We start from the raw sequence: 144,179 nt of genomic DNA, 5'->3' as shown, positions 1-144,179 counted from the left end.
TGAAGTCATTGTTCCTGAACGTGGAAGGCCATGATGCTGTGCTTTGTTCTGGAAAAGCCTCATCCAGGCAATGCCTCATACTGTGGCATTCATGCCCAGGGCTTTTCTGCAAGATTGCTGCAGTACATGCCACCTTTTGGCAACTAGTCCCATAACCCATCATCTCAAGCATGCCTGGCCCAGCCCAGCTCAGCTGAGTGTCCTGTGTCATCACATCCCTTCCACTGAGGAAGCAAGCTGGAGGAAAAAAAAAACAAACAATTAGAAGAACTGGGACTAAAGGGGAAATTCAGCTCAGGGCATCTTCCCTTAGACAGGCCGTGTCAGACAATCCTTCAAGCAGTGTGAGTACAGACTCTATAATTTCTGAATTGGTCAAGCCGTAATAAGATGGTGCTTTTTCCTTTATTAAATGTTTCCATATCCCTGTTTTATAAATACAGTCATAAAATACTAGATGCGGCCAGTGCTATATGTTTGATAGGACTTTGAGTTCTTCCAGTTTGGCCAGATAATGTCTGATGCCAACATTTTCCCAGCTAATTTCGAGGCACGTGGATTGGGCAAGCAGTAACAAATATAACAAGGGATCTTATGTCCCCGCTACCCAGTGCAGAATGAAACTTTCATTTTGGAAGCTTTTTAATTAGGACATTTTAGGCCTACTAATGTTATTTAAAGGAGAAAGCCAAATCTGAATTGTACCCAAACCTACCCTAACCAGTGAGTTTCCTGGAACTGGAAAAATGCTTGTCTGTGACAAAATGGAAGTAGAGAGGAACTCTCACCCATGAATGATGTTTAGAAAGACATAATAGTTCCTGTGTAAGAGATGCTCTGAGGGTATATACAGCTACTGCTTTTTTTAACTTAATTCTCATTTTACATATTCCAGTTAATATCCATTGATTTCTTTGGAATAATTTCTCATTTACACTATTAAATGGTCAGAATATAGGCATACAGGAAAGACTCCAAAGAGTGTTTGGACAAAACAAAAGGCAAATAGTGTATTTTGTTCAGTTCAGTGTGTTTTTCAAGATAATGTGGCTCTGTTTAAAGCAACCATCAGTAAAAGGTGGTATCCACAGACATCCTACTTCTTGACTGTATTTTCTGTTCCATTATGTACCAAGATCCAGTTCTGCTGCATTTTTTTCTCAAATTATTTTGCTATCATATAAAAGTCAACAAAGTGTTAAAAAGCTAAAACTCTCCAGATGTTGAAGCCCATGACAGCTAAATAGATCAGCTTGATTTTTTTTAAAATAGGTATTGAGCCAGTCAATCTGTTCTGTTGCCTTCTCTTATGACTGAACACCACCTTGCATGTGTGAGGCTATACTGCCTAAAAGGCAAGCTGTACAGGGAACAGGTATGTAGCTGCATCTTCCTCTGACACATTTTGAGGACAGTATGTAAAAGGAAGGTCTGCACAGAACAACTGATGGACTTGGAGAAATATTGTCAGCCTGGGAAAAATCACGTAATCCTTATTCCCTTTTAAATTTTTCATTCAATTTTTATTATTATATTATTTACCCTCATTGTCTGATACAATATAATGAATATGACTGCAAGTATTTATTATCACCGTATTTTCAGTAGGCTGTACCTAGTGAAAGATGTGATTACCTCAGTATATTGCAGACCATATGGAGATAAGCAGTTTCACAGAACACCTTCTCACTTACCCACCCAAGGAAAGTCTCTCAGGAGAAGGGATTTCTTGAGTATGAGGCACATAAATAACCACTAATCCAGAAAAATTCTGCTGCTAATCCCAGTTTTGTTTTGCAATTAGCTGTTCTGCTTGAGATTTCCCCTTCATTTTCCATCTCTCTGATTTCTGAAGTCTGTTTCCTTTTGCCTGCCCCTAGCCCCTCAATTTTTCTCCTGGGATAAGAAAGGAAGAACAAACCTTTTGTGTCTATTCTATGTTCCTACTTTGCAGGAGAAGAAAGTGCAAAACAAGAGAAGAATTGGTGCCCTTCACTGCAGTTCCTTGAGGAAAGAGTTAAATGCTCTTAATTGTCCTAGAGCCTCTGCCATTGCTAATGCTGGGACAGAGATCTCGGTTGCCGTGTATGAGGCTCATGTTCAGTACTTGATCAATAAAAGGATTTGATCACTCAAAGATCTTGATTAAATCACAAGCAGCCTTGTGCCTTAAAGGTCCATAAATAAAAATAAAAATATAAATACATCTTTGCAGATAGAACAGGTTGTAGTCATAAACTTGTTTTCCAGCCATGTTCAATTTTAGGCCAACAGACTTTTTAATCTATGGAGTACAACTCATAAACGTTATCCTTAACAAAACCTCCTTTCCGTTTTACTGGCTTTACCCAGTCAAGTTTTATATTTCTCACATAATGGAGTTCTGCTGAACAATTATAGCATTGGTGTTTTGTTTCATGCAAGTCCAAGAGAGAAATGAGGCACTTGGGGGCTTTTTTGTTCTCTCTTCTTCTTCTTGTCCATGAAGGAGGTCCTAACTACCGCATCTTTCTATGTGGGATGTGAGATAAAATTCAAATACTTTCTTAAAATACGTGTTTTACCTACAAATAACTTTGAAACTGAAGGGGTTGTCAGGACTTGCTCTTCACTTCTTTATTTTCAGAGTTAGTGGAAAATACCAGACTATGTCATTTAAGCTGACAGTTGTTCTGTTTCCTGAACTGGAGATAATCGAACGGTGGCAGGTGTTTATAAAACCTTTTCTGCAAGTTCGTTATAATATATGCAATAATTATCTCTCATGGAGATGTATTTCCCAGCAGCCTGCACAAGTGACTCACGCTGACTTCAGTGGGAGCTCCATGCAGGGAACTGGGTCCCTTTATATAATCATGGGAAAGAAAAGCTCCGTCATCTTTACCTAAGGAAAGCAACTTGAATCCAGAGATACAGCTGGCTAATTTTATGTCATTCTCCCATTTTGCTCACTGCCATTGAATTCTGCCTACTCTTAATATTCTTTCAGAGATTCATTCCTCCCACCTCTCCTGTGGTGTTTGATTTCCTCAGGCATCGTGGCCCATGCTTTTCTTTTTAGGTGCATCATCCCCACTGATGGTAGTATCACCCCAGAGATACGAAAACAGAACTGGTTCCTCTGGCTCTGAGAGAGTCTTCTTGTCTCCTAAAATCATCCCAGTAAAAGGTATCATCAGTTCAAAGTTTTCTCCCCCTCTTGCCTACTCCTGTTATACATTACTGCAGCTGCAATAATTTCAGCATATCAAATCCAGGTGTACGTTGGTGTGAGAGAGCTGACTGCTGCTTTGTGTTTGCTTAAGCCGTAGCTGTTATGCTTGCACAGTGCAGTTTGTGAGCCTGACATTTTGTGCATTGTATAAGCTGCTGATGAGTCACAGAGTGAAAGACTCATGGGAATCTTTACAGTCACTTCAGTGGGCTTTGAGTCAAGCCTCCAGCAACCTTGACTGAAACAAATGGTGTGTCTGCAGGAAAGCAGGCAGCCTGATGGACATCATTTATGATGTCACAGACACCGATTTACACCAGTTTTTCGTGAAACAATAATTCATATACGTGCAAAACCTTTCCTGAGAGTTCCCATACCGAGTCCAGTCCTGTCACCCCTTTATTCCATCGTTCCATCCCTGACAGTGGGGGCTGTAAGTGGTGAAGCAGCAATATGTGGATGTGAGGCACCCATTTCTATTATAATCTTCTCTCTTAAACACTGGGAGATGGGATTGGTTTAGTCCCTAATGCATGGGGCTTTCTGACCTTTTCACATTTTAGCGTTTATTTTTAAAACATTCAACTTGGAAGGAATGAGAGAAAAAATGCAAATGCTAACATTGACTTCAAAGGTACTACAGTAAAACTCTGTTTGCCCACAACACAACCTTTTTGAAGTCATCCTGTGGTAGAGGGCAGCACTCCAAATGCATACTTTGGGGTACTGGAAAACCTTTAACAGTTGGTGGAAGTATCATCAGATATTTCCTGTCTGTGTAGAAGTAAAATGTCTCCTGTTATTAAAGTCTCATCCTAAGAGCTGGCAGAAGGTAAATCACACAGTAATCTCTTTTGTATCTCTGACGAATGAAGGAAGGGTACATCCTGTAAAGATCTATATGTCTAGGCAGTCTACAGATACAGTTTCTGATTGTCTTTGAAGAGACTTGCCGTGATCACTTTCTTTTTGCTGCCTTATTCTAATTGCTTCTTTTCTGGTAAAATTCTGGAAAGGGTGAATAATTTCAGCACTTCTTAGTCTGGATGGTTGAAGGTTACCCTTGTTCTGGTGTCGTCTGCTGGAACTACTGACCCCCCAGGCAAATGTGATAACAAGTTCTCAGGAAGAAAAACTCAGAATGTCTTTATTCTTATCACCTGGCAAGGATCGGAAAGCTCTTCTACTCTGCCTTTTAAACTGTGGTGTTGTAAATAATTTACTGAGTTTGTAATTTTCAGTGAGAATGAAACTGGGGAACTTTCAGTCCAAAAAATACAAGCAGTTGTTGGTCAAGATGTAGGATGCAAGAGTGAAAATGTAAATCTTCAAGTGTCTAGAAGTGAGTGGAGGTATCAAACTAAAACTGGCCGTAGTACTGAGCACCAAAAACTAAGTTCTAATTTAATGAAATATTAATTGTGATCAACCACTTTCCCATGATTTCTTTTCTTCTTAAAACAACCGTTTGAACTCTCTCACTGCTCACACTCCATAAGGCTCATGTTTTAGTTTTCCTCCTGGGACAAAGAACAGAGGAGAATCCTTCTTGTTGAGAGTACAAACCTCATCTCCAAATCAGCAAAGACTCCATGCCTCATGAGCTTTCTCCTCTGGTCAAGTCAGTCACTGCCAACAACTTCCACTCCTTTGTTTACAGCCTGCTTCATGGCTGGAACAGGCACTGTTCATGTTGCAGACCATTGTCATGTTGATGATGAAAGAAGAGGGAAAACTATTTGTGTGTCTCTAATAAACTCTGAGATGTGATGAAAGAATTCAGGATTTAAGTCACCATCCGCTTTAGAAAGAGAAGTCTTCAAAGATTCTGATGTACTTCTAATATTTAAATGAAATCAGAAAATTTTAACTTGTAGTCTCCCAAAGATTAATAGATCACTTATTTTTAGGAAGGAAAACAGTTAATGGTTTTTATTGGCTTTGGATGGTTTTTACTAACTAGAACTATTTAGAATTGGAGTTTGCAACAACTATCACATTTTTTTAAATTTATTTTTCTTAGGGAAAGCGAGGAAATTGAACAAAAAACATTGGTTTTGAACAATATATATAACATGTCTGTGCATATATGCTGTAAGATATATATATATATATATGTGATAACGATGTACTGAAATGCATCAGCTTCTTCCCTTCATCTATGTATGTTATTACAAATTTGGCTTGGTACCTTATGGGAAAACCTCCTTCATGAGTAGTATTGTGTTTTGCCAATAACTGATGTTTTAGGATTTATCATACATTGCTTCAAATCTGGTTTATTGTGTCTGATCTAAAAAAATACATTTCCTATGATATTCATCTGAAACCTCAATTTAAAAAGTGCTCTGCATGCAAATCTACTTGCAGATAGTCAGGAAATGTCAGTGGTGGTATAAACAGTTACAGGGCAGAGAGAGGAAGAAAACAGCTACACTTTGGGAGCTCACACCTCTTCATTTCAAAAATGGTCTTGGGTGATTTCCTCAGAAATGCACTCATCTCAAGGCAGTTTGCTTATAGTGGGTGGTAGAGGTTGGCTATATGTATGTTCCCTGTTCCTGCTTTAGAATGTAAGACCGTTTCTTCTGCTTCCTCTTGTGGCTAAAAAAAACCTGGCTCACCGATAGTCCAAGTCTGCATTCCCATTGCTAAAGTGGAAAAGAAGAGGGTTGTTATCTACTTCTTGCTCTTCAGTGACACAAAATGAGTTAGTGGTTAATGTACAGATGTGCATGCTACAGAAACATTACGGCCAGAAGATTACACAATACGCTGTACTGAGCTGTTGGAGGCTTGTCGCTTGCCAGCAGAGCAGACCCTTGGCAGCGCTTGAGGGGAGCTCTGCTGTGGCGTTCCTCTCTGCAGGAGACACTACACTGTTCATCCTTTCTCTTGCTGTCTTTTGACTCTGCTTTTGTAGAAGGACTTGGGTATCCGACTGCCGCAAGGACAGTTGGGCTGAGCTCTGTATGAAAAAAAAACACAAAAGCAACACTTTTTTCCTTGCTGAAAAGTATTTATGTTATCCACCATCTAAGCAGTAATTAAGGCTTGTGAAGCTCCACCTGCCAAACCGTTAAGTCCCATGGCTCTTGCAGGAGACTCACATGTGCAGCTGAGACCTTTGCAACCCGCCTGTTTCTGCACACATGGCTGTCTCACAGGTAACTGGAAACAGTCTGACTGTCAGCCAGCAGAACCGTTGAGCAGTAGAGCAAGACTTCTGGCATGCAGAAACCTGAAGTACCCTGGAAGGTGCCCTTGCATGCCATGCTCACAGAGTCACTGTCTCTGTTTTATGGGTTAATCCAGACAGGGAGAGAGCACTCTGGCTGTATTCCTCAATTTGGTCACCCCTATCTAAGACAGACAAATAATGTCCTCTTTAGCCCTTGTGATCTGTTCAGACCCTTCAGACCTTCCAGCTTCACTACAACTTCTTGCAGAAGTCCAGCTTAGTACTCTGGGGCTATGTTTACAGGTGTAACACCTCACACATGCAGAAGCAGTGTCTTCTCATCATTTCAAGGCTTCATTCATATTTTTTCAGCATTTGTGACTTTTTATGGTTTTTTGTCTGTGTTGCAACATATGGTAGAGAGCTTGAAGAAAGTTTCTCTTGTTCTTCACTTGAGCCATGGCCCCTGTGTGCTCTCACCAGAACAGAGAAACACTGATTTCTAATGGTTTGACATTTGTCTTGTTGAAAAGCAACAGAAAGCAACTTTTAGGGGCTGGTGGTGGATTTCATGTATAATGAGGCAGCCTGCATGATGATTTAAAGTGCTGTTCACACACGAGTCACGCATACAAGCCATTCATTTCGGATGCAGGTCATGTTCTCCTAATGCATGACAAGTTATATATGGTGCCATAGGTCATATATAATACTTCCCTCTTTTGCAACAATATGTATAATATTTTTCGCTCCAGTACATCTTGCAAAGAGATTCTTTTATAAAGCAAGAGTACAAAACTGCAGCCACTTCATACACAACGGAAATTAAGTGATTAGCAGGATCAGGTTATTACCCTACTTCCTTAAATGTTATAACTATGTAACTCCATTTATAGTGCTCAGTTCATGTCCAATAATTTAATAGTACTAGCTACCATGAGTATTTAACCAGGTTTTTGTTTTGTTTTGGGTTTTTTTTCTGAGGTCTTTGTAATTCGATTTAACAGTGCTCAGGCTGTTAGGCATAGCACATTTGTTAGTAACATCTCTTGTGCAATAAGTAAAACCTGAAGACTTAGTAGCCCACAGTAAATAAAAATGGAGTCCAAAACCTGTGTATAAAGCAAATATTTTCCATAGAATACAGGAAGAGAAAGGAGCCTTAAGCTTTAACAAAATATACGCACTCCTCACAGTGTACTTCATGCTCAAGAATGAAAGGTCATTGGTAGCACTGGAGTGCTTGCTTGCAGCATTAATTCAAATAAACTGCTATTCAGATGAACTTATCTTGGGTTAGCTTGTCAAATGTGTCAACACAATAAGACACTAGAGCTGCACAGAGTTAAACTGCAGAGTAGCTAAGATTGTACCCTCAGGTTACAAACATATGATGACAAATCTACCTTAAAATATTCCTCTTTCCCTGCTGCAGCTGATTCAACTGTTTATGTGATTGGACTCTAAACTGTGTCTGAGAGAACCTGTATTGGTGAAATGACTTCACTTTCTACAGAAGAGGAAGAGATGACTGTCTGGATGTAGGAACCTCTCCAGCTGGATCTTCTGGTGATGGAGTAGTACCTTGGAACCACTGCCTGGTCAATCAGTGAGGATGAGCCTGGGAGCTCATAGATAATTGCAAAATGACCTTCTATACTCTGTGCTGTCAGTCTGCCCCTGCCCTGGTGGAAAGACCATTACGAGCACATCTATACCTTTGCTTCTCACTGTCTCCTCTGGAGTGTACTCCCTCTCTTCCCCTGTCTTGTGTGAAATCCCAGGATCAACCACCTTGTATCTCTAAGGTTCAACATTTTTTACCAACCATAGCTCTTCAGAAGCTCCAAGTATTTCAGCATTTATGAAACTTTCCTTCTGGGGCTGACAGCAGCAGGCAAACACGGTGACTCACATTTGATCAACCTCTGCTCTCTGCAGAAATGGTCTAAATCAGCCAAGTGAAATGAAGTGAGTGGCTTCCTGTTTAGCTGGTGCACAGAAAAGCAGAATTGTGACCATTACTCATGCTGTGCTTAAAGGAACAATTCACAGTCAAAGGTCTTCATATCTCATCAACAATCTTCTAGAAACTCTGGCTGATAAAATCTTGTGCTGACTCTTTCCTTCTTGTTTTCTTTTTTCCTTTATACTGTATAACATAGCAATCTCCGGGAGAGGTTGCACCATTACAGTCTTGCAGCTCTGGAGCAGACGTTTAATTTGTTGAACACTGCTCTGTTTTTTCACTAAAATACTATGATTTTTATTCCTACTTGTTAGGAGATATATTAAATTATTCAAGGGAATATATTAAAATGTTCACTGTAGTGAAGGTTTAATGAACAGAAAACTTTGCACTTCAAAATGGCTTTCCTACTGCCTAGATCTCCTCTCAGTATCTTAGCAGGGTCTTTGTCCTCAGTTCTGTTTCATTCTTCCTCCTGGGGACCTCAGTTAGGAGTTCAAGCTGCTGCTGTTGGCCAGGTCTGGATTCAAACCTTTGGGGGTTTTGATTTAGATAGTGAGATTAACTGCCTGCCTGAGAAATTTCTGTGGTCTCCTTAGCCACCGTGGTCTCAGATGACCCAGACAGGCTTCACATATTATTGACCTGATAAGCTGTGAAAGTTCAGTCTAACACATTAAAGTACAGCACAACTTATCAGTGCACCTGCCCATGCATTTACAGTTAGCAGTCCTAAGGCACCTCCACTGGCAAGAAGTTACTGGGCAAAATCAGGAGCCAGTCGTCTTGGCAAAATAATATGTCTGTCTTCTTGACAAAATAATATGGCTGGTTTCTTCTCTTCAATGTCCTAAAGAATTTTAGCTCCTCTTGTGAATAGATGTTATTCTTTTTTACTTTGAACGACTAATTTATTTTTAAATGACAAAATTTCTCATGGCTTAATGCATACTTTTGTTTGTTTGTTTGTTTGAATGCAAAACGCTCTCGCTCTCTTTCCTTGCTTTTTTTTCTGGTTGTTGTTTTCTTTTGAAGTTGCACTTGCAGAATATCCTATTTTGTGAACCAGGCTGTCAACTGAAAGTAAACATGTTTGTAAAACAAACCCTAAAATTTGCTGAGTTTGTAACAGAAACGTGGTACCAACATAAGCAGTTCTATCAGAGCACATGAAACAACTTGTAATAACCTTGAGTTCTTCATGACAGAAAGTAGCAACAGTTTATGAAGCATTTTAGATTAGTTTATTTCCCTTTTGAATAAAATGTAGGTCTCCTTCCTCTCCATTAACACCAAAATATAATGGGACTGGAGATGAGGCAGTTGTTCTCGACAGCCTCAGGATCAGGACAGTCATGTACAGGAAGCTTGCCCATGACTTTTCCCCATACAGAATAGGTGTATCACAGGGTGTTTTGTTTCAAGGAAACTGAAAATTCAGAATTGAAAACTCCAGGCAACTATGAAAGGCAGTAAAATCCTAATTAGCTGCTTTCTGTTTTGCAAAAACAGACTTGCAGATTTCACACAGTATCAGTGAAGACACCCAACACTGTTACCTATAGAGAAGCAGAAGGTAAAAGAGATCAAAGCAATATTTAGCTGAGTTTAGAGAGGGATGCTAAATCTGTCAGGAACAGAATGTGTAATAATGTTCACAGGTATTTGTGTTCTTTGTTTGAAAAGAAACCAAATGGTATACTCAGTGTCTAATACTTTCATTCCAAAAATAATGATGAAGAGTTTTACATTAAAAACTACTACTTGAATATTTTTCAGCCTGTAGAATGAGTAAATTACAACCAAGAGTTTAAAAAAACCCAATTGACAAGATCTCTAAGCCTCTGATGTTAGTGTATAACAAATTAGATAATATTAGTAAACATCAAACTCTTTCACAAGCTTGCTTTTAAAAGCCAGAGTTTCTAACTTTGGGGACAAAACATTGCTCTCTTGAACGTCAAAACATAGTTCTTTCTGTCTTCTCCATAACGAATGAGGAATGAGTGGGCACATCTTCCCTGTGGAAGTTTTCACAGAAGTCAGTGGTTAGGATTGGGACTTTGGAACTCGTTTTACTTTCTAATATATTTACTGTGTTCCAACCCTGATCATTAGTTAGAGATGCTTGGAGCAGATGTGACTCACCAGCTGTATGGTCTTGCCTGAAGAGATGGGATTTCAGAATTTTTCAGTGGTTGGTCTCCAGTTACTACTAAGGGATGACATGAAAAAAATTTCCTGGAAGCTGTGATTGTCCAAAGGGAGGGAAGGTAGACTTGAATCTTATTATAGTGACTCATGTTCCCTCTGGAACAGACATGAAACAATCTATGAGGAACTACCTCCTGCACCAGCTAAGACACGAACGCTGGTATAGCATGAACAGACCACTTTTAAAATAACACTAAAAGCAGCATATGATACTGGTATGGTGTGATTTACACTAGCTGGCTATAGCTTTTTTGGCTGAAGTTACCACTTTTCCTCAGCTGCTGTGTACAAAGGAGTTGAATCAGTCACCCTCTATTCAAGGGAAAATGAAGTTCATTATCATTCAGAGGACCTCAGGTTTGAAACCTTCTTAGTTAAAAAGTTCTCCCCAACTAGGCAGTAGCACAGGACCTGTAACAGCACCTGGTTGTCTGTAGAGGCAGGAGTGGCATAAGAGCTGGTGTCTTAAGACCAAAAGGGAAATTGCTGTCAGTGTTACTAGTGGCTGTCTTCACTGGGAGTAGGAAGTAAGGAGTAGTTAAAGATGTATTATTTTCCTGTACAAGTAAGTTTTAACTAAGTAACTGGAGCCGAGGGTGGCATGTTCTTGCATGTCTGTATTTGCTATGGGTGGAAAAGCTGCTGACAATTGCATCTCTTTGAAATCAACAACATGGCTTCTGTTGTCTTCAGGGGGAACAGAGGCCAAAGCTGCAAATCCCATCTGATAATTGTAAATGAAACAAAGAGTTGCAGTATGCAGTAAAACCCCACATGGCTGTGATTCAGGAAAGCACTCAGTATTCTTTCTCAGGAAAGTAAATCATGTAACAGCAGGAGACATTTTCAATGTTTTAAATGCTCCTCAGGAAAACTAAACACAATTTTGACTGTGCAGGTCTATGTACTCCATACCTTCATGGAATTTTTCCACCCTTGAGGTTTTTTGGGGCTTTTGTCACAAAGAAAGCTTATTCTTTCTTTTAATATATTCCAGTGGGTATTTCTTTCCACAGCTGATCACTGAAACCCCAAGAAGGCAACAGCTGTTGTGAATGTATAATCAGATTGCCCAGCTAATTAGTGGTTTTAAATGGACTTGGGGTTTTTTTTCTCGCCTCTCCTTCTTGTGATTTCTGTGTCAGTGACACTGCTAATAAATTCTTAAAGAGGAAGAATAATATATAAATGTTGGGTAAACTAGGTCTTCTTTTATATTCAAAGCGTAGCACACAATTAAAATGTTACCATGGGTAGAATCATAGCTTCATTTAACTCATCTCAACCTACCCACTCTGCACTGAAATGAATATATCCTGCTTTTCATTTGATGTGTCCTGTTGTGTTAAATGTACCATACTGATCTAAAAGTGGCAAATTCTGTGGGTGCCCAGGGTTGTTGTCAGAGCCAGACGCTGCACGCTTGCAAGACGTGCCTCCACGCAGCTCCTCTAGTTAGAAGAAAATGTGTAAAATGATCTCACTTGTCCCTTCAAAACAGATTTCTAATCCATTTCCTTGCAAAGAAACCACTGAAAATACAATTTTTCCATTGAAGTTGACAATCTATTACTCATTTTTTATGTAACTTTTTCCTGGTTTATTCATGATGTGATCATAGTTAATCAGGGAGTAACAGTGCAATCTGTAAGGAACTTTTAAAATTAGTTGGAAATCATTACTTTAAAAAACTTATTCGGGATCACTTCCCAACATCAATTTTCAAAGCATACTGATTTTTTTTCAAGGGTTTTCCCCCCCACCAAATAGTGGGGGTTTTTAAGAAGGAGATTTTTAAAGATAGAGGGTTTTTTAAGAATCACTGACCAGAGGTTGAAAACTTCTGAAAGCCTTCCTCTGATAATCTCTGCCAAGAAGTACTGGCAAGCAGGGGGAAAAAAAAATCCAATGAAAAAATGAAAACCCTGCAGATTTTTAAAGCACAACTATATGTTTAGCAGTTTGAAGTCTAAATGAACATAATCTCTTCAGTAATGTGGAATTTTTAAGGAAATATATATTTATTGTAAATTCTTATTTTTTAGAAAAGAGACATGTGTCACCAGCTATCTTTCTGGTGGAAATGTTCTGCTGTATTGTGTGTGAGGTGACCTGGCCTCAGAATGTATAGAATTATTTAGATCCCATTTATTGCTGGGGGACGAAGGCTACGTAAGCTTCTGCTTATCGTACCAGGGCTCCACAAGCCACGAATCAGTCTCCCTATAGAAAATAATGACATTTGCTTTTGAATTCGTGTTTCTGAAAATACTAAATATTAATTTTTAGCCCTCTGTTTTCTGAGACTTTAGCACTTTCATTTTCCATGCTTTGACCTGCAACTCTGATGATATAATTTTTAAAGGGGAAGTGGAGTTTCTTCATTGACCACATAAATGCAAGAGCTGGCCTTTTATGAAAGATAATCCAAGATTATGAAATGAGCCCATCAGAACTGGCATGGCTGAAAGGACAGCCTTAGCGTATGAGAAGTCAAGTGCTCATGAACAGAGTGAAGGGAGGATAAATAATTCTGAGCTCTGACATCGCATCCCAAAAGCCAAGTATCTGAATCCAGAGTTCAGTTTAATTGTTCCTTTTCCTTGCAGGCACCAAGCAAATATTTTCCTTCATGCGCCCTTTTAAACACGATTGGCTTTCTATATTGCTGGGCAGAGATTTAGTTTATTTACCTAAGGTGAGTGAGTATATCTGATGATTTCTATCCACTTATCACCTGTACCCTCCTCAAAACTTTTCTTTTCATGGTCTTTTAGATAAAGATTTGGTACTTACATGTCTCAAACTCTAAGGTTATACTTTCTTTAAATATGCTGTTGGTGTGACAACATGCTGAGTATATGCAGTATACTGCATATATCATTATCATGGATTTCGATTAACTTTTGTTCAAATTTAACTTCCTCTTAGAAAACCTAGCTGTTTGGTTTTTGTTGTTGCTACAGTTGTGGCTAATATCTTGAGATCTACATTATAAAAATCAATAAACAAATGATTGTATTGATACGGATTTTTGTTTGGCATCAGCAAGCTATACTCATGACTACCAACAGCTGAAGCAGCCAGATGTGTGTGTACGTGCACGGTTTTTCAACCACATAGGCTTTTGCACAATAAATCCATTAGTGCTGATTGCTTCCCTTTCTCTAAAAGGCCCTGCTTTTTCACTTCATTTTGCTATCTCTAACTCTAATTCAGCAAATAGCTTTTAGTAAAATCCTAAAGAGTAGGACATTCATGAATTATATAATTTAATGCATTAGTCACAAAATAGCAGATGAACTTGTTAAGGGTGAGTCATGACTCTGCCTGCATCTTCCAGATGTAAAATTTATCTTTGTGACCTTTTTTTTTTTACCTCCAACATTCTTTATTCTGTTCTGAATGATAGATGCCTCGTCTGCTTTATGTCTAGAAAGACATACTGTATCAAAAAGACACCTTCTTTCTCTCTGGGTTTAGTCTGCGTTTTTACTACCTGTGAAACCTCACCTTTTTTTGCGAGCAAGTTGTAAATATGACATCCTTATACATTATGTTTAGTGCAAGGAGAGTCTCTTGACATTTTTCACCAGTTGTCAGAGTGTCTCGTGCACACCTTGCAAAGCAGGGAGACCATCCCTGGAGTCAGGGGGGTCAGGCTGCCACTGGCAGTATGTCAGAGCAGAGCTGGGGCTGGGAAACATGTGCAGTACAGTCTCTCGGTGGCAGAACGTCCTCCTCTCTCAAAGATGTAATTTCAGTTTCCAGATTATAAGTCATTTTATGGAGGTTTATAATCTTGAGCTTGAAACAGAGCCCGCAACTTAAAAGTCAACCTTCTCTCACAACAGTTTGTGTGCTACTTTGAAGTGTGGCAATTGACGGTGGCTAGAAGAAGTGATTTCCCTGTGACCCCGACTATTTAGTACGTTTACCAATGCATTTGTACATTTCTCATCACCCAAAGCTGCACATTGTGACTAAGCTGTTACAACACCTCCCTGCCAGCAGAAGGAGAAGTCTTTCTTCCCCTCTGCATCCCTCCCACTGCCCAGTCCCCAGCTTTCCCTTCTGCCTGCTGCTACTTATGGGACCAGTCAGGGAGCCAGGGCAGCCCAGTACCTTGGCAGCACAGGGCCAGAAAAGGAAGAAGGAAGGGAAAGCTGGGATAGGGGAGAAGATGCCATCTGCTTTTGATGATTCTGAGATCAGCACATGCCAAAGCCATAAGGCATGTAGCTTCACCCAAAGTTTCACTTTTTCCACCCTATGGGTAGTTGATCGTGACGCCTCTCACATTGCCACACAATGCAGAAAAACATTTTTTGAAGGCTTTGGAAATGTAACTGGATGATAATGATATTTCAAAAGAAATGATAGGTTCCACCACAGTTACCTCTCAAGATCCCAACCTCTTTTACAGCCTCCCCAAATATACCGTAAAGCAAGATACAATGAAGCTTCTTCATGAAGTGGGTCCCAAAGATCCCTCAAGACCAGGTCTATGAGTTAAGGTCTTACTCATTTACATGGATGTGCCAAGGAGTCTGTTTTTTAAGGCACATACCTTCCAGGCAAGTTGTGCTACTGGAAATAATTGCAGTGATGCAGCTCTCTCTTCAAAATAAGTCAGCATTTGTTAGTACACTGGACATAGCTGGCAGTGTCCTTCGATTAGAGAGCTGAGCCAAAATTCAGATTATGCCTACAGACGCAGGAGTAGCCATGCAACAGGCTTTGCTTTTCCCAGGAAACATCTTGCTGCTTTCTCTCCCTCTATGTGCCTCTTCTTATGTATCTTTGCTTACTATGCTATGTCCTTTTAAAATTTTAATTACTGAAATTAGTCCTCAGTTACCAGACTTCCTATTCTCTCCACCATGGTGCTCTTCCCTCAGGAATACAGCCCATTCAACTCTTGACAGATCATTTCATACCCGTTTGCCCTGGGTACTCTTTGCCCACATTTTCCTTTCTGCAGTTAGGGCTAGCAGTTAACTAATTTTCCCACCTCTCCCTCATCCAGCAGCACACAGGAAGCTGGAGAAGCACAAACATAGTTCATAAAAATAATACCCAAAGACCCTAATTCCTCACTGAGAGCTCATGTTGTGGTAAAAAAGAGTTGACCAAGGGATCTTGAAGTTTTGCATAAAGCAACAAGTTAAATTCTTCTAGGTCATATGTGCAAATAGAACATTTCAGGAGTCTGCAATTGACCACCTGCATCCTTGAAGATCAGAGCCTGGTGTGCTGGGAAGAACGTTGCTCCTTGTGTTTACACACCCTTTCTGGACTTTGTGAGGACTTTGTAAAAAGGGTGATGCTGTTAATGGTTAACCAAGTCAATAACAAGACTGGGAAAACTGTTAATGATATATTTCCCTGAGACTGCAGCTAAAACAATTCATAAAATGATGTGTGATATCCACATGCATACACAAACTCATCCCAAGGAGAAGTGGACAGAGTATCACAAGTGGCATGCAAAGATTCCTGACTCACTGCACAAATAATACAGTCAGGGGAGTATCACTTGGAATAGTTCCTTACAAAACACAGTGTTATCTAAGGACCAAATTCACTCCAGTGGTGGTGGGTTTGATTTCATCTTTGCCTGCCCACACTTGGGGTGAGAGCAATAACATGTGCCAGAGAGTTCTTGACACAGGAACATCCAGGTCCCTGCATGTTGTTGTGTTGACTGGACACTTTTGTTATGCAAACACTAAATCATACAGAGTACAGGCAAAGAAGAGAACTGGTTTGTGCTGGGATGTGGCCCTGTGGCCTTCAGTCATTATCTCTGTTTCAACCCCACCTCTGAAGAAGATAGTTGCTTTGCTTATGGCCACTGCCTAGGTGTTGGTGGCTGCATATTAATGCCCACTTTGTTCCCTGCCTTTGCATCAGAGAAGCAGATCAGCTTCTCAGAGACAATCCTACTATTTGTGCCGTGTTTATGCTAGCCTTGCCATAGCCTGTACATCACAGCAGTATTTCTGCTGTAGCTCTAGCAGGGCATGGTTTTGAGAAACCTCTGAACCCACATGGGCATCCTCTTCTGCAGGCTGGGGAAGGGCTGCTGGTCTCTCTCCCATCTTTCACCACCTGTCTGCAGGCTTCACTCAGCAACAGCAGTTGAAAGTCTGTTCAAAGGGAGCTTTCACATCTGTCTGTAACCATAGTGACCAGTTTGGCCCCAGTGTCTGGGGTTTCCAGGAGCCAGAAATGCAAGTGCATGTGTAATGTTTCTCTTTCATGGCATCTTCTCTCTTTCCTGAAAATACCTGCACATTCTCCTCATACTGTAGCCATGGAGTACAGAAGACTTATGGAAAGTAATTCCCTTTGTCATTTTAAAAATACTTTTAGAGCCTTTTTTTTGTTTCCAATGGAGAATCACTTGACTTCCAAAGTATATTTTTAAAACAACATGGCTTCTGGACCATCCTTCATCCACTGAATTTATATGAATAGCTTTAGTAAAAAAACACACAAAGGATTACTAATGCAATAGAGATCATAATTTTAAAAGGTATCTGTCTCTTTCTCCCTCTTGTATTACAAACTGCTGATTTGCTGGGTAGTTTCCCTTTGCATTAAGAAGGCTCAGTATTGCTGCTTGGCTTTCTGCCATTTTTCATTGCTTAACTCCTTTTGATAATTAGCAGGTCTTCTCTTTGTTAGGTCTGTATCAGTTTAATGAGGCATCTCTGCTGGGCACTGTTAAATCTGCCTCTCTTAAGCAGCACTCCTCATGCTTAGTGACTTGTTTCTCCTGCCTCTGCAATTCCATTTAGTGAAACCCCAAGCATCTCAGCCTGAAGTGTAGCACACAGTCAGTGTTACAACATGCAGGGAAGAGGAAATGTCCTAGTCAGAGGCTGACCCCACAGCCCACTACCTCCACACGTGAGTCCAGATCCCGCAGTAGCTCCTATGCACATAAATGGCCATCCTGGCCACTGGAGGCTTTTCACACCCTTGGGGATCTACGGGCACCTCAGCACATGGGTGACCCCCAGCCTGAGAGACACTGACATAAACCATTTGAGGAAAAGCCACATAAAAGCACCAACTTCTTTGGAAATTATTTGCATAACAAGATTAGAAAGTTACTGAGTATCAGAATAAAGGAGGTGATGTGGGTTCTGCTGGGGCAAGGCAACACAGCCTCAAGATTATTTTTGCTGCCTCTTGTGCTCTGTTCGGGCTGTTAGGCTAATTATACTTAGTCTGTCATGTACACAGCTGCTATGGGAATACATATGTAAATATTCATTAAAATAAATATACCAGCTTTGATAAATGCATGTCTTCTCAATGAACCTGACCAGCTAGCATAAATTAGTACAGATATTAAAAGCAGAGACTTCTCCTTTTGCTTATACAGCAGATGCCATTAAACTAGTCACCTTTGCCATGATAGTGTTATCTGTACCATAAGCCGTCTGTAGGCTAACACGTTGTGGAGATGGAGGAAAGGAGGGTTTTCCTCAGGACAGTTAGACTTAAAGAAGAGAATTTAATTCTTAAGCAAGACAGAGACAGACTTAGATTTATTTAGTAATGCTTCAGAGGCTAGAGTTTTATCTGCCTCAGAAAAACGACGGGCTGTGGGAGTTACAGCCAGAGCTGTGTTCACTGAGCAAGTAGCTGTCACGCAGGCAAAGCTCCCACAGTCCCAGGGCTCTGCAGCTCCTCACTCCTCTCCTTCTCTAAGGGTCGGTATTACAAAGCGACAGAGCAGCTCTGGCCATGCTGAAATCTCTCGGCTTCCATGGAAATTAACTGAAGTGGAAAGTGGTAAACACTTTCCAAGAGTTACTTGACACTCTGCAAGCTGAAGCTGTAGCAGTTTGTCATTTATTTATCTTTCATTTGCATGTTGGCCATCTTGCCGAATGGAGCCTGGTGCGTACTTACACTAAGGCCTCTCTGAATCACTCCAGCATTAAGATGTGGTGACGACACCTCAGGCTACATGAAGGTGTACCTGTGTAGTGGGCATATTGTCTGCAAAGCCCAAACTACTCTTTATCATTCTGATAGGCTGGGGCCAAACCATCACATGCTACTGCTTTGCTGGGGACTGTCAAATAAAGGTGCTCGTGAAGTGACAGGCTAGAATTTGCAATAAAATCTGATAAATGAAGGAAGGAGGCAAAAAAGAGCAAACAAACCTAATTACTGCATACCGTAAGTGGTTACTGGCATTCTTATGTTCCCTTCAGACAACTGAATCCTTTTAAAAGAATAGATGTAAGGCTTATGATATCTGATGCTCACCACAAACTGGAAAGTTTGGAAACTGAATCTCAGGCCCTGTGCCTACTGAAGTCTGACTAATGCTTTGTGTCTTTGTTACATTTACTTGATCCATGGTTCAAATTACAGCTCAGAAACTGACCACATAATGCGATAAAAGAGAAGTTTATCTGTATCAGACATAACCTTTGCATCTCTTGTGCCTAGTCTCTCTCTGGGTGAATAGGCATAGCTTGACAGGACATGAGTGAAAAAGGAAAGAAACTATTTCCAAATCTTTTAACCATCCAAGAGCCACCTTTGATCAAACTTACCCTACTTCTTTTTTTCTTTTATTTTTCTACCAATATTTGCAGAAGGGGTTTTTTTACTCACATTTCAGGGAACTTTTTTTCACATACTCGCTTTAGATAAACTCACTAGCAGGCAAGTGCATAGCAGAAATAACACATATGTTTCAATCGACAAGTCACATGCAACAAATAATGAATTATGGATAGTAGAAATCCAAAGAGAAGTCGCAAGGCCAATGCACCATTTAAATCCTGTTTACAACTTCAAATGAGTGTGCTTAGATTCAGTTATTTGCATGTTTGCCTACAAATTAACAACCTTTTGGGCTCCTGTGATCCAGAAAGGAATGTCACTGATTTCCCTTTGCTATATACCTCGCTTTCCAGCCTATTAAAAAAAAAAAAAAAAAAAAGAAAGAAAAGAAAAATAGGAAGACATAAGAGACAAAGAATCAATAAATGTCCTTTAGCTGAAACTTTAAAAGAAGCATCCATTGGCCAATGCACGCTGCAGAGCTGCCAGGAGTTGCCACGTTTGCTGAAAGACTGGGCACAGAGGAGAAGCAACAGATGCCTGTGAGGGGCAAACTGCTGCAGCACCTCCACCCTATGCTCTGCAGCCCCATAGCTGAATGAGGCATGCTAAAAGTCCTGCTTACGCTGTATGTGTCTTGTGGTTAAATGCACGGCTTTACTTTCCAAAAGCCTCGGTTTGGTATTTCTCACAAGTGTTACGATTCACATATTAAATTAATATGTGGACATGGGTAGAAGAAACACAAAGCACCTTTTGATTAGTTGCAGAATAGTCTGAGGCTTGGAATGAAAGTATCACTGCAGAATGAGTTATACCCCCACTTTGGGGCCAAGGTTGTATCTTTTATATATAGCAATCAGCCAAAATACGGTTGTTTGCTTTGCACCTTCTGGCACAGAAATTGGTGTGATATTGATCTAACACAATCTTTCTCTTCAGGGTCATGCTGCTCAACATCTGCTCTGCACATACCAGCCTCTGCCTCTCTGGCACCAGAGCAATAAGTAATTCTGTGACAACTCCCTGAAGTCTTCACCTCGCTCTTTTATCCACCTCCACTCTTGCGCAGCTCCATGGCTTTTCCACGCTATACCTCCACTAGCCAGTGGAGCAAGATGCTCTCTGTTTCCTTGCCTAAGCCTTTATGGCTCGGTGTGAGCCCCAGGCATAATTCCCTCACCCTTCTAGGTCTGGTGATGCAGAAGTGGCACAGGAGGAGCAGGAATGAACCACCCTATTTCTCACCAGTGAGCAGAATTGTCTCACACTGGTGGCCTCTTTCTGCTCTGACTTGTGAGGCTGTTGCCTGCTGCTTCCTCCCCTGCCCAAAGCAAGGGAGCTGCCGGCCTCCTTCAACAGCCCCAGCTGGCCCAGCTCGCTGGAGCAGTGCTGGGACACAGGGGCCAGCAGCACCTTTCCCAGCACCTGAGAGCTGTGGGGCCAGCTCTGCTGCCTCTCACCGCCCAGCATGGGGTGCTGGTGTTGGCAGCTGCTCCTCGTCTGTCTTCACTCTTCTGGGGCAAGACACGGGCTTGAGTGAGACTTGCTTCAGGAGCCTGATGTCAGCCGGTGCGGAGGAGCTTTAGAGGCTGCCCCAGGGCTGAAGAGGCGCTCAGCTGCACTGCCAGGAGCAGAGCAGGGTCTCATTCACTCAGGCTCAGGAAGATGAAGCAGAGAATTTGAAATTCCCAGGTGTTTGGTGTCCGTAAAAATCAACTAAGATACTGTTTTCCTGCTAATACTCTGCTAATGTGCTGGGGTCTGGGGAGGGTCATGGCAAAGAAAAATGCTGGGGATGGGTCTGTGAGAAGTGGTCCTAGAGGGCTGGCTGATGCTCATGTAGAAAAGACAGAAAGATGCTTTCTTCCCCGAGGCCCTTTCCAAAGCACCTTCCAGTCCTTTTGCAGGGACTACACCAGCTTGTCATCCTGCCCCTGTAGCAGCTGCCTTGCTCTTGCTGTTACCCTGGGATCTCTGTCACTTCCCCTCCCTCTGTGTGGGGAGATCGAGGGTTTTCAAGGAGCTACTGAAACCTGTGTTTGCAAAAGCAGCTCCTCCTACCCTCTGGTCCAGACTAGCCAGCAACCAGAGGTTGCAAAGTTGTCCCTTTGTTGCCATAAGAAGTAACGTGAGCCCTTATGCCTGTCTTGGAACTCTGCCTCATGGTTGATCTGAACGGTTCCACACATTCGCAGGGCAGAGAGTCTTGTCCCTGAGCTGCCTATGCAACCTTCTTTGACCCCTGTCTCAGAGCAGTCAGCCACCCTTCAAGACACCTACCTGCTTGCAGAAAAACTATAGGAAAGTGAGGCTGGATTCTGCTCAGAAAGGTGGGCATTGCTGCAAGCAAACCATGGGTTTTTTGTAGCAATTGCTTTTACTTACAACACGATGTCACTACTCAGCCTGTGGCCTTACTGGGTAGTTTAGGAAAATGAATACTTTTGGTCAGTACCAACCAGCTGATCCATTCCTATTTGGAGGCAACTTTCATGCTGGAAAATGCGTGTAGAGTTAGCTGACAGAAAGGAAACAAAGGCAAAGCTTTTCTCTGTTACACAGAATGATTTTGTTGTTTAAAATGATGCAATTATAATGAGCCCAATTCATTAGCTCTCTTTAAGAAGTCATATACCTTCAGAGATAAAGATCTTTAAATTTAAATTCTGTTTCTAAGTGACTTGGTTTGACCTGTTTTGCTAGAAATAGTAATCCTGCTCATGAATACCATCTGCCCATTCAGACTGCTCGTGTACCAAATAATATCTTCAAGGCTGGAGCTTACGGCTTTAACTATCACATGATACACAGTCCCATGCCTCTTAATCAGAGCATCAAGTGATTTATTCAATGTGCTTTTTTATTTCCTGCCACGGCCTGCCCTCTCAGAAGTTTCCAACAGCTCGAGGCAGCCAGAATTCACTCCCAGGGCTGTCTCCATTTTGACTGGCAATGCTTTTATAAGAAGCAGCCTTTTCTCTTTTAGCTTGTTGTGTTTGTTTTTCTCCTTGCAAACTTCCCACATAGTGGTGAACATTGTCAGACAGCGCATGTAATTCCACAATGAATGCAGGAAGATCTCCCCTGCTTCCAAACATTGCAACCTGCTTTAAGGAAGGAGGTCATTTATTTGTACCACAGCTGGCACAAAGGGACCCTGAACAGGCTAGCCTTTAGGCAGTACCACAGTGTAAATGTTAATAGATTGACAAGACTGCATGAGTAAAACTGCTTGGTTTTTCCATGTCACATTGCTATGGAAAGCTCGGGCTGTTATATATTTGGGAAATGATATTTTTGTATTTACATGGGCATGACCTGAAAATAGCATCTCACAGGTGAGCCATGTGTCCTACCACATGGCAGCATACCACTGAATGCTTACCCCAAGTGGTTTGCAAGATGAGCAGCCACAGTGATTTAGATGTATACAGAGCATTCATTTAGTCAAATTTTCTGCTGGAATTCTAACTAGACCTGATTACCCCAAATTTGATCCAATCACCAGACTTTAAATCACGCATTTTTTTTAATCAAAGGTGCTCCTGACCTTTTGCAGCTCTATTGAAAGAACAATTCAAAGATCTATTCAAAGAACAGTTTGGCCAACAGTGGAGGAATATTACAGAAAACAGGAAAAAAACAGATTGTCGGGTCCCTAGTTTTAAATGTTTGCTTTGTGTAGGACAGGTGCAGTGACTTCTTATTTCAGATCAGCTGTAGTTAAGATTTATGCACCAGGCCCACCTTTTACGTGAAATTGCTGTTTGACAACAGTGTAGACTCACTGCACATAGAACAAGAGACCAGGCAGGGATGAACAAGAGGGGATCCTGCATGGTGGTCTATGTTTCTTTGTCAATCTGTGAGCCAAACTTTGGAAAGCAAGGGCATGTAGTAAAGTCTGAGCACTAACCCCAGTTCAGCCTTCTTCTAGTCATGAAAGACAGATAATGTCCAGGGAAGAGGACCCGATACTGTGTTCCTGTGGGAAACATATGTCTCCAAACACATGGCAGGTCTTGACTTGACTGATCAGATTAATAACAAGCAATGACATTGCACCATGCTGACTCCAAAGGGCTTCTGGATAGGTCTTGCACATAACCTATGTTTCCCTAATGTTGATCACAACGCGGCCTGTCTTCATCATCTCTGACACCAATTTTGGTGGTAGAATCACTGATGACATTTCCACTGACTGAGTCTCTTGGAACATCTGTGCCGCAGTCAAAGAACAACAGGCTTTCCCTTTCCCTTGGATCACTAATGTACAGGTTTCTGCCTTTCATTTCTGTGTTACAAGGCCTGCCTTTTCAGACCAAAGTGATTTGTTTGTGAAAACTTTGCTTGTGAAACCAAGGGCCTGGCCACATTAAAGACTTGACATTGTGGACAGAGATCTTGAAAACATTTTCTCACATCTTAAAAGCTCTTACAATCCTGTAAGCTAAGGAGTAAGTAAATCACTCTTTCCTAGGGCGAACAGAGACCAAAGCTACTGAGGAAAATTTTGAAAAGCTGAATGCTGATCTCCTGACTTGCAGCCTGCGACTGTAATCACAAGACCATCCTTCTTCCCATTTCAGTAATAAAAATCAGCAACCAAAACCAGAATGAAGTGAGATAAAAATGTCTCTTTTTTCATTGGAAAATGCTTAAATAATAATATTAGGGATGTTGGTAGCTCTTTGTTTTTCTTTTAGGTCAGGGTGAGGTTAAGGAAGGGAACTTTCTTAGCATCTCCTTTCAAAATGGATATTTCCCTGAATGTACATGCACAATTTGATTCTGGCCATTTTATTGAAATGACAGCCTCCAACTCTGAGTGGCATTGTGTTTCTCTAACAGTCCTATGAGCAGAATATAGGAGCTGTTATACTGTACACAGAGTAGGGAGGGAGGTTGCTGCATACAGCCGAGGATACCACCCCCAGCCTTTCTTGACTCTTAAATGACATCCTGCATTGATGTGTTTTAGGTGGAACATCACACTGGTGCTGAAGAAGCGGAGCCCTCCGGGATGAGTCATTTGTGTATCCTGTGATTGTGGTTTTGTTTATCAGCCTGCCAAGATAAAGATTAGCATCCTTTGAAAGACGACTAAAAATTGTTGTATGTTGCAGTTAAATCAGCATCAGCTGTCTACGTTAGCATTATCTTAGAATTTTTGTAATCTTCCTCATGTCTCTTAGAGATTTTGTGTTAACATGAAACAGACATCTAACTTTATTAAAGGGCCTAACATTGCTATCACTGGCCAGGACAGCATTAGTGTTACTGAGGTGACACTTCTTGTGACATCCAAAGTGGTAGAGAATGATTTCCTGAGTGTGTTCAGTATGAGTAGGATCTGTTAAAGCAGCTGGTAAGCAGAGTGCATGCCACAGGGGAGAGCTGCTGATTCCTTGTGAAATCAGCAGGAGTTATTGCCTTGTGAAAAATACATACTCGAGAACTGACCTGGTAAGTCAGCATCAGCATAAGAAAAACTGACCTCGCTTATGCACTGTAAAGACATTATTCCAGATGCAAGGGTCTTCCTTCTGTTTCCACGGTGTTCATATCAATTCTGTCTATAGTCACGGTGACTTGGACACCAGTCCCAGCTACCTGAAGCAATATCTTCTTTTAAGTTTTCAAACGGGACCCTGTTGTACAATGGGAGAACATGGAGTCCTATTATAATCTGCCGGGCTACTCCACTCAGGCTGCAGTGTGAGCTCCAGTTCAAAGTCCTTTTCTCGGAAGAGAGGTGAAAGTGAATGGTCAGCTTTCATTTCTTGCTGGTCATGAATAGCTGTCAGATAGCTGAGTTGATTTCAGGACCCTGCAGAACTGTGTAGGGAGGGCCAGAGACTCAAAGATGGCTCTCAAAATTCATGATGTTGTCAGACACCTTCGAGTGACAGTCTGATGGGATGGTTCCATTCTGCACATAAAACAGCTCTTTGCAACCTCTTTTAGATGCAGTCTATGACCATAAACGGATGTTCCTGGGTCCCAAAAATGAAGAATAGCCTCTGCAGAACTACTGGTTGAGGAAATGAGTGTATCTGTATCCCCATCAGGAGCTTGGCACTACTGCACCGCAGCTCTGCCAGTTGGAGGAGGAGCACAGTGGTGGCCACCTGGAAGCTTCTATTTTTCCCCTTGGCAATATCATTCAGATAGTGGCTTGTGGCTGGGAGACCTGCAGAAGGCACTGCTGCAGCATTTGGAGGCAGAGGCAAATGGTACCACAACACTCTTGGGAAATGCAGATAGATGAGCCCCCCAAGAAACCTCAACAGGAATTTAAACTGTCTGTTTGGTCCTCTTCCCCAACAAACCCTGGAGAACCACATCTTATTCCAGTCTGTGGTGATGCAGACATTAGAGGGCTATTAATGGGCTAGGACATGAGTATCACATGACAGGACACACAGCATACAGTAATAGTCCATATACTCTCTTTCCACTGAACTACACTGGTGCTATTGTTACTCTCTTCCTGAGCATCTGACTGAACATATACAACAAACATTGATGAGAATTACTTTTGATCACTTGTGTAACCACGTATAATTTGACTTGTCTTTTCAACTAACTCTCTTACCAGGATGAAAAGCAGAAGAAAGTGCTGAAGAAAAAGGCAGAATTAATTTCTGTAACCAATAATCGACATCTGATACCAAGTTTCCCTCAGGAAAGGAGCTGGAATGCATGAACTAAGTAAAAGTTATTTAAACATATATTCACAAAAAGTGTAATGCCACAGTCAGGAAATCAGTACATAGAGAATCCAGCAGCTTGTCAGGTAATGGTAATTGTATAATGTGATAATTGCAATGAATGCATTTAAAGGCAAATATTAATAAGCTCCTCTGCTAAAAGGTCAATGTTATTTTTCAGCCAAAGCATAGACTTACAAACAGTGTAAACCAAAACTATTTGTAAGTGTAATTAATATACTTGTGTAAGAACCAAACATTTTCTGTAATAAAGATAGCCAACAAAAGAGCTAGTGCAATAAAACTCCATGAGCTATGTGATATTTTATACCTCATTAATGTTTTGGAAGATAGTCACAGCTTCATTCAAAATGAGTAATATGCACTTTGTTTTCTATTTGTTGCCAGTGTAAAATACTCCAAAAGAAAATCCTGAATATGCTGGCTGCACAGCATTAAACTGAGCTAATGAGAACATCCTGCAACTAAAAAAAGAAAGAACAGTCTTCTACGCATCAGGAATAACAAAAGGAGCAAGAGCTATGATCATTATATTAAGCCATGCAGCCAGTTACTAAGTGCTAATCAATAGAGACAGATTTAGAAACAAACGTAAGTCATTTCCAGTAACAGAAGTAAGCAGAGGGCTCAGAAATAGCATAGCAACAAACCTGCTCTGCCTGGAGGAAGCCATTTCCATCACTCAGGCTCCATTGCCGTCAGCTGTGACACACGCGGGCCACGGAAGTGGTACCATTTCAGTGCTGGGTGCGTGCAACATTTAGACTTTTCTGTTCCCAAATTACACATACTTGCAGTCTGGTCTGAGCAGAGTGTCTGCTTAAAATTGTATTCATGGTAAGATTTATTTCCTACCTGGGCTGGAGCCAGCAAGTGACAAATTGACTTTGTACAACATGCATATAGACTTGAAAGCCTGATGCTCTCACTCTCTGCCAGAAGACCATTTCCATACTTAAAGGTGCTGCAGACATCCGGACCTTCATCAGGTGGTTGTGCTTGTCTCCCAGTATGTTGGGCACACCCTCAGGGTGATCTGGATCTAAACTCTACCCTGACTTTGGGCCTCTGCACTCTTTCTCAGCTTGTGATTCCTCTGCCCACAGTAGTCACCTGCCTGAGAGAGGAGACACCCCTTCACACCCTGGTACAACTGCAGAGGTCCTGGGATGTTCTGTGACCTAAGTACACCCTGCACCAGACCTCCAACCCTATGGATGCTCTAGTTTCCTATTCCATAGGCAAATGATAGCTCAATAAGTTAGAGGAAAATAGGCTTCACAAGTTTCTGACGGACCTGTGCATAGCTTAGACAGCACCTGACACACATAGCTCTAGATTATGCTTACAGCCTACTTCATCCTCATGAATCTGGATTTTTTTGGTTCATATCAGTCCTTTAGTGAGCCCAGGGGAGTTCCTTCCTTCTTCAGTTTAAGGCAGTTGCCTTGGCTTCTTCTATCATCAGGAGAGAGAGGGGGAAAGGGGCATTTTCAGGGGCCATTTCACCACACTTATGCAACATACCTGTCTTAGGATGGACTGATTTGTTTTCTGGAGGTTCCTATCTCTCCCCACTGACCATATAAGAATTCTGGTTTAGACTGCATGTCTAATTTACTGGGGGAAGAAGATAGATGAAACAAACCTCAAGCCTCATCTGCCTATTGGAGATGTCCAACTTCCAAGCAAAACTCTAAAGAGCCATCAAAATTTTTATAAATGCCCATGCAGATGTACAAACAGTTTTGCTGGTCATCTTATGACATGGAGATACTACAGCACCAACACAGGAATTGTTTTAAGCTTCTGTGTCAGACAGAAAATTCCACTTACTATTTCATAGCCTCCTGTGCCAGGTTTTGTTTATTATACTTGAAACTGAGAAGCAGCTTTCTCTTGGTGTGAGAATAGGAAGAACTTTTACATCCAGAGAATTTCCAAGAGCCTGACAAAATTGAGAAGTCAAATTAAACAGTGATTATATGTTTTCAGCAACGTTTCAGTGGCAGTGGTCTGTATCTTCTTCCTTTATACAAGTTGCTCCTTGTACAGAGATTGCCCAAGTTACCCCACAGACAAATCTGTAGTAAAACCTCTGAAGTTAAGGTGATGTAAGTCTGGTGACTATAAATGCAGACTCAAGCACAATACAACTGTGCTTAGCTGGCATCTGTGTTGTTCAGTGAGGGTATGGTAAACTTTGCCTTCGTGGTGAGGCTTAAGAGACTGACATGCAGACTGAAATCAAAACGGATGGTGCTTGCAGTTGCATGTATCCCTCCTCCCTTGTGTTGTCACAGTCCTCGTGACTATGCCACCAAACAGGCCAGCAAGCTGATCTGTTGAAAACTTGTCCTAGAAAAATAGCAGATTGTTTTTCAGCTGGGTCAGTGGGCTGATCCAGCTGACTGCAAGATCAGACAAGCACAAGCACTCCTTTTCCAGCACCTGGGCTTAGTGAAGTTGTCCCTGAGATGTAGCTGTAACCATGCAGAAAGTAAAAAATTAATGTACCCAGCAAATAGTTGAGGCAAGTCCCAAGACCACACCGTAGTGACAGGAGAAACCATAAAGGTAACTCAGTATATTAAACTAATGCGTAAATTGGCACGGTGATATGTGACAGGGATCACTCAGAGAAGCAGTCTAAGCCAGCAATTCTTCATGAGAAACACAAGTATTATATTGACAGTTTAGCTCAGTGCTCAGGCAGGTGCAGTGAGAGTCTGTGACTTCTCAGTTCTAACTGTGGTTTTGACACTTGGCTGCTGACAGTGCATTCACAGTACAAAGGCAGATCACTGTCTTAAAGGGTTTGTGGCTCTGGATCTCTTCCCATTAGCCAAAATCAGCACATCAGTGTTAGCCATAAGTGAGTTGGTGCCTATGCAGTTGGGATCACTCATGTTTAGATCAAGTAATTTGCTATTTTAGAACAAATATAATTTCTTTATCGTGAATAAGGGAGCCCTGGCCTTGCTGTTCTTGCAGATGGAAATTCAAAAGGAGACATCTAAAATCAGGCTAAGAGATGGATGTGCAGATTTTGAATTATGTGTTTTGATCACGCTTTTCCTTTTTTAATGTTTTGCTTAGACAAGTAACATCAATTGGAGACCAGAAACATTTTTTTGAAAATCAGCTCAGATTTGCTCATTGAAAGTTTTTTGGCAGAACAAGACAGAGTTTTGACTTCTTCATTCAGTCATCTCAGTTCACTAATGTGGCCTTAAGGCTGAACTGTTCCCTTTTTATATGCCTATATACAACGCTCAAGCACAATGGAACAGCATATTGGAAAGCTTTTAGCCCCTTGCACCACTTAGCACAATCTTTTTCGCTGTCTGCATTGTTTACTCATCCTCCTGCACCACTAACAGTAAAAGCCTGCACGAGTTTAATCTTTCTTTCTTTCCTTTCCTTTTTTGTTTCTCCAGCAGCACTGCAGACACAGTAGCACAACCAACTCAGAGAAAACCAAACAAAAGCAACCTCCAAATTCCAAACCTCTGCAGGACAGGCTGCTTGTGTGAAGCTGAAAAGGAGCCAGAGCATACCAGCAAGGAAGCTGTGATTTCATCCAGCAGCCTGACAGAAACTCCAAGGCTTCACTGCAGCAGTTTGTGCAGATGCAGCAGCATCCCTCTGACTGGGTCCGTGTCAAGTGCTAGCAGAGGAGTCCCCAGAAGGAGGATGCCCATGTCATTCTATGTCACTACCTCCTTGCTTTTTAGTTTCAACTCTCTGAAGAAACCAGGTATGCTCTACAGGTTTTTAAACAGTTTCTATTCTTTAGGATTGTGCCTAATTTCCAAGGGAAGGGTAAACCGCATGGAAATGGGGAAGATTGATGAGAGAAAGGTCACCAAGGAGGGTCATTGCCCTTGCTGTGGAGTGGTGGTAGTCAGGTTTCGTGCGGGAGGAGGTGCAGGAAAATCGGCCTGAGCAGAGGTGACTGGGGCATTTGCCTAGGGTGCAGGTTGGCAGGGACGTTTCTGGTGAGATCTGGCTCAGGGGTGAGTAGCAGCTGTCACACGTTTTGGTGTTTGGGGACTGATCAGGACTGGGGACTGATATTTGTGGTTTGGTATTAGTGCACCAGCTTCTCTGTCAGGTCAGCAGGCAGGGGAACGCTACCGGCCAGTTGGGGGAGGAGGTTTAGAATGGCATGTTCTGGGTTGGGGAAACACTGACAATCATAGCAAACCCATTTGCACCAGTGTGACTCTGGGTTGACTCTGCTGAAAGCAGCAGAGTAATGCTGACAAAACCATGAACAGGATTTGGCCTTATAATGCAAAAATGAGAAGGTTTGGCAGAGGGCCTGGAGGGGTGCTGGGAGCTAGTCTCTGAATGTATGAATGCATGTGTTTCTAAAAAAAGTCTGTGCTGGTTGCTGGATAGATGTTTGAAGCCCTACAAACATGCATCACCTTTCATAGGAAACAAAGAGGCTGTTACGTTTCAGACAGCCTCCCCACTCAATTATTCAATGCAACTAAATAACTACAGAGCTCCACTGAGTTACATAAAACTGTAAAACTGTCTCCCTCCCTTGCCTTGAATCAATGCTATATTCTCTTTCTGAATGATACATTATAGCATCAAAGGGGTGGCTTGGAGCAATGCTCAAGGTGCTTTGAGAAAGAGCAGAAAACATAGTAACATGAGCATGAAGGGGGACTGATGACACTGTCAGAAAGGTTCAGACTGAACCACAGACTGCTGCTAGTCGCAGGGAAACGACAGCATCTGAAATAGAGCATGCTTTGTGCCCTGTTGTGTCTTCAGAACTAGTGCCTGTCCAAAATGCTAATCTGAAGACAGAACCACCTAAAGAAAAGCAGAAAAGCACAAAGACCGAGTGCTGTTACAGTGCCTACTTCCTGTGCCGGGTTTCTTCCAAAGCAGGCGATGCAAATGCCATCCGCACTGTCTCTCTTGCACCATTTCACATGCTCAGCATCATCATCCTTCTTGTCAGATCCCCCCACTGTGCCAGAGATGAAGCTAGTATATGTACCAACAGGGAACAAAATGCCTCTAAGTGTCTTTTCTCTGGAGCTGCCGGGCTGGGCGAGCAGTTTGTCCCAATAGGAGCAGCCCTAAGCGTCCCATTTGCAATGCTGACACGAGCTTCCATGAACACCGTGACAAGTGGGGAACAGGCACTGAACCAGCTCCTCACCTCCACCTGACACCACACCAGCACCTCCTGCACAGGGGGACGGGCATCCATGAGCCCTGCCAGTGCTGCAGGAGTATTTGAGAGCAGCCCTGCGATTGCTCTGTATCTGCTTTACTGGCAGCTGAGGAGCACCCCAAATGCTCCTTAGCATTCCAAGCATGGAGGTGGGTTACCGCTTCTGAAGATGGAGACATCCAATGCTCTAATCAGACAAAAAGTGTTGGCAAACATTTACCATTCCTGAATTACCTTTCCTTTTCCAGCAAAGACAATTCGCAATGAAATTCATTGCTGGACTGGAAACAAGACTATTAGATTGCTTATCAGAAATCACAGGGGAAAATGCAATATGAGTTTCATGCAGGAGCAGAAATGTTTAAAACAGGTTTGTTTGTTGTTATGTTGAGTTAGAATATTTGTAAAAATCATAGTCAGTTTGCCAGAAAATGATTATGTTTATCTCATAATTTACACATAGTGTTGTGATTAACAACTTTGTGGTGTTGATCTGGCTTATCTGTTTTCCTTTCAAAAAAGCAACAACAACTAATCATTATAGAGTGAAATTTTTTTTTTTTTTTGGTGAAAGACGAATTTTTGCTGCTGAATCTTTCTAATGCTACATTGACTATAATGAAAGTAATTAAATTTAGAAAGGCCCAGCTTTAAAACAAAACAAAACAAAACAAAACCAAACCCAACAAAAAACCCCCCAACAAACCAAACCCAACAAAAAACCCTAAGAAAAACAGATTATCACAACAAATGCTTTATATTTATATCTGGATAACTGTTTTAAAGTGACCATAAAAAGTTGCAGAAATATGGAACAAGTTGGGAGAAACTATAGTACGTAATGTAATTAGCAGATGCATGAATATATGTGATATAATGAGCAAAAATCAGTATAACTTTTGTAGAAAAAATATCTCACAGCTCTATTGGAGTTTTTTTTCAGGGGAGGGAAGAGAGGGGAATCACCAGTGAAGTCTCAGAAATCTGCCAATGTGTTTGTGTTGTTTGACATAGAAGTTATCTGAAAAAAAGAAACATACTTTGAGGTAAGAGAATTTCCTGATGATAAGTCACTCTAGATAGCAAAAATGAAAGCCAGTTGGGAAAGGGATTTCAAGCTATGAGTTATTGGATTAAAATGGAAAAAAAAAAAAAATCAATGTTGATGACAGCAAAGGATTGCATCCCAGTCAAAACGATCCTACATTTGCATTCAGAGAGAGAAGTGCTGAAGAGACAAGTCCTAGTACTTGCACAGAAGAGATCCCTGAGTTACGACACACAGTGTTACAAAGTTGTCAGCCCAGTGCTCAGTGGTGGAGGAGCAAAGAGAGTGTAATGTTAGGACTTACTAAGGAAAGAACAGAGAGGAAAACATGAGCGTAGTATGCAAGAAATTTACGCTGAACTCACATCCTGAATATTCTCTGCATCTTCAGTTGTCTCATGCTAAAAAGATCAAGAAAATGTTTAAAGAAGGGCAAATTCAGAGTGGAACAAAAGGAGCAGAGAGGAGATTCGACAATGAGTCTTAAAACCATGAGCAGCATAGAGAGAGGGACTGGAGAGTAATAATTCTCTCTTTCACAAAGCAGAAGAACTAGAGGAAACCAAGAGAAAAGGGCAGGTAAAAAGTCCAAAACAGATAAAAAGAGGCACTTTTTAGCCAGCTGTGTAACTGAACTTTGGAATGCTGCAGAACTTGGTTAGTGCTGAAGCTTTATGTGGGCTCACACATCTACTGAACAAATCAGTGAAAGAAAAATTAATCAAAGTCTATAAACCATGAGTATACCACACCTGTCCCAGGATGTTATTGAGCCACAGACTGCTGCGAACTGGAACAGGTACTAAGTGTCACCCTACACTTGTCCTGTTCATGTAGCTTTCTGCACAACTGCAGCTGGTGCCGGGCTGAACAGGTCTTTGGTCTGATCCAGTCGAGCCATTTTTAAGACATGATTGGAATCCAGCAGGAAACTGAAACAATTAAAAAGCCATAGAGGTATTTGCACTGAAACAAAACCAAAACATGTCTCCGCTGTCAAACTAAACATCAGTGAAGAACATTTAGCTGTCATAAGAATAATAAGCAGTATCAGAGTGTTTCAACTGTGTCCGGGCAAAATGAGTAATTATTTTTTTCTTGAAAAATGAAAAAGTAGAGCTACACCAGGAGTGGGAGGAACAGGGTGAAAGGATTCAACATGAAAGCTTGCCTAAGCTTTATCCAGACAAATATAAACTCATATCGCCCCTACCATACAGTCGATAGTGTTTGGACCTGCAATACTCAGATCTACCGCTCTGATGATATGCTCCTTTAAATGATAGATCCTTATCCTGACAAATTCTTGTGGATAACCTTTATTATGATATGAATGGGTCAGCAAGTTATGGGAAAAATGTGCATATGGCAACAAGATCATTTTCAGCAACCTCCTTGTGCTTTTGTGAATTACCTAATTTTGGTTTTGCTTTCTCTTTATAAAATATCCACCCATCCTAAACTTTTCAGTCCAATCTTAGTTTAATATTTTAAGAAGAGCAGGGCAAAAATTAAGAAATGGTGTATAAAAGTGGTGAAAATTAAAATCTACTGGGACTTTTCCTATGAAACTCTAGTAACATGAAATTAAAAAAAAACAAACAAACAAACAAACAAAACAAACCAACTTCTTCTTATGAGTTAGCTAATTTCATAGTGTTTACAGGAAAAGATAAAGTATTTGTTACTGTGAATTGCAGATATGCTTTTTGCAGTGGATTAGGAAGATAAAGAAGTCTAGTATTTTTACATGGGTTGTAGATCCAGCTAAAGGCAATGATGGACCTAATCAGGACACCTGAAAACTGCAGCCTGACATGCCTTTATTCCGATTTCACCTCAGTTTCACCTCTTCAACTGTCTCAGTTCAAGAATACATCCTTTGCTTGATTATTTACTGTAGGACAGGGACAAGTCTTTAGACATTGTTACAGACACATGCCAACGTGTAACTGTATGAGACTATGATCTGGTGTAATTCACACATTTGAGAGCCATGAGAAGGTGCAAATTAAAGCTCAAAGTCCTGTATATAGGTTTTTATACCATTTGCATTTCTCATTAGGCTTCTCTCACTCTTTGTTCTGGAAATTATTCTACCTTCAGTCATTTCTATAGAAATTGATTTCAGTGAAATTTTGTTACATCATCCAAACTCACTGCACTGAAGGCAATTTAATTATAGTTCAGCACACATTGCAACTAGTCATTTACCTCAGCTGTTTTTGAGTAAACTTTAAACTGGATGAATTCCTTCTAAATGGGAAAGCCAAAGCTAGTCAAAGTAAATTCACTGATTCAAAACTGATAATGAAGGTCTTTTTGAATCTTTTATCTAGATTAGACATTGGACAAATTTAGGGGTTGTACAGTGTAATACAGCCAGGCTACCTGGCTGCCTGCTCTTCTGTTCTGGAAATGGGAACCTGAACAATCAGTAAATACATCCTTACATCAGTGTGTGCTGACTAGGAATTACTGCACCGAAAAATCAAGCGTCACTGGGAATCAAGCCCTGCTTGTAGTAGGCAAGCCTAAACAAAGATTGCAAACAACTAGGGAAGGCTTCCCACAACTCCCGTGCTTTAAGCTCCTTTTGAAAGCATTTAATTCCGCTTTTGCTTTCTACACACTGAAAGTTGTTTTCCTTTTCTCTCTGGTCTTTCTATACCACTGTAGTCAACTAGTCAAACATGAAGAATGCAAACATGAAATGTGACCAGCCTGGGTTCGTTTGTCCTTGAATTTATTCACAGCGCTATCTCCTCCAACATTGATCTGAAAGTGCATCTACTCACAGACTATTTCTCCTCATGATACCGATAGACTCACATCTAAACAAGTATGTTTTTTAATGAATCCCTCAGACCATTCATTGATTCCCTAAGCACAAAACTATTTCAATACTTATTCACTCTTTCAGATTTTTTCACAACAGCATAGGAAAAAAATGGAGTAATGTGCTTCCCTGGGAAAACAGACTGTTATTCATTCCCTGATGAAAGACTGCTCATCTCAGCTGACAAAAAATGCCCTTTCCACAAACTTCTCTGATTTAAGTTTGTGGATTCAAGACAGCTCATTTATATGTATTACTCCACAGTTTTTATTATTTGACTTTATTATACCATTAAAACATAGGTAAATTTACCTAGACAGGTAAATACTCATTGTAAAGCAGAGAAAGAGAATGAGACTGTAGAAATGGCCCATAAAATCTAGACCTTACATTATCTTTGTTGTGCTTTCAGCTGAAACTTTGATGATAAGAGTAGATTGATTCTTATGAAAAATGTGTAGTGAGTGCTTAAAAAATTCTGAGAATGGACAGAAGCTCATTGACCCCTAAAATTTTGGGGCCATTGATCTAAATCCACTGCCTGAGAATGTTAATATCACATACTGAAGAATTTGACTACCAGTGTGACCTGTGCAGGTCTCAGTGCTGTGGGCTTGTTCTATTGCCCAGGAGAACAGTAGGGGAATACCACTCATAATCTTTCTTGCTTGTTTTCCATAACAAGGCAATAACCTTCTGCATGTATGCAGAAGAGAGAGAACTGTAGTAGAAATTCAGGAAGAATCCTGTTGAAAAACTTTATAGATTTCAAGTGAGATTCAGATACTCTTCGTAGAACAGAGGGAGTCATCACTGAACCAATGTTGATACAAAGAACCAGGCTTGATTTAAAGTTATTCTGGCGTGAACTGGTGTCATTCTATTCACTTTCATGGAGCTGCTGCAGATTTATACTGACATACATGAATTCAGAATCATAGTACTTTACTGAAAAACTCAGATTTAATACTGAACAACAGGCATGCTGTCATATTTGTAGCAGGGGCTTAATTACTATAATGAAATAAAATCTGCATGAGCTGAAAGATAGGGTGCACTTTGAAGCATTCAAGTGAAAAAAAAATTACTGTTCTGATAAAATCTTTAATCGTACCTACTTACCTTTCTCAACATTTTTTTTAGTCCAAACAGTTTATAATCTTTTTTTTTTAGCACACACATGACAACCGCTTCAGTGCATTTCAATTTAGGCTATGGCTAACTTCCCTTTCAAAGATTTTAATAGATACCTTGAAAAAATTAACTCAGACATTTGTATGGGGTGACCAGTTCTCATCTGAAAACTCTTAGTTTCAGTAAAATTTATTTTATCAATCTGAAATGCTCCTATTCTTTGCACTTGGAAAGCTAATATTCCAAGGGTGACTTGATGTGCTGTTGGCCATTGACTTCATTTTCATTGCTGCTGTTTCAGTTCTGCCATACAACCACACAATGAAAAGTATGAGCTGCTTAGTTTCACTGGTCTCCTTGAGAAAACCATAGACAACATGTCAACGTCAAGCACTGCATTGGCTCTGCCCTACATCTGCTGCTGAGGAAAACCGGGCAGCAGCGGAGGTACCAGCAAAGAGCCTTGGAGTGTTGGCAGGCAGGAATTTCATGGGAGAGGCCAGTAGAAACCTCTGTCTTCCTGCCACTGCAGCACTGAGGAGGGACACATACATGTAGTCATCCTTCAGCAGCTGGAAAATCTGAAAGAAAGATAAAATCGCGTTATCTCTTCATTTTGGTAAACAGGAAGCCCTAGTTCGGAGGTAAAAGAGACTTCTCTTTCTTCTCGGCTGCAGGAAGTGGAGCAGCTTCACACAAGCATTAGGGAGTTTGCTTCAGGGCAAGGACTCCCAAGCCCAGAGTTGGGAATATTGGTTCACTTTCCTCTCCAGTAGTTGCAGTGCCAGCTGGGATAGACTGGACCACATCCTACTATGTTCTCCAGGAGTTTAAAAACAACTGTCTTAAAGTAGGATTTAGTCTGCCTGAATTAGCAACTAACTGACATCTAAACTCCAGGGCATTGAGTGACCCAGTTTGCCCAAAGTCCTTAAGTTCTCTGTGGCCACTGAAGAGAGCTGGATGCCCTTGAAGACCACTTGTCTCTCTGAGCTGACATCTGGCCTTCCCAAGAGTGGGCACCTAACTGGGGGCAGAGTGGTGCGTTGGGCTCCTTGCCCTTCCTGGTTTTACTGAAATACTGGTGTCACTTGCCTAGGACTTTTTTTTTTTTATTTCCCCAGGTATTTAAGACATTTTCAAGTGCAGAAGTGTTGTCTATGTGCCTAACTTCCAGAGCAAGGTGCTGTCTTGGCATCTGTACAGCTGGCCCTTGCAGAGAACTTGCTCTCGGCTTGGACCAGAGGTCCATTTAGCCCAGCGCCTCTCTGACAGGGACAGGTTACTCCCCGTTGATAAGGTGAGGACCAGCACAAAACGACAGCCAAAATCAAGTGCTGAATAAAAAAATAAGAATCATGGCCATAAATAGATGTCATGGGAATGAGTACAAGGAGCAGAGTGTACAGGCAGTTTGAAGTTTGTATTTGTAAAAGACTTAACCGCTGTTACTTCGTGTGTATCTAAACTTACTTTGGCAGGTGGATCCTGGGATCCTGCTGTCTGAAGCATTCCCAAGATCTGGCTCCATCCATCTGTGTAATCCTTGCAGGCAGCCTGGCTTAAATTTTACAAACCCACTATGCCACTGAGGTAGCCAGTGAGCCCTGGAAGGTAACTGAAATGCAGTCACAGAGTTAAAGCAAGTCCTCACTGGGAAAGGCAGCAGAAGTCAGGGATCGGGAGGCCAATGGACCCGTGAGGGGTGTAAGGATTTGAGAAGGATGCACTAAGGTAAGGACACTTGCACACCCTGCATACCTTCTTATTCCAAGAATCAGGAAGGTTATGCCAAACCTGGGCATGTATGAGAAGATGAAGCCTGTGCTTGTTAACATTGCCTGTAACGTATTGCTGCTGCTTTCAAAAAATTAGTAAGTGCCCTGGCTGTGCGAGGTGAATTCCTGAAGAGGACAAGAGCAGTGACACGAGGTCAGGTCACGTTATGGATTTATTGGTACATGTAAACCAGCCCTGACAGGGAGCTGATCGAGCAACATTCAGGGCAAACCTTTCTTCCAGGCATCTCAGACAAGTGCCAAAGCCCAGCTCCGCAGCCGTAAATCTGCTCCAAGAATTTACTCAGAGCAAATACCAAAGCCAAGCTTCCCGCTGCTTGCAAGGCCCTTCGTACCCAGAGCCCCTCATCGTGACACGAGTAACACAGCACAGCGTAACTCAGGGCGTGGGTTGCAGCGACCAGCCAGCGCCAGGGACACGCTCCGGCAGTGCGGGCACTGATGCCAGCGGGCGGACCGGGTATGGATACGTGACACGTATGTTAAGAGCGGTTTTAAATGCTGACGTTAACGCTGGGGGTGGGTGGGAGGGGGGACGGTTGTTCTGAGCCGGCTGAGCCGTTAGGTGTGGAGCACGGTGGGCTCTGGGGCAAGAGCGGCCGGCAGGCAGGCGGGCCGGCTGCCCATGCAGCACTCGCCGGGCGCACGCGCTGTCAAGACCCGACCACGGGAGCAAGCGAAGCCGCCGGTCTCAGGCACACCGCGGCGCTTCCCGGAGCGCCCTCCCGCCGCCGCCGCCGCCGCCGCCGCCCCCCCTGCCGCGGCTCCTGCCCCTGCCCCCGCCCCCCCTAGGCCGCCGCCTCCAACCCCGCGCCGCTGGGGGCGGAGCGTGGCGTGAGGGGGCGTGTCCCCGCGCGCCGAGGGGCGGGTGAGAAACCGCCCGGGGAAAGCACGGCCCCGCCTCCAGGAATTGCCCCGCCCCCCGCTGGCCAGGCGGCCCTGGCGATTGGCTGGGGGCGCGCGCGTGATGCCGCCCGCTGCCCACCCGCGCGGCCGCGCTGGCGGAGCGGCGGCGGGAGCGGAGGAGCCCGCTCGAGCGAGAGGCGGGACGGGGCGGAGCGAGCGCTGCGTTGCCACGGCGACGGGGGCGGGCGGCGCGACGGGGCGGGGCCGGGCCAGGCCGGGCCCTCCCGCCATGGGCTGCCGGGCCGCTGTCAGCGGGATAAGAGCGGAGCGGGCGGCCGGGCGCGCTGGTTCCGGCGGGGCGAGGAGCGGGTAAGGGCGGGGCGGGCGCCGCCGCCGCCTCCGGTTGCGAGGGGCCCGCCTGGCGGCGCTGGGCCGGCTGGGAGGGAGGCAAGCAGGCAGATCGGCGGGCCCAGGCCCTGCTGCGGGGGGCGGGCCGAAGCTGGCGCCGGGAGCCGCGGTGCGTGGGCCGGCGCGGGCTGTCACGGGCGCTCGCCGCCTTGGCGGCGTGAAGATGCCCGCAGATTGCCGCCGGGGGCCGCGGGCAGCCGGCGGGCGCGGCGGAGGCTGCGGTAGGCGGAAGAGGCAGCCGCCGGTGGCGCAGGCGGGGCCCTGCCCGCCCCGAGGTTCCCCGGGGCAGGGGCAGGGCCGCGGTGGCCGCCGGCGGCGGGGGGGTTTGGCGCTGGTGGTGTGCGCGCTGGGGGCCCCCGTGTTTCTTAGGGGCGGGAGTCGGGGCTGGCTCCCCGCTCGTCGGGGCTGTGTATGAGGCGGTGGGCGGCCCGGCGTGCTCCTTCCGAACTTGTGGCCACCGCTGCTACCGAAAGGCGACATTTGAGGCTCCGTGTGTGCGGGGTGGTGTCCCATGCCGCCCCGCGGTACCGACGTGCTGTGGGCTCTGTCCTAGCGCGGGCTGCGCTTTGCGGCGCGGTTGTGCAAAACCGGAGCACAAAGCCTCGCTGTCAACGAGGCGTTTGGTGGAGATGGGAGATAACAGTTGCAAGAAAGCAGGTGTGGGCCGTTCACGGAAACCTGATAACAGTCGCGGCACTTCACCTGAACTATGCTTTTTTTATAAAAAAAAAAAAAGATTGAAAGGAGTGGACAGAGGAGCGATGAGAACTCTTCTAGATGTTCTCTGTACATGGGAAAGAATGGGTGAAGATACTCTTTCGAGGGGAAAAAAGTCATCTAAGAATTGGACCTTACCTGTTATCCCCAAATGAACTGAAGAGCTGCCTGTTGCTTACTTATACGGTGAGAGAGAAGGCAGGTGCATCCCTGGAAGTGAGAATAAGACTTCTTGTATCAGAGAGAGCAGAGCAATTGGAAGAAATTCAGGAGGATCAGATGACTCAGTGTGGTAGCCTAGGAGTTGGAAAAGCATCTAATGTGGTTATAAATGGGAACTGGCTAGAGAAGAAAATCTGGATGGGAGACATTTTCTTTTCCATTTTAGTTGTAGTGCTGCATGAATCAGTAAGAGTTCAGTATAGGGATCTAGAGAAATTTAGAGTTAGTGTCACAAGCTTGTCTCGCTAACCGAATTGTACTGTTGCCTCTGAGGTGGTGGGACAACCTTTGGCAGAAAAAAACAGCAAGCAGATTTGTTCTAGTCATGTGTATCATAATTTTATGCTAGGTAGCAGAAAAGAGATGTCTGGAACACTTAACCCTTCCTGAAGGAAGGATCTGAATTTGCTTGCTTGGACGAGAGACCATGTCTGCATGGAGCTTTTATGCCAACAGGACTACAGTGTGGTAAGGCGTCAGGAAAATAACTGAGTCTCCTTTTTGCCTTTAACTGTAGACTCACAGACCAACAGTGCATTCTCTTGGATATCTTAGAAAATCTGTGGTTTACTGGATCTGAGAGTTTCAGGTGGATGTTTAAAATAGAGTGAATGAAGATTTCTTATATTGTCATTGATAAGAAAAAATCCACCAGCTTTTCCTGGGGTATTTGAATTTTATGCTTCTTTCTTCTTCATTGTGCTTTGGATAGAGAATCTTGCAAGCTAAGAGCACATAGCTTTCAATGCCTCACTGCTAAAGTTAATAATAAATGAGATCTCAGGAAGACAGTTGTTACTTTCTTTGTAAGACTGTATACAGGTTTCTTAAGAGGAGTTTTTTTATTGCCACTCCCTCTCTTCTTCCCTTGTTTTTTACTGTACTGAAAGACAGGTTTGCATTAAAAGTGTTTAATTGTAAGTTTTTCTGTTAAGTTACTAACCATTTAATTAAGATTCTTAAATGCTCGTTTTGCTTCCTCCTAGACCCTGTTAGATTTTTTGCATGCTTCCACAACAGTTTCTAGAGCAGTTTAAGACAATAAGAGACTGTAAGCATCTTGAACAATAGTATAGGATTTTTTGGAAAGTTACTTAATATGTGAACATTAGAAAAGAGAAACTACATTCTTAACATTTACTAAAAGTAAGTTGCTGCTTTTATATATTTCTCTTTACAGTTAAGCTCAAAGAGTGTAAGCAAATACTATGAAATATGAACAAACACTTCAGGAGGCTATCAGTTCTGCATTTTTATTGTCAGTGACTTGTCTAATAGAGCATCTGTGTCCCTATTAATATACAGTTGTACACCCATGTAGCTTGTGCAGGGGTCTAATTAAATTTGTATTTGAAGAATTATTCCATTGTCATGGTGGTCTCTTTTCAAATATGATGATGTTGCACATAGAGGAATTTTGAAGCAAAATTGGTATTGATACTTGTCTTTTGGAGGCAGAAGGGATCAGAGGCAATGTACGGTGAAATAATTATTTTGTAAGCAGATTCTGGTGCACCAGGGAGTACTTGCTGTCCAGAACATGCTTGCTTGTCCTCTGTAGGCAAATTTAGGTTCTTTAGAGTGACTGTCTCATCAACAAGACCTCACTAATAGCCACTTTATTCCTTTTTGAGAAGATGGCAGGCTCCGTGGGCTTTCTTAGTGAAGAACTGTAGTAGCTGTTGCCTAGATATCACTATTTTATATTGTTGATTCAACTTTACGGTCATCTTTTTTGTTGTACTTCTTGGAAAATTGGATTATAATGTTGGAAAAGGATTGTAATATGCTCCAGGGGGAGAGCTGTATGTATATATGTATGGGATTACTTTGACTCTTGCTTTCTTTTCCAGTGCAGAGACAGTTGTGAAAATGTCAGTTACTCTAGCAAATTATTGCTTGATGAAGGCTGATAAGTAGACAGTATCAAGTAATTGAGCTGGTGTCATTTGAGCTATCAGCTCCTGCGATAGCACTGATCTGGAGATGATATACTTGCTTTTGGAATGGGACAAGACCAAGCAGAAGAGATCTGTGGTTGCTTCTCTTCTGTCACCTGGACTGATTTGTCTGAGCTGTCTAAGCTGATTGAGCAGCTTGTTACTGCGGAAGGGGGAGATCTCCCTCCTACCTTCTTCCCTTTGCTGGCAGTGACAGCTGCCTGGATCCCTCAACACAATTCAACAATAACAAAAAAATCCAGCTGAAAAAGCTAGTTGTCTGCAAACCTGTGGAGATGAGTCACATCGACAAGGAACTGGATGAGTGCAGAACTGGAGGAAGAGGAGGGGAAGAGTACCTGGGGAGGAATAGAAACACCTTGTTAGTTGTGAGGTGTCGGGTGGGCTGAGCTGCCTGTTTAACTATACCCTGGCTGCTCCTCAGGAGGTGGGGGCTTCTGCTTAGGGTCAACAAGCTGTCTGCTTCAGTTGTCTTGGTCATTTGAGAAAAAGTAATAAGGCAGCATGGTATGCATTAGATTCAGATTTTCTTTTCCTGTTTGGATTCTGGTCTTGCATTTTAACATGTTTTTCATGGACTTGTTGAAATTAGTGCATGGGAATGTCTTGCCTCCAGATAAAGCACTCTGCAGAAGTGATAGTGGAATGTGTGAAGGAGAAGGGAAAGGAGAAGATGCTATGTGCAGTCTTGAGGTTTTTTCCTGCTATAAACTATTAGCTCTTTGTAGTTCTTGTTTGCAGCCTGGGGTCTGATTAAAATCCCTTTTTTCTTAGGAGTTGGGTTTTTTGGTGCTATTGAGTAGAAGTATGAGTCTTGCTAGTGTGATTTAGGTAACTATGCTATGCTCTGTGTGACGATACAGCTTAAATCCGATTGCTGAGTGTGAGAGCAAGACAGAACAAAATTAAATGCAAAATTCATTAGCTTATGTATGTTGAAGAAGGGATAGGTATGTAATACTGTGATCAATGTAGGGAAGTCCTGGAATAGTGCTGTATCTTGATACCTCTAAGTGCTGAAACTTCTACTGTATCTTTGTTGTGGATATTTCTTTCAGGTTCCACTAGCTTTATTAGTCACCACTGCACGTTTAATCTTTTTTCATATTCAGAATCCGAGGTATTTTGGGATTTTGGTGTGTTACAGAAGAGCAGGGCTTCCACTCTTCTGCTTCTTTGATTTTATTTCTTAGCTCTTGTCTACACCATAAATAACTACTGCCTGCTGTTACTGTGGGTGGGATTTTCACTGACCACGCAGTGGATAAGAGCTGAAAAGGTGGTCTTTTGAGCTTGTGTAGTTCAGTGCAGGCATCTGGGGCTTGCCCTGTGACACTCTGTTTGTATAAGGCTCTTGAGCCATGTGGAGCTGAGGCACTGTGAGAGTTACTCTTACATAGTGGAAGAGCTTTTCTGCACTTTCTGGATAATTTGAAGGGTGGGAAGTGGAGGGCAAAAGTGATGAATGCTGGTTTGTAAAAGATGGTGGAAAAGGAGTGTCTGTTAAACCCTGTCTGTGTTAGAGTGGTTGAGCAAGCATCTGACAATCTCAGCTAATCCCCATGTTTATGCAATTTTTTTTTTCCCTCTTTTTCTGCATCCAGAAAGTTGAGCTCATTGACTTCAGTTAAAAGCATCACTGTGCTCCATGGCTAAGTATGAGAGCATGAAGTACTAAATGTGAGATGGGAGGAGAGAGTTCCTGGTTATTTAGACTTCTAACTAGAGAAAAACCTTTCTGAGAAGATTGGGAAGATGAAATATCAGAAGAAATTACTGTCAAATGCAAGGCTTCATTGGAAGCATTAAAACTGATGTTAAGTTTGTCTAGTTTTATTTAAGAAAATGCCTGACTTAATCTATTCCTCTTTAGTATTGTGGAAGCATTTACTGGAGATTTGTGTTCTTGGGTGGGGGTGGGGGAAATAAATGACAAGGCATCTAACTAGATCTGTTAACCTCAGTAAACAACTGATTTGGTTAGTTTTTAGTGTATTAACTAAAATGAGTAATGAGTAACAAACAGCAATCTTGAAGGGATGAATAGTTCTCAATTCTGGAAAAGCCAGTTAGTAAGGAAAATATTTAAGGCTTAAGAAAATATTCCTGATAGCTCCTAAGTATATTGTAGGAATTGATGGAAGTCCAGCAGTACACTTTGATTATAATATTTCAAGAGCTGAAATTTGTCCAGTTTTGATTCAGTAATTCAGATGCTGGAATAGTCTTAAAATTAACCAAAAAAACCAAGTCTTTCTCCTTCCTATTTTCTTTCTATTGGAAGGCAAGAGTTTAGCAATCCTAATTTCAAACAATGGAGAGCAAACATTTCTGACTTGCTGAAGAGAAAACAAACCAGAAGCCCTAAAAGTGTAAAACTGTGTATGCTACCTCATGTACATATTTATCTTTATTACTTGCATTTTTCAATTATAAGGTGAGATTTGAGTCACTCAATGTGTAGTTTCATTCTTGGTTTGTAGTTTCAATTAACAAAAGATCAAAGGAAAGCAGAATTTCCTTTATGTGTCTGGGTATATAGATGAAATGCTATGTGTCGGGTCTCTTCAACTCCAGAAGGTACTCCTAATTAATCTAGAACTATTTTTAGAAGCCTAAATTACTTGAGTTACAAAGTCAATTTGATTATTGGCGTCCTGCTAAATCCTTAACATTTGCAGAAAAAATTATCATATGATGTTTGGTTACTGAAAATACTTCTTGGCTGTGTACGTAGCCTTCATCTGGCATGCTTCATCTCCCCAGTCATCTCTCAGCAGTGTAAAATCTTGTTTGTGTGTGCATGTGTGATAGACATCTATAGTTTTGGTACTGCTTAAACATAAAGTTTGGCTATTTTTTGCGTTGTGGATGGATTCAAGGTTTCTTTCCTTCAGTGGTTCAGAATTTTCTTAAATATTTATCTGGTAATAGGTATACTGGAAAACTTTATACTCAGTCATTATTAGTGAAATTATGTATAAATATTGATTATAGTTTCTGTGTTGGAGTTTATATTGCTTGACTAATTTAGATTGCTGCTTAAACTTCAAGAATAAAATAAAAATCCCGGCTGTTCCTTATTTGCATTCCCACTGGAGAAAAGCTACCTGAAGTAACATGTGAATCATTTTGCCTGTAGTTCTTTTGATTGTTGACTGGGTCTTCTGGGGCTTGTTCAGTGCAAGAGGGGTCAGCACAACTGGAACAAATACCTCTGTTGTAAAGCCTGGGAGAAGTACAGGGTCTGCCTCCCTAAAGCAGCCAAAGCTGTTTGCACTTTATAAAGAAGCTGGCAGACTGAGCTTGACTGGAATACCTGTGTATGAAACTCTCAGATATTTAGGTCATTTTTTAATATCACCTTCAGAATAGCTACTTGATGTCTTATCTGCATCTGACTGCTAATACAAAATATGGACTTCACTGCCCAGTTCCAGAAGCAGAATTAATCTTCTGCCCATCGGTGACTTTTTTGAACTTTGATCATTGACCTTCCCCTCTTACTTAATTGCTCTTAGTGGGTACTTTAGACATAATGCCAAAATTTATCTTATGCACTTTACTTTCTAGTTTTATTCCTCTTAACTACTAAGCTTTTTGTTTCAGGAATAGCCTTTTCTCATTCATATCCCTTCAGCAAGAGTGCCTCAAGGTACTGCTCAGGTTTTTTTGCCTCTTCTATCTCTCTATTAGTGCAATCAAAATGCATAATCTTATAAATTACAAAAAGATTTGTATGGTCCTCCAGATCATTATTTGAATGGTACATTTGGTGTTTGTTTAAAATAATTTCCAGGTACATTCAGTGTGGTCTGTGTATTTGTAGTGTGGTCACAACTACAGTGTTTTTCCCAGTTGTACTTGGAGACCACACTCTCTGCTGTACTGCAGGTTAATGTAAGAGGGTTATTCAGAAAGTCTGCTTGGTCATGCAGGGCTGGTCTGTGTAGGCTTGCTACTGGAGAGGCCCTGGACTTTTGACTTACCTTCTGTTTTAGACGCCTTCTTTCCTTTCACTCTACAGAGTCTGTGGAGGTTAGTCTTGATCTTTAGATTTAGTCATTACTGTGCAGTCATAGCCGTCAAGACTTACTTTGTAGTCTGTTTCAGGGTAAGTACTTGTTAGCCCTCCAAGTAGTGTTCAGAGCAAGGCTTACGTGGGAGCTGTGCTATTTCAGCCTTTTTGCTGCTGAATGTTTCACAGATCTTCATTCTTCAGTTTTCTTTTGGGAGAACTTGCTGTGTTTCAGAGCTTATTTTCTACATAGATTCTGTCTTGTGGTAGAATACTTGTCAGTACCTTTCTCTAGTACCATGTGTTTCTTACAGGGGTTGTCCTCTGGCACTTGAGACAAGATCTAGAACAGATCATTGTTTTCAATTCTACTAGCAAAGCTTGTCTCTTGCATTTTCATGGTGTTCTTGGTATTCTTCAGTGCATTTTAGCCAGTTTCCGTGATAGCAAGCATATTTCTAACACGGTTAATGTTGCAATCGTTATCTTTGAAGGCCCCCATGCCTTTTCTAAGGCATGTTTATTCTCTGTGCCTGCATGCAGTGGTCTGAAATATGCAAATTTTAAATGAACTGGAATGGATTTCACGTGGCTAACAACTATGTTGTAGTTACTGACTTTGGATAGTACAAGACCACAAGCTAAGTATAAACTTGAGTATAGCATATGTACAGTGTTAATGCATTACTTGAGTGTAGGTGGTTGTTTGAGAGCCTGTCTTTCATTAGTGCTGTACTTTTTATCTTGTAGATGAATCATCTAATCTTTTAGCTTGATTTCAAGCTCAGCAAGAATGCATTCACAGGTGTTTTGCATTGTTTGGTGACTAAATAAAATTCCATGCTAAGTTGAGAAGCTGACCCACTTGTGTAATATGCAGCTAGCCTGTGGGATTCTTCACCATTAACTCTTGTCTCAATGATATTTCATCCAGACTCAAAAGGAGGAAACTGTTGATAATCTGTTAACTTGTAAAGGGTATACAGATCTTCATAGCTCAAGGCAGAACCTGGTAACCTGCTGAATTCTAGCAAGAACTACTTTCCTAGCATTGATCACTTAATCTCTGGTGCCTTTTTTTTTAGCACACAGTAGTTGGTATTGCATTGCTCTGTTCTATTACAACAGCTTGCACTGGTCATTAGTGCAGAGTTTTTAGAACTGTTCACTGCAATAAAGACTCCTGCAAATCTTAATCTAATCTAACTTTTTTTCCAAGTAAGGGTCAGATATGTCAAGTAGGTATTTATACATGGTAAAATTGAGGATGACATAAAAACAAAATATTAAAAACCATACTGTTTCTGCCAACATGTTTTCCCTTCCCCTTTCTTACATAAGGGTACATGTCAAAGTTTTTTGATAGTGTGGTGTATAAGTAGACAGTTGACATTTAATTCCAGTCCTTAATGTAACAGTACTTTCTAAGAAGTAAATATTAATTTGGCATAGGGTTTGCTTGTGCTATATATGTTAAGTTTAGCAAACTTACTTTTTAAGCATCCTGAAATTACAGTGACAATGTACTACTTGTGAAGGCCCTGTCATGAGTTAAACAGGTAATACAAATGAGTTTTTTGCAAGTAGACTTTAAAATGATGAAGAAATCATGATGTGAATACTGACACAATCAAGTAGGACAAGAATTTGTAGTTTCACTGCTGTGAATGTTTCAGTAGCTTACGATACACAAACTGTATCAAATTTACTGAATTGACCTTAATGAGACAACTTTAAAAATTACTCTCCTGACAAAGTAGACCAATTAACTCAAAGTTGCTATACAGAATTATGCTAGGGATTTCATGTAAGACATGTGGAAAGCTGCTGTCCATGTTGCAGGAGGTATTATGTTGCAGATGTGGTGTGAGGACAACTAGCACTTGAGGAGCTGGGATGAGAGGGATGTTAGCCCTCTCAATCTCTAAAGCTTGCGAGGTTTGAGTAATACGTAGTTTGGCCTCTACTGTACCCTAGTATGGACTTTGCCATGTATTCTCTGCCTGAAGTGTGAAGCCCTGGTAGGCTTAGGCTGTTGCTGAAATCCTAAGTTTTGCCAGTAGGTTTGTGATGATGGCTGTCAGAAGTGGAATATTCATTATAATCATAATGATCATGGTTTTAACTTTTGGAATTACAGACCTCTAACACTATACAAACTGTATATGCTCAACTTTATTTGTAGATCTCTGGTGCATTGCTTATGTGTGAAAAAGTCTGCAGTTTGGATGTCAACTGGCTTCCTTTTGGGGCACTTGGATCCTGCATCGCTTGCTTTTTCCTTGCCAAGTTCTCTCTTCTGTTTTTGATAGTCTGGATTTTGTCAACCTTGTTAACACAGCTTATATCTTAATGCTGTCCTTCCTTGGTTTCTGATTACCTGTGTACTGCTACTGGTTTTTATAGTCAGTGGCAGCTAATAAGTTAGAAAATTGCTATTTTGAGTTGATAGGCCCCATTGGCCTTGTAGGACAATCTTATGCACTTGAGGGTTGTTAGTAGGTTTTCCATTTAAGGGACTGACATCTGTCAGATACACAGAATAATGAAATGACAGTATACAGTGGAAACACTAGGGATGTAAATCAGAGTTCATTTAATGGAAGTAATGTCCTAAAATCAACACTTTGGAAAGTGTTGAACAGGAAAACTGAATTGTTGGTAAATGGGATTTATTTTTTAGTTGTATGTAAACAAGACTATTGTGTATATGCTAATCTGTTACACCTTTCTGAGTTGTGCTTCTATCATGCATTCATAGCTGTCGTTACCAATAATTATGCTAAGGAACAGTGAGATTCTAGAAATAGTCATGTTGGGGAGAGCCAATTTAAACACTTGTGGTCAGAATGTATCACCAGAACCAGATTAAACTGTAACAAATACATTTTAAGTTGCTTCAAAAAAATATACTGGCCAGATTTGGGGAGAGTGGTGTAGAACAAATTTTGTGCCCAAAGAAATTATCCAGGAGTTTAATTTCTAACTGTCAAAAAAACGCTGAGGCCTGAAAATACATGGCAAATGATAATTCTGGGATAAGGAAGGGTTTGGGTTTTCTTTCCTACTTACCTCACATGTGGTGCACCACAGGTCTGTCTCAATCAGAAGAATGATGTCTCTGAAACTGTTTCTGAGAAGTTGACCTGTCTGTACATGTGTAGTGCCACTTTGTGTGTCTGTAGGTGCCTATAGCCTTAGGTATGTTTGCTAATTACAGATTTGTTAACTTGTTTATATATATATGATAGGTATTTTGGAAAGTGCCTCTTTCTTTAATTTGGCCAAATCTAGCATAGCATTTGTCTGATCTTGTTTGCTTTTTACCTTGATATTCCTATTCTACACTAGGAATGGCTGGTTAGCTGTCAATGTTTCCTAACCATACACGATATGAAAATGAGTATTTCTGTTTCTTTAAGGACTGTTTTTTTCAGCTAGCACAGACACTATAATTCCTTAAGATTATGTCTTTTTTTCAGTGTAACATATAATGCTTTCACATCCACTTAAAGGTAGAAATTTTCTAATTCTCTGGTTGTATAAACACTGAGCTTCATGGATTAAATTTTGTTTTAATAGCTAGGTAGCAGAACATAAGTAGACTACATACTTTTAGGAGGCTTAAGATACTTGTAGAAGCAGGCCGCTCAGACTTTGGGTATTACAAGACAAGCATCCCACACAGCTGAGGTGTGAGTTAAATATACTTTTGATTTTTACATAAAAGTGGCATTAGTAAGAGTAAACATACATAAACACAGTTTATATACAGCAACATGATTGCTCTGAAGGTCTCAACATACCTCTCAGTGTTCATTAAAATAATACTTGTTTACCATCTTGTGAACTTAACACACTTTTCCCTTGTTAAAGGACAGTGCATGTGATATTTATCTAAAACTACTAAGTGTTTTTGTTTTTCACTTGTTTCTTTATTAACTTGTTTGGCAATGGTATTGATATAGTGGGTTACACAGAAGACTAAAAGCTAGTTACTGAACTCCTTGATGAAATCAAGGACTTTCTCAGAAGTGGAACTGTGCCAAGAAAATTGACATAAGAGTAAGTAGGAGTTCTTCTGCAGAGATGGAGTGTTGTCTGTTTGAGAATGAACCAAACTTGGAAGTGTCTTGGTTTTGCTCTTGTTTGCTCATGTTTTTGAGCATCAGGGTTATTGGATGGTTAGCAAACGTTCACTGCCATTTATAGGCTGTGCTTTTGGCTGATTGCCTTGCATTGGTAAAACAAGGCATCGACGTGTCTCGAGCTATTGATTCTCTGCTTGAATTGCAGGTTCCTGTTTTCTTAAAGGCTTGTGTGTTGCTCCTGATGTGTAACCTACTTCAGCAATGTCAGCTGTATTTGTTTCTAACTTGTTTAAAGTTTTGAATAATGTCAAAAGGACAGAAAAGGAAGAATGCTTTTTTCAGATATGTGTTAGCTTGAGGCTTTACCTGCATTTCACCACCAAGTAGAGATCTCAAGTCAGCCCTGTAGGATATGTTCCAGGTTTTTTCCAGGCCATGCTAGATACATATTTCTCTATTGCACTCTCATATGCTCTACTTTGTTTTCCTTCTCCAGTTGGCACAGAGGAATTAATTGTAGTATTCCCTTAATGTTATTGTTAACAAATGTCTTTAAACAGAAGGCAGTCAAATTTGGTGTCTGCTACTAACGAGATAAACTTAAGTTTCTATAATAATAAACCTGGCAATCTGTCCTACAATTGCAAAAACCTGTTATTGAGTGTTTTAGTGTTCATAAGGTGCCAGTGCTCTTCACTATGCCTATTGTCTGCTAACAGAAGCTTGAGTTTAAATTGAGAGCTCAATCCCAAAGTAAACCTGATTGAAATAATTGTTGATCTATTCATATTAATGTTAAAATCATTGAAGGGGTCACAAGCATGTTCTCCAGAGCATAAATGCCAAGTACAAACAATGAGACTGGGATAAGTAATTTCTAAATGGAATGAATACTGTGTATAGTAAATGTAGCATTTATTGACCAGTGGTGACTTGTATTCCCAGATACTTTATTCTAAAGAATGGGTAAAAGGTCTACAAGTTTTGGATTGGAGGCCAGAAATAACTGTATTATACAATGACTTATAGAAATTACATTGTTGTTGAAATTAATGACTTCGTGTGAGTACACATTCTCTACTCCTCTTTGCATGAGCTGTAAACAGCTTCTTATAAGTTTGTTTTTCTTATGAGTGTAGCTGTCATTCCTTTTAGTGCAGTAGTATACTCATATATCCTGGTAGTCAAGGCTGCTTTTATTGAAGATAATGTAGCTAACTTCAGGAAATCGAGGTTTGCGGGTGGCTAGTATGTGCTATGTGTGCCTCCTTAGGTGCATTATCCCTTTTTTTACACAGGCACTCAAGTCTGACTGCAGTTATATGAACAGCACTCTAGCATGGTCATTTTAGATAGATACAACTATTTGCTAATGAGCAATTTGAAGTCTGACATCTACATCACAACAAATAGAGATGGCTTAAGTAGTTCCTTTTTTTACTAGTACTATAAAATCACTTTTAAAAAGCTTAAAAAGAAAAAGTGGCAAGGTAGGTTTATTAGAGCACTAACTCAGGCTATTGTATGAACTGGAGACTATCACCAGACTTTCTGCCTCTCCTTTTGCTGTAGCTGTTGGACAACAGTTACTGAAAGTAAGAATTTAAATTAGTATTCTGGCATTTTGATTTCATTTGGCATAGTACTGCATTTTACTAAATTACTACAACAGCATTCTAATAATTACTACCGTTTATTGTATTACTGGACATTTCAGGCCTTTCTGGGCAATGCATTACTGAAAATGTAATCAAATAAAAGGCTCGGTTCACTCTCATGTATCAAATATTAGCTCTGACATTAAGACTTTGTTGCATTTTCTTCCTTCCCCAAGTTGCACTGATGATAGACATAATACCATCTAATCATTAGCACTATAAGGTGTTAGTATGTTCATGATTTAGTATCCAAGACTGCTAAGTTGGTCTTATTTTTAAGTTACATCCTTTAAATTATTTAAAGAATGGCTTTGGTATTTTTCTTCTAAAGACTTAAAGTACACTGAAGTAAGTACAAGGCATTCCTATACTTGAAGATGCTTAGCTGATGAGCAGCTTCATAAAAATGGGAAGAAGTCCGGAGAAAAGACAAATTTCAAGTGCAGAAAATTATACCACAAGAGCAAATAGAAAATATGTCCCTTGAGAGCTTGTACAGAAAGGGGCCAGAGGGCAGACATGATACAAATTGAATTGAGGATGGTAAGGATGGGCATGAAGAGGGTGGGTTGTATGTGAATGTCTGATCATTCATGGTGAAGTGATTTATTCTTTTTAAAGCTTGTGGATTTTTTCCTTTTAGAAGTAAATAATATCTGTTTGAGGTGGCTTTTATGCAATATGATGATTGTATTCTTTTAGAGGGTGAAATGGAATTTAAGAATGTGAATTTTTTTCAGGGCTAACTATCTGACACACTGTATATTCCAAAACTCTAACAGTCCCATTGGGACTGTACTCAGCAGTGGTGAACTGAGATTCTGGTAGGTTTCTTTCTGCTCTCTTGTGGCTTAGTAAATGTGTGATATTTCAGTTTCTGCTTTTTTCCATAGTTAAGATGACATCCCTGAAATCCAAAGACAGGTTAAGGCACTCTACCTCAGTACAAATGTTTTGTACAGCATCTGCTTCTATACTACCAGGCACCACAGCAATTAAAGATGTGTTACTTTAAACAAAAGAAAAATTCTGCATTAGAGTAGTACCTACTTAAACCAAATTGGTTGGCATACTTTCTTGGAGTAAGATGAAATGCTATGCTGTGTAGGATGTAGTATCAGCATACCACAATCTGCAACAGAAGGCAACAAGCAAGCTGAAACCTTAGAGTGCAGGTGGATTTGTTGTTTTTAAAAATAAACCCACACCTCTGCAGAGTATTTGCTGTGTTACAGCATCAGCAGGGTAAGTTGTTCACTTAGTTCTTTGAAAAGCAATGTGCCTTAAGTGCTCAGGTCTTGTTAGGTAACAAATACAAAAGGGAAGAAGGTTGTCTGTGCAGATACAACTTTTTTTTTGATTCTTCTTAATTATTTTTCAGTTCTCCTTTGTATTGTTCTTTGTCTCTAGCTTTAAGATGGGATAAATAATGATATATCTGAAACTGTTTCCAAAGTCACATGTGTACTGTCAGACTGTTTCAGAACTTAATTGCAGAAAAAGAAACAGGTACAACTGAGAAATATCTAGCACTTGTTGGAACAAGTACTTGTAAAAGTGCCTCATTACACTGCATGGTATCTCTTCATGATTTTTTTCTGTAGAACGAGAACATCTTAATTCCTTACCAATTATATGTTAAATTCTTGCATTAAGAAGACATGCTTGATGTCTTTTTGCATTAGCATCAACAAAATAGTACTTTATCTTACCACTGACGCTGAGAATTCACCCTTTTGGTAGAATGCGGTCATATATGTTAAATCCATGTGCAACCAATGCAGGAAACCTGGAGACTGAGGTTCCAGGTGGAAGGACACTAAAACGTGATGGGCAGCATCATTTTACGTAATGTAATAGTCTAGTACAACTGCAAAACTGCAAGCTATTCAGTTGCAATGAATTGTGAATGCTAGCTGTATGGATTGGTTGATTTTCTGTGAGGCTGTGGATGAAACTTCTTGTTCCCAAGCACTCAAAGGAAGCCAAATTATTACAATTATTTGGAGCTTGCCTGGGGAACTTGTAGTATTTCCCTCCTCCCTGAAGGAAGTCTTTCATGTAATGTGCATGCTTGTCACAATTTTAAGATTGGAGTTGAAGTTTTTATTTAATTGTCACCTGAGAATACTAAAATGAAGTTAGTCTTTCCTTTCTCTTTTGCTATTGCCACCTCCCCACCCGCCCATTAATTGTGGAAGAGCACTCACTTAGAGACCTTCGTAGTTGAATGTTTAAGGCTTTTCTTGGTTGCTACCCTTTGCATTCCTGATAGCAAATGCATTTTTGGCTCTTTACTATGTCTAGAGAATGAGGGTTTTGGTATTTAGACTAGCTTGCTACTGAAGAACCCCAATCTGTGAATGCTTCAGTAAATGTGGGTTTGAACTCTGTATGTGCCTGATGTGTCAGTGAATATAACTTCTGAGAATTTTAGGGCTTTGTTAGAAACTGAGCTCAGTTCAAATGTGCCCAATGACACTGAACATGAGTATTCTAACACTAATTTAAAAAACAAGTGTAAGGAGGACTGGTAAGAAGTTCTGTTACCACTGAATGGCTAAGTAGTTAGCACTTGTTCAATATTGAAAATGATAACAAAAAGCTGAAAAGTTGCAGAAATAAACATTGCCTCTGCAATTATTAGTGTCCATTGTCTAGGAAACAGCAGAGAAAGTATTCAACCAGTCAGGCTAAACCATACATTAGGATTTAAAGCATGTTTAAGGAGTTCTTCAATCTTGTTTAAGTAAATGAGAGTATTTCAGGAGGATTAATTTTTTTTTCTTGAATTGAACACACTCTAAGGATGAGGGGAACAGCGATAACTAGAAACTTGAAGTTTTCAAATGAAAAATTGATAAACTCTGACAGGTTATCTTACAGTAAGGAATATGGGATGTTGAGGCTTTATGAATGCATACTTTCTATAGCAGTCATTTTCATGGAGTTGTTACAGAAACTTTTTGCCCTCTCTGCAGAGCTCACTAAGACAGGACTGGTGTTATGTATTGGTTTTGACTTTTGTGAAAGCATGTAGTAGGGCTGTCTTGCTATTTTTGACCATTGGGAGATTACTTCTCCCTATTGTTATCTTAGTTTTTTCTGCATTGCTAGTTACAGCTCAGAACAAGTAGTTTAAAGTATTCCTCTTAGGCAATAAGAACCCAAAATGTGTTGCCTGTTCTGATCCTCTGTTAGGACTGGAGGGGGTTAAAAGTTTAGTAGAGAAACAACTCTTAAATTGCTTTGGTGGACTGTACAGTTGAGATGCAGTTATCTTCCTTCCCAATTTTAATGTTTCCCCTGTCTTTAAGGTAATAAAGACTGGTTATCTGTCAGGACAAAAGAGAACAGCATGTTTAAAACGCATTTACATGAGGACCTGACTACACAATTCAGTTTCTCATGCTATCTATCACTGGTACCCAGAGCTGCAAGTGCTTGAAGTATTATATATGCAGTTAGTGATCACTCAATTTATACTGTTTCTAGGGGGAAATGTTTAAAATTCTGTACATATACCTAGCTTATTTTACATTTTAAAAACTAATTAACTTTGTTAGCTTACCTTACATGCACAAATTATTTTCTCTAATAGAATTTTGGTTGCGCAGAATCATAAGCTAAATGTGAAAACTAAAGCTTTAAAGCTCAAAAAAATGCAGAAGCCCTCAGGGACTCTTCATAAACTTCAAAGAGCTGTTACAAAAAGAATTTTAAAAACGAAGAAATTGCATAGTTAACCATGATTTTTTTTTTTTTAATACAGGTGAACCAAGTGTGGTATTTCCAGAATATTTTTCTTCCATATAGGAGATAAATGTGTTAAACTGGCAAAGTAATTCTGGTAAGAAACTTCCTGTTACTCCTACAGAAAATGTCATTATATGTGTAAGGACTTAGTCTTGCCCCTAAAAGGAGCTTTTTGTACCATTAATGCTAACAAACTTGCTCTTTCTTACAAGGTCTTATTTTTGACCTAATAATTGCATGTAAATATTTCTCAATCAAGCAGTGTTGATTCACCTGTTAACTTTCATTATAATATTTAAATATATTTGTCTCTCTTTGCATGTTCTGTGCTTGGACATGATGAAAATATTTGAGTTTTGAGTTCAGCTGTTTATATAGACATAGAGTTAAATATGCTGTAGTATTCATTAAGTGGGTTTTATGTGGATTAAATGTTCCTGTTTCTATAGTTGCCATCACTGATTCTTATTTTTGTTTGGTTTTTTTCAGTAATCCTCTTGATATTTTTCTACAGCTGACTCTTGCATTTCTTTGGTCTTGCTTGTTTTTATTTTAAACTTTTCAACATGTACTAGTGCTGACTGTGTACTATATTAAAGTGGTTTTGTAAGATAGAATGAATAGACAAAGTGTATGAGTACCTTGTGTGCCTTATCTAAGGTAAAATTAATCAGTTTGGGAATCAGCTTTTCCTATTTTCTCCTGAACACATACAGTAGAATTGTATGCTGAATTAAGCAGACTTCAGTAGTGACTGCCACCCACTCAGCCTTGCTTGAAGGAAAACACCATGAGGGCTGGTAAATCTAAAGTATTGTATTTGTGAAACTCCCATATTTATCTTAATTATTTTTGCTCTTGAAACAATTTGAAAACTGTTGGAATACATAACAGGGTAGGAAATGTATTCAAATAAACTATTAAGGAACATGTTTTCTGTACTATGTTGTGCAAGAGCTGCCTGTCTTCCCCTTATGCTTCAGTTCAAATACCTTTTTAGAAGCAGACAAAGGTTAAAGCTTACATCTAGGTTACAAAGAAAGCTGAAATGAAGTCATTAGCTTTTATTTATGCAGTAGGAGGGAATGCTGTGTGTCATGGGCTTTTACCTGATAGGTTTATAAAATGAGTGTTTGGAGATGTAGGCTGTTAGCTAAAGTTTCACTGAAATAAATTAAATTCTCTAAGCTCATCCTTCTCACTCCCTACCTTGGTATGTTGATTTCTCAGTCCTATAGACTATTCCATCCTTTGGTGAGGGGAGGGAGGGATACAGGGAAGAAACACTCCTCTCTTCCCCGAGCCTTTTTTCCATAAGGAATATATTTTCTGGTGGATTTAATTTCTGTACTTTCCTCTATTTGCAGCTCAGACATGAGCAGTGCCAGTAACTCACTGGCACGGGAATTCTTGACAGATGTCAACAGACTGTGCAATGCAGTGGTCCAGAGGGCAGAGGCCAAGGAAGATGAAGAAGAAGAAACTCATATGGCAGCACTGGGGCAATACTTGGTTCAAGGCCGTGGGTTTATTTTGCTTACCACACTGAACTCTACTATTGATCAAGTAATGTGGTTTTTTACCTGGCTATAATTTGTGTTGAGCTTTGACTGTGTCGATTTGTCTGGCACATGTTCTTCTTGGTTCTGACTTGCCTTTTTATGGTAGAGTGTATGAGTTATGTATGAAGACTAGGAATTCAAAAGAATATGCTGCAGTTGTATTCTGTCATTCAGCAACAACAGAAGAGTAACTTGATTAATGCGGAAAATCAAATTCTGAAGTGTACCACTGAAACAGAGTTGTTATTTTGCTTTTTATGGTCTTACTATTGTGCTTTGAATGCTATATTGCTGCTTCCCATTCCTAATTAGTCCTGCTGAGAATACCTTCAGTATCAGAAGACTTGTGAGAATGATTTTGAAAAATCTTAGTTTTCATGTCTAATTGTATTGCATCAATAGTTTTAGACTCTTTAAAAATGTCCGATAAGACTATCTATTTAAATTAAGATAGATTATCTACTAGATAGTGTGCTCTATATAATTAAGCTGCTTATCACCATATATTTTGACTTCATTGCTATTTTAAATTTTTGCAGAAGGGTGTTGCTTCAGCTGTATATCCCTAAATGATAACTGTCAAAATGCTCAAGTCAGCTTTTTGTGTTTGAAAATTTTTGATCTTTAGGACTGACACCATTCTGATAATGCTGCATAGCACCCAGTAATGGAATTGTGTCTGAATTCTGTGCCTTCTACTGCACCTCTCTGCATTGACATTCTTAGTGTTGAAGTCTTAGAATCCCATCAGGAGTGGGAGGTTTTGACTAGTTTTCCTGTTTTTTTTTAATTAGGAGTAACCTTCACTCTTTCCTCCTATACAACTTCACCTTTTTATTGTGAGTCAATAACATCACTTGATAAATGTAAGCTTTTTCATTTGCTTAAAAGTGTAATTTTTGAGAACGCAGAAAGTTTCCCATGAAGTTCTTCCAAAGTTACAGTTTTGTAACTACAGATGTTTCAAACTTGTCTTGGGCTTCACCTTGGCTTTGTTTAAATCAACAATTTACTTGCTTTTGACTACTCTAGTTTTGTTCTTTTGGGTGAGGAATCCCTTCAAAAAAAGGGATTAGGAGAGTTTTGTATAGAAAGATTGCAGAGGTGTAACATATCTTAGATGCTTTGTGATTTGTTCTAGTTAATCGTTCTAGTTAATCATTCTAGTAGTCTGCAGTTTGGTCGTTTTTGCAATGAATAGCAGAAAGGCGTGGGGAACTGAATGTTGAATAGCTTTGTAAAATAAAGAAGGTTAGTCTATTTTTTTAAAAGTGCTAAAACTTTTGGTTGTATTTTGTTTCTAACATAGGAGTTGACATGTCGGGAAGAACTTCTCACCCTCCTGCTGTCACTTCTGCCTTTGGTGTGGAAAATCCCTGTCCAAGAAGAAAAAGCAATAGGTATGCTTTACCACTTAGAGTATTAAGGACCTAAAAGTGATTCATGTATTAGTACAGAGCCTAGGACTCCCAGCTAAAGAGTAGTAGTTCATTGTAACACTTACCCTCTTAACATAAAACAAAGATGTGGTTCTGCAGAGAATTTAAACTCAAATACCAATGTTCTGTCAACATACAAGGAAGATCAAAATTGTACAGAGAAGGTGAAGGCTCTTGTTTGGTATGAAAGGCAATGTTCACATCACTGTGTAGCTGAACTTGGTTGATGAGAAAATTTTTATTTTCAGGTTACTTTGGGGGAAAGGATATTTGAAAGGGTGTGTGATGTCTGCTATTGTGAAGTATTTCATGAGTAGAAGGGTAAAAAAATACTAATTCTTCTTAAAAACAGAAGATGCTGATGCTAGATTGGACAGAGACAGAATGAGACAGACTTTTTCTCCTGAAATTGAAGAAATGGGAAGTAGAGAAGAAGCTTAAAGCCAAACAGTGGACAACAGAGTATGAAAGAAGTATAATGTAATTAGGGAGGCAGGCCCTGAAAAATAGAGTAATACTGGATGATTGTGAACAGATCCAGGCTTCAATCCTTAGAAAATATGTTCCGTGTCAAACTGATGTGCTAACTGAGGGGTTAAATCACAAGGATTCAACTGCCAAAGAGGCAGTTTAAATTGAATTAAAGAAGTGAAAGGCATGATATAAAATATACTCTGTGCAAGAGCTGAACCAGGAAATGGTAGCAATTATTTTGGTTTTGTGGGTTTTTTTAACTTTGGCCTCATGCATTTGTCTGATGCATTCTTTTCCCTATTAGAGGATTAAAAAAAAATGAAACAAATTAAATTACCTTGTCTGAGTTCCTAAAGATTCTTACCTCAAGCTCTGCCAATTTTGCTGTTGTAAACTTCAGCAAACCAAAGGCTTTTGTTAATGTTTGTAGACTTGAAGTATTTAAAGTGCCAGTTTCACAGCACTATTATATAATGAACTTTCCTGTTTGCTTGGTTGCATCATTCTTTTATTGCTCCTGCTTTCAATGCTTGAATTAAATGTTTTGGTTATCTTCAGTGACTTTAGTGACTTTTCCAGGTTTAGTTTAAAATGTTGCGTAAATAGGTTTTAAGATGTTTTTGTACTCTGCATAATGTACAGTTTTTATTTCTACAAATTTTCCTCATAGCACTGATGCATTAACATGATGTATTCAGTTGTGCACGAGGAACTTTTTTCTCTTGGGTTGAAATAAATCCACCTGTATTAGGCAGCTTTTTTCTTTCTGTGCAGGAAATAGCCTTTGTTTGATAAAGTACTTCTGCCTTCAAAGTAGATGATGTTTCTTCCTTAAGCATCACAACTATGACTATGAAACAACAAGGCACAGTCATGCCTGCACGTGGAAGCATCTTTTTTTTCAGTTTGTTTAACGATTGTAGTTATTGCATGGGCTTCTGGGGTTTTGTGGCAGTGAGGGCTGTTATTAATTATCACATTTTTCTAAATACTGAACTTTTACTGGATGGTGGATACTTGGAGTTGTTTTATACTAGGTATTTTACTGCCCAAAGCATCCAGAAGGAGTTCTGTCACTACTTAAAAATGACGATGGATTTTATGCAAGAACATAGGTTTTTTCTCTGCTGGCTTTTTTGACAGTTTGATCTGAGTTTACCAATATAAATGAACTGGTAGTACTTGCATTTTATTCATCAAAATCTTGCCCATTGAATCAGATTTAAATTTTTTTATTTGCTATTATATACTGTGTACTTGAAACTGGGGGTTTTTTGTCTTGTCTTTTTGTGGAAATATTCAGCACCCTAAACATTATTCCTTTCCATATCCCTCTTGTCCCTGACTATTTTAAAATCCACTAGCTTTATTTCTGGTTTTTGGGTTCAGAGCAATGCTGAAATAGACTGAGGTCTGTATATGTGAAGATCCGCACTGTTTCTAAGTAGAGAAATTTATTTTTTTTATTACCCTTAGTATGCTAACAATTTCTTCGTGCATTCTAAGAGGACTGAGTTCCCAGTTCCTCTAGCAGCTGAATTGCAAAAAGTGACAATGGGTCATCAAACTGAAAAAGGCCTCTTTTCCCTCCCCTTAGATTTTCTTCATTTGTTGTGGGATAGGGCTCTTTGGCAATGCTTATCATGAGACTACAAATATATCAAATGATATACACAAAGTAAATATTGCTTGAGTAACTACTTAAAACTGCTTCCATAGCTAAGTAATAGAGGAGGTCTTAGAGTTGGTATCCTGCTGATAGATAGTCTACTTCTACTATATTAGTATGTCGAATTTATCCAAATTTAAATTGAATACAACTAGAGGCTTGCAGCTATATTTTTCCTTTATATTCTATCTGTAACAGGCTAAAAGATTTTCAGACTAAGCTTTCTTCCTTTAACTTACTGAAAAGTTCTTTTATCTACCTTGATAACATCCTTTCTTAAGAGAATGGAATAGCTATGAGTACAAAAAAGTTTTAGGAAACCCTCTAACACACTTTTGCCTAATCCTGATTAGAAAATGAACTAATTTGTCTAGGCTTTGAAAATAGCCAGTATGGTTCCTAAATGTGAATTGTTGCTTGCTCTTTTATACTGAATGTCAGACACAGGTATATGCAAAACCATGACCTATTAAGAAACTAATTTGTTTCATGTTTTTCAGCTGGAAGTATTAAACTATAAAATTAGGAAAAATGCTTTAATGTTTACATGCTTATAATGTTCCTCAACCTCAATGTGCATTTGATGTTTCTTTTTGTTTATCTTTCTGTTTCAACAGATTTTAATATACCCTTCACAGTAGACATATGCCTGACCAAAGAGAATAATTCAAGTTCCATGAAATCTACTCAGGAAAAACTAGGGTTAGATGGAAGCACTCGTTCATCTCTTCAGACTTCTGTGAAACTAAATCCTCGATCTCGAAAAAGTGGACGTCTGCGCAAAACCACCCATCGTTATTCAGTGCGAGATGCAAGAAGATCTCAGCTGTCCACTTCAGATTCAGAAGGCAATTCTGATGACAAGACTACTGTAATAATGAAACACAGACGCTCCCAGTTACTGCAGCCTTTTTTAACATACCCAGCTAGGGACAGCTACCCTGTAAGTAGAAGTGATTGCCTACCTGCGGAAGTAGTACCAAATTCTAATCCTGATGCCCCTAATCTAGAAAATTCCAGCAAAATTATTCCAGCACATGAGCTAAACCCAGAGATTTTGAATGAACCAGCTGCAGGAACTGCTGAGAGCAACATGGATAATTCTCCTTTTGACTTATGCCGTGTCTTACTGTCTCTCCTAGAAAAGGTGTGCAAATTTGATATTGCTTTGAATCACAGTTCTACTCTTTCAGCTAGTGTGGTGCCCACGTTGACTGAGTTCTTATCAGGATTTGGAGATTGTTGCAATGTAAGTAGTAACACAGAAAATGAAGTAGTTTCTGCAGGGTGGACAGAAGAACCTGTGGCTCTGATCCAAAGGATGCTCTTTCGAACAGTGCTGCATCTTATGTCTTTAGACATTAGCAACACAGACACAATGCCTGACAATTTGCGCAGAAATTTAACAGACTTACTTAAAGCAGCATTAAAAATCAGAATTAGCTTGGAAAAGCAACCTGATCCTTTTGCTCCAGGATACAAGAAAACACTACAGCAGCTGGTTCAGGATGAGCGCATATTTTCTAGATACTGTCACAGAGCCTTGCTTCTACCTGAGGTTATAGAAGGGGTCTTGCAGATTTTGATCTGCTGTCTACAAAGTGCAGCCTCCAATCCATTCTACTTTAGCCAAGCTATAGATCTGGTTCATGAGTTCATACAGCATCAGGGATTTAAGCTGTTTGAAGTAACAGTGCTTCAAATGGAATGGCTGTGTATGAAGAACGAGGGAGTAACTGAGGAAGCCTCAGAGCATCTGAAAGCCCTAATCAATAGCATCATGAAAATAATCAGCACTGTCAAAAAAGTGAAATCGGAGCAGCTTCATCAATCGATGTGTACAAGAAAGCGGCACAGACGATGTGAGTACTCTCACTTCATGCATCACCACAGAGATCTTTCTGGGCTCTCTGTATCTGCTTTTAAAAACCAAGCTTCCAAAAGCCCTTTTGAAACTGCTGATGGAGAAGTTAATTATCCTGACAGATGCTGTTGCATTGCTGTTTGTGCACACCAGTGTTTGCACTTGTTGCAACAAGTTTCTTTGAGCAGTACCTGTGTTCAGATTCTCTCGGGTGTACATAATGTAGGAATATGCTGTTGTATGGATCCAAAGTCAGTAATTGTCCCGTTGCTTCATGCTTCCAAGTTACCAATATTAAAAAACTTTCAACAACACATACTGAACATCCTTAACAAGTTTATATTGGATCAGCTGGGTGGAGCAGAAGTTTCTCCAAAAATTACACAGGCATCATGCAATATATGTACTGTTGACTGTGATCAACTTGCTCAGCTGGAAGATGCTTTGCAGGGCAACTCTAGTGATGCTGGTCTTGCATCTAGTTCCTCTTGCAAAGTTCAGGGAATTCTGCCTAGCAGTGGATCGGAAGATATGTTGTTGAGATGGGATGCATTGGAAGCTTATCAGGACGTTGTTTTTGAAGAAGACAAACTACGCGGCATGCAGATTGCAAGCCATATTTGCCACTTAATTCAAAAGGGAAATGCAGTGGTCCAATGGAAACTATATAACTGTATTTATAATACCGTGCTTCAGAGAGGGGTTGAGCTAGCTTGCCATGCTCAACAACTCAGGCTAACTACAGCAGATAAACACACATGCAATTACCACAGCCAGTGTTTGCCTTCTGAAGTACTTCAGATTTATTTGCAGATGCTCCCTGTGTTGCTTAAATCCAGGTTGGTTGATTTTATATTTATTAATTGAAAACATGCTAACTATGTACAGAGCTGTGTGTGTTTCTAACTGATCAGAACATAAGTTTTATCTGGACTGTAGACAATACTTGGCTATTGCAGGGGTGGCAACAAGGTAAATGCTTAAATAACATAAAATGTAATCCTAGATTCATAAACCATAGAAAGTAAAGGCTCTCTGTTGATGAGTTATGATCTTTAACAAGCCAAAGTGTGTAGAAACTAATAAAAATCTTTGTCCAATGTGACATACTCTTGGACTCTTCATTGCTCATGCTAAAGTGAGTCAGGAATGTTTAACAGATTGACATGTTACTTCTCTGTGGGAATTAGACTGCTTAGTTTTCTGATGTTTCTTCCCTTTTCCTCTTAGAATGGTCTTCATAAAAACTACCTTTCAAAAACAGGGCTTGAGAGGTTTACTTAGAAATAGAAACTGTCTTATATATTGTTGAACTAATTAAATAGTTGTTTAATACAATATATGGAGGTTTATTCAAACTATGAATGTGTCCTTTTCTCCAGGAAAGATTCTGACCTTTTCTACTGGAATCCTGATAAACTGAAGTTAATTTAGGAGGGTTATGTGAGACAAAAAATAGACTAGTATACCAATGTATGTAAAGGACTGTCTAATACATTTTTAAGTTTTATCCTAACCTAAACTGTATCAGAAGCTATTAATTTTTGAAAGTGCATTTAGTGGCAAAGAGGGAAGAGAAGTAAAATCTAAATTTTTAAAAAAAGTTTGATATCCAATTTCCTATTGGCTTAAAGATGGAAATATGCAAGTACATGATTCATTTGATTCTAGAGTGTGTAACTTAGGGACAGCTTTTACTGTAACTTTGGGAAGGAGATGGGAGGGTAGGGAAGGTATATGTCTACAAGCAAATATAGTACATAGGAAGCTTACAGACCCTCACCCCAAATTCTGTATGTAATAAACTCAATGTAATACTTAGGAAGAAGGGAGAAATATACTTGGAAACAAAAATACTGTAAAGTTCTTCAACATCAGACATCCTGTCATAACAATAGCACAGAAAAATTGTTTTTGAAAGGTATTCCTGAATTCTATCTGAAATGCATCTTTGATGTAACGAATAGCTAGTAAAATGTCTTAAAACTTAAAGTTTATTTGAGAAGGAATCTCTACTTTCTGGTGAAGTCACAGAACGGAGAGAAATAAAGATATTTACTAGCTCCAATTGCTAATAAAAGTTATGGGAAAGAAGTACCACTAAAGAGCAAATGTCATAAATATGGTTAATTGAACCCCTTTTTAAGGTTTTGAACATCATACATCTTTGTGGACTACATTTTAGAGGGTAATCAATACTTCCTACATTGTATCTTACAAAAAAATTGAATTTTCTGTTACCGGATGGATGATACTTGGGATTCTAGAGTGCTGCAAACAAGTTTTTCTTCTCTTTAATTTGCAATTTACAGTCATTTTTATCAATTACTGTGTACATGATCAGTCCTTGGTGTTACTCAGGTGGGTAGAACAGAGGGTTAATTTTGGATAAGATGTGTTATCTGAACTACATGAATTTGTGGCTCATTTATAAGGTAACTCTTATGCTTTCTCTTGCAGGGTAATTAGATACTTGTTTCTGAGTTGTAATGGAGTGAATCAAATGACCGAGTTAAATTACTTAGATACTTTAAGAAGCCATTCTTTAAAAGTGCTAGAGACTTTGATACTCTGCCTTGGTGACCAGCAGAAAGACCAAGCAATGCCAGAGTTGGAAGGCCTGAACAGTGAACAAAAGGAGTCTACATCTGGCTTGTCTGCTTCTCTTTGTAGCCAGCATGCTGTTTCAGAAGTTCCTCAAAGCCTGAGCAAGTTTTATGCTGGTTTGAAAGAGGCCTACCCAAAAAAGAAAAAGTTTGTGAGCCAAGACATTCATGTTAACACAGTGAACCTATTCCTCTGTGTTGCCTTTTTATGTGTAAGTAAAGAAGCAGATGGTGATCTGGATTCAGCTAATGACTCTGAAGATACGTCAGGATATGACAGCACAGCCAGTGAGCCATTAGGTCATAAATTACCGTATCTGTCATTGGAAAGCCTTACTTTGCCCTCTCTGGAAAATATTCACAGGGCTGCAGATATTTGGTCCATGTGTCGTTGCATCTATTTGTATAGCTCAGTTTTCCAGAGGCAGTTCCATAGACTTGGAGGCTTTGAAGCATGCCATAGATTACTAATTCTGATAATCCAGAAACTTGCAAAAAATAAGGAAATGGAGCAAGAAAAGAGGGAGAGAGTATTGAGTGAAAGCAGCAGAAGTTCACATGGGAGTCCTCGTGGTGAGCTTCTCAACAAGGATGACTCTGTTCAGTTTGCTAAAAGCAGAGAGGTGACACAATTGGAGCTCGATAGTTCTGACAGTCTTGCTGGTGCAGAACAGCTGGTGTCTGAATGTGTCTACTGTGACAGCTCTTTGAGTAGGGAACACACTTCTGTTACTTCAGTTCCTAACCTTGAAGGAATAAAGACTTCTGTAAGAGAAGAGACTGAGTGGGCACTCCAAGGTATCAGACTTCTAGAAGCTCTGCTGACAATTTGTCTGCACAGTGCAAGCACCATGCAGCAAAAGATGGAGGTGGAGATGTTTCACCAGGTACTGTGCAACTTCCCTTAGCTTATTTTACTCATATTTGTTACATACAATATTCTTTCAACAGTAATTTAATCAAAAGTTCTTTTAGAGATGAAAAAATCTTATGCTCTTATGGTACCCTATTTTTTTTGTGTAGTACTGAAAGCATGCAGTTCAGTGATGTTCTTAGTAACCAAGGGTAGTGGTCAGCAGGCATGAAAGAATGGGAGCGGGTGGATAAACAAACTGACAGTTGCTGTTTCTGAGAAGTCATCTTCCCATGTGTCAACTTGTCACTTTTTGTATTTGGTAAGATGCTGGTAAGGATCCTGTACCCCTTTGCTTGTTCTCCAACATGATCTTTGTTCTCTTCTGGGTTGGATCCCTGTTCATGCCAATTCTCTGCTGCTTGTGAGCTTGAGAGGGCCTTCCAGAGTGGGAGATTGATCCAGACTAGATGAGATTTTTCACCTTGTTTACTTTTTTGAGCTGTTTCTGGTTTATTTTTCATCTACTTGTTACAGTTTGGGCTAGCATGGTCAATGTGGCTAAGGGCTGAACTGAACATCAAATGCTGTTTTCTGGATCAGTGTATCTTGAGTCCCAGGGAAGACTGGTCCTAGCAGATGAAGATTTTGTTTATCTTTTTCTGCATAAAATGATCCTGACTAGAGGAAAGGAATGATTTCCTCTGACTCAAAGGCAGTAGGGGATGTCAACAACTATGAATTGCTGGCTGACTATGCCTGTATTTTTTCTGGTTACTTATGGCCTGCTTTTTCTGTTTGTTTTTTTTTTTTCCCCTGTGTAGTCCATTTGTCCAGTTTCACATTCTCTGGAGGCTGTCTGAGCTGATGGTTTTGAATGGTGGGAGAAACTGGATTTTTTTGAAAGAGTATTCAGTTGAGAATGCGTCACAGAGGTGGGATTGGAGAGCTGCATAGGCAAGATGTGAGCATTATATATAGTGACTCACACATCATGTTTTTGATGATGGATCTGAGCAGAGCATGGCACTTAAGAAGTATTAGAGGGCACGGGTACTGAAAGAACACCTGGAAAAACTATTAAGCCTTAGAGGTGAACTAATTCAGTGTTCTACAACAAGTTGTTAATTTATGGAACACACCTTCACTGTGCTTTAATGTTTTAATTTCTATCTTGAATTTTACTTGGCAGTTTGTTACAAAAGCAGGATGCATTAAGTACAAGTAGAAACTGGAGTTCTGTCTGAGCCATTTGCTATTTTTGTGAACTTGAACATGTCACCCTCTGTCATGTTAACCTCTAGTAACGTTGTGGTGTGGTTTGAATGCATTGTGCTTGAAACTGTTTCAGAGATATTTATTTTTGAAACAGTGCTTTCACTTGCAATGTTTGGGAAAAGGCATGTTGCCAGATTTTTTTTTCAGTGTGGAGACTGCTTAACCAGCTAAATCTGTCATGACAAACAGGTTGAATCCTTATTGCAAGAGACTGGATGAAGGCTGGTTTTAGCTGAGAAGTCAGATTAGTGTAGGTGGAAGGGGAAGATCTTAAATGAAAGCATTAGATCAAACAGAATAACATGAATCAAAATGTTTGTCTCCCCCAAAATGCAGAATACCTGTGTGGATGATATCTTACTTCAAATAAGAGAGGAGCTTGCTCAATCAAAAGTGATAGAAACTGACTTGGCAAAGCCTCTGTTTGATTCACTGCTTCGTGTTGCATTGGGCACTTTTTCTGCTGATCTGGATCATTCTGAAGAAAAAACTGAAAAGGTATGGAATGCCAACTAAGTGTTTGCTTAGTCATGTTTTTATTGTTTGGGTCTATTTTTAAACTTGATAGGACATGTTTAAATGTGTTTGGTTACTATGGCTGTTGAAGATTAATTCTCTGATTCTCATATGTAAGTGTGTAAGTTGAGTGCTGGTTATTGATACAGTCCACACATTTACTGCTCAGAAATGAGTCATGCCCCAGAAAGGACCAAGCTGTGTTATGCTTTGTGGACGTACCTGAAACCTGATGTCCTCTTTACTCTTTGACTCTTGAGAGTGTGACAGACTCTCAAAGGGAGAGCTTCGAACAGGGCTGTTGACTGACTTTAGTGGCTGCAGACATATCTTCACCTTAAAGTAACTGTCAAGTTGCGTGTTTATGGTGGCAGTGGCTTTTGAAAACACATTTATTCTTAATGCATTGGCCACCTGCTTATCGAAGCATTGGTCAGGTAGGTAGTAAAAAAACCCATCTTTGCAGAATCAATTTTTTATGTAAGAATGAAGTATTCTTAAAAAGTATCTCAAGTTTCTTGAAAATGTGTGATTAATTTGTTACTTTTGGCAATGGGCTTGGAGAATATAGGCACCTGGAGGGTTCTAAATTGCTTGCCTCTCTGACCAAAGATGGTAAATTTGCTTGTACAGACCCATTACACTGAAAAGGAGCCTGTGTCACAACCTGGAGATATTTCTGAAGAAACTGAAGAATCACAGTGCTGTAGTCTTAAATTTTTTGCTGAAGAGGAAGGGTATGAAGCAGATAGTGAAAGTAACCCAGATGACAGTGAAACCAAGAATGAAGGTAACTGAAACTTATGAAAATACAAAGCAGCCTTTGACACAGTAAAACTTGCTTGTCTTTTGAGATGTGCAAAATGAGTGAGCATCAGACCTTTAACAGATAAACATATTAACTTTTTTACTTCCAGTAGGATGAAGTTACAGATGGAGAGATGCTGAATATTCTTACTGAGTGTTACAGGAACTGTTCCATTTTGGTTGTTTTGGTTTATGTGACTCTTGCTCTAAAGTAATTTTGCTCAAATGTATTATTGTGGTCTAAAAGCAGTTTTCTCCAGATATGCTTATCAGTAGTCTGTTTCAAAATCAGTACTGAATTTCTTCTTTAGTATTATAACAATCTGGTAGAAATTAGATGGTCTAATTATATCATAGAATTGTAGAACACCAGGTTGGAAGGGACTCAAGGATCATGTGGTCCAACCTTTCTTGGCAAAAGCACAGTCTAGACAAGATGGCCCAGCACCCTGTCCAGCTGAATCTTAAGTGTCCAATGCTGGAGAATCTACCACTTCCCTGGGGACATTATTCCAATGGCTCGTTCTCACTGTGAAAAATTTTCTTATTGTGTCCAGTTGGAAACTCCTCAGGAGTAACTGGTACCCATTACCCCTCATCTTTTCCATGTGACTCCTTGTAAAAAGGGAGTCTCCATCTTCCTTGTAGCCACCCTTTAAATACTGGCACATAGTCATAAGGTCTCCGCTAAGCCTTTTCTTCTCATGGCTGAACAAACCCACTTCTCTCAGGCTTTCCTTATACAGCAGGCTTTCCAGTCCTTTAATCATCTTTGTGGTCCTTCTCTGGACCCTCTCCAGCCTGTCCACATCTCTTTTGTATAACAGGGACCAAAACTGAACACAGTATTCCAGGTGTGGCCTGACAAGTGCTGAGTAAAGTGCAATAATGACTACTTCATCTCTGCTGGTGATATCCTTGATGAAACCCAGCATCTTGTTGGCTTTCTTTGCTGCTGCAGCACACTCTTCACTCATGTTGAGCTGCTTGTCCACCAGGACCCCCAGATAGATCCCTTTCCACAGAGTTGCCCCCCAGCCAGGTAGATCCCAGCCTGTGCTGCACCCTAGGTTGTATTTTCCCAAGTGCAAGACCTGTTTGCCTCCACCCTCTGGGTGCAGCCTGTCAGCCAGTTCCCTATCCACTGCACACACTACTTGTCTAGACCGTAACGTACCAGCTTTTCTAGGAGAAGGCTGTGGGGAACTGTATAAAAAGCCTTGGAGAAATCCAGGTAGGCAGTGTCCGCTGCTCATCCCACACTGACCAAGCAGGTTACTTGTAGGAGGTGATTGTGATTTGCCACTGGTGAATCTGTTCTGGCTTTTCCCAGTTACATGCTTCATTTGACTTGTGATAGGATGTGTCTCTTTGTATTCATTCAGGGTCTGATGTGCACATCTCTTGCTGTATTCTGTTTGTGTAAGATTTTGAATTTTAAATTTTTTTGAATTTTGAACATGTATTTGCTTTAACTTTTCCTTTGTGCTGAATATCTGGATGCTTACGTTCTTGTATGAGGTCAGCATGAACAGTAACAGCTTTTATTAGAACTGCATTCAACTGTTGCTGTTTACCTATGCGACTAGGCTTTATTGACAGTTGTACAACACTTTAGAAGCATTTCTCAGTTAAAAATTTAACCTGAAATATTTGCATGAAACATATGTCTGTACCAAATAATTTTAAGTAACGTCTTTTAAAGTCTCTCCAAGGTCTAAAGAGGAGAGGCTGAAATGTTGTGATTTTGTCATGTAGATATTGTCATGTGCATTTTCTGAGTAACTAAACTGTTTCCCCCAGCCTTTTAACATAAAATAATTTCAATTTATCTCCTTCCTTAGCAGGCTCAGAGTTCTAAATAGAAGCTTGAGGTTCTATTACAATGATTTTACTGTCATGTTTCATGAATTGCTTATTTCATGATTACTGTGTGTGTCCAGTTCCCAAGAAATGAAGGCACATAGTTTAAAAACATGTAATGGAAGAAACTGCATCTTTGCTCTTCTGTATTAGCAGGAAAATATGAAAATCTGAAGCAGACTAGAAGATTATACTGTTATTTTGAAAACTGCTTATAAGCTAGAAACTGTTTTTGATTTGTACCTATGAGAAGGCTGGAGAAACTATGTCCTTGGATGCTCTGCTTAAATCATACAAACTGTATTCAGCTGAGTAAGTTTCAGTAAGACAAGTGTTTTCTTTCAGGAGCAGACACAAAGGGAGAACCAGGATGTACTGGTCCTTCAGGTTATTTTAATGACCTAGCTGAAAACATCAGTCAAGGAGAATTAATGTATCCTGAAATCTGCATGTTAGAATTAAACTTGCTCTCAGCTGGTAATGCAAGTTTAGATGTGCTTGCTCATGTATTCCAAAGCTGCCTGAAAATCATCAGCCAAAAGGAGAGGAATGCCACTGTACTTATAGAACAGGTAAAAATGTTATTAAAGGCAACAGCTTAGCAATTGTATATCTTACTTGCTTCAGTTTTTTAGTATCAGTATATCTAATAGAGTGATCTCAGAACTATTCTCACTTGTTAAGGGCACTTGGTAAGACCTGTAACAATGTCAATGACTAATATTGCCAGGTGCATTGCATTTATTACCTTTCAGTACATTAGTTAACTGTAGTTTCTGGTGTTTGACCTATAAAGCTTTTGAGCTACCTTATTATATCAAGACTGTTCGATAACTAGAGCTATAAATACAGACTTCATGATTGTCAGACCTTTTAAAAAGCCAGAAAAGCTAATATTTTCCTGTATATGGATATATGTAAACATTCTAAATATATGTATTCCATATGTACTTTTAGAAACTTTCAGTGGTGTACCTCAAAAGTATTTCACACTTGTATTCTTCATAAGTTTACATTAGAAACTAGTTATACATATGTTGATGGTCTCATGATCCTTTGGAATTTGATTGTTAGTTTGTTCTTTGCTTTTTAATAACTATGTCCCTTTTGCAAAAGAAGAAAATATAGTTAAGTAATCTAAGCATAAAGAGCTTGTTTATATGATCATTTGATTAAGAAGCAGTTAGTGCTTTACAGTGTAAACCAAAAGCAGGAAATGAAAACGTTGTTTCAGTACTCCAATTCTTTGTGTGAATTATTAGCTTTAAATCACTAGCACACATCTATTTCTTGTTTCTGAACTTCAACACATGAAACTACTAACAGTTCAATATCTCATTTTCATTACTCTTCAATATAATTTAGAGCAGTCTATTAAACTAATCAATTCAGAGATTTTGAATATCTTCAATTAGATTTTTTTCAAATTACCTTTTAAGATGCATTTGTGAAGGATGTTCTTCAGTACATGGGGATTTTTTGGTAATTATTCTTTAATCTTACATAAAAAGGTTGGGGAAAGGTTGAATTTGCTTTCAATATTGCATCAGTATATAAGAACATGCTGCATTCTGTCACCACTGTCAAATTCTATAATTCTGTTATGAGGCAGAAAACAAGGGAGATCCCAGCTGCTGAACTGATAATGGCTGGAAGGTTTCTTTCTAAAATAATTTGGATTTCAAAGTCTGTCTTCAGCAACTGAACACAAAAAAAATGTTCAATAGTAAACAAAAATGTTCATAAAGTAACTAGAATTGTCTACTGTTGATTTTAAAGACAAGAATTGACTGAAAGAAATTATTTCCTAGTCTTTTGAGCTGGTGTATATTCTTCAGATATAAACTTTCCCTGTGGTTTTTTTTTTACCAGGGAGCCGTCAAACACCTTTTGGGAGGATTTCTGAACATATTGACACAAACAGAATCTAGTTTTCATGGTGAGTTCAAGGTCTAAGTAACTTAAATATTGCTTTTTATAACTTAATATATACAGACTCAAATTTTTAGTTCACAGTGCAAATACAAAATTGACAAAGCAAATTCATTGGCATGTGTGAATTTATGCAGCTGCTTCTTTAACTTGTGACAAGTATCTAACTTATGTGTAAATACAGGGTTATTTCTGAGCTAGTGGAAATCTGTTATTTAAACACATGCTGTCAGATCTGAAAATGGTAGTTGAAATTGTAAACATTAGGGTTGACAGTGTTAACAAACATTGCTTGGAAAAATCTTACTGACTGAATCCATCACAACATAAGTTTTATTTCACATTTTGTTGTAACACAAGTCTTAGTGATGTCTTGATTGTGTTTTATTTCTAATCAGAAAACATCTGGCTAATCCACGAATGTGGAAGCAAATTTAAATACTTGCCCAAAGGTAGCTTCACATAATGAGGTTGCTCCACAGCAGGAGATGATGTAAACCCATCCCAGGACTTTGATCCCTGGCTTTGTGGGGATAGCTTTTGCATTGTAGATGGTAGGTTCCCAGACTTTCAGACTCCACTTTGCAAACCTAGGAGCCAGGTTTAGTGTAGCTGTCTAGATTCATTCAATGAAATTTTGAATGGTAGTGTCAGGAAGTACTGTTGGGTCTGTCTAGAATTCATCTTGTAATATTTAAAATTCAGGAAGCAATAACTGTTTTGAAAAACACTCTGCATTCCAAATTAATCTTTCCTCATAATAGTATGGAATAAGAATATTTAAAGCTTTTAAAAAAGTTCTTAAGAATATTTTGTCTCCTTATTTTTAGCATGTCAGATGGTGCTGGTAGACCTGTTAGTTTCCTTAATGAGTTCACAGACATGTTCAGAAGAGCTCACACTTCTTCTGAGGATATTTTTGGAGAAGACACCTTGTACGGTATGTATGGAGTAGCACATAGCAAAATTTAGAAGCTTAATGAGAAGAATGAAGCAAAATTAAAATCCTTTTGTGTCCCAAGAATTTTGGTAATGTTGTAATAACATTCTAACTGATCAGAGCAAATGAAATTTGGTTGTTGGAACAGATCATTCTCAAAATGTGGAAATAGATAAGAGGGGGTTTTGAAGTGTGTGTTAGTCTTGAGAAGTCTCTTCAGCACAAGAGAACAAGATTCCTCTTGGAGACTGATGTGGTTATGGGTGACAGAGCACTCTTAATACTGTAAAATTTGAAGTAATTCCTGTAAAGTTATAAAGCATCTCACTATTTCAGGAATGCTTTAGCTGCAGAAATTACTTTCAAAACTGTCTTAAGCTGGTTTGTGTAACACTGGAATCTACTGTGTGGAATATACTGCTGAAATACCTAGCTGTTCATTTGTGTGGGAGTCCATAGGAAAAAAAGTCAAAGAAAATAAAAATACTGTGGATTCTGAAATAGTAGCAAACAAGGAGACACAAGTAAATCTTTCAAATGTGGCTTGCAATAATTGGCTAAGTAATTAGAGAAACTGTCTGGGTTAAGTGCTCAGCTAGTTTTGTTACTGATCATGCAATAACAAAGTGATGGTGTGTGTGTGCATTCCTGACCAGCCTCAAACACAGGGTAAAAGGTGTGGTCTTTTGTTGAGGTATAAATTAATCCGATAGCACATAACAAATGTGGGATAAGATTGTGCAATGAGTTTACCTGTTGTGGTTCAGCTCATTCTTGAGCATGGTAACTTGAAGCTTGATCTGCTCTAAATCCCCAGAACTGTTGGGCCATAGTCTGTTGAAGTTACTACTTGATACTTTGTAAATGTGTATCAGTTTGAATATGGAAGTCCACCTCCTGTTGGGAAAACAGGAAGCTGGGTTTAAATGAAGAATGGGTTTCTGTTTAGTTAGATGACACTTGACTACATGGTGTAAACGGTTTGATTATTTTTTTCTCATTTGTTTGGTTTATTTCTTCTAGGAGATACTACTCAAGGGTGTATTGAAGATTATAGAAACTAATATTTATATGAACCCATTACAGTACCTTACCTTCCCTTTGCTACACGGCACAAGTTTGAGTACTAGTTCTTCACAAAAATCTGCTAGCACTTCCAACAGCAAAACTGCAGGACTACTAAAAAGAGCAAAATTTTCACAGAGTAAGAAAGAGGCAGATGGTGAAAATTTGAGTCACCAGCTGCTTTCTTCTTGGCATGTAGCCCCAATTCACTTGCCTTTAGTTGGACAAAACTGTTGGCCACACATGTCTGAAGGCTTCAGTGTCTCACTGTGGTTTCGTCTGGAGCATGCTTATGAAACAGAAAATTCAACAGAAAAGGGGAAAAAATTCAAGAGAAGCAGCAGACTGATAGCTGTAAGAGAGAACAGCTTTGACAGCACAGGTGAGGATATAGTACTTCTGTTTCTACTTGGGTAGCACTGAAGAATTCTGTTACAAGTATTACTAATCAATGTTCCATGTATAAAAGGTTGAACTTTCTTATGGATATTAAACATGAGTGGTAGTCTTTATGATTTTTCTTTGAGTACTGTGTCATATGCTTAAAGATAAAACATTTCCAGCCTTAGTTTTTAAATTGGATTAATGCCTGGTTCCTTAGAAATTTAGTATTCTCACTGAATTTGTAACTTCAGTAAAAAGTCTTTGTGCTACTTCATGTTATGATGAAGAAAATGTTAAATGCTGCAGCTGAAAGGTCATGGGAAAAGGCTGCTCTCAAGTTTATTTGGTCTCATGTATTGACGAAGTGGCTTTTGTGCTCTTTAATAGAGAGCTAGTAAGTCTTTGATTTAGGATTTAAAAAGGAAGTCTTAGCTAAAAGATGCTCTGAATCCATCAAGTCAGTCTGAGGCTGACTCGGTATAAATCCTTCAGCTTTCCTTGTGTGCCATTGTAAATGTTAATAGCTGTACAACACTCCTGTTTATACTTTTGCAGAGACCCACCTGCTTCCAAACTCTTCTGAGCAGGATCTTTTGGTTTATAATTTGTAGGAGGAAAAATTTAAGTTATTTAAAATGTCTCCCAATCACAACACTTGGAATATCTTTTACTGTCCTTTATTCTTTTCTACTGTATTTGAATAAAAGGAGGGACAACCCTGCCCTGAATCTTGGAACTCACTAGAGCTGCCTTAATTAGAAGGTCTGTGCTGTTGCTTGGTGAAGTAAAAATATTAAATGCAAGATCATACTTGAAGGGTAGTATGATTTGGGAAGAAAAATCTAAACATTTCTTGGTGAACTGACACTAAGAGTGCCAGTTCAACATAGGAACGTAATATGATATGGCATGTTGAAAACAATATTGAATTAGAGTATATTCATGCTTAGTGGCTTTACAAAGACATGTGATGTGCTGAGTGAATGTAGAGCTCCTCTATTTCAGTTTATAAGAGACCTAGGCCTCTGAAGAGAATCATGCAAGATGGGGGGGGGGGGGGGGGGGGGTGTGTGTTTGGAAAAACAACCATGGAACTCCTATATAGTACCCAAGCTGTTTCTTTTCACACTTGATAGCTGTTTGGACAGGCTTTGTTATTGTATTGTAATTTTGTATAAAAATGTTTATATTTCTAGAAGAAATGAAGTCTATAGGAATGGAATACCTAAGCCTGGGAGATAAACTTGTTGAAGATGGCTGTGTTCATATAATTTCACTGGGTTCCAAAGCACTGATGATACAAGTCTGGGCGGACTTGAACACTGGAGCATTCATATTTCGGTATGGTGCATTAGTCCAAAAGCAGTCTCATGAACATACATATTGTTACTTCCAGTTGCAGCTTGCAGGCAATACTGATGGAGAGTAGAAAACTAATTTCTATAGTAGAATCATCTTGCACACTGATGGCAACATCAAGTACATTTGTTGCATACAGATCTACAGGTTTACTTGCTTAAAGTGTTAGTCTCTGGTCTTGAGTGTTTCCTGTAGTCATATATAAATAATTGGACCAAATTAAGATGCAAGATCAGTCATAAACATAATGCAATGCAAGGTAGCAATTCAAGTGTTAAAGAAATGATGTAATAAGTTTGTGAAGATAAGCAAAAGCTTTTGTAGCTGTAGGTTTTCACACCTGAAGTGTGAAAATTGCTGTTACTTACTTCAGCAATCTTGGTTTTAATCTTTTGAACAGATTTTAGCTCTACTTTAGTTCTTGTAAGTAATGTATCCTTAAAATGAGTCTAAAGCTGCAATTTTTAGAACATTGTTTCACAGCATTCAGAACACCTGTACTTTTTCAGTAAACTGAATTTAACTCTTCACTGTAAAATAAAGATAATATCCTTATGTTAAATGTAAGCAGATTCATGTAAACAAGTGAAAATAGCTAAGTTGAAACTGTAATGTGAGGATTTTCCTAGCTTATGTTGAACACTCTAAATATAACATTGTGATCAAAAATATTATCTGTGAAAGTTAAGGAATACAATCTGAGTAACTGAGGCCAAAAAATTGCAAATTTGGGGCTTAAAATGCAAATTTGAAAACAAACACGCACACACTTGTTTTTCCTTTTCTATTGTTTCTATAGTATGTGCATGGATCCAAATGATGAGATGAAAGCTGGTCTGCTGGCACAGGCTGAATCTCCAGAGAATGTTTTCCTTGTGGGCAGGTGGCAGCATTTGGCAATAACATATTGGCAACAGCCAGAAGGCAAGAAAAATATCCATGGGAAGTTGTTGCTGTGGGTTTCTGGTCAGAGGTAAGGTATATGTTAGTTTTACCCATATATTGATCTTAAAAAGATGTTCTCTGGTAGGAAAACTTCTGTACTATTTTGGTGTAAGTTGAAGATATGGTTGAGTAGTCTTCTGGGGTAGGAGAGGGATGTCGTACACTGCTAGGAATTCCCTAGAAATATCCAGAATTGTCTTGATTGCTTTAAGAATCATCAGTTCGTACCATGGACCATTTTGTCATGAATAAGTGAAAGAGGTAAGTACTACAAGATTTTGAGTAAGATTCAAAAAAAGCTATGGCATGAAGTTAGCAGTAGGCATAATGTGTCTGAAGAATTAAAATTGAGGAAGTATAGTTCAGGTTCTGGCAATATTGTTGAAAGTAGGAATGAAGAGATGGAGAGAAGGCAGTCATTTTGCTCCACTGAGAGAAATAGAAAGGGGAGAAGTTAAAAAATATTTCAGACCAGATCTGAACTGGCAGTAGGAAGTACTACTTCTTCCACTGAAAACTTAAGGTCTGTGCTTCTAAATAAGGTGCCTGGTGCTAGGTTGGGTGGGCCTGTGCCTGAATGAAATATTAACTGGTTAGGGAAAAAGGAATTTATTAAATATTTCAGGTTTCATCCTTTCTTCCTAAAGTCCAGACTATGAAGACTGCCTTTGTGTCACAAATATGAAGCAGGTGGTCAAAATACTATCTTGTAAAACAACTAGATGTATCACAAGCTCTTTAATATTCCTCTAGAATTTGGTCAGTAAACAAGCAATATTATTAAAGATATTCTTAAAGCTGTATCTAGGAAAAAAAGCTGTTGCACAGTTTTTCTTCCTGCAGTTAAACCTATAGCTGTAACATATAATATATATTTAACTTAGTTCTTGAAACTACATGGAGTTAATTTTTAAGCAACTTGATTTCCTCCCCTCCGTTGTTCAGTCTGTGCATGTTGATATGCAGTAAAGTCCAAATATGGAGATACGGGAGAAACTAAGAATACTACAGTGTTCTGCACATGTGTAGTTAATGTGGTCCCTCTATATAGAGAGTTAGTTGTCAATTTGCTCATAGTTAGGCTCTTCCAGAAAGTTGCAGATGACCTTTAAAGTCCACCTGGTCTGTCTGTATATGCACATCAGGCTTATTGCCTGTGGCTGTACAGCACACTAGCTCTGACTCTTCCCTGGTATAAGCAAATCCCTAACATGGTGCTTTCCATATGTGAACCACAGTTTTCATGATGTATATTAGCATATTCAAAGGCCTTTTGAGTTTTTAGGAACAGTAGAAATTATTGAAAAACTGTGGTATTTTACTAGTGTCATATACAGCTTCTTGTCTAAGGGCAGAGGGAAGAAGAAAAGAATTTCAGATCTAGGAAATCTTGACTGTATGGCAGCTCTAGTTGGGGACTCCATTTCTGTTTTGTGCAGTATTTGAATACATAATTATGTAAGTGAGTTTTAAGGTGCCTAGAAGTTGAAAATGTTTTTATTAATATTGATAACAGCATGGCTTCTCATGTACTAAATATTCTATTTTAAGCCTAAGCTGAATACCTTAGCAATTTTGACCACTTCTTAATGTTTAAACTTGTTTCTTTATATGTATTTTTAGGAAATGTGAGATTAATTTAGATTACGCACTACCAAGGAAATCAAGCTTATCATCTGACAGCAATAAAACATTTTGTATGATTGGCCATTGTATATCATCTCAAGAAGAATTACTTCGATTGTCGGGTAGATGGGATCTTGGAAATCTGCTTCTATTTAATGGTACTCTTGTATGCTTTTTTTCTTGAATAAGTCTTTATTTCCTCTTTCCCCTCCAAGATCAAAGGCTTAATTTGATTTTTTTAAAACATGCCAAGTTTTTGCAGTAAAAACAATACATTTTTTTACTAGCATCCAGCATAATCTATCAGGGAGAAAGCAGGTAAATGTTTCAGTATTGGGTACTTTCTAATTGTGTCCTTCCACTACTATTCTGCTTTCTTTTTAGTCGCTGTAATTGGTAATTCCAGTTCCTTTAGTGTTTCTTCTATTTTCTTTAAATAATACCTGTGTGTAGAGGATGGAGAGATGGTGGTATTTGTTCTGTTTTTTTCTTAAAGCACTCAGTCTCTCCCAGCTGGAAAATTGATTTCACTTACCTGCTTCTAAACTGCTAGTTTCAAATTACTTAAAGCATATTAAAAAGTAAACAAAATCTGAGCCACTAAATACTGAGTTAAGCATGCTTATTTCTGGAACTGCTGAAGTTACTTTCAGGTTTTCTTAGATGTATAACTCTCCTCCCTTTGGAAGTTTTGTCCAGGACTTCGGTTGTTTGATTACTGCTGAAGGCTGCAACCCTGCTGGTCATCAGCTGGCATTTCTTCATGTGCAGTGGCCTGGTCAGGACTACTACATAAGTGAAATCAGTTTAACAGGATGTGTGGTGTGTGCAGATGTTGTATGTGTATCTGTGTGGGCCACAGGTGGGATGCTCATCATAAATGTAAGCTCCACCTTGTGAATCTACATGGTCTGATCCCCATGTGCCTACAGCTAGTGTAACTGGTGTATTCAGAGGACACTGGATTTTTTGCTACACAGTTGTCATGCACCTGTACATCTCAGACTTAGGTCTGTCTGGATGCTGCTTTTGACTTTGCTTTCTCAAATAGATGACCTGAGATGTACTGTCTAGAAAGGGGAGGGAGGTTCATTTGGCTTTCTACAATTTTTTTTTTTTCCTCCCTGTTAATTTTAGTGAGCTTTTATTGTTGTTGCATCCTTCTTGGTCACTCTACCCAACTGTCCATGATGTTGTAGCATGTTGTTGCTATCGCTAATCTTAAACATTGAGGAGGCATGGACTCCTCGATTTTAAAGTGTAATTGATTATTCACACCTGTTCGTCTTCAGTTCATGCAGACATTTTCCTGACTTCATTTTAGTTGCCTTTGCTACTGAATTGATCTGGCCTGTGATGTCAGAAGTCACTGGTCTACAGTAGCTAAAAGCAAGCTTTGGACTGTACTGATTGTTTTTCAGCAGGGCCTATGAAAACCAGTCAGTGATCTTCCTTGTAAAGTCTCTGATGCAGTCTAATAGCCAATGTGTGAACTTTGCCTTATTGCATACTAAAGAGTTAACAGCTGCTTTTCTGTTTTTTAGGTGCAAAGATTGGACCAGAGGAAGCATTTTACTTATACACATGTGGGCCAGACTTCACGTCTGTAATGCCTTGTAAATATGGCAAGACATTGACTGATTGTTCTAAGTACATAAGTAAAGAGATTCTACAATGTGAACAAGTTAAAGAGCTCTTCATGGCAAAAAAGGAAGTGGATGTTAGGCCTTTAATTGTAAGTTGCTACTTAGAAATGGTTCTTAATCTCTTGTAATTTATTAAGAAACACACTTCCTGCTGTCTCCCAAGTACTTCACTTTCTCAAAGCAGGCAGGAGCAAATCCAGTTCTCATTAAAATCACTGCAGGGTTCTTCCCACTTATTTCAGTGCGAGTTGAACCTCACAGAGGGTGACTATTTCATCTTGCTTTAGGTTGGATTCTGACAACTTCTTGATGTTCCAGCATCTATATTGCATATTTATCACATAAACAGGCACCTCTAAATGCCCTGGGATGGTTATGTAGCTTTTCTCTCCATTAGTGTAAAGGTAGCCAAGGCTTAGTTAATCTTTTAACATTAAAAGTGAGAGGAGAAAGGAGTAATTATCTGTCTTTAACAGCAAGCAAAAGACTTCATCCCAATTCTTTGAGGTTTTGAGTAAGTTTGCATCAAGTTTGACTGAAAAGTCATTTTCCAGCTGGCAGATCTTACCTTTTTTTGTCTTTCATGACTGGAACAGCTATGCCTGATGCAGATGTAAATACAGTTACACTAGAAAAAGAAAAAACCAAAACTTTCTTGTCAGTGGAGCCTGCTCTATCTGGGAAATTGTCTTCATGCATTGTTAATTCTGCTGTATGAATTGTTTCCACTAGAGGGATTTGCCTGATCTTGTTCTACAGCAGCTCTGTAGCTATAGGCAAAGGATCATTTTGTCTGGACATGGTCCTTGTAAACACCAGTACTAAATTTTGAGTAGGTTAAGAAGGAATGAATGGAATAAATAAAAAGCCTAACAAATCAGTCATGCGACTTTTAAGCTTATTTTGCCTCACAAAACACCAAGTAACCAGAGAGAAGAACTATGTACACAAGTGATGAATTAATCTGTGCTTTTGCATAGAATGCAAGTGCCTTAAATGTAATTATTTTATCTATTTTAAATAACCTCACAAATATGATCACTTTACATTTTCTGTGAAAATGAGTCAGTTGCTTTCCGCAGGAGCTCTGGTTTTGATCTAAGTCTCTACATCAGTAATGAAACTTCCATTGAGATCCTCTTATGGCAAAGCTGATTAAAGGATAGACTTAAAATTGGAGAAATTTTGAAAAAAATAGCAGATAACTTTCGATTTTGGACTTGCCACTTCAGAAAGAGAAACAATTTGCCCAATACCACTGTATGTTCATTTTCTTTTAAATTTATCAGTAGCTTTTTATGCAAAATAGTTGTAGTTCTTCAGGAGGTAAGAGGGGGGGATCCTTGGTGGATTTTTTTAGTGCTTTCTTAACTTTGTGTTGTAGGTATTGCATACATTTGCTAAATTTAGGAATGCTATTGCATTTTTAGTGCATGTGCATCCACATGAAACTTAAGACCATGCTAATGGTAAAGTAGAAATGAACTGCCAAAGTTGCTGCTACTTACTGTTAGGTGGCTTTTGTGTGTGGTGCTTTGTGGTTTGGGGGGGGGGGTGTGGGGTGTGTTTTGTTATTTTGTATTAAACTTTTTTTAAAAAAAACCACCTATAAATTTCTGTTGTTTCAGGAGAGTCTTGCTGTTGTTTATACCACATGCTGTCCTGGTCAGTACACCATATATGAACCCGTTATTAGACTGAAAGGTCAAGTGAAAACTGTGTCTTCTCAGAGACCTTTCAGTTTAAAAGAAGTTCAGAGCAATGTATTGGATGCTCATCAGCTGAAAACACTTCAGCCTGTTGAATATAAAACTCTTCAGGGTATACTACATGAAATTGGAGGAACTGGTGCATTTGTTTTCCTCTTTGCTAGGGTAAGGGGGCTGGAAGAGGGGGGTGCATGTATGTGTTCTTCCATATAAAATTTTCCTTGGATCTTGGGTAGTAAGTCACATATTCTAGCTGCCTTTCTCTAGTCTGCATGTGATTTCTTTTAAAGAAAATTTGTGGAAAATACTTGTGGCATAACACAAACTGTATCAAGCTGGTTGTCTTAAATTGGAAACTTAGTTATGTTATGTAGTGTTTTCTCTAACATTGCTGGTATGCAAGATGTGGCGTTACATTCTGGTTTAGCGATGGGACTTCTAGATGTCAAAAAATACTGGTTTTAGGAGTGTTGTAGAACTGGTCATATTTTTGGTCTCTAATTTTCAAAGGCACTTAAATTCATTGCATATCTTTAACACTCTAAACACAGGATATTCACAATACAATTATGAATGAACGTAAAACTAGTGTGCAGAGCTTTGGTTTTTTTTATCAAATAAATAGTGAGAGCTTTTTTGAGAACTGTTCAGCCATGTTCAAAGGCTTATTCTGTCTAAAAATTGTAATTTCAAAATTAAGGGTATGAGCCTTAACTTAATTACTGCTTAGCCTCTTAATGTAAAGGTCACAGTCAATATTTGTGCTAGGAGTCTCTGAAGTACTACAGTTAATTCAAAATACTAAAGTAGGCCTAGAACATGTTTGGTTTTGTGTACCTCTGGCAATGGTAGTGTTCTGAAAGGTGTGTGGAGAGTAACCAATGCAAATTAGGCTAGAGACAGTCCGGTGTTTGGACTTCTGGTTTTGAAGACACTGTTGTAATTCTAACATTGTTAGTAAAATGAGGAGAAAATCCTTATTCATGTTACTGTATTACATAAATTTATGCTAAGAATGTGCTACAGATCCTGCTGTAGACTCTATTTGCATCAGTTAAGCAAGCAAACAATAGATCACCTGTCAGAGAGTAGAGGTATACATGTGTATAACTAAGTGCAGCAGAGTTAACAGGTACACAGCAAGAGAACCTATAGAAACTGAAATTCCATTCATGTGATATTTCCTTTTTGTATGTTTTTTTGCTAAAAATACTGTATGCTCTTTCTTGGGATTCAAGAATTGTAGGAAGCAAAGAGTGAAGAATGGTCCATGGTCTTCATTTATCAAATAGCTTGTCTCTTTATGGAAAAAAACCCCCAACCTTTAATATTGGATACTTCCAGGTAGAGATAGTGTAGACCTTCAGGAACCTTAATTTAAAGCTTCCCTTAAACATTTGGGAAACATACTTTTCCAGAGCAAATAGGGTCTGTTGTTAGTGGCTTATGTATTTCATGACCATGTGACTTTGTAGTATACCAAGAATAAATTGGTGCCTTGTACTTAAATTTTACTTTGAACAGATTTTTTTATCTTAAAAGGGGATTCTTGCAATGGGATTTTTATTTTCTTAGCAGGTCATCATTTACCACAGTAAGGATTTCCACTTCAGGTATAATATCTGAATATAAGCTCATAGGCAAAAATGAAGGTTATGTCCATAACCTCAATCTTTAAAACAGATTTAATACAGAAGTTATAACTTTAGGTCTGCAACAAAGCATTTTTAATGCTTTTTTCTAAATATTTCTCATTTAAATTGTTTTAAATTTGCCTTTTCAGGTTGTAGAGATTAGCAGCTGTGAAGACACTCAAGCTTTAGCATTACAACTTATACTATCTTTAACAAAATACAGTCAACAGAGAATACAGGAGATGGACAATTGTAATGGTTATTCTATGATTCATCGAGTGTTGATCAAACCAAAATGCATTGTTGGATTTTGCATGCTGAAGGTAGAGTGCTCTTTAAACCTGGTATGTTGTTCAGTGTTAGTGAAATTTAGAAACTTCTCTGAATTTAATTCTACATTTGAAGCTGTCTTCACAAAGATAGAACAGTGATTCAGAGCAAGTTTAGTCTAGGAGTGTTTTGTCTTAAACTAGAAACTCCTGATAAGTAAGGGGAGAAAAAGGAAATGTTGAAAGACCCTGATTTCAGAGGAGATGAGGAGTGGGAGGAAAGCAACTTTCTTTCTCTGACAGTGAAGATCTTCAAGTTAGCTTAAACTTGTAAACAATTAAAGTTGCTTGCACACACTTCAATATTAAAAAAAAATAAAATTGTACTGGTGTTATAAGAATGAAGCCTCTTAAATGTCCCCAGTGGGGTTAAACTCAGTAACTATTTTCAAAGTTGACCAGGTAGATATATGCCTTCCCTATCAAGTTTGATGTCTCTTTAAAGAATTTTTTAGTAAATTGGATAGAACTGTACTGCTTTGTGCTTATGACATAAAAAAAAGAATTTTTCCCTCTTGAAGACTCTGCTTGAAGGATGTTGCAGTGATGAGATTCTCTATATAAACGAAAATGGGCAATTCATGCTTGACACAGATTCTACAGCAGTTATCCAAGATGTTCAATTGCTAGAGAAGCTGCTGCTTGACTGGAAGATATGGTCTAAAGCAAAGGTAATTACTTTCATTTTGGAAAGATTTTAAGTCTAAAAGTCAATATTTAAAAAAAAAATCAAGTATTATGAGATCTGAAATTAATTTCTCCAGCTAGATGTCAGTAATTACTAAAATTTTCTAAAATTAATGGTCCTTATTATTCTTTGAATAGCTGGTAGTAGTATCAAGCTCCCGTTATCAATGATGCAGGTGGCCTTAGTATATTCTGTTCTGTAAATGTAATTTATGGCAATGACTTGTTAGTTGAATCAATTAATTTTTTAGGGGAACGTGTTAAGACTGAGGAAGACCTGCTGTTAAGCTGTTGAAAATAACCATCCAGTGTTAATATAGAAAAAAGTATACAAAACTAGTTTTAGACAAGAAGTACTTTCTTTGTAGATTAATCACTAAAATATGCTTAATTTTGTATGAGCATAATTTTTCTGATAGCTTGTAATTTTGATCTGACGATTTGCAATCATTTAGTCTTTCTGAGGGGCAAAACTAACTTGACTTGATTACATTCCTAAATGGTTTGAGTTTTTTTATTCTCAGTGTGTAGACTCAGAAATATATTTTTGAAGCCATGTTCCTGTTTTGTTTTTCAGCAAGGTGTTTGGGAAACTCTGTTAGCAGCTCTAGAAATCCTTATCAGAGCTAACCATCACCAACAGATGTTTAACATTAAACAGCTATTGAAAGCTCAAGTGGTACATCACTTCCTGTTAACTTGTCAGGTTCTGCAGGTATTTTCACTCTAAAATCCTACTTTGGGCTTGGCAAATACTGTTTTACTTGGTGTGTGGGAGACTAAATGTTGTAGGAAAAACTACTTCAGTAGAGACTATGCTTCCAGACCCCTTTTGCCTTCCTCAACTGGCTTTGTTGCTGTGAACTGATACAGTTCCCTATTGGGTGCTCTATTTACTGCTGGACAGAAGGGGCAAGAGATTTTAACCATTTGGTACTATTTGAAATCCTGGGTGCTAGGTTACTTGCACAATCCATACATGAGTAGGAGCTGAAATTACCTGAGATGTCTCTTACTAGTTCAAGTCTTCATGACTGAAAAATACAGATATTGTGTAAGCAGCAGAAACTGTCCTGTATCTCACCAAAGCTAATGGGGCACCTAGCCTGTAGTGCTCAATATGAGCACTCCTCTCAAAATTATTGATCCAGTAGTAGCTTCCTCCGTGGCATGGAGATAGCTGTTTTAAAAAGGACTTTAAGGAATTTCTTCAGCCCTTTCATAGACATTTCTTAGGAACATGTTTTTGAAATGGTTTCCAGCTTATAGTACATACCTGTCTGAAAACATAGATTGTAATCCCTTTTTTCCTACACTGCATTTTTTATCTTGCATTCCTTTTTGAGTTTTTTACTGTAATACATGAAATGCATTCATTGTTTTTCCTTCTAATGATTTTTTTCAAATGTGTCTTAATCATTTTCACTGCTGTAAATTTTTAGTTTCTTCATTTTTGTGGTCTTCCCTACCTTTGGAACTCGTTAGTGGTACAGTGAACTTTTAAAATTGTATATTAATGCAAATGCCTAGATACAGAATGTTACGAAGTATTTTCCCTGTTAAGGGAATTCAATACATGCCTATTGGGAAAAAATTAATTTCATAGTTTAAAAAAACTACTCAAATTGACCAACAGTGATTGGGCAATTTTGGGGGAATGATGGAATGAAAGATTAAGATTATATAAATTATTTGCTTTGAAAACCTCACTTAATTTAACTTCATTTAGCCTTCTCATACAGCAGTCTCAGTTAAGGTGTTGGGTACCAAAAGAGGCAGAATTTAGAGAAGTTACAAACAAGTTAATCACTGTGCTCACATTACAATGAGATTTCCCACAAGTTTATTGAAGTATTCTTCTAAAATCATTGTTCAGTTAATAGATTTTTTTCAAAGAGCTATTGACAAACTATCAAATATTTGATAGATCAGAAGTTATAATTGTGAATGAAATCTCAAATGTGTCTGTTTATAAAAATGGTTGTTGAAGTGGAAATCCCAGTGTGGCACTGTTCAGAAATATCTTGTTTGAAATGTTAGTATCAGCAACTATTTTAATTTCTCTACAAATATATAATATGACAGTAAACTATACTTTCAATGGTGATTTATGCCCTAAGGCTCCAGCATTTCTGATCAGGGTAGTATAGTATGTGGAATAATTTAATTTTCTAAAAATAAACTTGCATAACATCTGCAATATTTTGTTTGTGCCTGAATTTTGAGTGTGCTCAACCTACGTTGAGTTAGGTACAGTAGCTCCTCTGAAGTTAAAGAATACAGGCTTTATTATTTAAGCTTTTTTCTTGTCTGTTCTATGACAGCATGAAAATTTTTTAAAAAGACATTTTTTGTCAGTTTAAAAATACAAATAACTTACAGTTGTACTACTCTTCATTTCTAGGAGCATAAAGAAGGGCATCTTGCATCCCTGCCTCAGGAGGTTTGCAGGTCATTTGTGAAAATAATTGAAGAAGTACTTGGATCTCCACCAGACCTGGAATTGCTGACACTGGTCTCCAATTTCCTCTTAGCAGTTCACCCTCCCACTAATACATATGTTTGTCACAATCCTACCAACTTCTACTTTTCCCTGCACATAGGTAGATATGTCACATTTAACTAGAACTAAAGAGGAAAATAAAAATCTAGTCAGAAATTGATAACTAAAAAAACTTTTCACTCATAAAATACTATTCTATTAATATAATTTTTGATTGTTATACTGTAATAACTATATGTAAAAATTATTGAACTACCGGGACTTAGTGATGTAGTTTACTGAGAGACTTTATAATGCCACTTTGTTGCCTGGCTCGCTTGGAAATCTTTTTTTCTGTTTACAGCCATAAATAATCTTGTTGGTGGTTGTGACTTTAAAGTTTGCTGCTAAATGGAATGCTTAACATTGGCTGCCTGTATGGACACATTTGCCTATGAGCAAATCTTAGAGAAAAACGTCTAACTTACCTGTAAATGAAGCTTATTCAGAAATATGTGTATATGGTCCTGTCTCCAACTCTACTTTCTTGTTTCCTGCTACTGAATTCTTAGAAAAATAAAAGGCCTGAGGAGCACTTGAGCAAGCTCTCCGTTGCACTGTAAGACAACATTGGCAGACACCATCAGTGCATTGCATACATGTTATGGAAATTACCTGTGTGCTTTCAGGCATGCAGCTCTAGGGCAACAGCTGTCTTTAATATATCTGTACTGGATGATCACTTTGGCAAAAAGAATGATAGGAGCTTTAAAATTTCTTCCTTGTTCTTTTAGAAACTGAGAAACTGATAGACGTGTAGTTCATGTTTTAATATTAGCATTGTACAACCTTAGCCATAACTTATGTAAACATGGAAAGCATCATCCAAGTTTGAAATTTTTTCTCCTTTTGCAGATGCCTGTGTGCCTCCAGTTTTAGTAACTGGTTTCTAAGGCAGTACAGTTCTATCTGTATTTGTCCTCTAATACTAACAGGTGTAAAATTCTGAGTAAGAGTAGAATGCATTTCTTGATACTTCAGGCCCTATTAGATGAATCTGTTTGAGAGCAGTCATCTGTTTTTGACATGGCAAAAAGTAAAATTTATTACTGCTTGTATGCCTGCAAGGACCATCTTTAAATATAATTACTTGAGAACATCATACTACTTTCAGTGTTCTGAAGTAAATTTTAAAGGTATATCACTAAAACAAAGTAGTTCTCAAGTGCTTTTTCTCAGACGTTTGTGAGTTTAGGACTTTTCATTAGCCTCCAGTGATCAGCTTGCAATGTAACCTGGCTACTATGAGTCTAAATATATCAAGAATGCAAACTTAAAAAGCTTGTATGTAACTTTTCCCATTATCTTGTCTTTCTAGATGGCAAAATTTTTCAGGAGAAAGTTGAATCGCTTAGATACCTGAGAAATTCCAGCAGTGGTGGGAAGTCAATAGACACTTCTGCATTTGTGATGACAACTCCAACTGGATTTACAGCTTTACCACTGGAAGGTAAAACAATGCTGGAAAAACAAGGACATTAAGACACAGTCCTTTGGCAGATGACTAGAATGCCTTAAAGTGTTAGTTTCCCACAGATATTTCTTACAAAGCTCCCCTGTCCCTTGGAGCTTGATGCCTGAATGACAGAGTAAGAGGGATGGAATTAAACATGTTACGTAAACTGTTCCTCATTCTCAAAATGAGACATGTTGCTGCATTGATGGCTCAGGCAGTGAAGTGGACCAGATAGCTGAACAACTTCCTTTGTTAAATAGACCTGCTAGAGATGCGTGAGAATGCCTTAACAAGGCAATAGTTGAAATGGTGAGCCATAAGCAGCTATACCACCTGTGCAAAAAGCACCAAGCTCATACTTTTATGAGTTGCATAATTGTTATCATCCATCTAAATATAGTATTAAAGTATTGGCATTTAGTTATGATGCAGGTATATACACTGTTCCTACATGATAGAGGATGGGAAGATGTTTCTAATAAAGAACAACATAGATACCTTGGTTATATAAATTAACATTTAACAGTTTTCTAAAAACATTCTTATTCTATAGCATGCCAAACAAGTTGAGATCTATAAAGATAACTGCTTAAATCAGTTCTGAATTACTCTGCTATAGATGCTGAAATAGTGTGAAGTTACTAGTTCAAGCTGGTAACTTTTTTCAGTTGGCGTTCTGTCAGTCTGGTGTTTTCTACATCATTATTGCAGTAGATTTTTAATCATACTTTTTAGAGATTTGCATAGTCAATCAACAAATATCACTAGTAAAACAGAAGCTAAAATGTATAACTTAAGCCTTTATTTAAGCTCATTGACAATGAGAAATCAAGTCTAATTAAATACGCATAATCTAAGCGAGTTTACAAATATATACAAAATAGGAATGAAAACTAACTTAGCTGCTAACTTTTTCAGATGATGTTTGACTTAGCTGTATTCTGTGTATCACCAATGTAATACCTTTTACAATTGATGTTGCTACTTTGCCTGGGAAAAGCAAATTGAGTCTTCATTTGAAACAGTGTTAGTTCAAGTGTCTTTTACTAAAAGCAGTGATATGAAGAGCAGACCACAGTAGAAATTTTACATGGAATTAATCATTCTGCCTTATAGCATACTCTTCTTAAACTGAGTACTTATTAATAACAATAATACCAAACTGTTGTTCTTGAATAAAGATTATTCATGTGTGCCAGAGAAATACTCAACATAAATTTTTGTGAAAAATTAGGTGTTTGCGTGTTGTGGTTCTGAATTTGAATTTCTAAATTTAGGAAATATATTTGAAATGGTATGTTCAGTAGATAACTTGCTACCTGCATGTGGGTTTGCAGTTTGTTGCACTACCTGCTAATGCGTGTGCAAGCTTGACTGTTAAGACTGTTGCAGCTATGTAGATTCCTTCTGTTGTCTGAAGACCAGCTTGGTCTGGCTATATTTATGTACATATGTGTGTATATATATAAATTTATATATCTTATATAAATCTTATTAATGGAAAAAAGTCCTGATGCATCATCATTGCATTAGTACTAACTGGTGCATAGTTTTTAAAATACTTCTGAATGAACAAAGTCTCCTTTTCCCACATGAACAGAAAGCTGCTTCTACCAGTCTGGTATAGAGACTGCTTTCCCTCTTTACAAATGTCTTCCATAAAAATACATTTTTATGTGCTCTGAAAGTTTGACTGTTTTGGGTCAAAATATTACCTAAAAGGAAGCCCTATTAAATAAAATATGCAGTTATAAAGTTATAAACCTGAAGTACATGTAAATCCTTCATGCAAAAGGGTTGGAGAATAGTATTTCAGCATCTGCTAAAACATGGTAGATTGGTCCTCTTACACGAGAGCTCCAAATAAAACAACCTGCTCTGTTTGACCCTGCTTTGAACAAGGAGTTTGGGCTAGACAATCTCTAGAGGTGTCTTCCACCCTCAGTGATTCTATGATTATGTACAAATTCCTGCTGAGGGTTAGCTGAAAGGATCATGACGTAAATCCAGAAACTCCAGTATACATGCAAAAAATATTTTGTATTTTACATATCTTTCCAATTTGTGACTTGTTAAATATATGGCTGCATAACAGTTTACTATCTCTACTTGATCAGCCAAATCTGAGCTATGCCAGGTGTTGAATCAGTTTTGCTATATAGAATTAGCTTGGGCCATCACTGTGTTAAATCTATGTGGAGTGTAGTATTGAGGGGAAAAGCTTATTTCTAGCATAAAAAGAATGCTAAAGATATCCTTATTTCCCTAGAGAACACTTCCAGTTCTGGCGTACAGCAGCTGATGAGCTCTCAGGCACCTAAAAGGCTTTGCAAAAGCCTACCAGTGTCTCCTGCTTCTTCACCTCAAGTTCATCAAAAAAGGCTAACTGAAAGGATGGGAAGGAGTGTTGATGACCTGCAGATTATTGGAAAGCATGACTACATTAATCTCCAGGGTAGAACTAGTTTTGTAGGCAGTTCTGAAACTGTGAAGAAAGTACAAGAAGAACTCTTTCTTAGTAGTTGTGAGTCTGCAAAAACAGTTTGTGACTCGGAGTTAACATCTGCTGAAACGTTTGAAGATATTGCCAAAGAAGAGTTATCTGAAAACACATTTGAGAGTAAAGAAGCAGATGCAGACCTGAAATGTAACGAAGGTGGTGGTACTGCCGCTGAGACATCCCTACGTCGTCCAGACAATCTGAAGGGTCTGCCTTCATTTCAGAAGAGTCAGAGTAATTTTGCAGGATTGGGTTTAGCATTTTCCGTTCATGGAGGAGGATCATCAGCCATTGCTCGCTGGCCAAGCTTTGCTGACAAGAGTATACTTCCTGAAGACTGGGAGAGTCTTGCTTTTTCTTCAGCTAATGAGAATACTCAAAAACCATCTGAAAGCCCTGATGACCAGTAAGCAGATAAACAAAATAATAAATTACCAGTAGCACAGGATGAGCTTTGATTTCACAGTTCTCGATCTTGATTACTACTCTACAAAAACTGGAAGCCTGAAAATTAATGTTTTCAATGGCTGTCATAAACCAATTCATTATTTTTTAGTCTATAGAACTGCATTTTCTAATTTTTGCATTATTTACATAGCAAACTTTAAATTTTGATATCTTCAGTAAGAGTGGGAATTTGTTATGCTAGCTCAAAAAAGTCTCAAGCAACTAGTTCTGGTCAGATTATCCTTTTTTGCCATTTGCTATCCAAAAATAAGTGTTAATGAAGAGTGGCAATAGGAGTACTGGAAAACTGTTTGACAGATTTCCTGTTCTTCCTGCCCCCCGAGAGTAGCTGACAATTCTGCATTTTTTTAATGTTTCCTGTTGTAGACAAACTGGTAAAATATATTCTTCTGTTTTCAGATGTACAGAAGACTGTCTTGTGCTTATCTGTTGTGGATTGTATGACCTTTTGCGTGGAGTTCTCCTAATCCTACCAGATATCATGCTAGAAGATGTGATGGACAAACTTATCCAACCTGATTATCTTATAGTTCTTGTGAACCACCCATCTCCTCTCATACAACAAGGAGTCATTAAAGTAGGCCTATATGAAAAGCTGTGCCTAAAGAGTTGTGGACTAGCATAGTTGTTGGAAACATGAAGTTTTGTTAGTATTTTTCTGTTTTGCTTTTTTCTAGGTTTACTTTTAAGGTATGTTTCCACCCCCTCAGATTAAAAACAAACCAAAACCAAACCACAACACAAACACAGAATCTTTTAACAGATATAGTCAATGATCTAAGCCAGAGAGGCCTTAAGAGCATATGACAGCATTACTGTTGTAAATGGAAGTGACAGTGCAGAAAGTTGGTGACCATCTCTTCAGCATTAAACACATGATGTACCATGTTAAGTTCAGGTGCAAGAAAAGTTTTGATGTCTAACACAGTTGACTTTCAGTTATTCTGGGGAGTTACCCACATATTTTTGGCCTGAACATAGACTTGAGGCTTTGAAATGTTTTCAGAGATTTTTGTAGTATTGACAAGGACAGTGCTTCTGGATGATAAGATCATGTAGATGAAAAACTTTGCATAGATTTGTATTTTAATTTGAAGATTCTACGGCTTTATTAACAAAGTGATCTAAAACATTGTGCATGCACTTGCATACATACCAAAGTTCAGGATTTAACAAGTGTAAAAAGTCTGAATGTATTTATGTATGCATTATGTAGCTGTTATGTGTGTGATTTCATCTCCTTCAAACTTGACTAAATACCTTAGAGTTGTCAGGTTAAAACGATAGTCAGCTGTCAGTTGTAAGAGGTGCAGTGTAGATTGCAGTTGCAAGTGCAGTTGATTAATCTGGAATGCTAAAAATTTGGGTTTCAAACTTTAAATTGCACACAAGAACTTTAACTTGCAAGGGAGTTATATTAAATATATAAATCTTACATCATAATTATGCATTTATTTTTAGTTGTTGGATGCATATTTCAACAGAGCAAGGAGGGAGCAAAAGGAGAAGTTCTTAAAGAATCGTGGCTTCTCCTTGCTAGCCAACCAGCTGTACCTTCACCAGGGCACTCAGGAAGTTGTAGAGTGCTTTTTGGAAATGCTCTTTGGCCGCTCTGTTGGCTTGGATGAAGAGTAAGTGATGCTTTGCTTTTGTGTCCTGTAACTTAATATTTGAACTACAAGTGTTGTACAGTGCTGGAGGCAAGGATGTGATAGCTTTCTAATTCCTGTTCTCTTCCTAGTAGTCAACAACCATAAAAAATTTCTTCAAAACTGTTTTGAAGTGTTTTGCTTGTAGCTTTAACATTGAAATGTATTGAACTTCTTATGACTATTTTATGGCCCTTAAGCTGTTTGTAAGCAACTTCATCTGATAGGTGCTGTCAGCTGGGATCTTCTAAACCCTCAGCCCTTCTGAGGGCTTCAGAGGCATTTTCACTTCAAATGTCTTTGTAATGAGTTTAATTTTTCCCTATTCTTTCTGATCCTATGTGAAACTGATTTGTATCCTTAGAAGTTTTAAGTAGTAGTCACTAGACTTCTACTGGATTTTGGTAGGTGATTAAGGACAAAGCTTGATGTAACAGCTGCTTCCTTGGCTTGGCCCTGAGTTTAGATCCCTATTTCCCTTAGGGAAAACCCTACAGATACACCATTTCCTTGAACCAAAGAGCCACCTCATGTTGACAAAGAAAGGAGATTACCTTTTAAGCAGACAATTATTTAAGTAAATGATTATTTTTTTTAGAACTAGTCTGACTACTTAATGACCATACAAGAAGAGCATATATGTAAGTATAGTCAGTAGTGCAAAAATCTGCAGAGGCAGTAACTGAAGTTTTTTTGGAAGGATTTGTTGCCATATTACTTCTGGCAGTTGGCCTGATCTTCACCCCCCAAGAAAATACTTCTGTTTAATTGCCAGGATTTAAACCTGGCTGCTTAACTAACCCCGAAGCAGAGAACTGTTGTTTCCTCAAGACTGATTATGGCTCTGGAAAAATAATTTAACTGTCTTAAGTTTAGGGTTGTGTATAATAGTCATGTGATGGGCTGATAACCTTAGAAGAATAATCCCATTTCTTAATGCACAAGTAATACAAGATCTGAATCACTGTTTTGAATTCAACAATCGTAGTAAGTCAGAAGTTGCCAAACTTAATTACACTTCAGCAGTAATGGATATAGGATATCAAACCTACTGGTAGTCAGTATATCATTATATTGAAGTCAAGCTGTATCTGGTTTCTTGATAGTGTCTGTGCCAGTTGTAATACTTATTACTGGAAAGATGTGTCAAATTTTTTCTACACTGATTAAAAAACCCTCTCTGTTTTCATGAAATCTATATTGTAGAGAGTTCATAGTTAGCTGAAGCTTCAGATATACTTTTTAGGCACTTCATTTCCTTGTGGTTCTTTGAAGTGTTTATTTTACTATTACTTCCCTTAGTAGACAGGCATTTTTACTGCAGTGAAATATAGGAAACTGCCATCTACATCTCTGCCAAAATACTGGCATAGACTGGTATTCAAGTTGAATATACTAGGTTGCTATTTTAAGGATGTCACTCACTTATATTTATGTTAATAGATTTGATCTGGAAGATGTCAAGAATGTTGGACTCTTTCAAAAATGGTGTGTCATTCCTGTTCTGGGTCTTATAGAGAACTCTCTGTATGATAATGTTCTGCTGCATAACTGCTTCTGTCTCCTGCTACAAATCATAAATTCCTGCTCAAAAGTTGCAGACCTACTGCTTGATAATGGTTTGCTCTACGTGCTCTGTAATACGCTGGCTGCTCTCAATGGACTAGAAACAAAGTGAGTATTGTATGGGTTGCTATAAAATAGTCCAGGCACAGCCTTAAGTCTAGCAAAAATTAGTGTTGTATTTGTTCTGCTTGCTAAAATGATCAGAGAGCATGTACAAAATAACACTGGTTTTGAGGTTTTCAGCTTTAATTATACTTGTAAGTGAAAGTTAATATATTAACTATAACTTTAAAGTTAGATATTCAGTTCAAACAATGGAATATAAAATACTTTTCCCATACCTTAAACTTTCAAGTGAAATGACATTTTAAAATGCAAGTTTGTCACACTGCGTCACTTTGGATGCTTTTCCTAGTAAAACTCACCTGAACAATAAGATAAAGCCCCAGGAGATGGTAGCATTCTACTGTATCTGTAGCCAACGTTAAAACTGGAGGAGAAGTCTTTCCTGTGCTGCCTGTGATTTAATATTTGAGATTGAGTAACTTAAATGACTTCATTAATTGCAAACATGCTGTACAGTAAAGGAAGGGAAATATGGGGTTTTGTTAATTTATTTTATTAGTTGGTATTCTGAAGAAATTTCCTTTTTACCACAGTATAGTTCTAGTTCAACGTAGTTACAAAATGAGGTATTATCCTGATCTTTTTTTGAGAAATACAGGATTTCAGACTTGTTCCTTTAACTTAGAAATCTGATAATAATATATCATTGCTTTTCCAATAAAACTTTGTTACAATCTTAATGTTAGAATGTCTCAAAGATTTGCAGGCATCAAATCTGCCACAGTTAACACTGAAGAGGTGTCTTTGATTACAATTTTCTGGCCTTCAACAGTAACGTTCTTGTGTGAAGTACAATATAATATTAGGCGCAGTTGGCAGAAGTAGCAAGGGGCATAGTAATGGGTCTTGTTATGAGTTACAGTCTACTAGAATTGTCATGTTTCTGGTAACTACAACTTTGTTTGCAGCATTCCCTTGAATGACTACAAGTTACTTGCATGCGATATACAACAGCTGCTGGTAGCAGTTGCAATTCATGCCTGCAGCTCCTCAGGTTCTCAATATTTTCGTGTTATTGAAGACCTCATTGTGCTGCTGGGTCATCTTCAAAATAGTAAAAATGCAAGGATGCAAAGTAAGTTATCTGCTTATTTTTGGGGTCATGGGACTGGAGAAGTAAATCCCTTCCCCACTGCTTTTTGTTTAAATTAATATTCCTGACAAGGGAGAAGGGGGAGTTTTCTGGTGATGCATCTTCTTTCTCTTCTAAGTGGTTCTCAGAGTAGTAGTTTTCTGCAGGAGCCTGCTTGGTGGTAAAGAATTGTGTACTGCTAATCTGAACAAAGTGACTGTAAAAGTTCATTAAGTATATTTAAATGGAAATGTTTTATACAGTTTCATTTGTCTTATTTCAGAGTAATCAAACTCAATAGCTTTACCATGAGAACTCACTTGTGTACTGTCTATATCTATGGAATAGTGAGGTGACTTTCTGTGTGACTTCTATGGAACTGAGTTTTACAGCTCTTGACACATTTTGTGTCTAGTTCTTACAAACATCTGGTAAAAATTCTTGAAGACATGCGAAGAATGTCTTGTGTCCTCTGTATGTGTTTCCCTTTAGATATGGCAGTTGTTCTGCAGTTAAGAGTTCTTCAAGCAGCTATTGAATTAATAAAAACTACAGCAAACCAAGACGCTCAGGAGCAGGCTGGCTCAGTCCCATCACTATCTGCATCACATCGTGCAATGTTTCAAAAGCGTAAAGGCATTGCTGGTGAGTAGCAAGAGTGTAGTATTCTTGTACTTTCTCCTGTGTGTATTACTTTCAAGCTGTAACTTCAGTGATACAACAAACGAGTCCTATTGCTTTGCTTTTTCTGTGGATTTGCTTTATAAGTGTGTGTATATTTTTAAAATAGTGTAGCCTTGTACCCATTTTGAACTTGTGGGGTTTTTTTATCAGGAGGAGGGAGTAGGGTATGAAAATGAAACCTCAGTCACCTTATTCTCACTACAGTGTCTGAAGCCAGATAGTACCGTCTTTTGGAAATCTCTTCGATTCATGAGTTGCATAGTAAAGATGTTTAAGTAATTCATTAATGGTTTTAATAGCCAACTCCATAGTAAGGAAATATCAAAATAAAGTTAGTGCTTGTGACTTTTAACATAGCTGTGATGTGGGGATTGCATCCTGAAGAAAATACCTGGCACTCTAACTTTATAGTTGGGAATGCAAGATTCCTAGATTTCACTGTGGTTGTGCTTGTAAAACATTTGTGCAATTCTAGCTTTAGCAGTAATACTTTGACAGCTTGTGAACCATTCTGTAAAGATTTTTGGAGTCTTCTGGCTGGAAATTAATTTTGTATACCTCATAAATGAAGCTGCATTTAGGACTTTGTAGAGGATTGAATTTTAAAATCTGATACACATTTGAGTTTTCTTAAAAAAAACCCACTGTTATTCCCTGTTTACTGTGGGAATGTTTCTCTTGATATTATCAGTTTTTGAGGCCTATCTCTATCAGCCTAGTAAATATAGTGAAAATATTTTTATATTAGTGAATCTGGTAAGGCACTAAAGATAAAAAGAAATAGTTGTTTCCAAAAGAAGCAAGTACAGTCAAGGCCCACCAGTTCACTTCAAGAGAATATTAAGGAATATTCTTCTAAGTTAGAAATAGTACTTCTATCAAAATTAGTGACAACGGGTATGGTACAAAATGTGTTTGTTTAGAAGCTGTTAATATAACTGACATCATTTAGATGATAAAGCTACTTTCCAATATGCAATAATTTTTTGTTGTATCATAAACTTCTAATCCTTTATCCTAATTCTACAGTAAAAACAGGAATAAAAGTAACTTCTTTAGAATTTGCTTTACACAAAAATACATGTACAGTAAATTTGATCTTGAGACTAGCTCACTTCATGGTATCACTTCTTGAATTTTATATATTTATTTTCAAATAGAAAAGCTTTTAAGAGACAAACACCCAAATGACACTTATGTTTCCTTCAATATTAATGCAATTCAAATGTATTTTTTCCTTCAGTGATATGAACTCTGGATGAAAGCAATTGCTGAGTTGATTAATATTTTTGTGCATTTTAGTAGAATGCTATTAATGCTTCTCTACTTAAAGGTTCTAGAAAGTTTTCACTTGCTCAGTCTGATGCTCTGCTGATGAAAATGCGCTCACTAGCGAGTGAGGAATTCAACATGATGATGCAGCGGAGAATGAGCCAAGAAAATCCTATCCAAGCCACTGAGACTGAGTTTGCACAAAGGTTACAGAGGCTGACTGTTCTAGCTGTTAACAGGCTCATCTATTTAGGTAGGATTTTTGTTCCTTTTGGTTTTAACAGAGCCAATGTAGGGCTATATGAAAAATGGATTCTTGCTTTTGGAGTGTTGAAGTGTTTGAAAGAAAAGTAATACCTCTGACATTAGTTTAATGGATTTAACTATAAAACAACATGCTCTCAGTGATCTGTCTCTCAGTATTATGTAACTGACAATCTGGATACAGTTTGAATGAACTGAACAAGTTGTTTTAATTCTACATTAGTCCGTTCATGTGTTAACTGACTGAATTATTACCTAAAGATTTAACTCTGCCAAAGGGAGCATCTGCTCTCATAAAATGCATCAGTTGGCATGTTTCTATGAAGGGGGCACATTTGTTAGCTAGACTTGATGACTTTGGGGGCTAGTTCAAATTCCACAGAAGCAAGAGAGAGAGTAACTATGGTAAGTATAGTAGTAAAGGCAGTGTTTGATTTAATGCCAACTAAAGGTCTTGCTTGAGGTGGTACTGATAATATGTGCCTCTTTAAAATTTAAGCATCTACTGAAGAGTGCCTTGATGTACTGGGTATCACAGAAAACACAAGTCAAAGCAGACTCTCAGCATCCCAGCTGGAAGTTCCTGAAGAGGAAAGCCAGCAAGAACTGCCTAGCAGAACAAATCCTTTTCTTAAAGAAATGTTCAAAATGTTGGTGGAAGGAATCAAAGTATCCATTGTAAGTAATTAGATGTCCACATTAAAGGATATTTCATAAGGTTCCTTAATTTAGAACTTTTCATGCATATAGTCTTCTGTCCAGAAATACTTTCCTTACTGCCTCTCTCAATTCAACTGTGGTATTAAAAGCTTTGTTCAGCTTTCCAGTTATTTTGAAGTTGTAAAATAATAAATGCTTCTGTTCTGATTTTTACCTTAACATTTAGCAAAATTCTTCTTGAACAAGCACACAGAAGTTAAGTAGACAGAGTTCTGAGCAGTCCACAAATTTGCGTTGTCTCTTAAACCTCAAGGTTTGTTTGCTGGAGCCTATAAAATAGGATCTGCTGTGCATCCGTAGATGATGGAGAGTTTCTGAGCAATATGTGTCTATAATATATATATTTTAGAGTTGGGAAGGGGAACTTTCTCTTTGGTTGTTGCTAAAGGGCTGAGTTTTCTCTTCTGGCATACAGGTGTTAGCTTATCAACCTTTCCAAGGTGATCAGGTTTCGCTTGGGTAATTTGAAATGGTTTTATTGGAAAACTTTACTGCTTCTTGCCTCTTTATTTCTCTTAGGTCGTCTCTATAAAAAGTAGCTCAACCCAATTTTCTTTCTAGCTCTGGAAAATGAATTTGGTTAGGTCTGTTATCTTTCCATCATATCATGCTTTTACTAGTTTGCAAAGATGGCAGGTTTCTTTTTGTGTGCACAAGCACCTTAATCCAGTGGCTGGTTTCTGATCTTCTGAGGTAATCCATTCAGAAACTAGTTATTAATGTAGAAGGGCTATTCATTAAAATAAGCAAACAAAAATCCCCTTTGATTTTAAACCCTCTACATAACAAGTTTGGATTGTTGGAACTGAATATTCAGTCTAGCTAGGAGTTGCAATCCTAGTATTGGCAGATCTAGAAAAACGCTTATTTTACTGGAATGAACAAACCCTTCTTTCAATTTTAGTAGAATGTCTTTTAACCTGTAATAATAATCAGTAAACTAAAATGAATCACTTTATTTTGGTACAGTAGTCTTTATTGTCTTACATTTTGATATTAACTGTGTTTGTTTTGCAATGTGAAAACTTGGTGAAAGGAAGCCCTAACCCTGTAATACTAAAAAATTATCTCTCTTAGGGCACCAGCAGAATGAACACACCAAAGCAGCAGTGGAAGAGAATCCTCTTGTCATGTAAGGACACATTCCGTACACAACTTGGGAGGCTTCTTGTGCACAACTTGTCTCCGGCAAGGCCACTGCAAGAGAGAAAGCAGACTTTGGAGATGGTACCTGAAGTAAACCATCCAGAGATCATGCGTGACTGCCTTAGCCCAAATTTGCAAGTAAGCTTGGGAGTTTGAGAAGTTTGTAAAACCTGTATTCATTTTTTTGTTTAAATTTTACAGTTACTTAGAACTGTGTGTGGCTGAAGTTGTTCAAGGCTGTTGTAGCAATGTTTAGTGTAATGACAAAGTTATGTCATACAAAATGGCTGTGTGTACCTCTGCAATTGCTCTGTTATCCTGAGGGTGGATAGTTTTGTAAGAGGCAAGATAAGATTATGTCTGGGTATGTTGACTCTGTAGCATATCAAACATCACATCTCCTGTGTAGTGCAGAAACAAAAGGTGGTACTAATTTTAATATGAAGAATTTTACTGAGACTGCTAGAAGTTAAGGTACCCTGAAAAAGCAGATTAATGAAGGAATTAACCTTGCCTTGGTACTCTTAACTACACACTTCCTGAAACTTAAAACTGATTGCCACTAGATTTTAAGAGGCAGTCAGTCCTCAATCAAAACAGTACTCTATCTTTTCTTACTTAGCCTTTATTAATTCTTAAAGTAGAATGGTATATTCTATGTTCTTAACTCAAATAGCTGAACAGTTTCTCCCTGCTCTTCTTGGTTTGTCAGGAGAGAGCTTTTTTGATTGTACTCTGTTAGTGCAAGCTTGAGAGAAAGCATTTCTTAGAGCCATAATCAGGAAATGGGTAGGAATGTTGCTGTTTGAGATGAAGGAACTGCAAGAATGAACTAAATTATGGAAGACACCACAGTTTGAGTCACTGTGTACTGAGGAGAGAGTACTTATTGGATGAACCTGTGATGCTAATATGTTCCTGATCACATATACATTATCCAATTAAACTAACACTTTCACGGGTAAGAAAAGAGCTGATATACTAGCGATAGCTTCTCTGGGGAAATGTCATGTTGAGTGCATTTATGGCCTGTGTCTGCTTAATTTCATTGTCTGCCAGCTCTAATTTGATTAATCAAACAAGGCGTAGCATTCTGGGCAGGCGAAATTAAGAGTCTCTGGCACATATTTCCTGAAGTATAAACAAGGCTGCAGGAGCTGAGTACTTGGAGAAGCAGCTTAGGTTTCCTGTAAGCCATTGAAAAGTCACAAGATGCTGGGGCAAGTTTTATCATGTGGAGGATTAAATTCAGTGTGCTCCTTCTCACTTTATAAAAGTTCGAACACTAAAGCAGCCACTTTCTTTAAATCACACAAAAAAAAGTAGAAGAAATCTGTCCAGGCTGACTAGAAAATGGAATGAAGCTGGAGGAAAGAACTGCTCAGCATTGTATTGTGGAAATGACAATGACCATACATCTGATTTTCCCCTCTTCATCTTCTAGCATGGACCTAAATTAGTGCTCTATTTACATGAGTTAATGCACAATCACACTGATGAAATGACCAAAGAAGAACAAAGAGCAGCAGGAGACTTTGTGAATACGTTGAAGTGTTGTGGCTATAAATGCGTTCCCCTGAGCCCACGACCAAAACCAGATGTAATCAAAGCTCTGAAAGAGGTTTGTGAGTAAACTTCAAAAACTGGACATATTTGAGACAATTGTCTGTTATATGGGGTCATAATTTTAGTATAGACAGTGATCTTGCTTGGTGCATGGCTTATGCTTTTGAGGTTCTCTTGGGTTTTGAATATTTCTGTCACAGTCAACACTTCACAGCAAGCTCACGTATTAGTGCTTCTTGGTTAAGCATATTACTTAACCTAGACAGAAGTGGTAGTTTGTAATAAGCTACTAGTGTATCTCATTGTGAGGAAAAAATAATTTTTATAGTTCCTTGTGAAAAAATTGTATCTAAATATAATAAAACTCTAGTAACTGAAATGAAATCTTGATGGTTTTAAATGCTGTGAACATATCAGTTGAACAGTTTTGTCAGTCTTACTTTTTTAAATTGGCATATCCTTTAATGTCTGCTTCCTTTTGTCCATCTGGAAAAAAAGTAACGTATAAAACTTCCATTCAGGATCAGAAGAAATATGAGATGGAAGAAGGTGTAAACAAAGCTGCCTGGGAGAAGACAATGGCTAATAATAGGCAAAAGTAAGTGCCTTCTAAAATTGGCTGCAAGAACCCTGTAAGAACGTTCTCTGTTCAGCACACCCCATTGTGAAGTTGTCTATATGACTGTTACAGATATTTTTCAAATCAACAGCCTTCAGATGTTTTTTACCATTATAAAAAAGCTCGATTGTAGGTATATGCATTTTGATAGGTTGTATAATAGATGACATTGTGTGAACTTCAGAATAGTGAATTGTTTTTCGCATGTTTGACACTTCACCCTTAGTTTTACAGCTGTTGTATCTGTCCAATCACCTCTCCTGTTGCTGTGGTCTGTGCAATTAGAAGTAAGGCAAATGTCTCTACAACTAACTCTGATCTTCAATGAATAAAATATTGTTGTATTCAGCATAGGATTTGAACACTTCTATGAGCTATGTAGACTGCTGCTACTAGGCATAATGTAAATTTCAGTACCTTGTGGTAGATTAAGAGGTTTTTCCCATTAATTTACATTTCAGGCTTTGCTCTAAAGATTAGATCTGAGATGCACACACAACATGCTTCAATGTAGGCAACTGCAGTAGCTGTGAAGGTCGGCTTAGTCAAGTCTGACTAGATAAGTGATAAGACTTTATGTTGAAGAATTTGAGATTTGAGCAGTGGTAAACTGCTCAGACTGTTCTTACTTCCGATTTTTATTGTAATGAGTATAGATTAATTGGTAAAGCATGCTAATATATATCCATTGATCTTCTAATTGGCTTGTCTTTGGCCACAAGTGATATCTGCTTTGAAGGCTAAGCAGCAGAAGGTCTTCATAAGTCTCATGAAAAGTTGGTAGGCTAAGTTGCTCTGCATCTGCTGTAACAAGAATTATGGATATCTACAGCCAAAGTGATTGTATCTTAGAAGGGTTTTTGGTGTCTTGTCTTGCCTTTTTCAGTGTGTTTATCTGACACTTTAAAACACAACTCTCCTTTTCTTCAGTCTCTTTCAACGTCTGGATACAAAATCTAAAGACATTTCTAAAATAGCTGGAGACATCACACAAGCTGTGTCTCTGTCACAAGGAATGGAAAGGAAGAAAGTAATCCAGCACATCAGGGGGATGTACAAGGCAGAGCTAAGTGCCAGCAGACATTGGCAGGAACTTGTTCAGCAGCTTACCCATGATCGGTAAGTTGTTCTCTCAGTGAAGAAGCAGGAGAGGGACTTGATGCCTGACATGTGCTTCTCATTCTACTGAAAGGCACATGAAATGTAAATGGTATTAAAACTAGAATTACTTGCTTTTGCTGATCATCTGATGGTTAAAGACTTGTTAACATACTTGATTTATTCTATTATGTTTTTAGGATGAGTAACCAAGTAGTATTTCTATGCCATTGAGACAGGCTTTTTGTCAGGTACACTTTGCCTGTGCCTAACAGAATGAAGAATGTCATAAAGCTTTTGTATCTTGTGTTGCATTGATGGAGTAACAGCATTTCTTGGGTAATATTCTTCATATTAACATCCGATACTGTGTTCACTAGTCTGCATAGAAAAAAGATGTTAAGTCTTGACAAGAAACCAAATAGTGGTATTTTTACCACTGCAGAACTAATGTCATGTTTGCAACAGCTGAGTTTTCAAAATGAAATACTTGTTTTGTATTGTATTGCTGTTTTCATCAGAATTAGTAACTTCAAGAGCAGTCTTACAGTAGTAGCGCATAAATAGTCAGTGGGATAGCTCATGAAAATAAACGACAAAATTCAGTCTTTTAATACTTTTTCAGAAATAATTGCCCAGTGTCTACTACTGTGAAACTTCTGCCTTTCTACTACTGAAAGAAAAACAGAATTAATAAACTATGTATACTGTCTCTGCTACCAAACTCTAACATTTTTTGGGTTTTTTTTTCAGAGCACTCTGGTATGACCCAGTCTATTACCCAACTTCTTGGCAACTGGATCCAACTGAAGGCCCAAACAGAGAGAGGCGCCGCTTGCAGAGGTGCTACCTGACGATTCCGAACAAGTACCTTCTCCCAGACAGGCAGAAACAGGAAGGTAATTATAACATTTTCTAGTATATCTGAAGTGTAATGACTGCTAGTGCCTTATTTGTGGTTTTTTTTAATAGGTGTGATAAAAACTCCATTATCTTACCTATTTGAAGACAAAACACATTCGTCTCACTCTTCTACTGTAAAGGACAAAGCTGCAAGTGAACATATAAGGTAAGGCTTGGGTTAACACATACCTCCCTTTCCTAACTACTCCTATTCCAGTGTTCTCATTTTTTTTTTTTTGTCTAAACATTAAAAATACTCAAGTGAGAGGAGACAAATGTCAAAAATGGTAGGTTTTTTGCTATACTCTTAAGCAAAAGTTCAGAGCTACCAACATGTACATTTTCTGAGTCTTAAAACAGTCTATCTTCATGACTTCAAAAATCAGCAAAAGCAAATACCATCTGGTGTGATGTGGGGATGGAGCTTCTTTCCTCACTTGTCCCTTAGATAGCTAAGACAGGCAGTGCTACTAGATCTGGTAGGTCTTCCCATCAGTGTTCAAAAGCAAATTGTGTTTTCATCCTCTCTGCCTCTACTGTGTTGCTCAGCTCTGCAGTTGTGTCAATTTATCACCTATTACAGGCACTAATACTGCCTAAAATAACTACAGAGAACAACAAATAATTACAAAACCACTAATGTGCAAGTCTAGAAAGTTGAAGTTCTATTTTCTTCCCCCCTTGAGATCTGAACTATTAGTTGAAAAGTCTTTCTTCAACCATAGCCTACGAGGCTGCTAGTTTTAGGTATGTGCTGAAAGGTACATAAATCCATAAGTAATAATACACTTTGAAATATTTCAGAGTTAATCGAAGATGTATAAGTGTAGCACCTTCTAGAGAGACTGCTGGTGAACTGTTGCTAGGTAAGCAGAATTTTCAGTCTCCATAAATACCTTTTTTGTATAAGATTCTGCTGTATGTATTAACTTGAGTGATATTTTTTTTTAACAAGTAATTGAGCTGTTGCCTGACTGCTTATTGATGATATGCTTTGCAGATCAGTTTTGTCTATTTTCCCTACTGTTTGCATGAGTGCTATTTGGACTGTAGTTAAGTTTTAAAGTTGCAGTTGCTAAAAGATTTGGAATGATAAATTCTATTCCTGTCACATACTGTCTTGCCCAAGTACTACTATTAGTGTTCTTATCTCCTGGACACTGTTTATATCACACTAAGATGCATTACACAAATAGTAATATCATGCAACTTTTTGCAACTATTTTTCCCTGCAGGAAAGTGTGGCATGTATTTTGTTGAAGACAATGCTTCAGACACAATTGAAAACTCAGTGAGTATTAGAGCATATTGTCCAGCTTTACGTTTTCCAAAGTCTGACTATGACTATCTCGTCTGCTGCCACTGAGAGTTAGAGGTCTCAGGACAAGGCCAGCCAAACTGATTAGTTTGGGTTCAGTGTTGCTTCTGTTGCCCCTGGCTATGGAATCAGTGGTGATGGCAGAAAACAGAAAAGGTGTGGGCCTGAGGCTGGGAGGCAGTGAGGAGGGGGTGATGTGGAGAGGCTTCAGCACCTTGCTGTCCGTTGCTCTGAGTTCATCAGCATTAGTGCACAGAGCTTGCTTTGGTCTGCCCCTGAGAAAATGTGCCTTACTGGAAGCTGGAGCACTAGGAAGTACAGAAACTCGCAAGTGTATGAATTAGGCTTTACTTTACAATATCTGATTCTTGAATTTTCCATTATGTGGGATGTTCTAGCTCCCCCTTATCCTATACAAGAGAGACTATATCATGGAGGAAACTGGAACTGACCTAATTCTTGTGATATACAAAAGCTCTGATGTGTTATTTAAGTGTATATATCTAACACTTAAACAGACACTTAAAAAATCAAGATGCAGGTTATACTGCTGAAAGTTTTAAACTGTTTACAGGGAGGTTTGTCTTGCATTCACTAAGCACACAGCTCTTGGGGTTTAAGATGTTACCAGCTGTTTTGCTGCTTTGTCCTTCACAGAACTGTCAGAATTGGGATTCATGGCACAGCTTTGCTTGCTTTGGTTGACTGTCCAATGTTTTAGCTTAAGAGCCAGTGAAAATATGACACTGTGTGATAGTGCTGGAAAGGGAGCTGGAGCAGCTGGGAGGATGCGTGATGCTCTGCCCACTGCCTTGAGGAGAGTGAAGGATGAGAAACATATGAAAAAAATCTCAACAACGTCTTAAAGCAGCACAGCAAAATTAAAGTTTGCCTTATGCTATATGGTTATCAACTGACTGCATTGAAGAGTTTCTTGTTTGGGAAATCTACTTCAAATAAATTTTTCAATTGCAAATTCTCTAGAGTTTTCATGGAGAAACAGAACCGGCATCATTTTCTTGGACCTATGAGGAAATTAAGGAAGTTCATAAGCGCTGGTGGCAGTTAAGAGACAATGCCGTGGAAATTTTTCTAACAAATGGTAGAACTTTACTCTTGGCTTTTGATAATACAAAGGTAATGTGGCACTGATGCATAATAATATATCACAGTGTTTTGCTGTGTCTTCATAACATGTATGTTCACGCATTAGTTTTTAGGGAGACCTGTTGCATGAACTACTTAAATTCTGCCTAGTACCTTTGAAAAAACTCTGCTTGGTTAGACTTCTAGATAAACACAATCATGTAGTAAAACACATCTCTGTATTAAGACATTGAAGAATCTTAGTAATACTAAACATTATCTGCTGTAATGGAATATCTAGAAATTTGCAAAATAAGAGAAAGGTACTAAGTCACGGTAGTTTGACGCTTTTTAAATTATTTGATTAAAACTGTGGTGTTTTCTTTTAGGTCCGTGATGATGTGTACCACAACATCTTAACTAACAATTTGCCTAACCTTTTGGAATATGGAAATATTACTGCTTTGACCCACCTGTGGTGCACAGGACAGATTACTAACTTTGAATATCTGACTCATTTAAACAAACATGCGGGCCGTTCCTTCAATGATCTCATGCAATATCCAGTATTTCCTTTTATACTTTCTGACTACACCAATGAAACGCTGGACCTAAATGATCCATCAGTATATAGGTAATATGAAATGTTTGGAACCGGTTATTTCCAAATATTTGAACTGATCAACCAGTACAGCTTTTTAACTTCATTGTACTAAACTGCACACATACATGAGTGGAATTATTCAGGGACAAGCCTCATCCATAATAACTTGGGCTTTTTACAATAAGTGGCTGCTTCACCTCAGATACTTAAATAAAATGTCTCGTATGAGTGTGTATATTTAGAGTGCTATGAATTGAACTGATATACTGTCTTAATAGGATAAGGATAGGCCACAAATTTAAGTAAAAGCTGTATGTTTAAATTCATGTGATTAAAGACTTCAGGCCAATTACCAAAAATTAAATAGAAAAGCAAATAATATTAAAATAGTTGTCCAGTTATAAAATCATATTGTCTTCACTGTGAGTAGATCCAAGGGAATTGTCCCACCCTAATACATTTCTGTTAAGCTGATTTAACATTTGTGTTCACAAAGTCTTTGCCTTTTTCTGATGCCTCTGATTTGACAGAGGGACTCTGCATTTGCTTGTCTGTTACTGTGCTATGGGGTAGTCTGTGGGTCTGAGCGTGCCTTTAGCACCAGAAGTGGCCTTCTTATTTTCTGAACTCTCTTGTAAAGTGCTATTAAGCTTGCTTGTCCTTTTCATGATAGTAAAACCATTGTTCTTAATAATGCATTATTAAATGGGATGACTTGATATCTTTATAAAAATGACAAGATATCAGTACTACTTCTGTTACAGAAATTTAGTCAAACCAATAGCTGTGCAGTCTAAAGAAAAAGAGGATCGTTATGTGGATACTTACAAGGTAATTTGGCTAACTTTTGCTTCTTGTCTTTTTCCTGTGTATAAATAGGGGCTTTAATGTTTTAACATATATTGATGGGGGGATAAGAAACCACAAATCCAGTATTTGATGTCTATGGCATTCTCATTTCCAGTTTCTTGGGAATTGTTTTATAACATGCTTGGAAGCTGTGTTTGTTCCTGTACCTAAAATCATATATCAGTTCAGTCTTTCCATGTGACACTGCTGAGGAGGTTAACTTGGTATCTTCTTACATTAGAACACACATACATTTAAAGATCCCTAGAGATCAGGAAGGTAACATTGCCATTTACTTGAAATCACTTCAGTTGGAACTTCTGGCTATACTTTGTTTCATAACAGAAAAGCTGTTTTCTCTGGACTACTCTGTTATTTTAACATGCCCTACTATGATTACAGTGGTCTTTGATTTTTTTGCTCTTTAGAATGTTTGTAGAAAATAATGTGCTGGGGAATTAAAGCATCTGCAGCTGGACCTTCAAACTTACACTAGACCATGATAATACAGACATATTATTTGCAAACATTGGTGTTTTTTTTTTTTCATTTCATATTGAAAATGACTTTACCATGTTAGAACACAAGGGAAGGGGGGAGGGAGTCAAAGTAATAAATAGTAGAAAGCAGGTAACTTAAATTGGCTGAAGACTGATATCTAACCAGTTATAGAAGTGATCATGTGCCTTTAGACAAAGTATACTTGATTCCAAATCATTTTTAAATGTTTGTTCCTCTAAAAGTTTTAAGTGTTATTCCTAAACAATTTAAGCAAGCTCGTATATGTGTTATTGGAATGCAGTCTAAGTAGGAGGTTTGTGATTATATTTTTTCCTACTACTTTTCAAGTATTTGGAAGAAGAATATCGTAAAGGAGCACGGGAGGATGATCCCATGCCCCCTGTACAACCATATCACTACGGATCTCATTATTCCAACAGTGGAACTGTGCTTCATTTCCTAGTTAGGCTGCCACCTTTTACTAAAATGTTTTTAGCCTATCAAGGTAAGGTTACTTTTGTTTGCACTTGCCTTTCAAGTCAGGGCCTTTCAGATGTGGGTCCCAATGACCCAGGAATGCTCTGTGTTACTCTTTTTAGCAAAGTATATAAATTCTAAATAGCTGAGTTCAGTACAATTAAATCTAGTGTGCTTTCACGGTAGACTCCTTCTGAAATTATCAAGCTAGATCATAAATCTGTACATCTTACAAATATATGTTAGTGTATGTAGAATAAAAAGCTGACCTGTATTTGACATGCAGTCTATGTGTAACACACTAATTGAGATAGCTGAGAACATTTAGAATTCTAGCTGGAGAGCAGTTAACTACTTGAAGCTGCAGATGTATAACTGTTGTGTCCATCATCAGTGTAATAAATTCAGTTTGGATTTCTTTACAGATCAAAGTTTTGACATCCCAGACAGAACTTTTCACTCTACCAATACAACCTGGCGACTCTCTTCATATGAATCCATGACTGACGTAAAAGAGCTTATCCCAGAATTTTTCTACCTTCCCGACTTTCTAGTTAACAGAGAAGGTATAGTGATAGAATAACGAAACTACATACCGGAAACAGCTGTATGGTTGAGCCTATGGGTTGAAACTGAGAACATTTATATCCCTAGGCTGAATATGCTAAGTAGTAGATGTATGGGAGAACTCTAGCACAAATTTGCAGGATATGTTTAAAAAGCTGTTCTGTAGGACTTAAGGGAAGCATTTTCATAATTGTCAGAGGTGCAGAGGAGCTTTCTGTTTCCTGATTTTTCCACTTGAATGCGTATGTGCAGCTTGAATGTGTTAGGGGAGGGAACTTGTTAATGGTGCTGCTTTGTTGATCAGCAATCACTGTGCTTAATAGTGAGCTTTCATAGGACCCTATAAAGACCTTTTTGAAGTTCCTGTCAACTAAAATGTTGGAACATCTACTCCTCTGTTTCTAGGTTTTGATTTTGGAGTACGTCAAAATGGTGACAGAGTTAACCATGTCAATCTTCCACCCTGGGCTCGTAATGATCCTCGTCTGTTCATCTTGATTCATCGTCAGGCTTTGGAGTCTGATCATGTTTCCCAGACAATCTGTCACTGGATTGACCTGGTGTTTGGTTATAAGCAAAAAGGCAAGGCCTCTGTTCAGGCTATTAATGTCTTTCATCCTGCAGTAAGTATTTGTTAAGCAGTGTGTTTGTTCATTGTACTTAGTAACAATAGGGGAAAGTTCAGTCTGACTTGCTTGGAAAGCATCCAGCATGAAGCAAGATCCCTTGCTCCTGAAGTCTTGAATAAGAAAAGACTTTAACCATTCCAGTGCGGAACTGATAAGATCCCAGGGACAGTTGGGAGACTTGGTGAATTTGTGTTTGTCTGCCTTGCCTTGAGATACGGGCATGGGGCTCATCAGCTATGGGGTTTAGACTGCCTGGATAGTTGTTTGCAGTGTATACAGGTGTCATGTTTGTGTGTACCTGCTTCCAGCTCAGTCAAAAAGAGCCTTTCATTTAGGTAGATTGTGTTGCAGTTTTTGATATGACTAAAACACTTCAGTTTGTCCTGAGCTCATTATTTGTGTTCTTCCCTTCATATATATCTTGTGTTTATATCTTGTGTTTTGTTCCTCTAATAAACACTTTCCCCTCCAGTAAATTGAACTTCAAGTAAGTCCTCATTTAACATAAAGAATTCCAGAGTTTTACTGCTTAATTGTAACACTGATATCTTGGATTGTATTCTTTAACTTCAGTCCTTACTATCACAAGGTTTACTCAGCCAGGCAGTCCTGGTTTCAGACATGTTCAGATGTGTTTAGTGTTCATTCTATAGCTGGCAGAGCTAATAAAACAGTAGTGGCTGGTAGTGGTGGCTTTTGCTTTTCAAGTAGCCATCCAGATGCTTTCCTTTCTTTTCCTTTTTTTGTGCTTAAGTATTGATTTAGTTATTACCTTACATTTCAAATATTGTTTGTGAAAGTGAAAAGCCTTTGTCAGTGTGACCTGAGGAAAAGTATGTGGTACACAGAGGCATCAAAAAGACAAGTAGAGAATTTTTGCTCTTCTGAAATCAAAGGCTCTTCCTCCCTAGCCGCTCCAAACCAGAACTTTAATACAATAATTAAAATGAGGTACAGAAAACAAACTTTCCAGGTGTTTTGTTTACCATCATCAACCCCTCTGGTTTTGCACAGATCAGTAAAAGTCTATGAAGGAAACCTCTTTGCCAGAAACCAGTCATAGAATACGTGTAGGAGCAGCTCACATGACAAATCTTAGTGGTAGTTCTCTCCAGTGAAAGGGTACTGACAAGGTTACTGTTCTCAGTGGCTCTTCAGTCAGCAAAGCCATTGTGGGATGGCTTCTGGTCTAAGTCTTAACCAAACAACTGGAGTCTGCCTCAACTTGTGTGCATGTTTTGAGAAATCTTTCCCAAAGACAAACTGGACAAGCTTGTTCCTCCTCCCCCCTCCTTTTTTTTTCCTTTCTCTAGACCTATTTTGGGATGGATGTTTCTGCTGTGGAGGATCCTGTTCAGAGAAGAGCTCTTGAAACAATGATAAAAACATATGGGCAAACACCTCGACAGCTGTTCCACACAGCACATGTTAACAGGCCTGGATCCCGGCTTATCATGGAAGGAGAACTTCCTGCTGCCATGGGATTGCTGGTGCAGTTTGCTTTCAGAGAAACCAGAGAACACGCCAAAGAAATAATATATCCAGTATGTCATTTCGATTTGCAAAATGGTTTAATTAACATTCATACGCTGTAGTTATTGTACCCATACGTTTACAGTTTCCTTCCTAAAACTGAATTTACTACCCATATTGTACTGTAAAGAAAATAAACAAAATTAGTAAAGTGATAGTGAAAATTATTTTCATGCCTTTGTGATACGTTTTGTGTCAAACTAAGATAGATCTGAATTTATCGTGGTTATAGCAAATGGGTATTGGATGGCATTTCGCTTAACCAGTTTTATACTTTTAATGACGAACTCTGGAATCTGTGTGCAAACCTATAGTAGGTAAACACATACTGTGCTTTCTTCCATCCTTAACTTCTTCATTGTCTGTAGGACAGTTCAACTTTCTTCAAACACTTGGCTTTCCTAAAGTCCAGTAAGAAACTGAATCCTTGCATTTAAAGAAATCAGTACTTTTAACTAAACTACCTGAATAACAGGCTTGCTATCCCAGCTCTTAAAGAAGTGGGAGAACTCCCTTCAAGCTGATAGCTTAACTGATGATACTACAGTGCTTCATACTTGGCTTTCCAGTATTTTTAGAATTTTTCAGCAGTCCTTACCATGCAGTTGCTTACAGGACTGTGATATGAACGATTCTTCCTTACTAATGAAATAATATGAAATAAACTTTTTGCCACCTTTTAATTTAAACTTTTTGTTATTGGTTTAGAGTCCATTACCATGGATAAAAGGCTTGAAGTGGGGAGAATATGTTGGTTCCCCAAGTGCTCCAGATCCTGTTGTCTGCTTTAGCCAACCACATGGAGAAAGGTTTGGCTCTCTCCAGGCTCTACCAACAAAAGCTATCTGCGGTTTGTCCAGCAAGTTTTGCCTTCTGATGATATATAGCAAGGAGCAAGGTATGAATTTGCTTATGCTCTAGATACACAATACCTGTAAAAATGAGCCATAAAAAAATTAATGTTACTATTATTCTCCCGCAAACTTCCCAAATGTAGTCACTTCTGCCAAAGATTGATTTATAAATCCAGTAACAGCTTCCATATGTGTGGAATCTTTCCTGGAGGGTGGATTTTACTTTGTAACTTTCAAAACTACATAGAAGAATCCTGTAATTGATATTTTTCATTAAAGTGACTGAAGCCACGAGGATTTAGCTTTAGAACTTGCCAGCAGATTCAGACCGAGAACTGAAGAACGGATGAAAAGAATATGTGGCAACAGACAGGAGTATTAAGGAACATGGGTTTAGAGGCAGAAAATGAAGGAAGTTATCAGTAAAAATCAGAGGTGAAGAATATTCTGCTTTCAGATAAACTCTTTGGGGGTATTCTTATTGATAAAGTACAAACAGGTTCTCATACTCTTCTTTTGTTTTTCTCTAATGTGTACTAGTAAAGGTTCTTTAAAAACAAATGGCTTCACACTTACTCAACAAAATTAAATAAGATTGTCCTTGAAGTTTTGAACAATCATTTCTCTAGCTGGGAAGTATTGTCAGCCTCTGCCCCTTTTCTCCACTCCTAGTAGATGCAACATTTCTTCAAAAAGGCTTTATCCATGTTGCAAACTGTCTTTGGAGAACACTGAATTTTACATACTTTCTGAAAACTATGTTTATAATACATTACAGATTAAGCTGTAGCCTAACAGAGGGTACCTTATTTTTAAACTTTGGGGGTTTTTGTAGTCTAGCTTGTGGTGAAACACGGCCCTGAGATTTATATTGTTGACTGTCAAAGTGATCAACTCTTTGGTTGCATGTGTGACACAATATTATGTCTTCCTCCAGGTGTGAGAAGCATGCACAGTACTGATATTCAGTGGTCAGCTATCCTGAGCTGGGGATATGCTGATAACATTTTACGACTGAAAAGCAAGCAAAGTGAACCTCCAGTAAATTTTATACAGAGTTCACAGTTCCATCAGGTAAAAAAAATCTGTCTCTTGGTCTTCTATTCAATATTGCTAGTTTAAGTGGCGGCCTGACTTGGCAATAGGTACTCTTGCTTTTATTTTTCTTGGAGAGGAGCATCCAAACACGACTAGTTTTAATCTGATTCTCTATTGGAATGTGTCCCTTCTTGCTTCAGTGTAGCTCATTCTTGGATGTGTTCCTGTACTAGTCAAAGATCCCTTTTGAATGCATTTGATTTCTGTATCTTTTCCCTCCTATAGAATTTTGGTGTGGATTTATAAAAGCTTAAGTTCTGGGCCAGAAAAATGAATACAGAAAAAAAATTATAGATGCCTCACATTAGAAGTAGAACTCCACTATAGTTTAGGATTCCTCTGAAAAAGATTGTCGGGTAAGGCTGAGTAATATCCATTAATGGTCCAGTGGCTGGTGAGATTGAACTGAAAAGATTTTGGCTAATGATGTGGCTATAGATCTAGAAGTCTGCAGTAGTGCACTGCTTTTGAGCTATGAATTCTGTGGTACAGAGAATTTCCCTCTACTTTGTTTCTGAAGTAATAACAAACATGACCTAGAGCAGGTATATTTTAACTCTTAGATTTGTTTAGGTATCTTACATGGCTTTTCTTAGGATAACCAATAAAGAATCAATTTGACCAAATGCGATGGCATAATGAAAATAGCAGTTAGAATAGTTTCTGTTCTGATTTTTTTTCTGGATTTGTTTTGTCTTTCCAAGGTAACAAGTTGTGCTTGGGTGCCAGACAGTTGTCAGCTGTTCACAGGTAGTAAATCTGGTGTCATCACAGCATATATGAACAGATTCACTAGCAATATGGTAAGTTCCATTGGATAGAATTTATATTTAAAGATTTAGCTGAATTGACTATTACAGTTGTCTTGTTAGAAAAGTGAGAAAAGGGGAACATGTTATAGTCAAGATAATTGCTAAAAAGATCAAGTGCTTGTTTAGTATTTATTTCTGAAGAATCTTCTCTGATGCTGTTAAATAGATTTATCTCAGTGTGTTTATTTGTGGGTTTTTCTTAAGCTGTTGTTCACATACTGCTAGCCCTTAGCCAGCCCTCTTCATCTGGGTGCATAACTGGTTACACATACAGCTCTGACTCTCTTCAGGCTAGGGCTTAGAACTGAAGCTCTCTGGCACAATGAAGCTCCCCATGTTAAGGAGTAACTTTTTCTGTGAAGGAGACAGAGCCTTTCAAAGCCTTAACTGAAACTGTGGAATGCATTTCCCCAGAGTAAACAACATTTCAAATGCAGAGGGCACTTATACTGTAGAGAGCCAGGGTGAAATCCCAGACAGTGCGTATATTAACCACTAAGCCTCTACTTTGTCATATTTCCCAGGGGGAACCTAACTTGCGTTGCTTAATTCATTAGTGGGAGATGCTGAGATACTAGTAGAAATCATCCTGATAACTATGTGGTAATAAGCGTGATATGAAAGCATAAATACAACTTGAAATTAATCTTCTGGTTCAGACTGAGTTCCTGAGCTTCTGCCTGACTTTGTCCAGCAGTAACTTTTACTTTTTATAGTTTTAACGAAGAGTTTGCAGCTTTCTTGACAGGTCATTTTAGGTGTGTCTGCAAGATTATCCATAGCAACAACTGAACTATTTTCTCAAATTTAGCTTGATACAGATACAGGCATTGGCAAACACATTTGTAGGATTCTACTACTTGATGCTCTTGAATTGCTACCTTAGCGTGGACTAGAGGGAACCTTAGTATACTCTGCTATGCCCGCCCAGTTTCCTGTTTTCAGTAGTGGGAAACAGAAGATGCTTAGATTGGGAAGAGCACAAATAAACAGGGATTTCTTCCTTGGCTTTCTTCCAGTTTCTGGTGACCTGCCACTCAGACTTCCTGAACTCAGCAGCACATTGAGTTTAAAAAATGACAGAGCTTGAAGCCTGCAAGCTTCAGTCAGTTGGATTAAGTCAGGCACCATAACTGCTCACCAGATAGTGAACTTGTAAATAGCCTATACTAAGACTTGGATTCCAGTTAAAATGTTTTGAGGTACTAAATTAGAAATTCAGTGTACTTGCCTTCTGCAGTACTAAAAAGAACTTCTAGTACTGGAGTTGTTATTGTTCAGCTCCCTGCACTTACTAGAAACAAGTGATTTTTGTTCAGCTGCACAGATGTTGTCTTTGCGACCATCTTTGCTGAATTTCTCAGCACTGACAGTTTTACATGCCCCAGGCAGACTGACCTTGTGCCAATTTTGTAGCTCCTGTTGTTGAGTTAGTTACCCAAGTTAGGGCTGCAGGGAATGCAAATGTGTTTCCTAGCATCTGTTCTGTATCCATCTTGTCAGCTGTTCAGTGATAAAGTAAACAGTCTGTTATAATGCCGTACTTGAAACGTGAATACCTTGCCCCGTTTCACATTTATATAAATTCAATGCATAGGCATAAACCACATATCTTGTTAATTGGATATGGGGATTCAAAGGCATGCTGTCAGAATTCAAAAATACCTCCATGTTGTACTTCAGATGTTCTGGTTTTCCTAGCCTTTAAGATGGTCAAAAAACTAAGGAAGTACTGCTTTGAAACTGTGATCTATCTTGACAATAAGTCATACCTCCATGAAAACCTCAGCCATTATTTTCTGCTTGTACAAATTACTCCAGCTTTCACTTGCTGACTATTAAGTGTTGTCTTGCAAACAGAGAGCAGTTTAATAATCTGTTTGAATAAAGCTGGGCAGTGATCATTTAAATTCTCCACTCAAGTGCTGTAGGTGATCATTTTGGATAACCAAGAGATAGAACTGCTCTTTAAAGGTAGATACATACCTGCATGTTTTTCCACATCTAGATACTGTTGTGGTTGTTATCTAAAAGCAAGTGGGAGGTAAAAAGGGTATGGTATGTTAGGCATTGAGAGTAATTATTTCACAATTTATTAGACCTTAATACAGTTGGTGCTAAAATTCCAACTTGTTTCATTACAATAACCCATCAGTACTATAGATGGAAGCTGCTAAAGGTGAATCCTGCTTTCAGTTCAAGTGTTGAAATGCAGATCAACAGCAAACACTTAAAAGACATGGAGGGAGCACAGGGTTATCAAAACCAGTTCTTCAGAAAATCAAAAGTCTTGATTTTTGCTGTTATGAAAAAAACTAGTGTAATGTTTCTCTAAACTGAGCAAGGATTAAGGGATCTACATATGTCTGATACCACACTGTTCTGAGAATGACAACTAGATACGTTCATAAGTGTATCTTTCTTGGGTGAGATGCTCAGTAGGAAGAGCAAAATAGCAGCTATTCCTGTTGTCAAAAAGTGTATTGGCTTTTGCAATTTTACATAGATTATATTGTCCCTTTTAATGCATAAAGACATATAAATTTTCTATAGACTACTAATTAAGCATATGTGTGTTTTGATCATGTATGTTTCTACGTTTCAAGCTTTTTGTAGATGTGCTATATGCATCCTGTACCCTCATACAGAAATGCAGACAGTGTGCTCTGACATGTGTGAGGAAGCAAGCAGAAAATTCTTCCTTTCTTTTACAAAGATTATTCTAATCTCTGTACAGCAAGTTGTCTTAATTAAAGCATTAGTATTCTGATTAAGCAGCTCCTTGAACTTAGCCAGTTTTCAGGAAGTCTGAATCATTTCAAATGACGTAACTTGAATAAGAAGTGTTATTTGGTATTAAATTTGCTGCTTTAATTTTTATCTAGCAGTTTCTATATTTAAACTTCCTGTATATTTTTCCAGCTTGGTATCACTGAAGGACTTGGCACCAACTTGGGGAATTCCCAGTAATTTACTGTACACAGTGTAGTAACTGCTGAGCTGGGTTTTCCTTCTGTAAACACAAGTGCTTCCTCTAGATGCTAAAATACTGAGTACTGTTATTCTGCTGTCATGTGGAAATAGCAGTCTTGCAGAAAACAAATCAACTGATTTCAAGGTGTGTAATTGAGACAGAAGTAGTCAGTAGTTCGTTTACATTCATTGGACCACATCAAAATGCTTAGACTAAAGCACTGGAAGCAAAAAGTTGAACACTAATGATATTGTATGGCTTATTGTATTATAAAGTATTAAACATAATAGAGCATTAATAATGTTGATAAACTGATGACATTAAAAGCAATGGGAACCGTTTTCTGAAATCCAAGAATTAAACTTGTCCCTGGGCTTAATTCTTTTTCATGAGAGTTCATATTTTATCTTGCTGTTTTTCAGCCTTCAGAGATAGAAATGGAGTCACAAGTCCATCTGTATGGTCATACAGCAGAAATAACAAGCTTGTTTGTGTGCAAACCATACAGTATAATGATAAGTGTCAGCAAAGATGGAACATGCATCATATGGGATTTGAACAGGTACAAGTATATATGTAACTTTTTCCAAGGGCTTTCTTGTTAATACCCCTTTTCGAACTTTTGGGTATCTTTACCCTCTGAACTAAATCTGTTCCATGTATATCTTAATGTGAAGTCAAACCTTTACTGTTCTTCCCATGAAGGGTGCTGAAATTCTGGAATGAATATGAAAAATACTATTATTGTGCAAAATGCTGACTGAAATTCATCTAACTCTTAGAAATTTTCCTCAAGTAATCTTTTCTGTGTTTGAACTTTAGGCTTGTTCTCTTTATTTTTTTCAGGCTGTGCTACGTCCAGAGTCTGTCTGGACACAAGAGTCCTGTGACTGCAGTTTCAGCTAGTGAAACAACTGGTGATATTGCAACAGTGTGTGATTCAGGTATATTTGGTGGTTGAGAAAGCTGTTTTGACTTGCAGATCAAACAAATCATGAGACTTGCTATGAAATTAGTTATTGAGTGTGTGCTAATCATCTGAGGATGCATTTAGTCAAATAGGAGTGCTCTTTTTTGTTACATAGTAACAAACTTCTTTAGAAATAATTAGACAGGTATTGAGTAAATGTAGAGATATAAAAGCTTGATCTCTCTATGAAATGACTTGAAATTTCAACAGATTCCTGGGAGACCTAAATTCTGTGACGTTGACAGTTCTTCAGGGAGTACAGTGTATTGCAAAGCAACAGAATTTGTTATTCACTCTATCACTTTAAATACTTACATATCCCCAGTGTAGATCCTTCCCCATCTTTTAAAGATGGTTTTTGTACTCTCTTGTTTTCCGCATAGTACTGTTTCTGGATGAGAGCATTAAGACCTATTTGAGCAGTGGGGTTTTGAGTATTTCATGAATCGGGATGCTCATTGACTTGAAGATTGACTGTGTGCTACAAGACTGTATCAATAAAGCAGAGCCAAGCCGGAGTCCTCACACAGTTCTGCTGTCTATAAAGGATACTTGTGTGTATTGCGTTAACTTGAGACGGGAGCGGGGGGAATACACTTCATACAAATGACAGAGTATTTTTCTATTGATCCAAGGAGGTACAGAATAAGAAGGAAGAGAAGAGAGCTTAACTTTGTTTATCCATATTGTTAGAAGAGTTATTGACCCAATTCTCACGTTGTTTGGGCCAATTTTCTTTCTCTTGCCTTGAGTAAGATAGGTCTTACATACTGAAGTATCTTTTAGCCACCTTTTCTTACTGTAGCCGTACATAGACTGAACTGAAACTAATACTGTTCCCAATCAAGGGAGGGGGTTGAGGACCAAAATAGCACAGTCTATAGTAATAAAAGACAAAAGGAAATTATTCTGGCAGTTTCAGAAACCTAATATTTAGGTTTTAAACTGATGTGGAGACTTTCAGCTCCCTTTCTGTAGTTCACAAACCTTTTTTTTTTCTGGAAGATTGTATCCTTTTCTAATTGGTAAGGAACATGAGTTTCAAACGCTTTCAGGACAAAGCAGTAGCTGGGTTATTAATCCTTTGATAGAATCAAATAATCCCAGATAACCAGGTAAAATAACTGTGCTTGCTACTTTAAAGTATTTTGCTTGAAATGCAAGCCAGGGTACAAGAACTAGCTGTTCAGAGTAGAAAGTATTAATTCCTTCTTAGTGCTTCCCTGTTAGTACATGAAAACTGGTTATTAAAAGTAAATTCATATAGCATTTTGTAAGTACAGTGTTCCATAAATATGAAGTAATTCCTAAATCACTGCAGTGGTTTGGTGGTTTGTACACTCTCTGTAATTGTTTACTGCAGCACATAGCGCCAAGTCGTTTAAATCTTCTGATCTTTCAAGAAGTTGAATTCTTTAACACTTAAAGATTCTGTTTCATAGACCTAGCTGTGATCTAGATTTATTTTTTAATACTCCCATGCTATGTTCTGTTGCAGTTGGAGGCGGTAGTGATTTGAGGCTTTGGACAGTTAACGGTGATCTCGTGGGACATGTGCACTGCAGGGAAAGTATTTGCTCTGTTGCTTTCTCTAACCAGCCTGAAGGAGTGTCTGTCAACGTGATTGCAGGGGGGCTTGAAAATGGAGTTGTACGGTAAGCATTTGAAACTTCTATTTATTAAAAAGCTTTATAATTTAGATTCATAGTTTGAGAGCCTGTAGCCAAACATCATACTGATATTTGGCATTAAAGAAGGTGAACAAGCTGTTGTTCAGCTTCCAAACTTAGTAGTTGCTAAATACATTATGTTTATCACTGAATATTTGTAAAATTAAATGTGAAGAAACATTTCTTTCTTTCAGACTGTGGAGTACGTGGGACTTGAAGCCCGTACGAGAAATAACATTTTCAAAGTCAGCCAAACCTATTATAAGGTAAAAAGATCTTAAGTGTACAATAAATGGATTTTTCTCTTTGGAAAAAAACAAAACCAAAACCACAACATTGAGTGTTGAATGTGGATCTGACATGAGAACAGAAGGCAAACACCCATGTCTAAAAACAGCAGTGCAATGCTACTAATTATTCATGAAAGCAAAATGAGCACAACTGTACTGTATCTGTAATGACAGTAATAACTAGGTTTTGCTACTGGCAGATAGAAATTAGCAGGATTCCCTTGAGAATGGAACAATAGCTACTCTTCTTATTCTTAAGTTTAATATTTTTCCCCAGAATCTGTATAAAAATCAGGAGATAATCTTAACTTTGTCAAACTCAAATAGAGTTTTTTTCTCCCTCAGAAGGAAATGAAAACACTGCATTTTCCCTGACTACTTTTTTCTGACAGTGGAAAAAGGAGTAAAGGAGACTCCGAGGAACCTGGAAGCTGCTATTTTGGAGTTCTTGTGTAATTTTGAGTCCCCCTGATGATTTATATAAGCAGAATTATTCTCATGCCAAAATGTTTTGGGAACAGTCAAAGGATATCCCCAGCGGTACAGTAGTCTGCATAGAGGTCTTGGAGTTATAACAAAATTTTATCTTAATGTTAGCATAGTAACAAATCATCCTGAAAAATTTTGTTTTGACCATTGCTGAGATATCATTTCAAACCCAAACCACTAATCATCATTTTTTAGAAAGGAAAAACGTGCTCTGATCGCAGTTATTGTCTTTGCTACCTTCTATTTCACAAAGCTTGTTGATAATGATTTAGTAGCTACTGAGTAATTTAGAGTTTTCAGCTTAAATGAGACAGAAAATGGATGCTGACCTTCATGCTCTCTGACATTACCTGTGGCCTGACTGAAGAGCTTTACTGCTGTTATAGCTCAAGAAATGCCTGGCTGAACTGAAGCCCTATGCTGTGCCATGAGATCGATGTGTTTAGTTTGTGCCTTTGACAGCAAGCAAGTTCAGTGGGCACTGTTGCTTCCTTTCAGAAGCAGAAGGGGCAGCCCAGGGGCAGAGTAGGATGCTGCTACTGATCCTGCCCTTTTCTTTGATGCTGCAAAGAAATGAGTACTAAACTGCATGGCATCTTGAAGTGCTGGACAAAGCTGTAGTTCAGCCTGTTTAGTTACAGAAACGAATAAGCAAGTATATGCAAGCGTATTACTATGTTCATGTACTCACTGGGTCTCCCCTGAGACCTAATCTTTGTTGGTTGTACTCTTATGGGTTTTTTAATGTTTTCTAGCTTTTTAAATAGTCGTTCCAATATAAAAATAGATTATCTTCTTGTTTTTCAGCCTTACATTTTCCTGTGATGGTCATCACTTGTTCACAGCGAATAGTGATGGAAATGTTATAGCTTGGTGTCGCAAGGACCAGCAGCGCTTGAAGTTACCCATGTTCTATTCATTCCTTAGCAGCTATGCGGCTGGGTGATGACTATTTTTGCTGCTAACTCATGTCTCTGATGCACTTTAAATCCAAAACAGATTATAGAATCTTACTTAACTGGATTTTGAAGTTGTTTGAATGTCTCTAGAATGAACAGATTTTTTTGAAAAAAAGAGCAGTCTGAGGTAGTTGTAAAATTGTGTATGTGCATGCACAAACTTGAAGCATATCCAGGTCACCAGGAAGCTCTGGTCATATACTCCAATACCAGCAAAGTGATTCATAAATGCTCTAACATACAAGTCAAAATGCTGCAATATAAAACATAATAGTATTTTTTTTAAATCACTTCTTGGACAGAAGTGTTTAAAAAAATTGATTGAAAATGCTTATTCCCCCTCTTATGTTGTACAATATCAGCAGCATAAAGTTTTGTAAATATCTATTAAAATCTCAACATATGTATATCTGATTAGTTGAGTGTAGTGTAGTTAGCTCTGGGATAAGCAACCCAAAACTTTAAAATGCAAGACCACTTAAAATTGCTTTTTTTGAGAAGCAAAGAACTTAGTAGGTGCTTTTTGCACCATCTTATGGTATTATAATGATAAAAATTGAATTTCTGTTATCTCTAATTTGTAATTTTTGCCATTTTCTCTGTTAGTATAATAGTCTTTACAACAGGCAAAAATAATCTATTTGTCTTAGTGGTGGGTAGACACCTCATGACATCATGAAGCAATAGTTGATCATGGTTTGGTTTTGTGTTTTAATGTAGTGTTAACTCCCAAACTTCATAACACCTAGCTATTGCAATTCTGTGGCAGAATATATATTAGATACACACACAGTTTATCTTCCAGAGCTCTGAAAAAAGGTGTTAAAGAAGGCACAGATGTGCTCCTGTTTTAGTGTCACTGAGGTTCAATAAACTGTAAAATGTTTGAATTTAACTGCTTGAATAATCAATGTTCATAGGCATCAGGTGATTTGGAAGAGTTTACACAGATAAACTGAGCAAATATGTTATTTATTCCTAGGTGCTATCTTTCGAGGGGAAAAAAATAAGCCTCCATCATGAAAGGCTTAAAAAATTTTGAATTCTTAAACCAGATCAAAAATTAACATTTCAGCTGATGGATTTGAAGACCTCTAAACCTGGCACCATGAATGAGTGCCTGCTGTAGTCATGCGAATGGTAAAACAAGAATGCTACGCAAGTCCGATGGAGTTACTTTGTTTTAAATTGCTTTGCTTTTTCACCATTGACATGTTCTGCTATTGCCATACAGATGAACTGCTGTATCTTCTCATATTTAAGGTTCATCTGCCTTCAAAACACTGTATATGAAATTGTCAAGTTATGATGAAGATGACATATACAGACTGATCTTTACACTTCTGAAAATTCTAAAGTCTTCAGAAATTCTTGCAACTTCCTGATTTGAAGAACTTTTCAAACTAGAAAAACTTAATAATAATATTGTCATAGTCCATGACACAAAGGCTGATCTTTGGGTCTGTTAAGCAACTGGCTACATACTGTATGAATTGAGTTTTGAACTGCATATATTGTAGCAGTGTTGTATGGGATGGCTTTAGTCATGTTTTTCACTGTCTAAATGTTAATGTAAGGTCCAGACTGAAAAGCTTCCTGGCTCATGTTGAAGTGATGTGCTTTATTTAAGAGGAAAAAATAAAAATACTGTGGTTTTGGGGTGCCTTTGTGCTCCCTGATTTGGGGTGTTGCTCACAAAGGCTTATTTTTATAAAGTAGAATTCCACTTGTTACAAATCAATATGCAAAATTGCTGGCCTTGTAAAGAGTGCAATATTATATATTTTTATGTAAAACTAAAAATGATTTTTTGAAGCAAGGACTATTTATTCAGCTTAACATCCTGGAACTATTAAAATAACATTGCAATAGTATCTGTGCATGATGTACTGAAACTTCCTGTAAATGTCACATTCCACACGGTCTTTGTATATACACTGTCACATTGTTGGGTAATAAACAGATCTTTGTACCACATTGTTGGAGATGACTAGTAATGTGGGTTTGGCTTCATTTCACCTCTCTTTTATGGATCCCACACCTAGCTCCAGATCTGCTTCTGCTGGTTCTCATGTCTGCCATATTTTAAAAATCACAAAGCAGGGAAGTTCTGTTTATGGCCTACATCATGTGACTGTCAGAGTGAATGATTGGGAGGGAAGCCCTAGGCATATCACTTGGCCCATATGTGCACGTGTCCTTCCTTCCCATAGGATGTGTGACTACGCTTTGGATGGAGTGATGGCTCTTGAAGCAGAGACATTCCACTTCCTCCCAGTGGCCTCCTCCCTGAAAACCTGACTGAGCTAAGGAAAGGCAGAAAAGCAACTCCTCTCTGGATTCTCAGAGGGAAGGAAGAAAGTAGGAGACATCTCTGGGAGGCAGCTGACAGAGGCTGCAAGGCTCTTCCTCTTGAAAGCCAGGGTTTGGGAGAGGTTTGTGTGGCAAGGCCTGACTATCTGATGCCACTTGCAGGATTCTGTGGTCAACCCTGATCATTCTGTTCTGATTGTGGATAGATATGATGAGGAAGGGTAGGGAAGGCAAAAGCCAGATATTCACTTGTGGAGAGAGGAGAGAGTGTCTCCAGGCTGTTTCTGAAAAAGTGAACCCTGATCTCAGGTTGAGAGATCCACTGTTTAGACAAACCCATGCCAATGAATAAGAGAAACAACACTTCTCCACTGATTTTCTTTTATCTGTGAACTGAATTAAACATGGTGAAATGTTCTGCAGGAAAAATGGGTTCTGTGAGGAAATAAAAACACCTTTCAACTTTGAAACATCAACTTTAAGGACTGTCTTTGCATTTAAACCACATCCATCTTTGGAGAGAGAGTTGAAAGAGGTCCTTCATACTGAGCATGAACGCCCCCCGGATTTCTTGATTTGCTATGATTGCAGAATTTACTATGCATTTTGTGGAGAGAATGTGAGAGCAGTGGGGGGAAAATATCACCTGGTTTGCTACTAACAAACGGTTTACCTTTTAGTTTTCTTCATGCTTTGTTTAAAGCTGTATTGGCTTATCTTTTTTCTTTCATATGCAAATAAAAGTCACATTTCCATATGTTGCTACTCTATCTCCAGAAATGTAATTAATACTATTTAAAAGCTCTGCTTGCCTTGAAAAATACCCTCTGGAACATTAGTTAAGCTTCTAGAGGTACAGACAGGACTCTTCTTTGTTACTGTAGTAAGCTACAAACTACTAACAAATGACCTCTGTGTAGAGATTTACTTGCTAGCATTCCCAGCAAAAATTTTAAAATTCATATTCTGTAATGCAGGTGAATGAAGCCCATATAAGCATCGTTAGGGGCTAGTTCATGTAGATTCCAGGAACAGAGATCATGCAGGCTGTTACAGGTACTGCATTCAAAGACTACAGGCCAACTAGTAGGACACTCCTGGTTGTGGTGAAACATATGAGGTTGCAGATTAAAAAGAAAACATGTCTATATAAACACTGATGAAAATACATTTTGAAACAGCCATTTCCCCCCTCACATTTTAGCTTAAAAAAATTTGTTAGAATCTAGTGGTAAAAATATTATATGTCAGTGACAACTATCTGATTATTTGAACCATCTAGCATGTGTTCATTGTCTTATAGCCTGTAAATCCTTATGATGCAATTAAATGTGAATGAAAGAGCAGCAGCAGTGGCCAGATGAGTTTCCAATCAGTTTCTGGAACTGTAGTTAAGATAAGCTTATGAATTTATTTATGTTCAGTTATATTTACCTTCTTCCTGGTGCCTTTTCCCAAGCCATCATGCTAAAGGCCATTGACTCAAACTTTGAAGAAACTGCCCTTGCTCCAAACCAACTTTAAAAATGGGGCTCTTCTCTGTTCTCTTTTGTATAGAAAATAAATGTGATTTGGAAATGTTTCTGCTCTGTTGAGATAGAATGAGAAAAAGTGCTGATAGCAGGGTAAGAGGAAGGGGTGACAAATACACATCTCTCCAGAGGGAACAGCCACCTTATTGGGAAACAAAATAAATGAGATGGCAGTGATAGTAGTCCTGCCAATGTGTTAATTACTGGAGCAGACAACTTTTTCAGTTAACAGTGTTAATTGGCACCTTAACTGCCACCAGCCTTTATGGGTGACTTTCAGATTTGTAATGGCAAAGTATATAAAAATCGATCTGTAAAGCTGAATCGTTTTATTCTGACATACGAGCCTTGACAAGGTGAGTCTTACCAGTTCCTTTTCCACAGTGGTTCCTTTTTTCACCATGAGCATTTTTAAATTTTTTTTTTTTTTTTTTTACTTCATCGTTCCTTCGCTTGGGAGGAGGAAGGCAGAGGCACTATGGCTCTTACCCAACCCCCCTGTGTGGTACAGGCAGTGCCCGTTCCATGTCTCAGGAACACCTGGATGACTGATCCCGAGTGTCTGTTAGGGGAGGGGGGTGGCTGCAGCAGTAAAAGGAAGGCGAGCGCTGGCCGGCGCGCTGCGGGCAGGTACCTCTGCCCGGGACAGGGCGGCGCGGGGTGCGGAGCGGTGCCGGCGCCTCAGGTTTCCCTCGGGGCCGGGGCCGGCTTCCCGCGCTGCGCCCCGAGGGCGGCTGCCCGCCGCGCGCCGGTAACGGGTGGCGCGAGGGCGGTGGCGGCCGTTGGCCGCGGCCGCCCCGCCCCGCCCGTCAGGGCCGGCCGCGCCACGTGCCCCCGCCGCCGGGCTGCCCGCTGCCAGCCCGCCGCCCTGCCCGCCGCCGCCTCCCCACGGTGAGTACCCGCCCCGGCGGCGCTGCGCGGGAGGCGGGAGAGAAGGTGCCGGGTGGGGCGAGGCGCGGTGAGGGCGGTTGGACCGGGGGCGGGGGCGCGCAGCGCGGGGCGGGGCGGCGCGGCCGTGGCCGGGGCGTTAACCCGGCAGGCGGGCGGGCGGGCTGGCAGCGCGGCTTTCTCCGTCGCCGCGACGGCTCTGGTATCCCGGGGAACCCGCGGCTGTCTCCGGCAGCCCAGTTGGCCCCGCCGGCTGTTGGTAAACAACGCCGCTCTCCGCTGCCGGTGCCCGCGCGGCGTGGTTACCCACGAAAGTCAGCTCCGGGCTTTGGGCTTCGCTGTTGTTGTTGTTGTCTTCGGAGGGGCATCGTCCTTCTCCAGAAAACCTGCGTTGACCCCAGGTACCCCTTCTCGCGGGCGGTGGTCTGGGGTCTCTGCCCAGCGCGTTACTACTCCTCCTTCAGCTGGCTGGTGTGAAGCCGCAAAAAGCGGCCGCTTTTCCTGCTGACTGCTTGGCGCTGATGGAGGAATAAATCTGACTGCCCGGCTGCTGCCGGCGGTAATTATTAATGTGCGGTGCTGTAAACTGCTGCACAGCAAAACGATGAAGGTAGCGCAGTGAGACAGAAAACTCGGAATAACAACTTGAAAATATTTCTGTCGTGCAGGTAATAAAGTACCAAGCTTCTCAGAGGTGTTTTCTCTACCGTGTATGTTACAATTCAGTTCAAATACATTTTAAACAGGATTTAAATGGAATAATCAAACTTCCTCATATATTTCTTTAAAAGGCCACAGCTATTTTTTAAAGTGATCTGAAGAGGTAAAATAGTAGGTAGGTCTCATCTTATTGTCTCAGACTTTCTGGATCTCTGATGTTTTGCTGGACTGTACATGCACGTAACCTGTATGCTGATGATAAATATATTGCATAAAAAGATTGTCCTTGTGAAATGTCAATGGTTCAGCCATTGTTTCCTTAGCTTTTTAAATGTTGAGAAGCAAGATGATATTTTGGGATAAAAGATTTGGGCATGGGGGCAAGAATTTTTGGAACTTGACAGTTGGACTGGGTACAGTACCTATGTTAGATGAAAAAGCAGAGCTGTTGAAGTTTGGCTGTTTTGCAATTACATGATTAGCAGTTACTTTTGAAGTCGTCATATTTATGGAATGAAAATTTTATTTTCTCCTTACCATGATCAATAGTCTTGCCTTCAATCATTTCTGATTGTACTACTATGCTCCTTAGTGGATGGAGTGTAAAATTGTAGTAATTTTATATTATTTAGTTCTGTGGTCATGGGATAGAGAAAGCAAAACACGTCCTTAGCCTCCCTCTCTGTTTACAGAGCTACATCAGGTGTTCTAAATCTTGGAGTAGGAACTGAAATAGCAGGGGCAGTTGTTCCTATCCCCTTCGTGCCCTGCAGATGAAGGGGAAGTTACCTAGGTCATATGGACAGCGATGCTAACTCGGATACCTAGTGCTCTAAGTGCAGGCGTATTTCTGAAGTTTCTTTTACCTAAATAGCAACTGTAGAACTCCCTTTTTTTAATCTTTTTTTTTCTTTCTTTCTTCCCCTGAAATTCCTTTGATATGCCAGTTTGGCATCAAACAGCTGTGAGGCTGTAAATTTTGCTGCTTGTATTCTTGGTCTGTTTGCAAGTGGATAGTGAAATGTGAGAATCTTTCCACAATTTAGAATGTGATTTGCAAGTCGTTATTGAGGGATGATTCCTGCTAATATCACTGGGACTTAGTTGGGTGATTGAGTTAACTTTTCTATTGCTCTGTGTGGCCCAAGAAGTACAGAACGTGTTCGGAAGGCGTTCTTCAGAGTTGCAAACCCCACGTTTTCTGGTTTACTAATTTCATCACTTCAGATTGCTGAAAGAAAATAGGAGACAACAATTGGGTGTAGAGCTTTTTAGATTGAATTCTACAGGTCACTCTTTTGGCATGGTGTTTTAAGGTTGTACTTGGAAGTGGGGCGGGGGGGGTGGAATTTGCAGTGCAAATCTTTTCATCCCTGTTGCTTGTAGAAATCCGTACTGAAGAGTTTGAAAATAATATTTTTGCTTCCGTGTTACTCAAATTTTGAGACTTTTTCTGCATTTTACTAACAAGTATTTATAAAGATTGGTAAATGTAGGTTGTACTCCTTACCCCTATGCAAGGTCAAGCTGTACCTGCAAATATTTATGCAACTTCCTGGGTTATCATATGATAAGTTGGCCTTTGAAGTGCTGTTGGGTACAATCTAATCTATTCTAAAAACAAATAAAGAAAAGTTGCTCTTCACAAGCATTTTTATGAACCCTGGAGATTAAGATTGTTGGCACAAATGAGTTAACTGCACCCAGAAAAAGGATGAAGTTTATGTGGGGTAAAAACCCTCAAAAGCCCAGAAAACTCATCTGGCTGGGAGGCTGTCGCTACGCAGCTCGGGAGCAATGCTTTAGGAAGTGGCTGGCTAGTGGTGTGCCAGTCAGCAAAAACTACTTGGCTGCAAAAGGCCGTGTAGCTGCTGTCACTATTCTTTGCTAACGCGATCAGTGTTCCCCTTAAAGAAGAGTCACGGAGTCTAGATTAATGAGCTCAGTGCACTGCAGAAAAACACACTGGATAAAAGAGCTCCTATATAATCTAGGTCTGCTGGCATGCATCAGTAACATGTAGGCTGCACGTAGTCTGATCACTAACATAGTTACTGTAACTACGGTGATTATCAGGACCTGTGTACGTGTGTATCAATCTAACTTAATAGGGGGCTGCTGGAAAAACAACCAGGAATAACATTAGCAAACCCAGCTGAGTAATTTCTGGTTCAGGGCTTTTTAGGTAACTTAAAAGATGGGGAGATCGAGCATCAAAAAGAAGCGCAGCCAGCAGGTCACAGGAGGTGATTCTGCCCCTCTACTCCGCTCTGGTGAGACCCCCACCTGCAGTGCTGTGTCCAGCTCTGGGGTCCTCAGCACAAGGAAGTGTGGTCATCAGGTCCAGAGGGAGCCACAAAAATGATCAGGGGGCTGGATCATCTCTCCTATGAAGACAGGCTGAGAGAGTTGGGGTTGTTCAGCCTGGAGAAGAGAAGGCTCCAGGGAGACCTTGTAACAGCCTTCCAGTACTTAAAGGGGGCCTATAAGAAAGAAAGTGACAAACTTTTAGTAAGGCCTGTTGCAATAGGACAAGTGGTACTGGTTTTAAACTAAAAGAGGGCAGATTTAGGCTAGATAAAAGGAAGAAATTGTTTAGGATAAGGGTGGTGAAACAGTGGGACAGGTTGCCTGGAGAGGAAGTAGATCCCTGGAAACATTCAAGACCAAACTGGACGGGGCTTTGAGCAACCTGGTCTAGTGGAAGGTGTCCCTGCCCATGGCAGGGGGAGTTGGACTAGATGATCTTTAAATGGCCTTTCTAACCCAAACTATTCTATGATCCTGTAGGCTATCCCCCAGATACAATACAAAGCTAACTGTGCCTTTCCTGAGGTCTAAAGGCCTCAAGAATAAAAGGAGGTGTTTTTAGGAGAGAGGATTGGAACCATTTGTCAGGCTGCAGCCACAAAGGAAACGCCAAGAGTGATCCCACAGGAGGGTGTTTGAAGGAGGAGGCTCCCTTGCATTCCAGGGGATGGTCATTGAGGGAGAGGGTGTGTAATAGACTCGTTATTAAAATTTCTTTTCTCTCCAGAGCTTTATTTCTAAGTAGCAATATTATTTCATTAGAGAATATTAAGATTAAGGTTATTAAAGAGTATCACAGGTCCTAAGGAGAACAGAACCAAGTCTCAGCCAAAGCTTTGTCTGCAGAGGACCAGTTCATCACAGCCTGGTTTGAAAGTGAGTGCAATTCTCATTGTCAGCACCACTTCATATATAATAGGGCCTTAACTGATGCGCAGATATGTACTGTATTTGCAGAGAGTGAAAGAGAAGGCAGAGGTGTATGTAGCTTGGTAAGTGAAATGTGAAACAGGAGAATTCCATCTTACAAAGTTCTGGAAGCAGAACTGTCTGCATGAATAAAAGAGATTAGATACTTAAATGAATGCTAAGTATTTCCAGAAATATGATAGTTAAATATTTAAGTGCGTGTAAAGGCCAGGGTAGGAGCAGTATTTGGAACAGAACAAACGTTTGTGCTTCTGAGTATAAACAAACCTCTTACTCAGGATAAGTGGAAATTTTCTTCAGTGGTTGAAACACCTAGTGCCAGATTTTCTTTATTTAAAGTTGTTTTTATGAAGCCTCTTATTCTGATTCTTTTTGGATGTCATTAAATAGTTTGCCAGAGAAGATAAATATTTTCTTTATTAAATTTTTCCCCATTTTCTCTTTCAGAATATATGTAAGGACATACTATGTTTGTTGTTTTGGAAATGGTTTGGATTTTTTAAAGTATTCTTGTGCCTAATAACCTTTTCAAAATTCCATTATGGTCTTAACTCAATCTCTTACTTAGTAGATACTTAAAAACTGGCTGGAAGTACTAGGAACAGTGTTCTTGCCAACTGTGATGAAGCCAGTGACGGTTCAAATTGTCTAGCTCTAGTGTTTATAACTTTTATGGTTTGACTGAATGAACTGTCAGAAAAGCTTGGGAGGTCTGGAATTCTCTGTACTGTTCATGGAGTTTCAGTTGCTTAATTCAGTTTAATTTAAATGTATTATTTCAAATTAAATTTCTAATTTGCCTCTGGTCTTGGGCTGTCTGTGGCAAATGTAGAAATGGCTCTGTGACTTCAGTTAGCTTTGACTTTTTTGGCTCTATGTTCATTAGTATTCTAGCCATGGAGATTATAACAAAATTTAAATGATTCATACTTGTGGGGTATCATTGTGTAAACACAGATAAATGTGTTTATTCTTATCTTTATGGATAGATTAAGACTTAAAAGCTAGGTTGTTGCATCACACAAAAAGTCCAGAGATGAGCTGTAATTCAGAACCTCCTGCTCTTGTGAAAGTCTCATATCCTTTCTGCTTGTCCACTGCAAGTCAAAACACATCTGAAAATTGTTTGGAGGCTGTTGGTTGGTTGTGGGCTTTTGTTCAGTACGTGGCATTTTACACAAAGCCAGTTCATCCACGTGTATTTAATCCTGTGCCTTGTGAGGAATATGAATTAAATAATTGTAAACAAAGACCAAAACAAGGAAAGAAAAAGCTACTGTGTTCTGACACGATTTTAGTTCGTCAGAGTGCATGCAAGGAGGAAGCGTGTGTTCCATTGAAATGACACACCTGTTCTTTGTCTCGGCATATATTAAAGCTCTTGTTTTATTTGGCACAGTTCATATATTTTAAGGTAGCATTTCCCCTGCCTAGACCTACACAAGTGCTGAAAAAGATTGTTTTGCTGCTTCAAATTAGTGTTGAGCGTGGTTCACCGTTGTATTTGTATTCCACCATCCCATTTTACAGCACAGGTTACTGATTTTTAGAAAGAAGAAACAGCTACCTTTGCCTTGTCTTTGAACATCTATGTTTTGCAAAATCAAAGCAGTTTTTGTGCTCTGGATTGTGTACTTTTATTAACTCTAACACATTTAAGACATTGTAGATACAATTTTTTGTATAAGAGCACTTCCTGCATCCTACTTAATTTCCCGTTTGTGTCTTATACCCCAGTGATTGGCTCAGGTAGGCTATCGAGCTTCAAGAAGGGAAATTTGTGTAGTTTTAGGTGTTCACTTCATGTCCAGAAATAAGCTGAAAGTATTCATTTTGAAAGACCCAAGCCTAAAACTTTTTTGACAGCAATACAAAATGCCTCTTTTTGTGTGTTTTCTCCTGTGTCCCATCTGCTTCTCACACCCTGAGTCCTTTGCATCGCCTGTGTATTGGTTTCTAACACTCGGTGCCAGACTAACCTTTCTTCAGGTGGCACTTGTGGCATACCATATGTACAGGACCATGGGCGAGTGTTTTGGCTGATGGAAGCCTCAGCACCTAGTCTTACTATATAGTATAACTAGTCCAGGACCTGTCTAGGTTGTCTGTATCCCATCTTACCTTTGTTTCCATGCAGGTTTAGCCCACTTCCAGTGACTTCAAAATAATAATTGTTACTTGTGCTGGACCAGCACCACATAGTGGTGTCAGCAGGAAGTCTCTTACCATGCAGACCATCCAGAGCATATGTGTTGTAAATTTATTCAAGGTTCCAACGTAGTCATCTTAACTAATCTGGTAAAAATGCTGAGGACTGCGTGACAATGAGTCGACTTACCCTCAAGACCTCAGGGAGTAGCAATGCAAGAAAAGCAAACACTGACATACCTTAATTAGATGTCCCTTCCCAAGAGCTGCAGATCTCTTTTTTTAAAAAAAAGAAAAAAAGGCATTCCTGTATTGTATAGTATACTGTACTGGTTTTTAGTCACCTGTAGACCACTGGGAATGTGTAAGCAAGAAGTTGGAAACCACTGCATTATTTCTTCTTAATCTGTTGCTTCCTTTCTGAAGTCCTTAAATCTGTATTCAGAATTTTGACTCATTCTCTATCTTAAAATTTCTCTTTTTCTGATGCTGTGAGAGCAGTGTGGCATTCATTCCCATTATGCATTCCCATTGTGCACATTTCTGAACTTGTTTTCATGTTACTAGGTGTAACTGGGGTATACAGCCAAACTGAGTAATGGCTGCAAAGTCTGTTTGTGAACAGCAGTTCTGCATTGGCAATCTGAACCAGCACAACCATTTCTACACTGAAATAATGGCCATGCACTCTGTATTTGTATGTTGTTTGCAGAATTAAGATTGAATACTGGCAGAGGAGAATGCAAATATGTAATGCAATAAGGTGCTGTTGAAAAAGAGAACAGAAATAAATGGTGTCTGGTTTGTATTTGTGACCTGCAGCCTGGCAGTTCAATGTGTGTGAGGGCTGGTTAGATTTCAGATAACTGTCCTCTTGCTAATTGCTGTATTTGCTACCTATACTTTTAAATTGTCTCAACTTTGTCTCTTCTAGGCAAAACAAAATGAAGGAACTAGTGTCAAACAGTACAGCCAGTATATCTCAAGCCAGGAAAGCCGTGGAGCAATTAAAAATGGAAGCATACATGGATAGGATGAAGGTAAACTTAGACCTATTGTTGATATTTTGAATTCACTCACTAGTTTGTGGCACAGCCTTCCTTTAATATTGCAGAAAGACTCCATCAGCTGAAATCAAAAATCTATGTTGAGCTATCAAACAATATTCAGTACTGTGAATTAGTTACATAGTAACTGCTTGGTTCTAATGAAGTGATTTCCAAAGACTGGTTTCTAGTCTGCTTCTATGTGAGTGCCTTTTACGTATGTCAGGAACAGTATTTTGTGAAATATTTAAAATCAGCTGGCAGATGCATAAGTGCTTTTCTTTATCACCTGTAGCAGAATGTAAGCGCACCTCATGTTTCTCTGTTCTCTTTTAAGAACTGGAGTAAATCTTTAAGATACTGAGATACTTTTGAATAATGATGAGACAAGCTCAATTGCTTTGATTTGATTTGTTTTAGCACAATGTTATTACACAAAATAATATGTATGATTGCAATGTTCAGTTATGATTCTTCACACTTGATAGCCTGTTGTATGTGAAGATTTGGTTTTATCGTGCTTCTAAAGGTGTGTAGGTTAAATGTTTTAACTAAAAACACTATTAGACAAAAGTTCTCAACTTTTTTGACCAGAAGAGCCAGCAGATTATTCTTCCCTGTCATTCTCCCTTCCACTAGGCTAAAATTCTGTAAATAAATCAAGCATCTAAAAACTAATAATGTCATAGGAAGTTTTGAAAGCAATGATCATCTATTTTGCTCTCTGTCTCTGCCTCTGAAAATAGGGAATAATGATTTAGATGAAAAATCCAACTTCTACGAGTAAGAAGAGTTTAGCGATGGAAAGACTAGAAAAAGGAATGCGTTTAAATAATCATTTTTTCCTCAAACAACTGTAACTGTTATAAACTATAACTGAAGTTACAGACTCAGTAAGGCTGTTTAGAAGTGTTGTATATTAAATTCTTAATGTAGTCTTAACTCAGTCTGTCCATCCATCCCAAGTGCTGTGTGTAGTCAGCATGGGGGCAATAGTATATAATTATGATTTTAAAATAGTACCAGCTCATAAACTTACTAATTTAGAAAGATAGTATTTATCATTCAGAAATATTAGTGCAGTTCATGTGAGTGGTCAATCTTGCTTATATGAAAATATGTTACAGTTTTTAGCAATGTCTTGTAAGACCATTGAATTTGCAAAACTGTGGTTTCTATATCATACAGTGTTTTGACAGATTGATCACATAATAGATGCCTGCTCACAGGGACAGGCACTTCTGTTTCTTTCAGTAAGGAAAGGTCTGCCTTTTCACTGTTCAATGGGGTTAGTTCCCTGACTCAGGTCGTATTGCAGCTACACGAACCACAGAACTGACAAGAAGGAATGGGTGTGAATGACTGGCAGAGGAAAGGGTTGGAAAAATATGGCCCACTTTATTAGAATTTGAAATTGCTCATACTTAATAGATTGTCCTAAATTTGCTTTTATATAATCAGTGGTAACTTTCTCATACCACATCATTAGCTCGGTTATGCAGATAGCTTCATTAGTTAGATGTATAACGTTCTTAATTACATATGTAAGAAAGACATAGGTTATTTTTACAGTTAGTTCAATTAAGAACAACAGAGTTACTGGCAAGTGTGGCAGACCTACAAAACAGAGAGCTTGAATGTGCTATCATTTCACCTTTCAAAACAACTTGGGACTAAAAAGGTACCAAAGAATATCTGATGTGTTTCAGTATTCTGAGGATTCCTATACTAACATAAACTAGATAACAATTTTCAAAATATTTATTGATTTTTAGAATTTCTTTGAATAAGTATATGAGGGACTTTGAGAAGAGGTTGGCAGGCTTTTTATTCCCTCAAGATCTGCTTTGCCTTTTAATCTTGAAACAGTTAAGTGCATGTTTCAGTATAGCCATATTTTACTGAGACTTTACAGTGGCTAGGTTCTGAGTTCTCAAGACATATATGTAAAGACAGAGAAATTAACTTATTTCCTTTCTTTCTGGTGTTTTGCATCTGCTTAAACTAGTTAGACATTTAACAAATGATCAGTGCTTTCCAAATAATTTAATTAAACACTGTTTTGCAAGTATAGCCAAGTGTTTATTCCCATAACAGACAAGACCGCATTGTTAACATTAAAAAGGTGCCTGTGTTATTGAGTAAAGAAATCAGAAGTTCCATCTCATTTTTCTACTACAGAGGCACTTTGTTTTCTGTGCACAGTAGCTGCTGTAACCAGCAAGTGTTGGGTCTGTACAATTAAAATCTTGTAGTTAGAAGTATGTTGATAGCTGCCCATTCCCCGCTGTGTTCTGGATTTTTCAACTGATTTAAAAATCAAGTCCTATAACCAGTCAGAGCAGCAAGCAGTGCAGTGTTTTGAGGTTCCACAAAGTCAACTCGCTGTTGAGGTGTGAAAGAAACAAGACAACTTAAAAGGGGAGGATGAAGTTATTGGTGTATTGGTATCAGTAGCTGGAAGGAGTATTACTGTGGTGAATTTTTGTAAACCATAAGAATCCCAGAAGGATCATCAGTTGAACCTGCCTTACTTCCCCACAGAAGGAACAGCTAGAATTAAAATGGAGACGTAAGTAGGAAGCAGGAGGCACAGATTCCAAGCTAGGAAACATCAAATGAAATGAGATGAACAGTGGCCTTTTGACTAGTAGTATAATGCATCTTCCAAAGATGCTAGCACTAAAGTTGAGAAAGCAAAGATAATATTGGTGCTTTATCAATTATCCCCAGAATAAAGTAATTTAATTGTCTTTTTGCAAGCAGAAAAGCAAGGAGGAGTGCACTGACATTTAAGAATCTTGGTGTATCAGTTGTTATTCCATTTTCCTTTTTCTTAAGAAGGTAGAAAATATTCCTAACTGGTTCTGAATAGTGTTGGGAGATAAGCAGTGGGATTGCCAATAGATGTGTGTGAATCCCTTTGTTTTAGATGTAAAGGATAAGCAGAGTGGGTGTTGTAGCAAGGATGGTAATTAGTCACAATCCATGACAAGACAGATGACATAGTAATTGCAGCATTTTGTCCTGTCATTGAAGCTTATAATTATTAGTGCAGCTAACAGGATTATGTTCTAACTTTGGCTGTTTTTATCACCTCTGTTATTCTGAAATATAATGGTAAAATTCCACAGTCCTCCTGAGACTAATTCTTTAAAGCATCAGGGTTGAGTGTTTTGTTGTTTTTTTTCCTTCTGGTGGTTTGACAACCTGATACATCTTTCACTACACAGAATAAAAATAATTGTATAAAATGTGAGATTGGTGTGATACCTATATACTCCATCCCTTCTATCTATGCACTTTAAAAGATTAAAAAAAATGAAATGTTAACTTTCCATTAGAATTCATCAATCAAACTGGGGTCTGTTTTTTTTTTTTCTTTAGCCACTTCTGCAATGTGTATAAATTACTTTAAATCTGCAGACCAAGCTGTATTGCGTAGGAAACCTGAAATGATAAATGTGTTAGCTTCATTTGAATATTCATATTGCATGCATTTATTTTAATTCCTGATAAAAGCTATTCTGAAACTGTCCAACAGCATCCAGCTACAAATAAACCTAACGGTGAGTAAAAGCTACGACAGTGGCCTTCATTTAACTTCCTCCATGACACAAAGAGGACGATCAGCATGTTATTTTGTACCACAGCACTGGCCATTAGGCAACCCGTGCGTGCTGACATATGCTAGAGCAGCCGTCTCTGCTGTAGCCTTAATGCAATGCTTAATGCAAGAGATCTTCTGCTACTGTTGTTCGGAATAATAACACTGAGTAGGAAACTTGCTGGAGGCAACACTGTAGTTTGCTCTCTTTTTGACCCTGGCTCTGACTTTGCCAGCCCTGCTCACAGCCACAGGAACCAATGTATTCATTGCTTCTGGAATGTGATCAGCTAACTTAACTCCCCTTTGTGAGTGGTCATTATTTCACTGTGCAAGCCTTAGCAACTCCATTTTTAGGGAAGAAATGGTCATAATTAAATAAAGGTGCCCTGCTGGATCTCCTCCTTGTGAACAGAGAAGGACTGGTGGATGATGTGGTGGTTGGAGGCTGACTAGGGCACAGCAATCATGAAATAATAGAGTTCTCTATTCTTAGGGAGGCCGGGAGAGGGGGCAGCAGAACTGACATCCTGGACTTCCAAAGGGCTGATGTTGTCTTGTTTGGGCACCTACTTGACAGGATCCCTTGGGAGTTAGTCATGAAGGGTACAGGGGTCCAGGAAGGCTGGGCACTCTTTAAGAAGGAAGTGTTAATGGCACAGGAGCAGGCTGTCCCTGGGTGCTCTAAGAGAAGCCACCCTGGCTGAACAGGGAGCTTTGGCTGCAACTCAAGGAGAAATGGAGAGTTTACAGCTTTTGGAAGAAGGGGCTAGTGACTCACAGTGATTACAAAGATGCTGTGAGGCTATGCAGGGCGGAAATCAGGAGGTCTAAAGTCCAGCTGGAAATTAATCTGGCTTCAGTAATCAAGGACAACAAGAAATGTTTCTATAAGTATGTGAGCAGCAAAAGAAAGACCAGGGAGAGTCTCCATCCCCTGCTAGACACAGGAGGAAACACGGTAACAAGCAATGAGGAAAAGTCTGAGGTTATTACTGCCTTCTTTGCCTCTGTCTTTAATAACAAGACTTGTTGTACTGAGGGAATCCAGCCTCCTCAGCCAGAAGACAGAGACTGGGAGAAGGACCCCTCCACATTCCAGGAGGAGATAATCAGTGACCTGCTGTATCACACAGACACACACAAGTCTATGGGATGGGATACACCCGAGGGTGCTGAAGGAGCTGGCTGGGGTGCTCGCCAAGCCACTTTCCATCATTTACCAGCACTCCTGGCTGACCAGGGAAGTCCCGACAGATTGGAAATTGGCCAATGTGATGCCCATATATAAGAAGGGCCAAAAGGATGATCTGGGAAATCACAGGCCTGTCAGCTTGACGTTGGTGCCCGGGAAGCTGATGGAGCAGCTCATCCTGAGTACCATCACACAACACATGGGGGACAACCAGGGGATCAGGGCCAGTCAGCATGGGTTTATGAAAGGCAGGTCCTGCCTGACAAACCTGATCTCCTTCTATGACAGAGCGACCTGCTTACTGGATGAGGGAAAGGCTGTGGATGTTGTTTACCTTGACTTTAGCAAGGCCTTTGACACCGTTTCCCACAGTATTCTCCTGGCAAAACTGGCTGCTCGCAGCTTGGATGGGCACACGCTTTGCTGGGTAAAAAACTGGCTGGACGGCCGGGCCCAGAGAGTTGTGGTGAACGGAGTTAAATCTGGTTGGCGGCCGGTCACGAGTGGTGTCCCCCAGGGCTTGGTTTTGGGGCCATTCCTGTTTAACATCTTTATTGATGATCTAGACGAGGGGATCGAGTGCACCCTCAGTCAGTTTGCAGATGACCCCAAGTTGGGTGGGAGTGTTGATCTGCTCGAGGGTAGGGAGGCTCTGCAGAGAGACCTGGACAGGCTGGAGCCATGGGCTGAGGCCAGCTGGAGGAGTTTCAATAAGGCCAAATGCCGGGGGCTGCCCTTGGGCCACAACAACCCCCAGCAGCGCTACAGGCTTGGGCAGGAGTGGCTGGAGAGCTGCCAGTCAGAGAGGGACCTGGGGGTGTTGATTGACAGCCGGCTGAACAGGAGCCAGCAGTGTGCCCAGGTGGCCAAGAAGGCCAATGGCATCCTGGCTTGTGTCAGCAATAGCGTGGCCAGCAGGGACAGGGAAGGGATCTGACCCCTGGACTCAGCACTGGTGAGGCCACCCCTCGATTCCTGTGTTCAGTTTTGGGCCCCTCACTACAAAAAGGCCATTGAATGACTCGAGCGTGTCCAGAGAAGGGCAACGAAGCTGGTACAGGGTCTGGAGCACAGGTCGTATGGGGAGCGGCTGAGGGAACTGGGGGGGTTTAGTCTGGAGAAGAGGAGGCTGAGGGGAGACCTCATCGCCCTCTACAGCTACCTGAAAGGAGGTTGCAGAGAGCTGGGGATGAGCCTCTTTAACCAAGTAAAAAGTGATAGGACGAGAGGTAATGGCCTCAAATTGCATCAGGGAAGGTTTAGACTGGATATTAGGAAGCATTTCTTTCCAGAAGGGGTTGTTAGGCATTGGAATGGGCTGCCCAGGGAGGTGTTGGGAGTCCCCATCCCTGGAGTTGTTTAAGAGTAGAGTCGACATAGCGCTGAGGAATCTGGTGTAGTTGGGAACTGTCAGTGTTAGGTTAATGGTTGGACTGGTTGATCTTCAAGGTCTTTTCCAACCTAGATGATTCTGTGATAATTCACTTTTATAACTACTGTAATGTCAATGGGATGATTTCTCTTCCCCAGACCTTTATTTAAAGGATGAAAATACATGGCCTAATATGGTTTTAGTTCACAACAATGTGCTGAAATGTAATCATGTTCCTCAGATCTTTGTTGCAGGTTTGTTTTCTACTAAATCATACTATGGTTTGTCTGAAAGCAAGCTAATTTGTGATTTAAACACTGTGATGCTGAAGAAAATACTTGTTCTGCTCCATGACATTCCTACTTGCATTAGAGGACAAGTTAGATACAAAAATTTATGTTGTGCTTTTGCTAGTGAAAATCTTTTTTATTGTTATATGATGTCAAAGCACAGTAATATGTAGAAAAACAGTTAGAAAATGGTATTACTGGGTTTATCCCTTATACTAATGATTGAAATTGTACTCCTCTATTGTTGGGTGAAAAGCAATATATACTTGGGCTGATGTTGCTTATCCATACGTGGAACAAACAAGATACTTATGGGAAGGTTGGTCTGTTGAAGTCCAGTGTTGGTACTTTTTGTAGGGCCAGTCTACTTCAAAAGGTTGGTGGTTTCATGAATAAAATTACTTAATAGCTTAAGAATTAAAGGAGAAATATGCTGGGCATCTTTAATAAACCCCATCTCTGGGACCCGGAGAATTAGACTAGCTCTCCATTAGGTTTTATGGCAGTAACATTTATTATGACATAGCACTGAAAACGTGAATGTCATTGAGCTTTTTGTGGGGGGCTGTGGCTCCGAGTTTAACTTGTTCTGTTTGAATTAAAGAGTTCAAGACCAGCTAATAAATTATAGAACTGCCTTAATTTGAGACAGGCAGCTGAGCCTGAAAGACAGTAGAAAAGTGAAAATGTGTCTGTTAAACAGTTATGAATGTACTGGTGATTGCCATGACTTGAAAATACTTCTTCAGAATGCTGTGGTGGAACATTCCTCCTAACATTACTGGAAACGTGCTAACCTCCTCTTCAGTAGATGCATTCTATGCTAGTTTATACTTTGCTGAGGTACATCATAGGTTATTAGCAAAAAAAACGTATATTTTATCATCTTCTAATCTTTTTTGGGTTTCATAGGAATGTTGTAGTCTATCTACATTGTACCTTTCTTTGGAGAGTCTGCTTTTTAAAAGTTCACAAGCAAATTTAAATTAAAAATGGGATTATGATAGGATTCCTAAGTTTTTGTTTGTTCATTAGAGTTATGCCTCTCTATTGTAGACAGTGCCCTCATATCCGAAGCCTCATTCTTTTGACATTGCTTACTAAGTAGCTAACTGAAGTATGTCTGACAATAATTACAATCCTTTCTTTGAAGTTGTCAATTTGCACACATTGTTTAACCTGCTTCTCTTTTGAGAAGCACTAGTCCTTCTAAATATCTCTGCTGATTTGCTCAGTTTAGTGCTCAGGCTCCTGCTTTGCATTGGCCCAGCAATCTGTTGTTCACATATAGTCTCTCCTCTCCCCTTTTCTCTTTCAGACCAATTCAAAGGCAAACTAATTTTAAGTAACCTAAATAGCCTTGCTTCCTCTGATAGGAGGATTGTCTATACTGGCATGCCAACTATATGTATTTTATGGATTTAAGCATTCTACAAAGGCATGTTTTAGGGGATATTTTAGAAAGTCAATTATTTTCTCCAGGAAGTTAATTTAAATTTCATGTGAATCCCAATCCAATACCCATTGACTTTGTAGGTCTAATCTGAAGCCTACTATGGGCTGGACTCATGCCAAAGTAAGCAGGGTGTGGGGAAGCTAAAGCTAACAGTGATGACATACCTGCTAGAAAAATACCAGAAACCTGATTTGTTTTTCCTGTTCACTATAGTTGTGCAAACATATTGACCTCAGTGTTTGACTCGGGAGAAGCTGTTGGTGGCGCTCAGAGAAAAGACTTTTTTGTAAAGACTTCCTCATTTTCTGAATTATAATATTGAAAACAGTAATTTGAACAAAGCAGAAAGGCACAGATAGCTGTAAATATCTTGCTAACTGAGCAGAACAAAAATATTTCGTATATATGCTCTAAATTCCTGAAAAAATAAGAGTCACAGTGGCCTAATGTTACCAATATTCTTATGGCACAAAGCCGCAAAGGTTACAAGGCTTCAGTTACAGCTCAAATGGCTTAATATTTCATTTTTCTTTTCATGCAAAATGTCTTGTATGCTAACACACTGTTACTGTTTCTGTGGGACTTTTCAGTAAGCATAAACCAACATTCTGAACTTTAGAATTGTTCTTTGTAGAAGTATAAAAATATTGATAAAAAATATTGAGGTAATGCTCAAATTTAAAATTAAGCTATGAATGAAATACTACTTGTATCTTTTGCTTAGTAAGTTATTATGAGTCCGACTTCACTGAAAAGAGTAATATTTAGCTTAAATGAGAGCATGACACATGATGATCAAGTTTTGTTCCTAATTTATTATTCCTTTTTAATCCCAAGGTCATGTGCCTAAAGAACCTTTTGCTTGTTTGTTTTGCATCCAGAGGAGCAAAGGGTAGAGAGAGTATTTGTGGAAAACCTTACCACCAGTGACTGGGAACAAGAGCTGAAGCAGGCAGCCTCTACAGAACACACGCTCCAAGGAAAATCCCTATCGCTTACGGGCCATTAGCATATACATTTTTTAATGAGTATATGCTCCTGACCTTCATTCTGATGGAGAGGAATAGCTGAACACGAATCATATAAATTGATAACATCTTATGTCACTATGTTAAATAAATAGTATACAAGGATTACTAGGCTTAGTAAGATCAAACTCAGTGTTGTGGTCTCTAGTAATTTAAAGGATAAACCAAAGTGCTCCTGTTTTATGAGAGCCTCCATTATTGTATGTTATATGAAGAATATTTATGCAATGCTGATTGGTTCAGAATTCAGTGTTACAGTAGTTCTCTCTTCTCTTCTATTAGGTATCCAAGGCTGCAGCAGATTTATTGGCATATTGTGATGCTCATATTGCAGAAGATCCCCTTATTATTCCAGTGCCTGCATCTGAAAATCCCTTTAGGGAGAAGAAACTCTTTTGTACTATCCTTTGAGTCAGTTTTCAATTAAAAATGTCTTCTGCTAAAATTTGCTATCAGTGTTGCATGCTCTTAGTTTTAGCATTTTTTCTTCAGATGTCAATACTTAGCCTATAGTTACAATATTTTTAGAAGGTAGTGCATTTTCTGGTAAAAACTAAAAATTTTTTAAAATACTAAAAAATTCAAGGCAATCCTTATCTTTCAGACCAATGTACAAGTTTAATTTCAGTTCTTCATAAAGATTCTTTTGGTCTTAATGAAAGTATCGAGTACAATATCAAATTGTAGATCTCTTTGCCAGTCATAGATTTTTCTGAGACCTAAATGAGTTATACCGATTCTGAAGCTATTTTTAACATTCTTCTTTTCTTTGGAAGGTGAATTTAACTCATTTGCCTTTACAAATTTATATCTAAAAAGAGTAGTGTGACCTTTCCTCAAGTAGCACTATGTAGGAAGAAATACCAATGATTTATGATGTTTGGAATGATCAGTCTTATACGGCAAGTGGTGTTTAAAAATATGTTTTGTGAAGACTGTAATAAACTTGACTACAAAAACAATCTTAGTAAAGCAACATTGTAACTACAAGCAAAATGAAGATGTATAGTTACACACCAGGACTGCATCAATAAAACTGTAGAAAACTGTGGCTGCTTGTATCTTATTTTGAATTATAATGATTTAGGTGATTTTAGAAAGTAAACTGAACTGTAATGTATCAGCTGTTCCTGAAGGTCGTAGTGGAGGGTATAAATCTGCCCTGATCAGTACACGATGGGGATTACCTTTTCTAAGCAGCTCTCTACATGCTTTTGCCTGTGAGAGCAAGACTTTATGGGGATGGAGAGTGATGGTAAATGAATGG

At 38.9% G+C, this 144,179-nt stretch overlaps 2 protein-coding genes across 2 annotated transcripts; both read left to right on the top strand.

Moving 5' to 3' along the window:
- The first annotated feature begins 39,089 nt into the window (after positions 1–39,089).
- LYST (lysosomal trafficking regulator) lies at positions 39,090–125,174 on the top strand. The gene is made up of 53 exons (XM_074896780.1): positions 39,090–39,157; positions 55,636–55,713; positions 56,987–57,185; positions 58,491–58,581; positions 61,381–63,466; positions 65,088–66,120; positions 67,701–67,862; positions 68,514–68,670; positions 70,896–71,122; positions 72,423–72,489; positions 73,313–73,422; positions 74,446–74,869; positions 76,068–76,212; positions 77,030–77,203; positions 78,799–78,959; positions 80,346–80,536; positions 82,076–82,321; positions 83,940–84,113; positions 84,641–84,790; positions 85,384–85,521; positions 87,211–87,409; positions 88,667–88,798; positions 91,074–91,710; positions 92,172–92,349; positions 93,234–93,403; positions 94,865–95,095; positions 96,022–96,188; positions 96,678–96,830; positions 98,203–98,394; positions 98,905–99,083; positions 100,203–100,409; positions 101,716–101,892; positions 102,359–102,435; positions 103,387–103,575; positions 104,308–104,453; positions 104,527–104,623; positions 105,262–105,323; positions 105,693–105,748; positions 106,760–106,912; positions 107,251–107,495; positions 108,230–108,296; positions 109,164–109,320; positions 109,718–109,858; positions 110,265–110,482; positions 111,802–112,032; positions 112,730–112,919; positions 113,813–113,949; positions 114,678–114,776; positions 118,182–118,321; positions 118,606–118,703; positions 120,228–120,384; positions 120,594–120,665; positions 121,986–125,174. The coding sequence occupies exons 3-53, from the start codon at positions 56,994–56,996 to the stop codon at positions 122,122–122,124; spliced, it is 11,421 nt and encodes a 3,806-aa protein (XP_074752881.1). The 5' UTR covers positions 39,090–39,157; positions 55,636–55,713; positions 56,987–56,993; the 3' UTR covers positions 122,125–125,174.
- Positions 125,175–127,021: 1,847 nt separating this feature from the next.
- On the top strand, positions 127,022–143,956 carry GNG4 (G protein subunit gamma 4). The gene is made up of 3 exons (XM_074925434.1): positions 127,022–127,271; positions 133,853–133,958; positions 143,195–143,956. The coding sequence occupies exons 2-3, from the start codon at positions 133,863–133,865 to the stop codon at positions 143,321–143,323; spliced, it is 225 nt and encodes a 74-aa protein (XP_074781535.1). The 5' UTR covers positions 127,022–127,271; positions 133,853–133,862; the 3' UTR covers positions 143,324–143,956.
- Positions 143,957–144,179: the final 223 nt, after the last annotated feature.

Source organism: Athene noctua, chromosome 1 (assembly GCF_965140245.1).
Source record: "Athene noctua chromosome 1, bAthNoc1.hap1.1, whole genome shotgun sequence".
NCBI lineage: Eukaryota > Metazoa > Chordata > Aves > Strigiformes > Strigidae > Athene > Athene noctua.
The sequence above is the reverse complement of the archived record's forward strand: the minus strand, read 5'-3'. Positions and strand labels throughout refer to the sequence as shown.

Coding starts and splice junctions, on each gene's coding strand:
- LYST (XM_074896780.1), top strand. CDS start 56,994: ATGAGCAGTGCCAGTAACTCACTGGCACGGGAATTCTTGACAGATGTC. Junction 63,467..65,087: donor CCTGTGTTGCTTAAATCCAG/GTTGGTTGATTT, acceptor TTTCTCTTGCAG/GGTAATTAGATACTTGTTTC. Junction 85,522..87,210: donor TAACTTGTCAGGTTCTGCAG/GTATTTTCACTC, acceptor CTTCATTTCTAG/GAGCATAAAGAAGGGCATCT.
- GNG4 (XM_074925434.1), top strand. CDS start 133,863: ATGAAGGAACTAGTGTCAAACAGTACAGCCAGTATATCTCAAGCCAGG. Junction 133,959..143,194: donor CATACATGGATAGGATGAAG/GTAAACTTAGAC, acceptor CTCTTCTATTAG/GTATCCAAGGCTGCAGCAGA.